Genomic DNA, 137,645 nt, shown 5'->3' with positions numbered 1-137,645 from the left:
GTCTTTCCTTCCTCCTACTACCAGGAATTCTCTTTACAAAGGTCAACTTCCCAGGGTTGGAGAGATACAAGTTCACCCAACCTGTGAAGACCTAAGGCTCCAGGACACACAGGCAGATCTCTGGTCCTAAAACCTTTCCACTCTTCACACACCATAGCCTCAGTCCTCAGTCTCTTCTTCCTACTCTGAACTCATCTCTCACGGAAAATCCTAGTTTAGTACTACACATCCGTGAGTACACTACCACAAGTCACAGAGCCAAGTGGCCTGAGGCCTTGGCGGAGGCACAGTGCGCTGGGCATGGGGGGGCGTTTTCAGGAGAGATCTGGTCCCAGACGGCTAAGTGGCTAGATCTTGGGATGCTTACAGACCAAACCCACACCTCCCTGGCCTTGTGTACTCACCCGCGCGTCCAGGCTGTAGGCCGTTTTCCGTAGGTCCTGAAGGGCGCGCTGCATGAATTCAAATGCGTGGCAGTCCACACACGGACGGCCTGCGGGGACGGGGATCGGTGTCAGGTAAGGGTGAACACACCAAGCCCCAGCCAGGTCCCAGCCGAGCGCCCAGCGACGTCCCAGTCCCTGCCGCCCGCCCTCCAGTTTCCACCCAAGAAATGACCGCGCAGGAAACAAAGCCGCCTCCCGCACGCCCCCTCCGCGGGCACCTACTCTGCGCGGGGACAGCGCTCCCGGCGGCGGGCTCGGCGCGGACGCCCAGCAGCGCCAGGCTCAGCAGCAACAGCAGCAGCAGCAGCAAAGTCGGCGGCGACAGCCAGGACCTGGGCGCGGGGGCCATGGCCGAGGAGGGAGCCCGGGGCCGCCCTGCAGCGAGCAGCGCGGTCAATGACACCGCTGCACCGGAGCCGGTCCACTGGCGACGACGCCGGCCCCGCCCACCCCCGGCTCGCGACCCACAGCCCAGCCCCACTCACGCGTCCCGCCAACTCGGGTGCGCTCGGCTTAGTCCCAGCCTTCCCGGGGCCTCGCGGACCCCACCCGACCCTTACCGCGGTTCACGGGACCCGCGACCAGCGGCGCGGGCGACTCGGGAAGACGCACCGTGACCCGCGCGCGCGCGCGCATGCGTCCAGGCCGACCCCGCCTGGGTCCCCGACGTCGTTGTTATGGAAACACCGCGGTCGCGCGCGCTCCTGGCGCGGGCTGCTCCCAGTCTGCGCGAGGCTTCTTAGCGTACCCGCGCAGGAGCCCCGCAGAGGACGCAGGAGCCCGTTTGGGGGTGCCTGTCGCGACCTCCCCATTCTGGCCGCACGCTCAGTGCTCGGCCAGCACCTGCGGCCTGGGCGCTGTCTCTCCACGGGGATCAGTTGCTGGTTGCTGCTGAATTTGATCTCGGTCTCCCCAGGACCTACGCGTGTGGGAGGCCGGCGTGAGAGCATGTCTAGGACCGGCTGGTACGGCGCGCGCAGGTTGAGGGAGTCCTGACTGGAGCCTGTCTTAGAGCCTCGCGAAGGGTGCAGGCGAGCCCGCAGTCAGGGGCTCTCCCTCGGAAAGCAAGGCTCTGGTTAGACTTGCATCTTGCAGGATTGGCCAAAGCGATCGCTGTAGTGGGGTCTCGGAGCCCCTTCCCACTCTGTTTCACTCCAGCATCTAACTAAGCTGACCATGAGCCACGCTGGAGGGTCCAGGTCAGTCATTTGCCCCTTCCCACCCAAGCACACTCACACTCTTGAGAAAACCCGCTGAGATTTCTATTCAAACCACGCAAAAGTGACCTCAAAGGTCACCAGAACTGTGCTCTTAAAGAAAGACTAGTTTATTATAATCCAGGAGAGTTACCAAGGCTGGGAATGCAGATACTAGACAAATTGGTACTGCATATGGCAGGCTGGATCTCTTGTATAGATTTAAATTTTTATCTGGTGGCACTAGTTTTATAGTTGGGTGACACTGGTGATACATTCTGAGAAATGTATTAGTCACCGGGATGCTAAATCAGAATGACAAGGTAGGGTAACTATTAAAGGACTCAAGTAAGCCTGAGATCCTTTTGGCTCGTGGTCTCCACAGTCACCACCGGGCTCCATGAGGGAATGTTTTCAGTTCACACAAACCTGTAGGCTCCTCTCCTCTCTCTCTGGCTCCGACTCCTCTCTCTCCTCCCGCCTTACCCCCATCCCCACCCCGCGCCTTCCTCTGTCCCCTTGGGGACAGCAATCAACAATCCTTTCTTTACCCCCAAAGTTTTGAGGCTGTCTGGGTCTCTATCCATCTGGCCCAACTTTCTCCAGAGATTGTGGTGAGCAGAGCAGCCACGCCCCCATCCCTTGCACACCTGGACTTGAAGAGCAGGACCTCCCCCTACTTGGTGTTAAACAGCCCTGTCAGTGGCCTCCTCCAGGAGGAGGAGGAAGTTCTTCTGGGCTGACTGTGTGGCTGAGATCCCCTAAGGACAGCCACTCAGGACAAGTCAATATAAAGCGAGTTGGGACACTCTTAGATTTAGGTTAGATTTAAGACATTAAGTATTTTTTGTTTGTTTTTCGAGGCCATTAAGTGCTTTTGAATTTTTGATACTTAATGTATGAGTGTGGAGGTTATATTGTTAATCTGACTCTTAGGTCAAAATATTAAGTTTTTTTAAGATTTATTTATTATGTAAACAACATTCTGCCTCCATGTATGCCTACTGGCTAGCAGAGGGCACCAGATCTCATTACACATGGTTGTGAGCCACCACGTGGTTGCTGGGAATTGAACACAGGGCCTCTCGAAGAACAGCCAGTGCTCTTAACCGCTGAGCCATCTCTCCAGCCCTAAAATGTTAAGTTTATTAAAAAGCATTTTGCCAGCTGGGCATATAGCTCAATGGTAGAGCACTTGCCTACCATGTGTGAGCCCTGGGTTCAATCCCCCATACCAGAGGGAAGAGGGAACAAAGACACTTTGGTTTACTAACCCTAGTGACACATGCTCCAAACTCCAGAGACTGAGGCAGGAGGGTCGGCTCCATATATAAAGCAAGTTCTAGAACAACCTGGGCTGTAGTGAGACTCCACTCATCTCTTGCCTCCCCCCCTCAAAAAAATTGGTATACTTTTTGTTTGGTTTTGTTTTTTAAGACAGGGTTTCCCTGTGTGTAGCTCTAGCTGTCCCGAAACTCACTCGGTAGACCAGGCTGGTCTTGAGCTCACATCCGCCTACATCTGCCTCCCAAGTGCCGTGATTAAAAGCATGCACCACCATTGCCTACCTAGTATACTTACCTTTTTATTTAAAGAAATTTTCTTTTGCAGGTGAGGTTACAAATGGTTTGTGAGGTGCATGTAGGAAGTGCTGATAAGATAAAAATATAAGACATTGGTCCAAAGCTGGAGACATGGCTCAGTGTTTAAGAGCACTGGTTACTCTTCCAAAGGACCCAGGTTCAATTCCCAGCATCCAGATGGCTGCTCACAACTGAAACTCCAGTTCTATGGAACCCAAAACCCTCACTCAGACATATGGGCAGGGAAGACAATAAAAATGAATTCAAAATTTTAGCCAGGCTGTGCTGACAAAGGAGGAGGAGGAGGAAGAGGAGGAGGAGGAAGAGGGGAAGAAAGAAAGAAAGAAAGAAAGAAAGAAAGAAAGAAAGAAAGAAAAGTTAGCTGTTTGCCCTGTGTGATGTTTTGAATAGGATTATCCTCCATAAACTCATACATTTGAATGCTTGATCATCAGGGAGTGGCACTACTTGAGAGGGATTAGGAGGTGGGGCCTTATTGAAGGTGGTTTCAAAAGCCCAAGCCAGTCTCAGTGTCTTGGTCTTGCTTCGGCCTGCAAATCCAGATGTTGAACGCTCAGCTACTTCTCCAGCACCATGTTTGCCTGCATGCTGCCATGTTCCCTGCTATAATGACAATGGACTAACTATAAGTGAAGGGACCAGCTCCCCATTTCAGCAGCCATGACAGTAACACGTGCTTGTCTGACCTTGCCTTGGTCACTAGAAGTCAGATGCCTGCCTCGTGGCAAGGAACCAATCAGAAGTTAGCTGGTGGCACTATGCTTTGCGACTCTGGGTGTGCTTTACGGATAAGTGCACAGCAATGACTCGCAGAGCATAGCAACCACCCTGGGAGGGCCTATGGGCCATAACAACCAATTGGCCAATCAACACAGAGCAAGCCCTCCAAGCCTGGAGGCACACCAATCCAAGCCTAGACACTCCCCTTATGCTGCCCTACAAGATCTCTCTGCAGCCAGTTCGAGCTGTCTTTTGCTAGCCATCTGCCATGGCCGGTGGGTGAAAGACCCAAGCTAACAGGCGGTTAACTCGTTAAACAACAAAAAAGCCTCATGCAGTTTGCAGCAAGCTTTCGAATCTGCCTGGTGATTTCGGTGACCGTGGTCCTGGGCTGGGACCCTGGAGGCCTGAGTTTTCTGGGGGTCTAACATAAGCAAGCCCCAATTAAATGCTTTTTCTTATAAGAGTTTTCATAGTCCTGGTGTCTCTTCACAGCAATAAAATGATGACTAAGACACCATAAAAGCGTGCCTACCTGAGTTTGAGCTCTAGAACCCATGATGGAAGGAGAGAACCTGTTCAGGAATATTTGATCATGCCATGAATGCTAAATTTGCATTAATTAAATAAAATCTTGTGTCAAGAGGCAGAGCCAACAACTAGTTGACAGGAAGTAGCCATAGAGAGTTAGAGGGAGTCTGGAAATGGGATAGAGACCTATAGGAAGTAATAGGGAGGGACTTTGAGTTTGCCGATCTTTTTTGGTTTGGAAGGGTGGAATCAAGCTGTCTTGCTAGGTCACCTGCTCAGGAAGAAGATGAGCTGGTTGCTTCTCAGCCTCTTTGAGCCAGAAGGTTTTCATACCAGAATCTGACTCCCGAGTAAATTTATTGGTAAAAATAGGACAATAGAGACTTAGTTAAAAGGTACATTTGGGTCAGATGGTGGTGGTTCACACCTTTAATCCCAGCATTTGGGAGGCAGAGACAGGTAGATCTCTGTGAGTTCAAGTCCAGCCTGATCTACAGAGAAAGTTCAAGGACAGGATCCAAATCTAAAAAGATAAACCATCTCAAAAACAAAAACAAAACAAAAGAAACAAAAGAACAACCAAAAATAACCTGATTTAGTTAAAAAAAAACAAAACTACATTTGGCTAAAGCAGCAGAGAGGCTCCCAATGGGACACTGAAGTCCCTGCTGTTTCCGTTGCTCTGTGGGGCAGTGATTGCTGAGCCGCAGTCAGTAGCTGGAGGTGAAGCCACTATTCCGATGATAAAACAACAAAAACAACTCCAGAAAGTTGCCCTCTGACCTCTGCATGCACATACCACCACTCATGCACACACATCATCATTCCTCTACACCATAATAAAAATTTCTAAAAAATTTAAGGACAAAGGGGCTGGAGAGATGGCTCAGAGGTTAAGAGCATCGACTGCTCTTCCAGAGGTCCTGAGTTCAATTCCCAGCAACCACATGGTGGCTCACAACATCTCTAATGAGATCTGGTACCCTCTTCTGGTGTGCAGATATACATGGAAGCAGAATGTTGTATACATATCTTTTAAAAAATTTAAGGAAAAATACACCATTACTCCCTCGCTAGAGGTCCCAGAATCCTCACACCCATAGAGGCAAGAAAGTAGATGGTGGATGCCAAGGGTCACGTAGAGGGGAAGTAGCTATGTCTTGGAAGATGACAGTTCTGGAGACAGAGATGGTGAGGTTTGCACAATAATGTGTATGCACTCGATGCCACAGAATCAGACACCTGAAGAGGCAGGTATATATCATGTACATTTACCATATATTTTAGAAATCTGTGTTGTGGAGATTGAACCACCAGGACTGGTGGCAAGTAGACAAAGGCAGGGTGGTTGTGTTTCCGCTGTGATTGGGTGGCCAAGGGCCCTGGAGAGGAGACAGTCCAGAGTCTCCCAGACTCTACATCTAAAGGCTGAAGAGCATGGCACCAGTGTCCTGGGAAGTCCCCCTGGCGTGTGACAACACAGCAGAGAAGCCGAAAGGAACCTGATGTATACAGAACGAATAAGCACAAACTGTGGCCTCACGTAGAGCAACAGCTCCCATGAGGTCTCACCCAAGCCTCATACTACAGACCTAACCACCTTGCCCTAAATCCTAAAAGTTTACCACATCCAGGCTGGAGAGATGGCTCAGAGGTTAAGAGCACTGACTGCTCTTCCAGAGAACTTGAGTTCAACTCCCAGGAACCTCAAGGTGGCTCAAGACCATGTATAATGAGAACTGGTGCCCTCTTCTGGCGTGCAGGCATACATGCAGGCAGGATACTGTATTCATAATAAGTAAAACAAATCTTAACAAACAAACAAACAAGAAAACAGTTTATCGAATCTAGGACCTGAATCAGGGGCTGGACCCCCAGTACATGGACTGTTGGAGGATGCCAAGTCGTGTCCACACAACAATAGGCCTTCGTGGAAGGGATGAGGAACCTTCAAATACAGCCACATTGCAGGCCAGGCTATGGTGGTGCACACCTTTAATCCCAGCCCTCGAGAGGCAGAGGCAGGAGGATCTCTGTGAGTTTGAGGCCAGCCTGGTCTACAAAGTGAGTTCCAGGATAGCCAGGGATGATAAATAAAGAAACCCTGTTTCAACAACAACAACAACAAAAACCCAAAACATTAAAAAAAAAAAAAAGATTTGGCTGGGGGTTGGTGGTGCATACCTTTAATGGCAGCACTTAGAAGGCAGAGACAGGTGGCTCTCTGTGAATTCCAGGCTGGGGGGCTACATGGTGAACACCTGTCTCAAAACAAAAAAAAATGTCAGGTTGAAGCTAAGAGGGATAGGACAGTAGGGCACAGGGGCTCATGCACTGGCAGCTGGCAGCCTGTGGGGCAGGGGAAGAGAAATGAGGGCCTAAAACGATTCGTGGCAAATCCCAGGTGTCTAATGTCTCCTCTGTCACTCCCTGCACCAAATGGAACTGGGGACATAATAAATGTAGTCTCTTTCTGCCTACACTGACAAGCCCAGAGTCATGTCCTCTTGATGTCGGGGCCACAGAAGGGGAAACATACCTCTGGTGGTTTTATGGTAAGCATCCATTTGGTTTGTACCTTCCACCAAATCGTGACCATGGAGTGGTCAAGAAAAAGTGAAATAGTGGGCGTATTAGTGATGGCCCCAGTAACACTTCCAGCCATCAACTAAAGCAGGTCCCCATGACCTTGCTGGTGACAGGGTCATCTGAGGCCTTGGGTCTAAGAGATAACTGTCCGGAGAAATGGGTAATGTGCAGAGGAACTAGACATACCAGGAAAAGGGCCCCTCGGGGAAGCAAGTGAGGGCTGGCTTTTTTGTTGTTGTTGTTGTTTAATTTCACTTTACATTCCAACCACAGTTCTCCTTCCCATACCTCCTCCCATCCCCTCTCACCTCCCCCCCAGCCCACCCCCAGTCCACTCCTCCTCACAGGAAGGAAAGGGCTGGCTTTTTAGGAACTGTGCCAAGTGGTTTTTAAAAGAGAGAGAAAGTTGAAAATACCAAGAAATGGTGAACATAAAATCAGACAACATGACAAAGGACCCAGTGCAGTGGTCTACACTCCTAGCACTCAGGAGGCTGAAGATGGACAATCAAGGGCAGTATATGATAACAGGAGAGCCTATCTTAACAAGCAAAGTAAACATATCCAAGTTTGAAACATAGCCAAATAGGAATTCTAGAGCATAAAAACACAGTCCTGCTGGACGGTGGAGGCGCATGCATTGCTTTGATCCCAGCCCGCAGGAGGCCAAGGTAGTTGATCTCTGTGAGTTTGAGGCCAACCTGATCTACAGGGCGAGTTCTCTAGGACAGCCAGGGCTGCTCAGAGATACCCTGTCTGAAAAAAAAAAAAAAGTGGGGGAGGGGGGTAGGACATGACTGCTCCTAGGTATGGTGGAGAAAGATTATTGTAGATAAAAGGGAGAGAATAGCCAGAGGCAGAGACATCTGGGAGAGTCCAGAGTGGACATGGCCAGACTGAGCTGGACCATGTGAGGACAGGGGGTGAGGGAGAGTCACAGACTAAGAGTTGTGGCCTGGGCCAAGAGACTGGTATAGCCAAACTGGCTCAGTTATATAGGGGTCAGAGGAGCTGGGAGGTGGGAAACCCAGCCCAGGACCTGGGCTGGAGAGTTCAGGGTAGGGGCCAGGGTATGCCAGCTATACCCTGAAACAAATAGAAACTGAAGGATGCTGGGAGAACCTGGAGGCCAGATCGGGTTTGATATGTTAAATAGGCAACTCAACCATTTGTCCTGAGTTTGAGACATAACATCACTGGAGACCCATAGTCTTCTCTGAAGGTACACTGGAGTGGGATTGTAAACTGTCACCTATTTCTATTTATCCAGAATATTAATTAGCCACTGTCTCTCCACTGCCATCTACTGGGTTTTGGGACTGTGTTTTTTGTTTTGTTTTGTTTTGTTTTTTCTAAGAAGTGTTTCTCTGTTTAGGCTCAGCTGTCCTGGAATGTAGTCAGGCTTTTCATTGGGCTGTTAGCTTACAAAAAGAAAAAAAAAATGACACAGAGGCTTACTAGTTATGAAAGTTTGGCTTATAGCTTAGGCTTGTCCCACTAGCTCATATAACTTAAATTAACCCATTTCTATTCATCTATGTGTTGCTATGTGACTCATAGCTTTTACCTCTCCCACTGAATGTCTTGCTCTCTCTGCATCTGGCTGGACTCCTTTCTCCTTCCCAGAGCTCTGTGTCCCCAGAAGTCTCACCTAACCTAATGGCCATTCAGCTCTGTATTAAACCAACCACAGTGATACCTCTTCACACAGTGTAAAGGAATATTCCACAACACTGAACTCGCCCTGTAGACCAGGCTGACCTCAAATTCGTAGAGATCTGCCTACCTCTGCCTCCCGAGTGCTGGGGTTAAAGGCGTGTGCCACCAATGCCCAGCTGATGTCCTTTTTTTATTTCCTTTTTTCATCATGATGGAGCTGTCACTGCCTCTGAGCTCCGAATGTCTGGCATCACCCTATGCTGTGCATGAGGCTGAAACTAGTAAATGCTACTGTTCTGCCAGCTGGGTCATCATTGGGCTTTGCCAGCAGCTGGCCATGGAGGAAGGTGGTACATAGGAAAAGAGACTGGTGTGCCTCCTCACCAGAACTGTGAGAGTCCCAGCAGAAAGTCTGGGACTCTGGTGTTCCAGTCAATGGTGACTGCCATCCAGCTGCTGTCAGAACCAAGTCAGAGGTGAGACCACTGAGTTCCACTCTCTGTTGTAGTTGTTTTTTTGTTGTTGTTGTTGTTGCTGGTTTTGTTTGGGTTTTTTGTTGTTTTTTTGAGACAGGATTTCTCTGTGTGTTGTGCCAAATTCTGAACCCCCAAATCACCAAGAGGCCCATTTCAATACAAAAGAAATGAGTCTTTTATTGCAATTGCTTAATGAGCTAACCCCATTAGCTTGGGCCTTTCATCCTTCCACCATGAAGGATGGCTGGGGAAAACCCCCGAGAAACCATGAGACAGAGATCTTATAGGGCAGCATAATGGGAGTGTCTAGGGGTATGCACAGGCTCAGGATTAGTGTGCCTCCAGACTTGGACAACCTGCCCTGTGTTGATTGGCCAACTGGTTGTTATGGCCCATAGGCCCTCCCAGGGTGGTTGCTGTGCTCTGTACACCACTGCTGTGCACTTGTCCATAAAGCACACCCAGAGACGTAAAGCATAGCCCCGCTTAGCTAACTTCTGATTGGTTCCTTGTCACGAAGCAGGCATCTGACCTAGTGACCAAGGCAAGGTCAGGCAAGCCCGTGCTAGCCTGTCATGGCTGCCAAAACAGGGGTTGGTCCCTTCATTCCCCCCTTCTCAAAGTACCAGTGACAGGACTCAATCCTGAGTCCAGCATGTTAGTGGCTCAAAGAGGTGTTAACAGGCCCTGCCATTAGTTGACTGATTTTTCTGAGGGAGTGACATTTGCATCTGTTGTCACATTATCCCCTATGTAAGGGAGTTTCCTTTTGACTTAGCATCTCAACCAGGGAAAAGGGGCGATGTATTCTTTCCCATGCTACTTCCTGCTGACTCTGGGGCGCTGTTAGGGACCCAAAAAAGGCTAAAATGCTAGTCAAAAGCAAAAAGGGAATTTAGGCAATGGGGAATCCAACAGGAGCTTCTGGTTGGCAGACTCTGTTGAAGAAACAGGGAATGTCCATATCCACAGCATGTCCAGGGCTCGAAGTCCTTAGGAGCAGGCTGTAGTCAGCAACCGATACTCGGATGTGTCTGCCAGAAGCAGAAACCTGTATAAGACATGTTTAGACTGGAAACAGAAGTTAAAACTTTGAGTCCTATAAGCAAAACTATAAGCAAAACCTATAAATTTGGGCTAGAAGCATGTACATTTGTCTTCTGTCCAGAGAGCCAGGTATGGATTGGACAGAGGTGCCTTAGGCCTGATGAAAAGACCTTTAAGTTTATACTTAGTGGATCTGACTGCCTGGTGCTGCCAAGCTGACAACCATTAATACTTTCAGAGATCTGAGAAGGGTAAATTTTATGCAGTTTCCGAATCTATTAAAAAGTGACAGGAGCTGGGCGTTAGTGGCGCACGCCTTTAATTCCAGCACTTGGGAAGCAGAGGCAGTCGGATCTCTGTGAGTTTGAGGCCAGCCTGGTCTCCAGAGCGAGTGCCAGGATAGGCTCCAAAGCTACACAGAGAAACCCTGTCTCAAAAAACCAAAAAAAAAAAAAAAAAGTGACAGGGGCCAGTCCATATACCATATACAGTTAGCCATACCCAATTCTCCATCAGCATTGGAGGCAGAGGTATCAAAGAAAGCATCAATCTTCAGTAGGCCTATAAGGTGAGAGTTTTTTCTCTCTGTGCACAAGAGGGACATGGAAAAGACTGACCTTGTTTTGTCTAGGCAAAGGGGGTACAATCAATTTTCCAGTGTCTAGCAACTTTGTCCACAGTCTGGGCCAGGTCCTGGCAGGCAGCAGGTGTTGCATCTGAGCATCTCACCCACTGGTCAGCATCGTCATAAGGTGCAGGAACCAGGGTGCCTCGTAATCTTCTTTGGAGACTTTGGGACACTATCAGGATCTGGCAGTCTGTCTGATATTATAAACTTTTAAATTAACATTTTAAATGTCATGTTCTGCAGGTCTCTGAAACATTAGAGGTTTGTATACTTAAAGATACAGGGTAGACTGAAAACTGTCAGTAACAAAAGAGCAGATCCACTGCTCAAGTGGAATAGGCAGGGTTTTTGCATGAAACGTGTGCTCTACCGGAAGGGCAAAGAGCACATCATTCCGCAGACAAGCCATGCACAACAGAGCCAGTGAAAGAAGAAGTTAGAAACAAAGAGATAAAAGGCAAAAGTAAATGAATTATGTCTGGCAGAAGCTGGCTAGACTGTTTCTCTGTCTGGGTAAATTTCTGAAGAGGCAACTTTGTTTTTAGTTACTTGCTAACAAAACTTAGATTATGCCAGAAAACACAGATAGAACTTTTTTTAAACAAAACAAGCATATATAATTTTTTGAGAAACAGAACTTTTTAAAAACATAATTATCTTAATGTGGTTAAAATTTTAATTTATATTACCAATTTTTAAAATTTACAATTTGTAGATATGAAAAACCAACCAGCAAACAGCTCACATGCTCTGACCCTCTGCACTTCCCATTACCTTCAGTCTCAGTCTCTTTCCTTACACATTCTCATTTTAGACAAATTTCTCTATCTCTCTTCATCCTTCTAGTTAACATAAAAACCTTTACCAACGTCCATCTTGTGGTTTTAATACCTTTAAGGTATTAAAGGTTTCATTTCTTCTGAAAGACCAGATCTGGCTTGGCCTGATGGCTCACCTGCCCCACACCGTGTGCTCAGGGCAGAGACCTGGGGGTGGGGGGCTGCTGGTAAGCCCAGACCCTCTACCCATGCAGGTGTGGGAAAGACACCCCCTCAGCTTCCCTGCCCCAACATTCTGCACACCACGTTTGTGAGGCACAGATGCTCAGGACAGCAAGAAAAGACCCCTGACCAGAGCCACATGCTTGGGCAGGTCAGAAGGGAGAGAGAGAAAAAGAGAGAGAGAGAGAGAGAGAGAGAGAGAGAGAGAGAGACGCCTCTGTCCACAATGGCAGCTGTTCCATCGGATCTCCAGTCAGGATAAAGACAGGCTTAACAAATACACAGCACAAACATGAAACTGGGATGTACAGCACAGTAACACAGATTAGACAGACTCAGGCCCCTATAATCGTGCAACACCTTTAGATGACCGGACAAATGTCCCTTTCCTGGCCCTTTTTACAGATTGTGGAAGCTGCCACATGAACTTTTGTCCTAAACAAGGGATGGGGCATCCCCTCCATCCTCGTCCCCTAAACCCTTGTAGGCCTACTTACAGGTTTCGCCTCAGATTTCACCTTACAGATCTCGATAGTGTACCAAACATAGAACATTTACATTTACACAATTAACAAATACAACAGACACAAAAAGACACTCGCCAATCAGTTGAAAAATGAAACCTTTGGTAGTTGGGGTCCTGTGGGGTTTTGGGGGTTCCTGGAAAACGCACCAGATGTGCCCAGATTGCAGAACCCCAAAAGAACCCGCCAACAAGGAGACGACTCACCGAATGCAAGGACAGAGGTTTCTTTATTGACTCGAGGATATGAGCTGCAGCAAGGACCCCAATCCTTCAGGAACAAATGGAGTCCCCACTTTTGACTGAGGGGTGTTTTTATAAGGCAAAATTGTAGGACTGGAAGCTCCAAGATTACAAAACTTCCATGGTCACACAGGACAATGATCGTATGCTTCAGACAAGGTGCAATTAAGCAGGGTGCTGCAGAGGAAATGAGTTTGTTAATTATCTCCTGGGCTGGGGACTTCTACAATTGATAACTATTTGAGCCTCTTTGGACTAGAGTGAAGGGACCAGCCCCCCATTTCGGCAGCCATGACAGGCTAGCACGTGCTCGCTATGACCTTGCCTTGGTCACTAGAGGTTAGCTGCCTGCCTCGTGGCAAGGAACCAATCAGAAGTTAGCTGGTGGTGCTATGCTTTATGGCTCTGGGTGTAGTTTACGGACAAGCACACAGCAATGACACGAAGAGCATAGCAACCACCCTGGGAGGGCCTATGGGCCATAACAACCAATTGGCCAATCAACACAGGGCAAGCCCTCCAAGCCTGGAGGCACACCAATCCTGAGCCTGTGCGTGCCCCTAGACACTCCCCTTACGCTGCCCTACAAGATCGCTAGGCAGCCACTTCGAGGGGTCTTTGCTAGCCATCCGCCATGGCTGGTGGGTGAAAGACCAGAGCTAACATGGGGTTAGCTCGTTAAAAAACAATAAAGCCTCATGCAGTTTACATCAAGCTCTCGAATCTGCCTGATGATTGGGGTGACTGCGTTCGTGGCCTGGGACCCCAGATACCTGAGTTTTTCCGGGGGTCTAACAGAGGAGTGTTGCTCTAGGGTGTGATATCTGGTCTAAGGCCTTGAGTCATGTGTATCTTTGTTTAACCGTGTCTGCTGGGCTGCCTTTTGGGAACTCAGAGAAGCTTAAGAGTTTTTCTATTTTGGCTTTGGAGTCCGAGTTTTAGACTTTTATTAATTTTCCCCTTTCATGTGGCTTTGGAGGCTGTCCTGGAACTGGCTCTTGTAGACCAGGCTGGTCTTGAACTCACAGAGATCTGCCTGCCTCTGCCTCCCAAGTGCTGGGATTAAAGGCACAGCACTACCGTCCAGGGTAGTTGTTTTTCACACTTTGGCTCTTTACTCTTTTGAGGGGCCCACCACCCAGCTCCAAATAATAGACTGAGGCTTATTATTACTCATGAATGCCCAGCCTTAGCTTGGCTTGTTTCTAGCCAGCTTTTCATAACTTAAATTAACCTTTTGCCTCTGGGCTTTATCTTTCTCTGTTTCTATATACCTTTTTTTAACTTCTTTCTCTGTGGCTTGCTGTGTAGCTGAGTGGCTGGCCCCTGGAGTCTTCCTCTCCTCCTCTTTCTAGCTCCTAGATCTTTTCTTCCCAGATTTCTCCTATTTATTGTCTCTGCCTGCCAGCCCCACCTGTCCTTTCTCCTGCCTCACTATTGGCCATTTAGTTCTTTATTAGACCAAGCAGGTGTTTTAGATAGGCAAAGAATCACAGCTTCACAGAGTTAAACAAACGTAACATAAAAGAATGCAATACATAGCCGGGTGTTGGTGGCTCACATCCTTAAATTCCAGCACTCGGGGGGGCAGAGGCAGGCAGAGTTCGAGGCCAGCCTGGTCTCCAGAGCGAGTGCCAGGACAGGCTCCAAAGCTACACAGAGAAACCCTGTCTCAAAAAACCAATAACTAACTAAATAAGTAAATAAATAAATAAATAAAAATGCAATACATGTAACACATCTTAAAATAATATTCCACAACACTCTGTTTTTCCACAGAAGCAAGATGGAGGTTTTTGCAGTAGCCAGTAACCCCCTCAGTGAGTTCCAAGCTCACCCTCACAGCCCATGAGGCAGTGCCTGTACCCTCTCTGCCCTCTGTGATTTCGTGTGCTTGGAGGGGGTTATGGGAATACTGGTCCTTATTTTGAACCTTAGAGATTATAAGGGCTCAGAGCTATCTCCTGATCATATGTCCCGCCAAACAGGCACCTAAAGGCATTTCCTCTGGCTATTAGATTGTCCAGCAGGTTTCTGCAGAGACGGGTGAAAGCCAAGGGGAGGATTAACTGAGTCACAGGTTGCCCTTGAATTTAGGTTTGCCCTGGATGAAAACATTATAGGCCTGTGGAGCTATTGAGGTTTAGTACCTGAGATAAAGAGTATCGATCCAGAGCTTAGCAGAGACATTGAAATACAGACTGTGTGCCTTACAGGTCCCTGGAATAGCACACCTGGATGCCACCTGGAGGTTAATGGAGGGAGTGAGAGAAACTGTGTGACTGGGAGGTGGTCGCTGTGACATATCTGTGTAGTTCATGTGGGGCATGGAATGAAGTTGTATAGAATAGAAACTTGGATCAGGTACACTGAGTTACTAACAGTAGGTTAAATTGTCAGGGTGAGTCCTGTTCAGCAAATGTTAAACAACATTTAAAATGGATTCACAAAAGCTAGGAAGATGTTTCATTGAATAAAGTGCTCAACATGCAAACATAAGAACCAGGATTCGATGTCCAGCTCCATATTAAACCTTGGGTAGAGCAGTGTGTGAATCAAGCAAGGAGAGGCTGGCTCAAAAGCCAAGAGTGACTGAAGAAGACCCCTGGGGTAGGTTCTCAGAACTTTCTGTCCTGCAGCTAAACTCCCTAAGACAGAAAGTCAACAACTCAAAATAATTTAAGGAAGTCCCTGGATTTTACTATCCTGCTCCCTCATCCCCAAGAAGTGTATAAGTTGTAAAAATGGCTAAGAGTCATTCTCAGACAAGGCTTCAAACACAAACACCAGAAGATAGTTCATATATCTAGAAATGAGCTCAAGCTGGATTATAAGATTTTTGTTTGTTTGTGTTTGTTTTTGGAGACAGGGTTTTGTAACGATAAATCTTTCCACCAGCCGCCCGAGCCCCATTGCCACGTGGTTGCCCAAAATACCACAGAGATTAATATTAGGTACAATGCTGCTGGCCAATGACTAGGATTTCCTATCTGCTAACTCAGTCTTAATTATCAACCATAACTACTAATCTTCATATTTTATAAGAACTTATTGAGGATGCTGGCAGAATGCATCCTCTCTTGCTAGGATCACATGGCAGCTGCAGAGAGGAGGAGGAAGAGGAAGAGAGTGACTTACTGCTTGTCCCTGCTTATATTCTGAGTCTGCTTGATATGTCACTTCCTGCCTGGATCACAAGGCTTTACTACATTTCCCAGAATCCTCCTTGACTCCTAGTCCCGCCTAAGTTGCTGCCTCATTGGCCAAACAGTGCTATATTCAACAACCAATAAGATAAACATACACAGAAGGACTTGCCCCATCATCTCTTTCTGTCTAAATAAAATGAAGGGTTTTAACATTAACATAGTAAAATATATAACAAAACAGTTATCTAGTAAGAACTATAGTTACTATATTGAGTCCATTAACATTTAGCAAGATTTAAAGAAAATATTCTATCATCTATCTTATCTTTGTGAGTCTAAAGTCTTAAATGTAGCTTATCTTAAATGATAACTAAAGAAAACTATAATCATAACTATCTGTCTTCAACGCCATCAAAGAGCACAGAAGGATAATATATAAACTCTAGATCTGACAGAGACATCTCGCTACCTGGATAGTCACCCAAAGTTCCTTTGTAACATTGGGGCATCCATCTTCAGCCTATGAGTTTCTCTTTGTAGCCTTGGCTGTACTGGAACTCACTCTGTAGACCAAGCTAGCTTCAAACTCACAGAGATCCACCTGCCTCTGCCTGAGAATTAAAGGTGTGTGCCAACACTGCCAGGTGAGATTTCTGGAGTTAGATATTCCTCAGGAACTTGTAAAAACTAGTCCCATCTGCCAAAATGAATCATTTCCCTCACCTCAGGCAGAAGGGACAAATGGTTACCTGTGTTTGCACACCAAAGCCCAGGCTGACCCCCAGGCTCTCTCAGTGTCACAAGAACCTGTTACACATTTCAAAATGCAAGACAGGATCCTAGCCTTTCTCATATCCCCAGGACTCCCTCCTCCCAGATACCTGTCTTTGTAATGGCAAGGGTTTCCCTCCCCACCCCACCCCACCCCCATTCACTATCCTCACTAGCTCTATCAAGCTCTTACTCCCACTTTCTCCTCGCCCCCTTCTCTCTGCTCTTTTCTCTATCTCTTGGTGTCCCACTATCTCCACTGTTCTCTCCCACTCTCCCACGTCTCTAGCCCTGAACAGGGCCAATGTGCTGGCCACATCTAGTCTACTTCTTTCTCCCTCTGCTCTGGACTCTTCCAGATGCCTCTTTACTGCATCCTGTAAGCCTTTTGGGCAGAATAACTGTCGGATGGGACAGTTATTCTGGAGTTACAGACTACTGAGTGTTACACAGCTCAGTTGGAAAGGTATCCTGGAGCTCGGGAGCCAAGGAATACCACAGGTCACAGTAAGCACAGCAACACAGCCCAGTTTCGGGGGGGGGGGCTTCCGCCAGTGTATCCTGTTACAGTTTGACTCCATCCCCCCCCAGTGTAACAATTATGCTCTCTTAAGGGAAACATTCCCTTGACAGAAGTGTTACAACGTTGCTCTTGCTTGCTTTGTTCTACCAGTCAGCTCTGCCATTGCCTTTCTGCTGCTCTTCTCTGCTGCTCTGTTCTGCCGTTGCCACTCTGCCGCTCCACTGTAAAAGAAGGTCTTCACCCAAAGCTCCTCCAGGATTTTTATTCTTTCAACAATTCCGTGCAGACACAGGGTTTATATGGATTTTCCAGGGGGTGGGGATTGGTCAAACTTGAATCCCTGAACTCTGATGGGCTAGCTCTCCTGTTCAGGGTATTGGTTAGTTTTCTGCATAGCTTTAGGGTCATTTGGGCTCTAGTTTCAGGGCCAAAGTGTGTTTCTTTTACTGGTCTTTTTGGCTTTCTGGATCTAGTTTTAGGGCCAGGGTGTATTTCTTCCACTGGGACAAAGTGTGTTTCTTTGGCACTGGTTTCAGGGTCAGGGTGCATTTCTTTGGTTCTGGATGCAGGACCAAAGTGTATTTCTTTGGCTCTGCTCAGGGTGTTTCTTTGGCTAGATCCTTTTCCCTACAGTCATCCCTTTTTTGTTTATTATTAATAAAACAACTGGGGTTTGGAAAGGGGGCGGCGTTATCCTTAGACTACTTCCTGCTGAATTGGGGCGTCGAGGTTCATGGGACAATCTTCATCATCAGGATGCTTCCAGGTATTGCAGTTCGCTGGTCCCTTAGCCAGGAGCTGGTAATCCTGCAATAGCAACTGGTTGAAAGTTTGGTTAGAAATCCTTTGAATTTGTTGTTGAAGGAATCTAGACAAAAACTTTACAAGGCAGGGTACCACTAGTAGGATTAAGAGAGAGAAGAGTAGAGTGAAATATCACTACTGAGTCAGGTATAGAAATTAGGATATTGGGCTGGAGAGATTGCTCAGAGGTTAAGAGCACTGACTGTTCTTCCAGAGGTCCTGAGTTCAATTCCCAGAAACCACATGGTGGCTCACAACCACCTTGAATGAGATCTGGTGCCCTCTGCCTGCATGCAGGCAGAAGACTGCATACATAATAAATAAATAAAATCTTAAAAAAAAAGAAATTAGGATTTTTATTAGAGAGTTCCCTACTTACTCAGAACAGCCTAGCCTGGCATGGCCAGGAACACCTGTAACCAGCCCCGAAAGGTAGTGTCAAGTTCCATATGGGATTATCGGTGATCCACTGGCCAGAGTGATCAAGCTGTTCCTTATCTTTTTGAAGGTCTATCAGAAGTTGTTGAATCTTAACATTTACTATACCTGACTGATTAACATAAAAGCAACATTCTTCCCTGAGAAAGATGATGGGGGAAGTACTTCTGTGTATGTTTATCTTATTGATTGTTAAATAAAATACTGTTTGGCCAATGAGACAGCAAGTTAGACTAGACTAGGAGTCAAAGAGGATTCTGGGAAATGTAGCATAGAAGTGGTGATCCAGGCAGGAAGTGACATAGCAAGGAGACTCATATTTAAGCAAAGGAAACAGGAAGGGTTCTCTTTTTTCCCTTCACCTCCTCGAGCGGCAGGATGTGAGCCACCAGCAAGAGAGGGTCCCAGCGAAAGGCATCCTCTATAAGATAAGTCTTATAAAATATATAGACTTATGATAATTAAGACTGAGCTAACAGATGAAAAATCCTAGTCATTGGCCAAGCAGCTTTGAACCTAACACAAGTTTCTGTGCATTAATTTGGGCCCTAATTCAGGTGGGCGGCTGGCATAAAGCTCACACGTGGCAGTGGGGCTTGGGCGGCTTTTGGCGGAAAGATTTATCATAACAGAAAGAGGCAAAGGCCACCTCTCTTTGCTGTTAGTAAATTTAGTCCTCTCTGATTTTGTAGTACTACAGCAGCCAGTAAGTCTATCTGACCCTGAAGGGTGAGGATAGTCTGAGCTACCTGTTGGAAATCCTGGATGAATTTTAAGGAAAGCCTATGGTACATAGTTAGGGAAGCAGTCAGTCCTGCTGTTCCTGTGGCCACTCCTGCAGTTATGCCCAGGGCTGCCAGAAGGGTTATGACCTGAATTGCTCGTTTGTCATGCCTTCCTGCTATAAATTTAGTGATGGGAATTGGCAGAGGCTTTTCATCCGGTACCACCCCTAATTTAGGGAAGAGAAAAACCAGGGTACAAGTCCCAGACCACATAGCAGGTAGGCGGTGGTATACTTGTATGCCACAGGAAAGTCTGTTAAGACAATGGGCGAGGCCACAAAGGGTGGTTGTGAGTTTGACTCATGAGGGACACACAACCAGCATTCCTCAAAGCGGTTAGGCAAGGCATTATTCAATAGCTGATATGCAGAGATTAAGGTTTGAAACAAGAGATGGTATGATGGAGGGGGGCAGGATCAGTATCACTATAAAGGGGTGAAATTAGGGAGGTAAGAACATTTCAGGAGCTTTGGACCAGTTCTTCTACTGTGTCTATACTTTGAGTTTGAGAGAGCGGGGTGTGTACCCTGTGTACTTTGAGTGTGCCTGATGTGCGGCTACAATGATTTGTATAGTAAAGTTTACCAGTGACTCCTGTCTCCCATATGGGGTGCATGGGTCCTTAATTAGAATATAAAAAATCCCCATTCTGCATAAAAGGCAGAGTGTGTTCCTGAGTATGTGTTGTGTCTCTTACCAATAAGGGCAACCTCCATAAATTTCTGGCCAGCATTGACAATAATCTCTAGTCTGATCATGGAGAAAACAAGCATAGGGGGCAGGTGTTTCAGAAATGGAGTTAGGTGTTATAGGGATAAGTACCTCTCTGTTGCAACCAGCTAGTGGGCAGTCTTCAGACCCCACCATGTGAGTCGTCCGATTGGACTGCTGGGTATAGGTTTCCTGAACCTCAAATCTCCATATAGAGAGTTCACTACTGATGGGGGTAGGGAGTAGGAGAAAAGGCATGACCAATAGGGTCGGCCTTGGGTCTTGGCAGATGTGTAAGGCCTCATTCTTCTGAGACGGGAGGCAGGCTGGTCGACCTTGGTATCTTCTGAAACTTAAGGAACAAAGTCCTATTGGGGTTGAAATGTAAGAAGGATTATCTTGGGCTGATGCTATAAAAGGTTTGAGATGCGAAAGATGAATCCAGTGAGGGAATCCCTTGAGCTTAGCAGCAGTTGGGGTGGTAGGATGACCCTGAAAGGTCCTGTCCATTTTGGAGAAAGAGGAGGGGGATGTGAACTGGAGGAGAGAGGAGAACCAGGTCTCCTAAGTTGATTTGAGAGGGAGAGGGATTAGGATGGGCAGAGGCAGATGATGGTGGGCAAAGTTCCAAAGAAGAGTGAGAAGATAGTATAACATGGGGGCAGGAAGGTGACCTGGGAGAGGTGACGGCTGAGACATAAGGCCAGGGGGCACAATCAGCCGTCCATACAGAAGCTCAAAGGGGGAAATAAGGAGGGGCTTCTTTGGAAGGGCTCTTAGTTGCAGTTGGGCCAATGGCAGGAGTTTTATCCAACCTGTATGTAGTTCTTGGGAGAGTTTGATAAGAATATTTTTGAGAGAATGATTAGTTCATTCAACTTTGTCTAAAGACTGGGTATGGTAGGGAATATGGAAATGCCATGGGATGTTAAGGGCTTTGGTCAAAGTCTTTGAGATTTGAGAAGTAAATTCAGGGCCATTATCTCATTTGGGAGAGGATGAAACTCTAAAACGGGGGATGACCTCTCTGAAAAGGAATCAGAGACTGTGTGTGATCATTTATTAGTGGTTGGGAAAGCTTCTACCCATCCTGAGAACAAGTCCACCAGGACCACAAGGTATCTGAAGCATCTAACTGTGGGCATGTGGGTGAAGTCAAGCTGCCAGTCTGATCCAGGGAGGGATCCCCTTGCCTGATGAGTGGGGAAGGGGAGATTCCGATGCCCAGAGACATGGTTAGAAGTTTGACAGATCTTACAAGAAGCAGTGATAGTCTTTAAATAGGACAGATCTTCAGAGGTAGGCTGTAAATAGGTTTTAATAAAATGAGACAGAGGCTGACTATTAGGGTGAAAGATCTGGTGCAGATAGGATAAGGTTTGTTGAATATTGGGAGGTGGTGATGAAATTGTGGGTTGTGAAATCAAAGTGCCTTGTGGCTTGTGAGGGGAACCTAGGCCCCTGAGCCTCAGCTCTAGCTGCCTCATCAGCTTGGTTATTTCCTTTGGAAATAATGGAATGGTTCGCTTGGTGTGAGTGGCAGTGGACAATTCCTGTAGCTGTGGGAAGGTGAGAAGCCTCTAGAAAGTCCGTAATTTGATTTGAATTGTTATAGAACTTCCTTTTGTTGTTAGTAGCCCACGTTCCTTCCAAATAGCTGTATGTGACAAGAGAATGTGAAAGGCATACTTGGAGTCTGTATAAAGGTTTAGGGACTGTCCCTTTGCTAGTTGAAGGGCACGAGTAAGAGCTATTAATTCGGCCTGTTGGTTTGTGGTTTGGGCTGGAAGGGCCTGTGCCTCAACCACTTTGGTGTCTGAGACAATAGCATATCCTGCTTTGCATACTCCTTCGTGTAGGAAGGAGCTGCCATCCATGTACCATGTATAGGTGGCTTGAGGTAGAGCTCCCTCATGTATATGTGTAGGATGGGGTAGTAACTCCTTTAGGGTCTCAATGCAAGAGTGAGTTGGGGAGTATTCTGAGATTGGTCGGGGGAGAGGATTTGAAATGTTAAGAGGTGGACATGGCTGAAAGGTAAGTGTTGTATCCTCTACTAATGCTACCTGAAGGGAGAGAACTCTGGAGGGGAGTAATATTTGGAGACGCTTGTATGTCAGAAGATGGGTCAGGTGTTGAGAAGAGAAGACAGTAATAGGTTAACTTCTTTGACTCACGTATAAGAAGTTCAGCTGCAGCCAGAGCTCCCAGACAAGGTTCCCAACCCTGGGTGGTGTGGTCTAATTTTTTTGATAAGTTTGAGACTGGCGCAAAGGAAGGTTCCAGTTGGTAACCCAGGAACCCGAGGGCATATCCCTCTTTTTCAGTAACATAGAGAGAGAAGGGGAGAGTTAAGCCTGGAAGGTGTAAGGCTGTAGCCTGTAGGAGGGCCTGTTGAAGCTGACGAAACAGCTTGGTAACAGGTGCAAGGAGAGGTTCATGTGATGGGCCAAGGGCTGCCTGATATAGGGGGCGAAGAGAGAAAAAGAGAATCCAAGAGTGTAAGAAGCTGGCCATTCATAGGAAGGATAAGAGTTCATCCTTTGTGTCAGGGACTGTGAGTGACTGTATTAAGTTTTTTCTATCCAGGGTAATGGCCTTATGAGTTGGAGTAGTAGTTAATCCTAGATAAGTTACCTGAGGAGTGGACAGCTGAACCTTAGAGGGTGATATTCTATATCCCCGGCTACACAGAAAGTTTAACAAAGTAGAGGTGTCTGCCTGGCTTATTTCCAAGGGATGGGATACAAAGGAGAAGATCATCTAAGTACTGTCTTAGCTTGGATTTAGGAAGAGACAAAGAGAGTAAGTCAAAGGCTAGGGCCTGGCCAAATAAATGGGGGCTGTCCCGGAAACCTTGAGGTAGGACTGTCCAAGTGAGTTCGGTGTGTCTGGGTCAGTCCAAGTAAAGGCAAAGATGTTCTGTGACTGGGGGTCCAGAGGAATAGAAAAGAAGGCATCCTTGAGGTCAAGGACAGAGAAATGAGAAGTTTTTGAGGGGATGGTGGAGAGGGGAGTATAAAGATTGGGTACCACAAGATGAAGGGGAACTACTGCTCAGTTAATAAGTCGTAGATCCTGAACCAGGTGGTAGGCTCCCTTGGGCTTTTTGACTGCAAGTATGGGGCTACTAAAAGGGGAAGAAGTGGGGCGCAGAGATTTTTTTCTCAGGAGGTCAGAGATGAGAGGTTTAAGTCTCCTGAGACTTTGGAGTGATAGTGGGTATTGAGTCTTGATTGGGCAGGGTTTTGTAGGGTGTGGTGTTTGGCTATAGAGGGGTTTTGAGTGTTCCATACCTGAGGATCTACCTGAGAGAATGGTAAGGGAAGAAGTGTGTCAGATTGTGTGGTTTGGAGGAGAAGGAAAAGGGGAATGGCTGGCAAGCTTGGGACCATGCAGATAGGGAGAGCAAAAGAAATAGAGGCCCCCACGTTAGCTCAAAGGTTCCTTCCCAGCAATGGATGGGACAGGTTGGTATCACTAGGAAGGACTAAGTAAGGGGAATACCCTTAAAGATACAGTTAAGTGGTGGCGTTTGGTGGGCCTGATAAGGCTATCCTCCTACTCCTACAATAGAGGAACAAAAGGGAATGGTGGGTCCCCCAAAATTTGTCAGGACTGAAAAAGTGGCCCCGGTGTCCAGGAGGAAGGAGATGGATCTCCCTGATACCATGATAGCTACCCGAGGCTCCCTGTCAGAGATGGCAGTGGTCAGGCCAAGGGATCCCAGGCCTCAGTCATTAGTGGCTGGGCCAAGGAGGTCAGTTGAAGGGCGATCTGGGATCGATGTCCCCATGTTGCTAGGAACATGGGGGCAATCAATACCCCAGTGTCTCTCTTGATGGCACGTTGGACATGGTCCTGGTAGTTTACAAGGGTTTGGACAGGCCCTCGTAACCGAATTTGAAACAAGGAGGTTGGGAGTCTTTGTCTATTGAGAGTCTGGGTTTTCTCTTTGGCTGACTGAGAGGTCTCAGTCATCATCAGGTATTTTTGTTCTGGGGCCTTTTCATCCCTTCCATGGTACACCTTGAATGCCACATTTAGTACTTCTGACTGTGGAGTCAGGGGACCCTTTTCTAGATGTCGAAGTTTGGCCCTAACATCAGGGTTACTTTTGGGGAAAAAAAAAAGTAGTTGGTTCCCATCCTGAGTCTCAGGGTCCAGATTGGTGTCTAGGCAGTCTAGGAATTGAGATGGGTTTTCCTCCTTTTCCTGGATGATCCTTTGGATCTTTTCATAATTTACTGCCTTAAGAGCAGCCTTACAGAGACCAGCCATAGGCAAGTTAAAAACCACTTTCTAGCCAGTATGCCCCCTAGGGTATTGTAATCCCACTCAGGCTACTGGTCAGGGACTGCCATAGCCCCAACTGGGTAGGTATCATCAGTTTGGTGGACTTTGTCTGCATAGGCCCTGGCCTGTTCCCAGACTCACCTGCGTTCCTCTGGGAGGAGATTGTTGGTAAGAACCATATAAACATCATGGAAAGTAAGATTGTACGACTGGGTAATATACTGGAATTCTTTGATAAAGGTGGAAGGATTAGCACTATAGGATCCCAATCTTTTCTCTATTTGGGAGAGTTCATTTAATGAGAAGGGGACATGAACTTTGACTAAACCATCCAACCCGGCAACTTCCCGCAAGGGGAGAACTGTAGTTGATTTGGTCAGGGAATTAAAGGGGCGTGGTCCCTTAGTGGAAGTGGAAGGAGTAGGGGGAGGACTAGGGGTTGTTGGTGGCATGCTGAAGGTGGGTGCTAGTGAAGGCCTGTAGTAAAGGCCAGAAAGCCATAGATGGAGACCGAGCTCTAAGATCTCATCCACAGGAAGGGGTAGGAGAGAGGGTCTGGAGGGGGTGCTGTAGGGGACACCCTAACCATGCCTCCTAGGGGCTGGCTACAGGTGTACCCAACCACGCCCAGCAGGCGTGGTTAGGGGACATGAGGAGGTTTAAGAGTGAGAGAAGGCACATGGGAGCCCTTCTTTTTCCCTGCTTCATCGGCTTGCTAAGCTTACTACATTTCCTGCCGGCTGGCTAGGTGCTCTGTAAGTAAGGCATATCCCTAATAAAATATACCCTAATCTTATCTGGTTACATATTGGTAATTCACCGCTTATAGGGTGCAATGACCCAGTTGAGTCTAATGAAACTGCAGGATTGCAATTCCCAAGGGTGGTAGGATGGGGTCCAGAGAAGAGGGTCAGCTGTAGTCTTAAGGGCCTTGGCCAGGGGTACCTTCACCTCTACGAGTACCAGAGGGGTGCTGGTACTTCCTCTAACTCAGGGAGCTGAGACATCGACTGAAAGGGAAACTTACCCTAATTGTTAATGGTGGATGGAGTACTGAGCGATTGGTGAGCTACAAGGAGAGTCTGCTACAGGCTGACTGGAGATTAGGGATAGGGTCCCAGTGTGGCTCAGACCATGATGGGGAGCACATGCACTAGGAGAGCCTATCCCAGTCATGACACCAAATGTAAGCCTTTTGGGCAGCTCAGATGGGACAGGTATTCTGGAACTCAGGAGTTACAGACTACTAAGTGTTACACAGCTCAGTTGGACCAAGGAATACCACAGGTCACAGTAAGCTCAGTAACTTACAGCCCAGTTTCAAGTGGGGGCTTCTGCCAGTGTATCCTGTTACAGTTTGGCTTCATCCACCACCCCCCCAGTCTAACAACTCTGCTCTGTCAAGGGAATGTTTCCCTTGACAGGAGTGTTACAACGTTGCTCTTGCTTGCTTTGTTCTACCACTCAGCTCTGCCGTTGCCTTTCTGCGGCTCTTCTCTGCTGCTCTGTTCTGCCGTTGCCCCTCTGCTGCTCCTCTCCATCGCTCCACTAAAAAAGGTCTACACTCAAAGCTCCTCCAGAGATTTTTATTCTTTCAACAATTCCTTGCGGACACAGTGTTTATATGGATTTTCCAGGGGGTGGGGATTGGTCAAATTTGAATCCCTGAAATCTGATGGGCTAGCTCTCCTGTTCCGGGATTGGTTAGTTTTCTGCATAGGTTTAGGGTCAGATTAGGCTCTAGTTTCAGGGCCAAAGTGTGTTTCTTTTACTGGTCTTTTTGGCTTTCTGGATCTAGTTTTAGAGCCAGGATGTATTTCTTTCACTGGCTCTGATTCTTCTTTTGCTCTGCTCATGGTGTGTTTCTTTGGCTAAATCCTTTTCCCTACTCATCCCCCAAGTATTCAGAGCAAAAACCATATCCTGGCATCTCAGCTGCTGCAGCAAGCAGTTTAACAGAAGCAAGGACAAGCAGTTATCTATCTGCAGGGGTTCCGAACAACCACAGTTTAACAGAAACTAGGACAAGCAGTTATCTGCAGGGTTTCCGCACAAACAGGCAGTTTAACGGAAGCTAGCACAAGTTATCTAGGACATCCTTGAAAGATGGAAACTAAACTCAAAGGCTTCACTTCTAATCAGTCACACTGGGGAGAAACTGAATGAATGTGGCAAAGCCTTAGGTTCCCACTCAACTCTTATTATTCATACTAGAGAGAAACTATATACATGTAAAAGTTATGGAGAAGCCTTTAAAACAAATCCAGTCCCCTAGCTTTTAGTCCTTGTATTGTGAGCAAAAACTCCAAGACAACCTTCCTCTTAGATTTAGTAAGTACTTGGATACTGTGTTTGATAACAAACCACCTCCAAGAGATGTAGAAACCACAGAATGCTTCCTCCCAGCACCAGCCAATGAGAACAGGCTACCTGCAAGTAACAGACAAAGCCACCTGTGGCCAACCAATCAAAAATACTAACAAACCAGTTGCCCTGACTCTGGGAAATTCCCCTCATTTTTCCCCAAATGTCAACCAATCAGGATCCAATTCATACCTACTGATGTAATTCTGTGATTTTTTTTTTCCTTTAAATTCTGGCAATAGACAAGGGACTTTGCTCCCTCTGGAGGCTGCTGCATCAGCCTACTAGATGGAGTCCCTACCAGTAGGATTAAACAATAAAGCCTTGTGTTTGCAGTTTGGTGAGTCTGTCTCCTTGGTAGTCTCTGGGGGTCTTCGAGACTTGGGCACAACAATCCTGACCTCTGGTTCCTAGAATAAATAGAGTTACGTAATTTTCCATGGGATTCTCCATCAAGGAGATCAAACTCTAGTTAAGCCTAAAATGGCCTCAGCAAGAATACAAGATGGAGGAACCTCTCAACTGTCCTGCCTGGCACACAGCCTCTCCTAACTGAACCAAGCTGCTGATCTGACTCTCCTAAGGCACGGACGCTTTGTTTCTGCTGGATTCTGCCACCCACCACATTCAACTCCAAACTTTAGCATCCACCTCTTCAGTTGCTTCTTCCTTCCACCTGTCTGGTATATTCAGACATCACCACAGAGTGGCTGGCTCTCTGTCTCCTTAGGCTCTGAAGCCTATTCCTGCTATAAAAGTCATGCCAGTGAGTCAGGCAGTTTCTCATTGTTGTTATCCTGGCTTCTCCCTCTCCCTGGGTTCTGGGCAACCTGGCCCTGTTCTTACACCCAAGTTCTCTCCTCCAGCCACGTGGTTTATCCTCAGCACCCAACTGTCACTCCGCACCAGCCCTCTCCTGGGCCTGGGCCTGGGCCTTCTTCTTAGGGAATCTTTCCTGATCGCAGGGCCTCTCTGATCCTCAGGCTCTCTCCCTCCCCACCTGGGGATTGATTTACTCTGGGCTACCTTCTGTTGCCTGGGATCCATCTTTGACAGGTGATTGCTCCTCACTGACAGCTGTCAAAGGTTGCATGGCTGCATTGTGCATGCACTAGGTGGCAGAAATCATGTGGAACTGGGGCCACATAGAGCTGGGCTAACGGAAGCTCCATGACTCCAGTTTCAATGACCCCAACTGCTGAGACGCATTCTAAACAGTTCCCATCCCCTATATAATAAGCGAGTACCTCCAGCTCATTCTCTTCTTTTTTTTCCATTTCTGCTGCCCTCCCTTTGCTTCCTTTCCCAATAAACTCCATGTAGATTTGTTGAGTTTGGTGGATCATGTTTCATTTCCGGAAGCTGCAGCAAAGAGCAACACCCACCACAAACTGGGTTCAGGTAGGGAGTTGGGCTGCTGGCAACTTGAGGAGAGGAGCTGTAGAATTGGGCCTTTTGGTGCCTTCCCTTTGTTCAGAGATTCTCTTGAGTGGGCAGGGTTTGGAAAGACAGTAATGGGACTTCTCAGACTGTGTGGGAACTGCAGGAGCAAGCTGGAGGTTCCAACAAAACACTCAGTACAGCTCAATGTTCAAAGATGGCACACTTGATTTCCAAACTCTTGCAGATTGTAACAACTTCTGCCACTGCACAAGCAAATAATCCCAACACATTTCTTTTTGTGTGTGTTGTTGTTGTTGTTCCTATAAGTAACCTTTCACCCATGTTCTTCTAAGTGATACCAATAAAACTCTTTGGTTCAACAAATTGGACTTTGGTGGTACCCATACTTCAGTCTGTCATGGGTTCCTTATCTGGGGTGAGTAGATTTGCTTTGTAATTTGTTTATGTTTCCCAGGGAATAGTGCCACACAGCTCACCCAATGTTGATCTCAGGACTTCACATTAACACACTCACACCACACACAAACAAGACAAGAGACTGACATAGAATAAGCTGCACATTTTAACTGTCCCTCACCCTCACCCTGGAAACCTCCTGCAGGCCTCAGTTGTAATTAGGGTGCATTCTGGCTTTGTGGAAATAGAAATTCACCATACTACTCTTTCATCCAGTGGACTGGTATAAGAACCTTCATTTCTCTTCTTCTGGGGTGAAGTGTATGAAATAAATCTGGTGTGGTGGTTTGGATAGGAATAGGCCCCCATCAGTTCACATATCCCAATGCTTTGTCATTACAAGGGAGTAGTGCTCTTTTATAGGGATTAGATGTGTTGCCCTATTGGAGTAGGTATGGTTTTGGTGGAGGAAGTGTGTCACTGGGGGTGGGCTTTGGGGTTTCAAATGTTCAAGAAAGGCCCAGTCTGTCTCTGTCTTTCTCTCTTTCTCTCTCTGCTGCCTGTGGAACTGGGTCTGGATGTAGAACTCTAATCTACCATGTCTGCCTGCACAACACCATGCTCTCCTCCATGACGATAATGGACTAAACCTCTGAAACTGTAAGCCAGCCCCAATCAAATGCTTTCCTTTATTAGGAGTTGCTGTGATTATAGTGTCTCTTCACAGCAATGCAACACTGACTAAGACATCTGGGATCTCAGGATCCAAAAATCCTTCATCAAAATGGTTGTTTTTGGGATTTTTGTGTGTGTGAAAGGGGTAAACTAAACTAAAAGGCTTTACTCCTAGTAGTAAAGGGACCAGACCCCCATTTAGCCCCCTGCTTTAGCAGCCATGACAGGCTGCAGAAGACTTGTAGGCCTCTGACTCAGCACATGACACAAACGCCAGACACCCCCCCCCCAGCCTCCTAGATACTTGTAGATACTTGGTTGCTGGAACTGTTTGGCTACAAAAGAAACTCCAGGGGAGACCAAAACCTCCCCAATAGTCTACAGGATACAGTTCCAAAAACTATTGGTATCTATGAACAATAGGCCACCTGAAAGTAACAAAACAAAGCCATAGAAATCACAGAATGTTCCCTCTCAGCACTGACCAATGAGAATAATTGGTACACAGGTATTTCATGCCAAAATATGACTTTTGAGAAATTCTCCTGATTGTTCCCAAATGTCAACCAATCAGAAACAAACCTGTACCTACTCATGTAATCCTGTAACTTTGTCTTTAAAACCTAGCAGAAGACAGGAAACTTCACTCCCTTTAGAGGCTGCTGCATCAGCTTGCTATATGAGGTCCCTGTCATGGTTGAATGAACTGCTTTTGCAGGTTGGTGGGTCTGTCTTCCTGGTGGTCTCTGGGGATCTTTGCGACTTGGGCAAAACAAGTATGAATAACTTTTTTCTTTTGAGGCAGGGTCTCACTATGTAGTTCCTGCTGTCCTGGAACTTATTATTTAGACTAGGCTGGCCACCAACTCAGAGATCTGCCTGCCTCTGCCTCCCAAGTGCTGGAACTAAAGTCATGTGCCATCACACCTGGCAAGTATGAGTAATTTGGAGCACCAGGAAAGTCCACTTCACTACAAGTGTTGACTTCAAAATACTAAATTCCTGATGCTCCCTGAAGCAGGCAACACACAAAAAAGTATCTTCCCTGCCATTAACTATGTATATAACATCCGGTAACTTCAGGAAGTGGCCTTGTGAGTCTTACATCTTCAGAGCTCCCTCCTTTGTACTTTAGTTACCACACTACAGTCTTTTAAGAGCGCTCTCCTCTCTACAGGAAACAATTTTTCAATTAGGAGAAAACAGATAAACACTTCTTTCTTTATACAGTCTCATTCTGTGGCCCCAAATGGACTATAACTTGTGGCTCTGTCTCACCTTTTCCAATCCCAGCATTACAAGCATGGACCACCAGTCCCAGAATACTTAAGAGGACGGACATGGGTAGTGGCACACGCTTTTAATCCCTGTACTTGGGAGGCAGAGGCATGTGGATCTCGGGTGTCTTCCAGGACAGCCAGAGCTGCAAGTTGATTCCTGCTAGTAACCTCAGCATGGGGGGTGGGGTGCACTCCAGGAAAACCTACTCCACTCCACCTGTCTTAGGGTAAAAGCAGCAGTCTACAATTCTGATGATTAATCACAGGCATCTCCACCTGTCTCACACGTAGAACAGACCTGTACTCAAGCCCCACAATTCCTGGTACCAATCTGTCTTAGGGTTTCTATTGCTGCGATGAAGCACCATGACCAAAAAAGCAAGTTGGGGAGGAAAGAGTTTATTTGACTTATACTTTCATATTGCTGTTTATTATTGAAGGAAGTCAGGACAGGAATTCAAACAGGGCAGGAGCTGATGCAGAGGCCATGGAGGGGTGCTTACTGGCTTGCTACCTATGACTTGCTCAGCCTGCTTTCTTATAGAACCGAGGACCACCAGCCCAGGGATGGTTCCACCCACCATGGACTGGACCCTCCCCCATTGATCATTGAGAAAATAAAATGCCTTACAGCTAGATCTCATGGAGGCTTTCCTCAACTGAGGCTCCTTTCTCTGATAAGTCTAGCTTATGTAAAGTTGACACACAAAACCAGCAGTTCAACTGACCCCTTGTCAACCTGACACACACTCTTAAGCCACAACTCTTCCTTTTTTATTCATCCCCAAGATCTCACATTCAAAATTTAAATAACTTTAAAAGTCCCACCGTATGGGGCTGGAGAGATGGCTCAGAGGTTAAGAGCACTGGCTGCTCTTCCAGAGGTCCTGAGTTCAATTCCCAGCAACCACATGGTGGCTCACAACCATCTCTAATGAGATCTGGTGCCCTCTTCTGGCCTGCAGTCATACATGCAGACAGAACACTGTACACATAATAAATAAATCTTTAAAAAAAATAGTCCCGCCGTGCCGGGCGGTGGTGGCGCACGCCTTTAGTGCCAGCACTCAGGTGGCAGAGACAGGTGGATCTTTGCGAGTCTGAGACCAGCCTGGTCCGAACGAGTTCCAAGGCAGCCTCCAAAGCTACAGAGAAACCCTGTCTTGAAAAAAAAGTCTCACCGCAGCACTGTCTGCAGGTCGGCAAGGGGAAGAGTGAGAGGGTTCCAGGCTGCGAAGTGACGCCGTGAGGAACCAGGCCAACGGCCCCTCGGGACATCCGCCCACCGAGCAGTGAACGGAGAAACCGAACTCTATCCCCGGATTCTGGGCGGTGCATCTCGACGGCACAGGGGTGCGACTCAACTCGGGCTTACGTCATTGCCCGGCTCCGGGTTGGGCGCCGCCATGATGCGATACGGAAGCCCACAGGCCTCCTGGCAGCTCCGTATCGCGGCGGCGGCGCTCGGCCCTCGGCCCTCGGCCGGAAGCCTCCGCAAGGCGCAGCCGTCTGCAATCGCTCTTGTCTGTCGCTCGAGGCCCCGCCCCGCGCTCACGGGCGCCGCCATGTTGGGGGTCCTCGCTGGAGACACGTAGGCGTCCGCGTAAGATGCCGGCCGGCGCGCGTTACTGCCGCCAAGATGGCGTCCATGCGGGAGAGCGACACGGGCCTGTGGCTGCACAACAAGCTGGGAGCCACGGACGAGCTGTGGGCGCCCCCCAGCATTGCGTCCCTGCTTACCGCTGCGGTCATCGATAACATCCGCCTCTGCTTCCACCGTCTCTCATCGGCTGTGAAGCTCAAGCTGCTGCTCGGGACGCTGCATCTTCCGCGCCGCACGGTGGACGAGGTGAGGGCGCGGGTCGGCTTCTCTCCGGCCGGAGCGCAGCTCCCGCCTCCCGCCTCCCACCTCCCACCTCCCGCCTGCACCCACGCCGTGCCTTTCCTTTTCCCCCGCTGGCTGCGCTCATCTCCGGGTTGGCGCCGCTCGGCCTACCCACCCGGCCCGACGCGTCAGTGCCTCCAGCCGCCGGGCCGCTGGCTGCGACCGGGGGTCGTGGGCCCAAGGCCGGAACAGCCCTCAGCCCGGCTGGCCGGGCGCGGAGTACTGGACGCTGCAGTTCCGAAGCCACCTTTGGTTTGGGGCTCTTAGTCAAGTGACTGCTTATCTTAATTTTGTCGCCTTTGCCTCTCGGAGTATCAGTCTGCTTAGCATCCTCTCTATTCTGTCGACACTCTTCAGTGCATTCTTACTCCACGTTGCATCTCTGCAAAATATACGATGCTTTGCAAATACATACACAACAAATATCTCTGCAGGGTAGCCCAGCTTGACCTCCACGTACTTGGTATATCCTGCATCACTATCTGGAGGGCTGGGATTGCAGGTCTGGGCCACCACATCTGACAGCAAAAACACCAAAGCACCTTAGTTTTTAAACATTTCTGGTTAGTTGTATCACTAAGGTTGGTTTTAGTTTTTGTTGCGCTATTGAAAAAAAAAAAAGCAACTGCATGCTTTTCAGTTCAGCAAATACTAATAGCTAAATGACCCACTTCTGTTATCGTCATACAAAAGAACACGGCTGCATCCTCCCAAGCACTTCCTTGCCTCTCTTCCCCACGGGAGTAAACATTTATCTTTTCTTTTTCTTTCAGGATTATCAATTGTGTGTGCATTCCTAGCAGGAGTATTTAGTTTCTGCCTCATTTGAACTTAATATGGCAACATGTTACTATGTTATGTGCTTTTTTGGTGTAGTGTGGGTGTGTCCTCTGTCGGTAGACACTTGGACAGAGTCATACAAGTTGCTGCAGACAATTTGTTCCTTTCTTCCTTCTTTTTTTTTTTTTTTTTTTTTTTTTTGGAGGGGGTTGTTTTCGAGACAGGGTTTCTCTGTGTAACAGTCCTGTCTGTCCTGGAACTTTGTAGACCAGGCTGTCCTTGAACTCATTGAGATCTGCCTGCTTCTGCCTCCCAAGTGCTGGGATTAAAGGAGTGCACTGCCACAACCAGGCCAGAGTTTGATTTTTCATGCATTATGGTGTTCTCTTCTCCAAGCACACAGCACATGGACGATTAGGTTGTGGCTTGTTTTTTCATCTGTTTTTTTCCTGTTTCATGTTAGCTTGTTCTGTTGTGACTGACACCAGCATTATATGTCCAGGTGACTGTGAGCATGCATTTTTTCTAGAAGTAGAATTGTAGGTGGTAGCAGGATTATGGCAAGTGGCTTTTCAAAGCAATACTATCAAATAATTCTCAACGACACATAGGGCAAGTAAAATGGTTTAGTTGAATGTTGTGTCATCTGCTTATTTTTCTGTTTGGCTTTCTTTTTTGTGAGTTGTTCTACTTATTTTTCCTGGTGGTCTATTTTTCTTGGTTTGTCACTTTGGAAGAATATTCTTTTTAATAAATGCTGGCTTCTTACTGTCTTAGTTTGATGACATGTTTCAGCTGTTTCCCAGCTTAGCTTTTTGGATGGAGCTCTTGGTACTTAGCCTCTCCTTCCCTGTGGTTGTTGCCTGCTTAGCCTTGTTCAGAAAGTGCTTCTTCCTTGAGGTTAGGCACCTGTGCTCTCTCGTTAGCACTGCACTGTAAGCCTCCTCCTCCCATGGGCTGCTTTTGTGAAGCTGAGAGTTCAGTTTACATGTGGCTATGGAAGGTCCAACACCACAGACTGTTTTTTCTGCCCTATTGCTTCTGCTGTGAGCTTTTTTTTTTTTCCCCTGATAATGTGCTGAGCTATTTGCTATCACTTTATTGTTATGTGTTTTGATGTCATGCAGGCTCAGAAAGGTAGAGAAAGTTGACCTTCCTGGTCAGCTGATGCCCCAGAAGTTTTTCTCCTATTCCATCTCAAACAAAACCTCTCTTTAGACTGAATATCCCTCCCTTCTACCTCTTTTGTATCTATCTGTCCTCCTGACTCCCTCTTACTCTCTGTGATTTCTTCTTTTTATTTATTTATTTATTTTTTGTTTATTATGTATACAGTATTCTGTCTGCATGTGTCCCTGCAGGCCAGTAGAGGGCACCAGATCTCATTACAGATGGTTGTGAGCCACCATGTGGTTGCTGGGAATTGAACACAGGGCCTCTGGAAGAGCAGTCAGTGCTCTTAACCTCTGAGCCATCTCTCCAGCCCTTTTATTTCTTCTTAATAGTCTTATGTTCATTTCCTGTCAGCTGGTTGTTTGCTCCATCTGTTGACCTATGGTTGACTTTGTTTAATCCTGTTTACAATACTCAAGCAGAAAGCTCTTGGATTAAAGGTGTGTGCTAGGGCTGAGTCACACCACAGTAGACACAGGTTTTTTTTCAGTAAATAATGCACACTCGGGGCTCATAGTGTGATCCTACAATAGTGACATAAAGGGTAAAGCCTCCACCTAACCTGCAGTAATGGCTTCAGCTTTCCTTGGCCCCAGCACTTCTCTGGGTCTTTTTTGTGTGTGTATCTTTGTGTTTACATTTGTGCATGTGTATGTGCACATGTAGGTGGAAGTACGGTTTAGGTGTCTGCCTCAGTTGCTCTACAGCGTATTCCTGAGTTCTTCCTGTCTTCTCTGTAGAGCTGGACTATATAGGCTCATACCCACAGAGCAAGGCTTTTTATGTGGGTATGGGAATCTAAACGTGGGGCCTCCAACTTGGCTTGGTAACAGTCCACCAACGGAGCCATGTTCTCAGCTCACAGGGTAAATAGTCTTAATAGCACAGAGTCTTGCTGGGCAGTGGTGGCACAGGACTTTAATCCCAGCACTCGGAAGGCAGAGGCAGGCATATCTCTGAGTTTGAAGCCAGCCTGGTGTATAGAACAAGATCCAGGACAGCCAGAACTACACAGAGAAACCTTGTCTCAAAAAACAAAACAGTGTGTGTGTGTGTGTGTGTGTGTGTGTGTGTGTGTGTGTGTGTGTGTGTAACCTAGAGGAGGTTTGGGCAGTTATTTAGAACAGAATCATTAAGTTCTGTGATTCTCCTCTGTTTGTATATTTCATATTTTTGTTTGCTAATGGTATATAGAAATCCTTTAGACTTAGGCAATGAGTCAGAATAGCACCTGGGCTGAGGTCTCCTTTTTGTTGTTGTTGGTTTTGGTTTTGGCTTTTTTGTTTGCTTGTTTTTTTTTGTGGGGGGGGTTGTTTTGTTTTGAGACAGGGTCTCTACATAGCCTTGGCTGTCCAGAAACTCACTATGTAGACCAGACCAGACTGGCTTGGAACTTCCAGAGGTCTGTCTGCCTCTCCCTGTGCCTTCCAAGTGCTGGGATGAAAGGCAAACACTCAGCTCTGGGCTGAGATCTTTTTCTTTTTTTCTTTTCTTTTTTTGTTTGTTTTTCAAGACAGGGTTCTCAGTGGCTTTGGAGGCTGTCCTGGAACTAGTTCTTGTAGACCAGGCTGGTCTTGAACTCACAGAGATCCACCTGCGTCTGTCTCCCGAGTGCTGGGATTAAAGGCATGCGCCACCAACATCTGGCTTTGGGCTGAGATCTTATTGTGATTGTTTTCTGGTGTAATCGGGGTTTATTAATTTCTTTTTCTTACCTTACTATACTGTCTACTTGTACTGTTGATCCTCTGCATTGTAGCATCCTGGATTTGCCTGTTCCTCTGTATCAGCTGTTGCTTTGTATATTTTTGGTTTTGTGTTAATAGGTATGTATAACTTTGTAGTTGTTGTAGTTACATTGTGAACAGAACAGCAGGTGGAGATGTTACAGTATTGGCTAATGTTTTGTCCTTAGGTTTTTAAATGGTTCATAAAGAATTATTTTTTATTTTTATTACATTTATTTATTATGTTGCTATACTTTATATGTGGAGGTCACAGAACACCTTATAGGAGTAGGTTTTTTTCCAAAGATTAAACTCTGGTTGTCAGACTTAGTGGGAAATATCTTTACTTACTGCTAGGGCATCTTGCTGGCACTTAGATCCATTTATGCTTGTTTGGCTCTTTTTTTTTAATAACAGAGTCTCTATGCGGCCCTACTTGCTCCATCTCTCTCTGCCTCCAGTGTGTTGGAATTAAAGAAATGCACCACCATGTCTGGTCTTTGTAACAGTTTTTATCTGATGTTAATACTAGCTTAATCATCTTGTTTCTTGATGTGACTGTTGGGGTGATTTGAATGAGGATGTCTCCCATAGGTTCTGAGATTTGAATACTTGGCTCCCAGTTAGTAGCAGTTTTGGGAGACTTAGGAGTTGTGGCCTTCCTAGAGGATGTATATCATGGGGAGGGGGTGAGCTTTGAAATTTTAAAGACTGTTTCAAGTTCGTTCTTTGCTTCATCATTGTGGTTGAAGATGTGAGCCCTCAGCTCTGCTCCAGCTGTGTGTGTGCCGCTTGCTGCTACACCTCCCTGCCACAGTGGACTTTTATACTGGAACCCTAAACCCAAGTAAATTCTTTCTTCTGTAAATTGCCTTGGTCACAATGTTTATCACAGAAATAGAAAAGTAACTAATAGCCGAGTGGTGGTGGCGCACGCCATTAATACCAGCACTCGGGAGGTGGAGGCAGGAGGATTTCTGTGAGTTCGAGACCAGCCTGGTCTACAAGAGCTAGTTCCAGGACAGCCTCCAAAGCCACAGAGAAACCCTGTCTTGAACACCCACCACCACCACCCCCCAAAAAAGAAAGAAAAGTAACTAATATAGCGTTGTCTTAGTTTGGTTTCTATTGCTGTGATAAGATACCATAAGCAAAAACAACTTAGGGAATAACGTATTTCAGCTTGAGTTTATGAAGTCTGTCATGGAGGGAAGTCAGAGCAGGAACTGAAGCAAAAGCCATGGAGGAATGCTGCTTACTGGTTTACTTTCACAAACCACAGAAACACCTGCTTGGAGTAGCACCACCCACAGGCAGCTGAGCCCATCCCCATCAATCATAAGTCAAGAAAATGAGTCTGTTGTGGGATATGCCTTTAATCTGAGCACTCAGGAGGCAGAAGTAGGCAGATCTCTTGAGTTCCAAGCCATCCAGAGTGAGACTCTATTTAAAAAAAAAAAAGGAGGAAGAGGAAGCCATCTCCACAGACTTGCCTATAAAACAGTCTTTATGGCGACATTTCCAATGAGGTTAGGTTTCCTCTTCCGGGATAACTCTAGTTTGTGTCAAGTTGACAAAAAAAGCTAACCAGCACAGTTCACCCTTAGTCATCTTGCTACTCAAACATATCACTGTTAAATCATCATCTTTCTCTGTTGTATTTGTACCTAAAATCATGTTAATATTAACATCAAAATGCCAGGCGGTGGTGGCGCACGCCTTTAATCCCAGTACTCGGGAGGCAGAGGCAGGCGGATCTCTGTGAGTTCGAGACCAGCCTGGTCTGCAGAGGGAGTTGCAGGACAGGCTCTAAAGCTACACAGAGAAACCCTGTCTCTAAAAAAGAAAGAAGCAGCAGTGGTGTCCCCAAGGACTTGCCCATAGGCCAGTCTAAAGGAGACATTTTTTCAACCGAGGTTCCCTCTCCCCAGATGACTCCAGCTTTGTGTCAGGTTGACAAAAACTAAATAGCGTAGATGTGTATAAATGTCTCTGTATGTAGTGTTTATATACGCGAATATGTATGCAATTCTCCAAATCTGCACAGCCTTACTCTGTAGAAGCTAAGTAAACAGCAGTTCTCAACTAGTTCAAAGAGAAAAGTGTTTCAGTGGTCTGTGTTTCAGTTACTCAGTGAGGGATGCAGAATTAGTTGGAGTTGCTGACACCTTAATATGAACTAAGGATACCTTGTGTAAGGATGTAGATGATTGTAGAGACAACATAGGAACTGACAAGATGGTGCTTGAGTAAATTTAAAGGCCTTGAGGAAATGGGAAGTGCTGCTCCTGAATAGTACTCTGTAGTAGGCTTTCTTGGACTGCTAACCAGCTCCCAAGTCAAGACACAGAAACTTATCAGTTATGAATGCTCAGCCTTATCTTATGCTTCTCTCTCTAGCTCTTATAATTTAACCTGTTTCTCTTCAACTACATTTTGCCTTGGGGCTTTTTACCTTTCATTCTGTATATTCTACTTCTTCTGCTTCCTCTGTGTCTGTCTGCCCCCTCACCATCTCCCTCGTTCTCTCTGCTCTTCCTGAGCCTAGATTTCTCCTGTTTATTCTCTTTGCCCACCAGCCCTGCCTATCCCTCTCCTGCCTCTCTTGGCAGGTTTTAATTAGACCAGTCAGGTGGCTTATACAGGCAAGATGAAACAAATACAACACATCTTTACATTGTTAACAAAGGCAGCATAGACAAATGTAACACACTTTTACACAATTAAAGTAATATTCCACAGCAGAAACAAATGTAACATATCTTTACATAGTTAAAGTAATACTCCACAACAGCAAGCTACTTCCAAAACTATAGAAACAACAGAAACATCTGACTGCCTGGACAGCCACACAAGGTTCCTCTGCAACATTGGGGCATCCATCTTCAGTCTGTAGGCCTAGAATATCTGGCAGACTTTTCTATGAAGCAAGAATTTTGTTGAAGGACTGATTTACCTTGTATTGGTAAAGTTCAGCAGTCATGGTCCTGTGTGTCCTGCATGTCCAGTTTGTACAGCATACTGTCAGCAGTTGAGGCAAGGGCAGTTTCTTGCCCAAATGTGTAGCTTTGCCACAGTGAAAGCAAACTCCATATGGAGTTCTTCTATGCCCATAACACTTTAAAATAAATAAATAAATAAATAATTGGTGCTGCCAGGAGCAGATATATCTTGTTGTCATGAAAAGCCTTAGCTTATTAAACATCTTAAATGCCATATTCTATAGGCCGCTGAAGTGTTTGAAGATCACCCATCTAAAATATCTCTGTTTGACAGTAGAAACATACCAAACATGACTATAAGTTTGACTACTCTAGATGACTAATTATTAATCTGTATTTCTTAATTATACATTACATTTTAAAATGAGTTGCATAAGCACAATATCCTAAATAAGAGTAGAAACATACATACAGTATAACAAAATTAACTTTAAATTTGTATCAATTACCAAAATCCACACCAATATAAAAAATATGAGGTTAATTGTCTTTTTATCCTATATTTCTCTATCCCCTCTAAACAATGACAAACATCCATAACCCACCGAATTACCAAAAACCACCCACCCCTCCTCTTGGGAATGTGGGTGCTGTGTTCTCTTGACTGCTTCCTGTTGTCTTGAGGAGAGCGACATCTACAGGAGACCCTGAGAAAACTGAGATAATGATCAAATCCTGGGAAAACTGTTGTAACTTTTGTTGTCCAGTCTCAGAGCTGTTCCCCTGCAGACAGACCAGTATATATATCACCTGTCATGTACCTTTCTTTGTTTATTTCTTAATGGCTGTAGCCAAAATTTTCAGGAGGTCTCCTCTGACCAAACCTGATTTCTGTTAACCTTGAAGGAATGCACAGCCTTTTGTTTCTTATGGAAACAAAAGTATAGCCTTTCCCCAATGCAGTACATTTTCTGGATTCCATTGTAAGGCTAAGGTGTCCCTCAAGTATCTAGGCTGGTTTAATCCAGCAGTCCCTCTTACAGCCCCATGCCTCTCAGCAGCTGTTGTTTGCTCATCAGCATTCAGAAAACTCAAAAGTCAACACAGTATCACAGACTCCCTTTGTATTCCCATCTCTACATGGCTTTCTCCTATTTTACTCTCTCTTTAAAGACTTTATTATTTTTAAATTTTATTTTTTCCTCTGGCTGTCTGTACCCATTTTCTTAAGCCTATGCACATTTTTAAAAACACTGTAACCTGTTTAGAGTTTTTTTCCAACTGGGCCTGTCTTTACTGTGTGTCTCTAGCCTTTTCTGACCTGTGAACCAAACCTTAAACTCTGGCAGTTAGCTCTACCCCCTTCCTCAGGTCTATTACAGCCAGCCTTAAGACTACAGCCTTGGTTGAGAGCTGCTTTTAACTTAAACCCCTTTAAGCATTCAACTGGGAGCTGCATTCAACTGCCCCAGCTCTGGGATGTTGGTGTCCCTCACTGTGGCAGACATTTTTATTTAGCTTGTTGTTTCTACTTAGCATGCTGGTTCTGCAGAGCCTCTTAAAGGATCCATATCCTTTTCTTCCTCCTTCTCCGCTGCCTCCTCCTCCCAGCTTTCTCAGACCCTATGTGGAAATTTGGACCCTGTGTTGGAACACCAAATGTAACAGGCTTTCTTTTAGGGCCACCAACCAGCTCCTAAATCATGACATGGAGACTTATTATGAATGCTCAGCCTTATGCTTATCCTGCTAGCTCTTATAACTTAATTAACCTGTTTCTCTTCATCTACATTTTTGGCTCAGGGATTTTTACCTTTCTTTCCTTCTGTATGTCCTACTTTCACAGTTTTCCTCCATGTCTGGCTGGTGCCTCCCTTCTTTCTCCCTTCTTCTTTTTTTTCTTCTCCTGAGCCTAGATTCCTCCTACGTATTTTCTCTGCCTACCAGCTCCGCCTGTACCTCTATTGTCTAGCTATTGACTGCTCAGCTTTTTATTAGACCAATCAGGTGCCTCAGGCAGGCAAGGTGAAACAGCAACACATCCTTACATCATTAAACAAATGTAGCATAAACAAAAGTAACACATCTTTACATAGTTTTTTGGGGGGCCACTGTCGAGACAGGGTTTCTCTGTGGCTTTGAAGGCTGTCCTGGAACTAGCTCTTGTAGACCAGGCTGGTCTCAAACTCACAGAGATCCGCCTGCCTCTGCCTCCCAAGTGCTGGGATTAAAGGCGTATGCCACCATCGCCTGGCTCATCTTTTACATAGTTAAAGTTATATTCTACAACAGGTTATCACAGTGGTTACTGCCTCAGGGCACCCAGATGTAAAAATGTGTAGATTTGTGGCAAGGGCATTTGAAGCTGTCACCTTTCCAGGAGGGCAAGCAGGGCTGGTAGCATGAATTGGCATCTTCTGTTTTGGCAGATGAAGGGTGCTCTGATGGATATTATCCAACTGGCTACCCTAGACTCAGACCCCTGGGTCCTCATGGTTGCTGACATTCTGAAATCCTTTCCTGACACTGGCTCACTGAATCTAGACCTGGAGGAACAGAACCCCAATGTTCAAGACATCTTAGGAGAACTTCGAGAAAAAGGTGAGTAGCCTGGCTTTGTTTTACAATGGGAGGAAGGAAGTCTCATTTTAGAAATTGGGTTGTCTGTATCACACTGTTGGTGTGGTGTGCTGTGGTTCCTTAGACAGTGGCTGTCCTTCCTGGCTTGCTTCAGTCTGACTTAACCACAGCCTTGTCCCCGATGCACGTGCAGTGTCTGGAATTATGACTCATCTATGGTTCACTTGCCACTGCTGTCTCTCCCCATAAGCTCCATGAGGGTGAACATGTACAGGTTGTGTCTTCAGAGCCTAAAACATTCTGTGCCATAAATAACAAATATAGAATCATAAATAAAAATCAACAAATAAATAGTTAAACACTGAGGTGAAAACAAGAAAGGAACTCATGTGGTCTTAGAGAAGTGACAGCAGGAATGAACGTCCATGCCTCTGATGCTATCTCTCCCTCTGAAAAAAACGAAGGCTTGAGGTCATGCACTCCGACATGGCTGCTTGTGAGGCCCTAGTAGGTTTTGGGGTTTTGTTGACTTGTGGTTGCAGACTGGGAGCACTGGCCTGCGCAGGTCGTATCACCTTGCTGGGGTGGCTGATTCCCCTGGGAGCAGGAAGACGAGGCAGCTTGCTTACCATTAGTCTGTTTCCCTCAGTCATGTAACTGATTGGGCAGTTCCTTGAAGTTTCTCAGACTCTGACTTCTTGGTGATCACACTGAATTAGAAAGCACACATGGATAGTTTTGTTAAGACTGCAAATGAGCAGTGTCTGGGGTGAGCAACCACCAGGGCTCTGTAGTCACAGGGAGAGGGCTTTCCTGGTGTTGAGGCTGCCTTATTAGGATGCAGGGACTCCTCCCCATGCTGCTGTACGCAGTGCGCTGTGGTTCCTGGACCCCCACAGTCCTGTGGTTTGCAGCTGACATAACTGAAGAATGCTTGTCTTCTCTTCTAGCTTTTCTTGTTTATATAAAGTCCCTTGAGAGTCTAATGGGCCTTCCTCTAGGGTGGCAGACCTATCCTCTGGTCCTTACCCACTTGGATGATCTTGGGCTCTGGGGATGGTGGTACTGGAATGGTGGGAGCCTCAGGGGGTTGAAACTAAAGCAAAAAGCTGTCATGCTGGTAAATAATGAAAGCCTACATGGAGTCGCCTGCATGTGAGCTGTGAGGGCTACAGTCTGAGCTCCCTGATGCAAGGGCTCTGACTTCCGGTGATACTCTGGCTCTCCACAGTGGGCGAGTGTGAAGCATCTGCCATGCTACCACTGGAGTGCCAGTACCTGAACAAGAATGCCCTAACCACCCTCGCTGGGCCCCTCACCCCACCAGTGAAGCATTTTCAGCTGAAGCGGAAACCCAAGAGTGCCACTCTCCGAGCAGAACTGCTACAGAAGTGTGAGTGACTGAGTTACAGCAATCCTGCTCTTTTCTCTGGTGTTTTCAGATTTTCTTACTTTAAAAGAGCATAGCTTGTCCTTTCTGTGTTGGGTCACTGCTGTTTAGAAACATGCATTAGCAACTCAGGGTTTTTCAAGTGTGGCCTGTAATCTCACAAAGTGGAATCTGTGCTGGCCAAGATGTGGTGTGAGGCTGCTGCTTGTGTCTTGGCCTTGGTCTTAAGCCACGTCTGGTCGCTATCATAGAAGATGATTTCATTAAATGCTTTCCCAAGTCATGTCTCAGGACAGTTTGTGTGGAAGGCACTTACTGGATGAATAAAGTGTCCATTAAAGCATCTATTTTAAGCCATGTGCACTGTGTACCTGGGTAGCAGCCTCTTGAGATACTGAGGCAGAAAGATCACTTGAGCCCAAGAGCCCAAACTGGTTTAAGACCAGCCTAGGCAACATAGACATTTCCTCCCTCCCTCCCTCTTTGTTTGTTTGTTTCTTTCTGTGGTTTTCGAGATAGGGTTTCTCTGTGTAACCTTGCCTGTTCTGGAACTTGCTTTGTAGACCGTGCTGTCCTCAATCTCACTAAGATCCTCCTGCCTCTGTCTCTCAAGTGTTGAGATTAATGTGTGCACTACCACTGCCTGGATCATAAACTGTTATTTTGGCCATGCAGTTAATATTACTAATATTTGTAAATAGCTCTTTTTGTTTTGTTTTGTTTTTGGAAAGCAGTCTTGCTGTGTTGCCTGGCTGGTTTGAGATCCCCCTTCTCCTACCTCAGCTTCCTGAATGCTGGGATCACAGGTCTACACCAAGCCCAGCAAAGTTTAGAGGAATGTAAGAGCCCAGAGCCAGTGTGTCAGTGGGCTGGGGTCTGTGCTGCCTGGTATCTCAGTGGCACAGGCTGACTGACCTGCTCTGAAAGGTTTCTGCGTAACTATTCCAGCCCTGCTGTCATGATGTCAGCAGCTCTGCCGGTGCCCATGGTCTTACCCTCCAGCCCTCCTGAGCCACTTCAGGAAGATCTGTTTCTTTTTCATGTTTATATATAAGTCTGTGAGGGGAATCTTGGCCTGAGCCTGCTGTAAAGACAGTTGAAGGGACCTGTGAGATACCAGCCCCTCTCAGGCTTCAGGTTCACCAGGATGAAACAGGTGGCTGTGACAATTCTGGGGCCACTTAACGTGGAAATCTCTGAACACGGAAAGTCTTGGCCATATTTGACCTAGTTTCAAGCTACTCAGTGAACTGGGGAGGCTTAGAAACATGCATTTACAACAGATGGTGGGTTTATTGTTTGATATTGTTTTATTATGCCTTCTTATCTTTCACATAGCTGGCATTCATTCTGTACGAATGGAAGAATCTATCTTGCTATCTCTTGAATGCCCTGTCACTACCATCTTGACTGCCCTGTCAATACCCTCAGTGGTATTTTCTTGGCGTAGGGAAATTTAATATTTTCCATTGAGGGCCACAAGAGAAAAACCTTCTGCAATACTAGCCTCAGTGTTAGTTCTTCCATTGCCACAAGAGTCCCTGGGGGAATGGAGCAGAGTTGGGCAGAGGTCTGACAGTACACAGATGAAGACAGGCAGTCAAGTCAGAAGCATCCCAGGGGAGAGACTTAGCCATGTGCTGGTTTCTGTCCATCTAGGTGCTGCCTTCAGGATCTGTCCCAAGACAAGCTTTGGTCCAGAGCAAAGGGAAAAAGCCTCAGTGGATTGAATTATAGCCACAGGCGAGTGCAGTGCTCTCCCTTTTAGAGGAGATTGTAGTGGGGATGAAGTTGGTGTGTTCTCAGAAACACCTAGAAACAGGCACCCAGGATGAGACTTGGCAACCCAGAAGCCATGCAGTGAGGAGCTAAACACCTTCTTTGTTTCCCACCAAGGAAACCAAAGCCCCCACATGCTGTAGGCATTCTGTTCCATCTTGCTGCCCTGGGAACAATGATGAAAATAAAAGAAAAATACTTTTTTTTGGTTTTTCGAGACAAGGTTTCTCTGTGTAGCCCTTGCTATCTTGGAACTTGTTCTGTAGATGACCAGACTAGCCTCAAACTCAGAGATCCGCCTGCCTCTGCCTCCTGAAGTGCTGGGATTAAAGGAGTGTAGCACCACTGCCCAATGAAAAATAGACTTAGAAACTCTGACAAGCTGGGCGTTGGTGGCACACACCTTTAAGCCAGCACTTGGGAGGCAGAGGCAGGCAGGTCTCTGTGAGTTTGAGGCCAGCCTGGTCTCCAGAGAAAGTGCCAGGATAGGTTCCAAAGCTACACAGAGAAACCCTGTTTTGAAAAAACAAAAAAGAAAAAGGAAAAACAAAAAGACAAAAAACAACCTGAAAATTACAAACTAGCGAAAAAATTTGCACTAATTCTTAGCTTAATGTTACAGGCAATGATTTATAAAACATTACCAGGAAATGGTTCCTCCTTTTTCTTTCTTTCTTTCTTTCTTTTTTCTTTCTTTTTTTCTTTTTTTTTTTTTTTTAAAGGAAATACTAGCTGCAAGGTCAGTGGCAATACTGGCTGCATTCCTGCCAGGAATGCAGTTACCTTGGGTATTTTTATGAGTCACTTTTGTTGAGGTTACTTTATGGGCTGAAGTGCCTTATGATCTAAGAGATGGTTGACCCTATGGCTTTTTTCACAGCCACTGAGACAGCCCAGCAGCTGAAGAGAAGTGCCGGGGTGCCATTTCACGCCAAGGGCCGGGGGCTGCTCCGCAAGATGGACACTACAAGTAAGGCTTGTGTGCTCTCAGGCAGGTGCTGTTTGTTGTTTGCCAGGCAGGATGGTTTGACTTTTCCTCACCAGAAAAATCACGCAGCTGTTGAGTCCTGAGGGATGAGGCCCACTGGTCCTGCAGCTAGTAGATATGTATGAGGACAAGCAGGGCCATCTGCATCTTTGCGTGGTGAGAGGAAGGAAGCCATGTATGGTGGGCCAGCATCAGATTAACTGGAGGGGATATTTGCTGTTGCCTCTCTATTGGGTGTAGCAGTTATGACAGATGGCTAGGCTGAGAGACAAGGGCGGGTTCCCAAGATGGGGGGTGAGGGTCACACAGCAGTTCGGCTCTTCACGCATGTGCCTGTATGAATGTGCACTTTGCATTGTTTCTCTTTTAGAACCATGTCCAGGGCTCAGTGGGCAGGACAGCTGTAGAATGAAGGGGAAGTCTTGCTGGTCCTCACACTTGGTTTATTTGGCATCTTGGCATACCAAGTTCCCATAACCCCACAGCAAACACATAGCTAGTAGAGAGTCTTCGGTAGAATGGCTCACCATTCTACCATCATTACTGCTGACATGGGTCTTCTTTGTTGTGGCTTGGTGCTATAGTGTAGGCTCCACCTTGCTTCCCTTGCCCTTGAGGAGTGGCACTGGACAAACTTTAAGGAGGAATAGTCTGGACATCACATTATGCCCACCTCTGACCCAGCTTGTAGCACAAGGCATCCTGAGTGATGGCAAATGTATATAGGTACACATTGGCACAGAACTCGGGTATTTTCCTGGGACACGAGGACAAGATAGAGTAGGGACAGTTCCTTCAGTGAGTGTCGTTAGTACTGAGAGACATATAAGTAGAAAGTATTCTGAGACTTGTTAAGGTCACATAGCTAAAGATATATGCCTTTGTTCTTAGCAAAAATGTCAGTTTGGGTGTCGTCACTCTTCTGGGCAGTGTTTGATACATGGATAGTTCTTGTCCTACAAGGTCTGGCTGTCTCTGGTGTCTTAGACAGCTTCATCTTCCATTACTCCTGCCTTCCCAGAGCGGATGTGAGTCATACACCTCCAGAGTATCAAGCCTGGGTCTTCCCAACAGATCTTCAGGGATGTTGTTAGGTTTGTAGGGTCTGAACCACTGTCCCTTCACCAAAGAGACACTGGCAAAAACAGTCTGAGTGGGATTTTTTGTTTGTTTTAATTATTTTATTATTGTATGTGTATGGGTGTTTTGTATGGGCACATATATGTCTATGCACCTGTGTGCAGTGCTGCTACAGGCCAGAATAGGACATCAGATCCCCTGAGACTGGAGCTAACAGTTGGGCTGGGAATCGAACCTCTGGAAGAATAGTCAATGCTCTTAACCACTGAGCTATTGCTTTAGCCCTGAATTTGCTTATTTTGGTTTTGAGGGGGGTTTGTTTGTTTTATTTTGTTTTTTTTCAAGATAGGGTTTCTCTGTGGCTTTGGAAACTGTCCTGGAACTAGCTCTTGTAGACCAGGCTGGTCTTGAACTCACAGAGATCCGCCTGCCTCTGCCTCCCAAGTGCGGGGATTAAAGGCGTGCACCACCACGGCCTGGCTTGTTTTTTTGAGACAGGGTCCTGACTGTCCCGGAACTTGCTCTCTAGACCAGGCTGGCCTTGAACTCAGAGATGTGCCTGCCTCTGCCTCCTGGGTGCTTGATTAAAGGTGTGAAGCACCACCCTCAGCCGGCTCTGGGTTCTTTTTAGCACAGGACAAAATATACCAAGTGCAGAATGTGACAGAAGAGACTCACTGGTATGGGGCTTCCCAGAGGCAGAGGCAGGCTTAGCCTGCCCTATGATCAGAAGCTGCTGTCATCACTGACACCATTCTCTTCTGTAGCCCCTCTCAAAGGCATCCCGAAGCAAGCCCCCTTCAGAAGTCCCACCACACCCAGCGTCTTCAGCCCCTCTGGGAACCGGACCCCAATACCACCTTCCAGGACACCACTGCAGAAAGAAAGGGGTGTGAAGGTGGGACATCCCTTTTTATGTCCTGGCAAGACTAACTAAGCCTTGATTCTTCACTCTGTAATTAAGTATGGGATATGTGTATTTTGGCAGCTGCTGGATATATCTGAGCTGAATACAGTTGGTGCTGGCCGAGAGGCAAAGAGGAGGAGAAAGACTTTAGGTGCGTATGAATCATTTCAAGTGTGGAGGGAGCTGTCGGAGGCATTATAGCGAGTGTGTAGTATCTAGTATGCCCGAGCTCTCTCTCTCTCTTTCCCCCTTCCCCCTCTCTTTCCCTCTCCTCCTCTCTCATGTATACAGTGGTCTGTCTGCATGCATGCCTGCAGGCCAGAAGAGGGCACCAGATACCATTACAGATGGTTGTGAGCCATCATGTGGTAGCTGGGAATTGAACTCGGGACCTCTGGAAGCACAGTCAGTGTTCCTAATCTCTAAGCCATCTTTCCAGCCACTGAGTGCTTTATCTTACCACAGTGGCAGTGGAACTTTTCCCAGGAAAAGTTTTCCCTGGAAAACTTTTTTTGGGGGTGGGGGTGAGAGTGAGGGGTGGGGGAGTGGCTTTTGAGACAAGTTCTTACACTGTAGTCCTGGCTGGCCTCTTAGCTTGTAGATTTTCAAGTGTTAGGATTACGGGCTATAATGCTTAGCCCAAAAGAATCATTTGTTCTCTGCCCAGAGACCTGAGGGCACAATGCTGCTTTGCATTCAGCCTACACAGAGGACATTTGTGACCTCTGAACTGCAGCTGGGTTAGAGAGCCACTAACCAACTCTCTTTATTGGCAGACACAGAAGTGGTGGAAAAGCCCACCAAGGAAGAGACAGTTGTTGAAAATGCCACCCCTGACTATGCTGCTGGCCTGGTGTCCACACAGGTAGGGCTTCCATGCAGTGTATCCAACTGTTCCCAACCCTGACAAAGCCAAAACAGTGTGTCCCATCTTGTCCTGACTGATGGCCACCTAGATGTGTTCTATAAAAGTGTGTGTGTGTGCAGATATTCTTGTATGTAAATGTATGTGAGTGGCAGAGGGAGCCAGAGCCTGACTTAGGCATCAGCCTTGTGTTTGGAACAAATACCTGCTTTATATTGGGATTACTGCCTGAGTTGTCTCCATACCTCTGTACCTCATTTTCCTCTTTGTTTAGTGGGTATGGTTCCTTTTGAGGCCCCAGTGCCCTGGAGACCATGCCTTGCATATAGGTGGGAAGGGTGAGCCAGCCAGAGCAGCTCTTCCCCAGAGGCTGTCTGTAGAAATAGAGATGGGCTTTAAGGGCCGTAGGTGCAGAGGACACATGTATAGAGGCAGAGTGTGGCCCTGTGGCATGGTATGGTCATGTCTCTGAGCTCTTTCCATTACTCAACTTCTTTCCTCAGGTGTCAATTTGGGACAATTGGGGTGGTGGCCATGGCCTAAATTTGGAGTCCAGTATCACTAAAGCCAGTGGCCTGGAGAAGCCACTGTCCCTGTCCTGGGGATATGAGTACCTGCCATCTTGCTTCATTGATGGGCAGGGGCTGATGGAGGCTGTCTAGGATACCCCAGGGAGGTATACTGAAACCTGACCTTTGCCTGAAGAGATCATGGCCCTTGTCTTCCAGAAACTTGGGTCTTTGAATAGTGAGCCAGCACTTCCCTCTACAAGTTACCTGCCCTCTACCCCCAGTGTGGTACCTGCCTCATCTTACATCCCCAGTTCTGAGAACCCCCCAGGTAAGTAGCCTGCAGTATGCTAAGCCAGTATTCCCTCAGCCCATAGAAGGACTTGCCCTGGGGTTACCGAAACTGAGCTTAGTATGTGCACCTAGGAAGTAGCCTTGCTCACATGGTGCTTCTCAGCATTGAGACACCTGTCTCAGTGTCTCTTGATCCCAGGCAGCATGGAGGGAACTCCTCCTGGCCTAGAAATAAGCCAGAAGTCCTTGATTTTAGTGAACAAGTGGCTGCCAAGATTGGTACCCTGTTCTCTGGGTGGGTAAGGATCTGAGGATTGTCTCTTCCCAAATGAAGGATACTACAGAAGGATGATTCCTTCAGGGTCAGATGTAAGCTTGGATTAGTCAGTTGCTTGGGTGGTTGGTTCCTTTGGGCTCAGCTTTGTCTATTGTTAGTGGGTCGAGGGTCAGCCCTGCTGAGGTTTGTGGAAGCTACTTCCCACCAGCACCCAGGTTATGGGGAATTTACCATAGGCCAGGAGCTAACCAGAGTCCTGGATAACTTAATCTGTGGATCTAGGAATGCCTGAGGACATAGGTTCTGCCCTGCTGGGTAGTAGTGCACAGGGCTCACGTCCCTGCCTGTGAAGGCCAGTAAGGGCTTCTGGTCAGCAGTGATAGAAGACAGCAATTGGGTATGGGTCACAGTTGCTGCCAGAACCTGGAAGAGCCTATTGCCTCTCCAGAAAATGGTGTTAGTACAGGCAGCCTGGAGACGAGTCTGGGATGAGTAGATTAGGGATGTACTTCTCTTCCTGGACAACCCTCCTTAGTAACCGTGCTTTGCTTGCAGCCCCTCCTTCCCGGGAAGCCAGCCGACCACCTGAGGAGCCCAGTGCCCCAAGTCCTACACTGCCAGCTCAGTTTAAACAAAGGGCACCTATGTATAACAGTGGCCTGAGCCCAGCTACACCAACACCTGCAGCACCTACCTCGCCTCTGACACCTACTACTCCTCCAGCTGCCACTCCTACTGCTCAGACACCCCCAGTGGCCATGGTGGCCCCGCAGACCCAGGCACCTGCCCCTGTTCAGCAGCAACCTAAGAAGAACCTGTCCCTCACAGTAAGTACCCTGGCAGGTTTCATGGCCATTAGGTGGATGACATAGCTTTGCCTGTTAGTAGCTGGGGTGTTATGGGACGAACCTGGCAGGGCCAGTGGGTGGAGGAGGCAAGGTGGCCTGGGCAGCTCCCACACTCACGTCCTCTCTTTACAGAGAGAACAGATGTTTGCTGCCCAGGAGATGTTCAAGACGGCAAACAAGGTCACTCGGCCAGAGAAGGCCCTCATCCTGGGCTTCATGGCTGGTTCTCGAGGTGTGTCTGTGCTACTAGGCCTGGGAGGTGCCCCCCGTGGGGTGGGGGATGGGTTCCTTGGCCCCAGGCACCTGCCCAGCAGCCCCTGCTTCCTACAGAGAACCCATGCCCGGAACAGGGGGATGTGATCCAGATCAAGCTCAGCGAGCACACAGAGGATCTGCCCAAGGCAGACGGCCAGGGCAGCACCACCATGCTAGTAGACACAGTGTTCGAGATGAACTACGCCACGGGCCAGTGGACACGATTCAAGAAGTACAAGCCCATGACAAATGTGTCCTAAGGGCCATCTCCGCTGCTGACCCTCATCAGGCCAGAAGACAAGTACTGCTGGCTATGCTAAGTGACCTGAGCAGATACCGAAGGATGTGCTCCACCCAGCACCTGTCATTCACAGGCTACTGGGCCCCAGGCTGTTTTTAAGTTTTAGATCATTTCTCTGGGGAGTTTAGGCTTATTTTTTATATATACATATAATTATTATAATGGGTTAGTTTTTGTGTGATTAAGTTACCTTTTTTGGGGGGTTCAATATTACATTTTGAATGCTAAACCAAAAAAGTTACAACTTCATTTTAGTGCCTGATAAGACTATTACCTTCTCTTTTTTTCTTTAAAAAAACTGCACTGGCTGAGAGGAGGTTCTCTGCTTGTGCATGCCTTCCCTCCTGAGGCTGAGGGGACCAAAGGTGACACCTGGCAGGCTAGGGCGTGAGGGGGGCTATGACCAGCCTCACGGTTACTGACTGCCAGGGATTTCTATGTCTTTTGTACAGTTGTAAACATTTCAAGCCTGTCTCTGGGTAACTATTTTCATTGTAAAATGATATGAGTATTAAAGTTTAGTTTTTCTAAAGAAAGCCCACAGAGCTATGTTTCAAGCTAGCTTGGCTCCCTGTTCTGGGACCAAACCCCCTCCCTGTACACCTGTCAGAACCCCAGGGGAGAAGAAGCAGAGCTGGGAGATAAAGAGTCTACCTGAAAATAAGTAGGCAATGGGCAGGGCAACCTTGGGGTGTGAGGTCACAGTCACAGGGCAACAACAGGGAATGTCAAGGCCGCAGCATTGGGAAATGGGCCGATGCCTGCTGTCTTAAATTCATAGCACCCAGGAAGTTGGAGAAGTCAAACATAGTTCCATATAAAATAAGTGTAAGAAAAAGGCCTTTAAAGTTTTTTAATAAAAAAATACTCAATACAGTTTTCCAAACACAACTTTCCACTTAAATGCTATTTTTCCCCCAACTGGTAATTCTTGTCTATATTTCGGTATTACTTCCCCCCTCCCCCGCAAACTTCAAGTTTTTAAGCCTTCACTATCAGATCTGGTGACAGTACCCAGCATTCCTAAAAGGAACCTGACTATATTGTATGAAGTTTAGACACCAATAGGCACATTTAAACTTAAATTTAATTTGTGATAGGTCATTTCACATCTCAACAGGATATGGTGACACCGTGATACACATGGACACAGCATTTTTACTCTACTGACTAACAGTCATCAGCTACACTCCTTGTAGATGAAGATATTTGGCAACTGAGTTGTTTGCATTAACTTTAATCAGAACATTTTTATCTTTAAGTAGCTCTAGAAGGTGGGCACTTCACACATCATGTTACTTGGAAGTCATCAGAAATGCCAAACTGAGTGTGCCTGCCTGGGACCCAGGAGTCCTAGGTGCTAGTGCCAGGGAAGTTCCTCAGGAACTAGCACCTGGATCCTTGTCACTCTTGCTAGATGCACTGCCATACGGGTGCCTGGGTTTAACTGCGACAGCTCCATATTCTCTAGACCAGACCAGACCAGACCAGACCAGAGCTGGCCTGGACACCAGCTGTGCATTCCTGGGCTGCTGCCACCCTGCACAGGCACACAGGTGTGTGTTGACTAGGGAACTGCTCGCTGGATTTTAGATACTGGAGGTGCCTGAGGAATATGGAATTTGGGCAGGTTTCATTTGGTTTACTTCACATTAAAGAAAAACAATGTTGGAGCTGATGCTCAGAAAGTCACATATCTTTCAGACTCATTAGAGCACCTGCCACATCAGTCACAGCCCTGGTCCTGTGGGAAAGGCCATCACCCCAGGGTCACTTTACTCAGAATTGCATATCAGTCTTCGGCTGGTTTTCAGAGTTAGTGTTATTTACTCATTAATACTTTTTGGGAAGGGGAAATGGTCTAAAAATTTCACAATATTTCCTTCAGAAAGATCACAAATAGTAATTTAGAACCAAAAATCCCAAGACTTTACATAACATTAAAGAAGATAGTTAATCTGCTCCCCCTTAAGTGTACTGCAAAACCAATTCTGATGCTCTTTCAGAAGTCACTCAGCTGGTGGACAACTAACAAGATGGGCCCCCAGGTGGTCTCTGGAGCCTAGGGGCCATGTGCATGTGAAGAGGCTATCTAGCCTGTCACCACACCAGCCTTTCAAACTTAGGGCAGATGACAGAAATTTATGAACCAATCTAGTATTTTTAGGGCAGTTTGAGCCAGGTTCTAAACTGAAAAATGCCCTTGGTCTCATCTGGTCAAACAGATGTCTCCAGAGGTAACTAGGCCTGTGCCTATGGAAGCCATTGGCTATCTGCAAAGCTAATGTAGCTTTTGGGGGATTACTACTATAGAAAGGCCAAAGAGAGGGTCACTGGCCAGTCTTGGTCCAAATGGAAGCTGCAGTTCTACAAGGCTAGAGGGCAGCAGGATAGCAGACTCTGCTAGGGATTGAATGAAGAGTGAGCTGTTTTGCTTTGTGGCTTTTCTAAAACCATCAATTGTTGCTGCACTGCGTGTACCTATCCTCCCAATATAAAGCACGAGGTCTCCTTTCTCCATGTCTTTGCTCTCCAGGGCCAAGATATACTCCTGAGAAGGCAGAAGCAAGCCTGCCAAAGATACCATTTTAAATCTCACTAGGGAAACAGGTACCATCAGACCTGTCCACCATGAGACCAGGTGGCACCCTGGTGGGAACAGACAGAGGGCAACACAGCCTGGGGCTCGACAGATGCACAGGAGAGAGCACATCAGGGAGCATAAGTGTAGGGTCCAGGCTGTGTGCCTTGTGTCCTCAGGATCCTGTAGTTACCTCCCTGCTTGCTCAAAATCTACCTAACAAATACATTTTAGTTGATAAGTGATTTGCGAAAGTTTTAGCAAAAGTATACTGGGAATAAATCCCAGAAACAGAAAAACCAAGTGAAGGAAAATATACAAGGTTTCCCCCAAATGTAGGTCAAAGACCTTAGGTTCATAAGACATCAGAGAAAACAGCCAAAACAAAGGCAGCTGCTCTGCTCCACAGGCCACACTGCTATCACTGGTCAAGTCCACAAAAGGGAAAGCCATGAGAGGAATTGTGCTACACCACACCAACTCAAAGTGGAAACAAAGCACTTTGAGGAAAAATTCACATTAATACAAAGAACATAGGCTGTTTCAAAGGAGCAAAATAATGATCAATCCTGACTGGGTAGCCCAGGGCCTGCATCCCAGTTTGTCCTGAGTGGGGGGCAATATGTGAGCAGAAGCCTGAACCATCAGGATAGAGCTAAGGGTGACCTTTAAAAAAGTCTATACATTTCAGGTAAGATAAAAGCGTTTCACATACCAGTTAATCTTCAATCATAACTTTAATCTAAAATGAAAACGGGAGGGCACCTTGACGTTGGGTCTCAGATTCAAGTGTAGCAGTGATGCTGTGTAGTAAGGCTTGTTTGTCCTGGACCACTGAGTGTGCAGCTGACAAGCATCAGTGCAGACACAGCACAGCTGCTGAGGATGGCTCAGTGGTGGGAGGTGCTCCCTCCCACCCAAGGAGGCCTGTACATGTCATAGCATTATGGGCTGGGTCCTTGGGGCAAGTGCTGTGCTTGCCTTCCCATTATAGGCAGGGCTGGCTGCCCCATGCCACTCCTGGATCTGACCAAGGGCTATTTGCCTTCTGTGACCCTTCGCCAACACCGCCTTCTCTTCCTCTTCCCCTTTGACTTCAGTGATTCTGGAAAGGGTTTCTCAGTCTTGGTACTTCTTGCGGATTCTGCCCTCAAATCATGCTCACAGCAGTAGGATTGCCCATCCTGGGTGGAACGAAAGGCAGTCCCATCTTGGTGTTCCTTACAGAATGAGTTGGGGCACAGGTGGCAAAATGAGGTAGAAGGTTTGCCACATACATCACAGTGATGCCAAGGACATTCCCACTTCCCTGCAAAAAAAATTCATCATCAGCAAACAAGTGGCAGAATCAGAGCTTTAGCATTTTCAGGGCTGAAAGTAATTTTCTTGAGGGGTGCTAAGACTGAACCAGAGGGTCTCATGCACGTGATCTTGAACTGAGTTAATGTCCACAGGGTATGTTTCCTGGACTGACCTTGAACTAGCCATCCTCCTGCTTCAGCCTCTCGAGTTGGTAGGCCAATGGAAATATACCTGCATACCTAACTGAAAATTACTTTTTAAAACTAGTCAAATAAATGCAAATTAACATAAAAGACTGCATTACAGTTGCCAGAGAGAAGTTAGTAGTTGGTGCTCAACTACTAGGCCAGGCAGGTACCAAGTGTTGCAGACGACAGTCTACATGCCTGCCAGCTGCAGCACCATACCAAACACCAAGGACAGCTCATGGCTGTTAGACTCTAGGAAATTCTATTGATGGCAATAGCTATCCTCTGACTTGACTTTTTTTTTTTTAAATTGCTGTTTTGTTTTTAGAGTCATGTTTTCTCTATGTAGCCCTGGCTGTCCTGAAACTCACTCAATAGACCAGGCTGGCCTCAAACTCAGAGATCCACCTGCCTCTGCTTCCCCAAGTGCTGTGTGTACCACCATACCCAGCTTGGGACTTGCCTATTTATAAGGGAACAGTTTTATGCTTAGATATGAATCTCTGAAGACTTGTTAGGGTTAAGGATAATTGTTAAATCCAAATATATGTATAAAACCATTTTTTTGGTCTTTGGGTCAAATGTTTTTATAATTTTTCATTTGAAATCCTAACTTTTTGTTCTTATACCGTGACTACTCAAGTATATAAGTGGAAAAGCCTATTTTATTGTCTTCTAGGGAGCCAAATCTGTTGTTCCATCTTAAATAGCAGCTCGTGCTAGCTCTGTGTCATCTGAGGACAGTGCCTACAAGTCTTGGGGAAGGAGTTAGGTCAAGTTTCCTACAACTACTAGTCCAGTGACAAGACCAATCGTGGTGAAGCTGCTACAGTGGAACTTATCTTCTCCAATACAGCCCTGGTGCATGTCACTTTAGATCTTGGTGCTAAGGAGACAACAACTTGACATTAGGCTTTGGAAGCCACTGCCTGCTCCCATCCTTTGTTCCAGCTGGTTCCCTTGCCTAGGAACATTTACCACCTGACCTTCCAAAGAATATGCAACTAGATAAGGCCCAATCACTTTTGAGAGGCTGAGTAAGAGTGGCAGGAAAGGTCACTGCAAGCTGTCAGAAGCTGCCATGGGTGCTGGACACCTACCAAAGGGCCGCTTGCCCAAGCCCAGGCAGGACAGGTGGTAGGCCTTGGTACAGAACTTTCGGTCACACAGCACCAGCTGTCCACCATCACCACAGCGGAAGCACTCATCCTCTGACTGCCGCTTCCCTTCCCCTTTGGCTCTTCGCCTTCTGGTTTTCTTCTTGGTCTTTTTACCCTTTTCCTCTGAAGAAAGGGATGTTGAGTTCTAGAATAGAACATAAAACAGCTTTAAAAAAAAAAAAAAAAAAAAAGGAAAACTACAAAGATACCCAAAAAGCAAGGTCCAGAGTGACATTATAGATTCCTAGGGTGTTCCAAGATGGTAAGTGGTGCTTGAGCTGGAGACATAGCTCTAGGCTATAGGTTCCATTTCTAGCACCACAAAATAAAAAGGTATGCCACCCACACAAACCAGGTCATGGTCCACTATACCTTGGGCAACTCCTGCTAAGACAAAAAAACACAATATAGAGGCTCACTAATGTCACATTTGGGATTGCTGACAGGACATGCCAACAAAGACACCTCAGTCAAAGTACCGTTGGATAAGAATTCAATTATGAGTGGAACAGGTGTGGTGGCTTGATAGGTCCATGGGGAGTGGCACTATTAGGAAGTGTGGCCTTGTTGGAGTAGGCATAGTTTTGTTAGCAGTTAGACTAGGGGCGGGCCTTGAGGTCTCATGTGCTCAAATCACTTCCACTGTGGCATTCTGCTGCCTACGGATCCAGATGTGGAACTCTCAGCTACCTCTCCAACACTATGTCTACCTCCATACTACCATGCTTCCTGCCATGACCAAAATGGACTAAATCTCTAAACTACACCCCAGCCTCAATGAAATATTTTCCCTTATAAGAGATTCCATGGTCATGGTGTCTCTTCACAGGAATAAAACCCTAACTAAAACAGGTGAGGGCAAAGCCGCAGTCCTTCAGAAAACATCTATAGGGTGCACCCAGACACCAGCATAGGGTGGAGGTACCTGTGATAGCCCTAGCCTTTGTTGCACACAAGGGGTGCCCCAAAATTCATATCCTTCTGAGGACTTAGAACATAACTTATTTTAAAATGGATATAATTACAATAAAGTGACACCAGCACATCAGGCAAGCATGACTTGTGACCAGACTGAAAGAGACTGGTGGTCAAAGGTATGACTCAGTGTGAGGGCGCTTGCCTAGCAGGTATGGACCCTTGGATCTATACACAGCAATGTAAACAAAACAAAAAGGTAGCAGGGAAATGGAGGGAGTGGTCAAGACACCACATGGTACCTCGTGTGAAGCAGCAAAATACTGGGGTAAGGTTTTTACAACCTGAGGGACACCACAGATTACTAGTCACCAACAGGAGCTGGAGAGACTCAAAGAACACTGGAGCAAACGTGGCCCCACAAACACTGCCTTAAAAACTGAGTCCATGTTCTGATGCTTAAGTCATTAGGATAATTCCCACAGGAATGACACAGTGGGGAAGTCTTAACAAGTAGCCTATACTGACAGAGGCCTCACTAACCCCACCCACACTGCAGCGTCCTGACTTTGTCACAGCAACAGGTCTCCTGCTCACTAGAAAGCAATCTTCCTAGATGCCATGATGCCACTAGGGCTATGTGTTTCAGCTTTACAGAAAGAAAACTATGGGGGGGGGGGGGAACAGAAGAGATGGCTCAGGTTAAGAGCACTGACAACTCTTCCAGAGGTCCTGAGTTGAATTCCCAGCAACCACATGGTGGCTCACAACCATCTTCAATGAGATCTGATGCCCTCTTCTGGTATACAAGCATAAATGCAGGCAGAACACTGTATAAGCAATAAATAAATAAAATCTAAAAAAAAAAAAAAAAAAAAAAAAGGAAGGAAGGAAGGAAAAAGGAAAAAAGCTAGCTATGATGTCCTTACCTTTGGTCTGTCTCCAAGAAACCCACTACAATTGGAGGCTCCACACCGACAGACTGTCTTTTCATTGCCCAAACAATCGAGGTTATAGTTGAAAGTCAGCTCTGTCCCTACAGAGACATAATGCTATGTTAGAGGCCACTGTCCTCCTAAGGCAGTGGATGCTAAACTTAAGGAGTCAGGCTCATAAAAATGCAGTTCGTTTAGGCACACACTGGCATGACACACATAGCTCATCAATCTGCCTTTATAAAATAGATACCCAAAACAAAGCTTCTAAATCACTGTCTTGGAGCATTTCCAAACCCAGCCACACCAAACACCAACCATGGCCTCTCTGCCTGTTCACGTGGCACCAGAAACCTGTAGGACTGCAGTGATGTACCTGCAGGAATGTCACACACAGCAAACAGGCCAACCCGAGTGTCCCCATTCACTGTCCACTTCAGAGTCTCACAATTGGGTTGGCAGCTATGGTTCATGAATCTTGAATAATTCCCTTTAGGGCCAGCATCAATTATTCGGTCCTGTAGGATTTAAAAAAAATAAAATAAAAAACATCAAGATTTTTTTTTTGGGGGGGGGGGGTTCCAGACAAGGTTTCTCTCTGTAATATCCTTGAGCTGTCCTGGAACTCACTTTGTAGACCAGGCTGGACTCAAACTCAGAGATCCATCTGCCTCTGCTGGAACTAAAGGCATGCTCAACCACACCCTGCTGATATCTTATCTCTGAAGAGACTCTTCATGCAGTAGGTTTTATCAAATGATAGTGTTGCTTGTCATACTGAAAACTTTGGTATCCTATTGTCCACCTGGACCAGACACCCCTCAACCAGTCCAGATTCTCTTGCTTAAGACCAGAATACAAAGAAAGACTGAGCCCAAGTGAGAAGTGGTGAAGACTGTGAGCTGGCACATATAATACCACCCCTAGCAACAAAGAAGCTAGGAGAAATACAAGTGTCACAGACTTGGGAAGGGCAGCAGGAGCCTATGCAAAACCAGCACTGTCAGACAACAGCAAACTCCATTAAAAATAGGCAAGCAGCATCAACTCCTAAAGAGCAAATAAGGCGCAAGCACAGCATGCTCAAGTTCCCATTGGCTGAACAAATGAACTCTGTCCATGATGCCAACACTATGCTGCCATAAGGAGGACAGGTACAGGCTGACAGTTCTGAGACTGCAATCTACCAAATCACAGATGCAAGCACACAGTGGCCCTGGGAACTGACTCACTGAAATCCAAGTGACCAAGCACTACGGACAAATAAGAACCATTTGTCATGGCTCAGACCAGGAGATGGGCAGGTGGGTACACAGCTGTGCCTGCCTCTCTGAAAACCTCTAGACCAAATATATAGCTTGGTAGGATCTCTGCTCTTCAGTGGTTATTTCTGAGGTCAGTGATGAGCTGGTACACATTACATGTCTGAGTAGGGATGAATCTGTGCCAAGAGCACGCCAAGCTGTGTCTTGTGTACCACAGAGAACTGTAAGAGACAACCACTCTGGAAGACAACCACTCTGGAAGACTAGGTTAGCACCTGTCAATTGATGCAAGCATAGAAAACCAAAGTTGGTGGGTAGATGCCTGTGGTCCTAACCACTTGTGATGCTAGGGAAGGAGATCACTTCAACCCAGGACTCAGGGTTCACCTCAGGAGGATAAAAGAAACAATATGAGGATGTAGCTCAGGGCCTGCTTATATTATATTATAATTTAATTTAAATATTTAAATATAATATATATATGTTTTATTATAATATATAATATATATAATAGATTAGATTAGATTAACACCCTAGCCAATTCTGTTGTTTTAAACTCCAAGGTTTTGTAGATGGCAGACAAACAATCTATTACTGAATCACACCTCAGCTGGTGAAATAGCTTACAAGATTCCTTACTTCTGACCTCCACAAGTGTGCCATAGCATGCCCAACCACACACAAAGTAAATAGATGTTTTAAAAAGTGTGCAACATGTTGACTGCAGACACATGTGAAAGTCAGGGACAAATTTTTAGAACTTAATTCTCTGCTCCCAGCTTGTTTTGAGGCAGGGTTTCTGGTTTCTAACACTGTGCCATGTACTCCAAGCTAGCTGACTTGAGAGCTTTCCAACTGAATTTTTTTTCTCTTTTTATTATTATTATTATTATTATTATTATTATTATTATTAATTCAAGTTAGGGAACAGGCTTGTTTCACATGTACTTCCCCTCTCCCTCTCCTTCCCCTCACCCCCATTCCTTCTCTCCCACCTCCAACCTACCCCCCACCCCATCCACCCGCCACTCCCCAGGCAGGGTAGGGCCCCCAACCGGGGCTCCACCAAGTCCACCAAATCTTCCTGTGCTGGGCTTAGGCCCCTCTCCAACTGAATTTTTTTAAAGACTTATTTTTATTTATGTGTTTCTCAGTGACTATATGTCACATGAGTGAGGTTACGAATAGAGGTCAGAAGATGGTGTTAAATCTGGAGTTGGAGTTATAGGCTATTGGGAGCTACCTCATGTAGGTCTTATGGATGGAACTTAGGTCCTCTGGAAAGACACCAAAGTATGTGTATATGTGTGTACATGCATGTAGAGGTCAGGTCAACCTTGGATGCTATTTCTCTAAAGTTTTCCGTCTTGTTTTTCTTTTTGGTGTTTTATTTTATTTTATTTTTTTGGTTTTGTTTTGTTTTTTCTAGACAGGGTTTCTCTGTTAGCTTTGGAGGCTGTCCTAGAACTCACTCTGGAGACCAGGCTGGCCTCAAACTCACAGAGATCTGCCTGCCACTGCCTCCCGAGTGCTGGGATTAAAGGCGTGCGCCACCAACGCCCGGCTTGTTTTTCTTTTTAATATCCATTTATTTTGTTATGTGCTATGTGTGGAGGCTAGAGGACTCGAGTTGGTGGTCTTCTTCCACCATGTAATTCCTGGGCATCAAATTCAGGCCATTAGGCCTTTTGTCAAGTACCTTTATCCAATGAGTCATCTTGCTTCATCACCCACCACCACTACCTTGTTTTTGAGACAGTTTCTTTCATTGGAATCTTGTGCTCACCAATTAGGCTGGGCAAGCCAGCAAGCCGAGGATCCTCCTGTCTCCACCTCCCTAGCTTTGGACTATGAGAGTATGCTACTATGAGAGTATGCTGAGGCTCTATTTGAGTGCTGGGGGTGAAACTTGGGTCCTCATACTCTGTGCAGCAAGTGTTTCAGCAATTAAACCATCTATGCAGCCTCAAATTCTTTTTTTTTTTTTTTCTTTTGAGACAGGGTTTCTCTGTGGCTTTGGAGGCTGTCCTGGAACTAGCTCTTGTAGACCAGGCTAGTCTCCAACTCACAGAGATCCACCTGCCTCTGCCTCCCGAGTGCTGGGATTAAAGGTGTGTGCCACCACTGCCTGGCAGCCTCAAATCCTTTTATTATTTTAAATATAAATATGCCTAACATAAAAGTTTACTGGTGGGGGGGTGGTGGTGGCGCACGCCTTTAATCCCAGCACTCAGGAGACAGAGGCAGGCGGATCTCTGTGAGTTCGAGACCAGTCTGGTCTACAAGAGCTACTTCCAGGACAGCCTCAAAGCCACAGAGAAACTCTGTCTCGAAAAACCAAAAAAAAAAAAAAAAAAAAGTTACTGGTTTTGAGAGAGAGAGAGAGAGAGAGAGAGAGAGAGAGAGAGAGAGAGAGAGAGAGAGAGAATGAGTGAGTGGGGGAGGGGCTGGAGACTGAAACCCAGGTGTTGCACATGCTGGCGAGCACTCTACTACTGAGCCAACCACATCTTAACCATTGTTAAGTGTATAATTAATTGTAATAAAATATTTATAAGGGTGCCCTCTTTAATTCTTCTCTCTTTACATATATGGGAGAGATCCTTATGCTTAACCTCTTAAATGCTGGGATTATAGGTATGAGCCACCATGCTTAGCACTCTGAGTTCTTTAAGTATCATTCAAGCCATGGTTTTAGGTGAGGCACAGTAGCCATATGTCTGTAATTTCAACACTAGGTTGGCTTGAGGCAGGAGGATCCCAAGTTCAAGGCCAGCATAGGTTATAAAACTAGTTCAAAATCAGGGCTAGGGATGTAGTTCAGTGATAGAGCACTTGCCTGGAATTTTCAGGGTTAGAGTTCGATTATTTCAACATTTAAAACAAAACAACAAAAGCTGTTTCGAAGTCTTTTGCCTAGAGATCTAAGTTCTTTTTTATGAGTTAAAATTGGTTTAATTACTGCCCTGAATGGGCCATTCTTTTCTGTTCCTTCTAGGTCTTAGGATTTTTTGTTGTTGTTGAAAACTGGTCATTTGAATCTAATAATACAGTAACTCTGAAAATCAGATTTCACCTCTTCTGGGTTTATTGAGTTTTGTTCTTTGTTCATTGATATTGATTTTCCTTCTAGGCTTTTTAAAAAATAGACCATCTCTGTGGCTTTTTCTTGAGCCTGTGCCTTCTCCAGAGCACGCACAATCAAGTCTTAGTTTTTAATGTATAGCTCCAAAAAGAGGGAATGGGGAAAATGAAGTGGGGAAGAGTAACAGCCTCTTTAGCTATCACCACACAGGGTACCAAAGCATCCCTGGGGCTCAGTCAAGCAGTTCTATTTATTGCAGTGGTTTTTCTTGGTTTTTCTTCATTGCCCTCCAGAATTCTAGCTTGCCAGTTTTCCCAGAAAACCAGAATAACCTCCTACAGAAGGCCCTCCATGAACCTGCTCATTGTTTATCTTATTAATCCTAAGTCATGGCAGAGCTTGAAGGATACGATACTCACCTCTTGGGCTCTAAGGACGACACCTTTTGCAAGAAATTCTTTTAATTAAAAAAAATTCAAACCCATGTGGGGAGTGGGGTAGTGGTGGTGGTGATGGGAAAGGCAGATTACTGTATCCCACCCACCTGTTAGAATTTTGCCATGTTCATTTTGTCTCCTGTTTTACAATTTATGTATAGACAAACGTGTATGCGTGCACAAACGTGTGCACACACACACACACACACCAACACCAATACTTTCAGGGTTAGAGGCTAACATTTTGCTCTACCCCTGCACACAGGCTTGCTTGTTCCTCCTTTACCCCTCAGGATTTTGAGGTCAGTAATTATGACCTCAAACTCGGGATCCTACTACCTCATTCTCCCCAGTGCTAGGATTATAGGCATGTACACCATCATCCTTGGCTTGGGTATCACCTACATCTTTTTTTTTTTTTTTAATGTTTTAATCTTCTTGTCCTTCTGACAATGACTTCACTAAAGGGCCCAATCCCCACAGCCTACAGCAAATGATAGGAGCCCAATACTACTCTACAGACTGAGAATGGTCAAGTTTCCTGAGGGACTGTTGGCTGGGGCTCTTTGAGCCATTCTTTTTTCTACAGGGCTCTATATTCCCAGGTATCAGAATCTGTTTGCTATTCTCTATCAAAAAACTTGATCCATAGCCATTTTCTATCTGGCTTTCAAGCACTGTAAGTCATGTTTTTAAAACAGAGCCCCACTTTTCTGCTGGTCGCAGAAGACACACGAGTAGCAGTCTGATGCACCCAGGCCTAGTTACCTTCATTCTTAGAATACAAAAAAATCTCTAGTTAACTAGGTTTCAGATGTTTAAAACTATGAATTACAGAGCTTTAGAAGTGGCACATGCCTCTAGTCCCACGAATTTGGAAAGTGACAGGAGAGTGCTTGAACTCAGAAGTTTGAAATAAGCCTGGGTAACACAGAGAGGGAGGGCACAGGATTTATAAGCAAATGGATCAATGCAAGACAAAATCACTCTACAGTATAGGCCAGACAACATGCAATGCTCATGTCTATACTTGTTTCTCTTGATTTTTTTTTTGTTGTTGTTGTTTGTTTTTCGAGACAGGGTTTCTCTGTGGCTTTGGAGGCTGTCCTGGAACTAGCTCTTGTAGACCAGGCTGGTCTGGAACTCACAGAGATCCGCTTGCCTCTGCCTCCCGAGTGTTGGGATTAAAGGCGTGCGCCACCAACGCCCGGCTTCTTTCTCTTGATCTTAAGAAAAATCTTGGTATATGTTTTATGTTGAACAGGGCACACATGGTTCTTAGGATGTTCTATGCCAAAAGGCAGCTCTACATTCAGAAAACAATATGAAGATGTTTCAGGGAAAGTTACTAAGGAGATGAAATGAGAATGTCACCAAAATACAAGGGCCAATTCTACAGGTGATGAACCATAATCAAGACTTCAGGAATGAATAGCAAAGACAAGCTTCCCATTACCTTGTCTATGGTGAGCATGTAAAAGTGAGTAATGTCATTCTCATGTGCATATTTGATTCTTGCCATACACTCCTCTTCATCAATCAGCTCACCAACATATTCATTAACAAATTCTCCCTGGAAATCAGAAAAATGTAATGAGTGCATACTGACCAAGTCTCAGAATCAGGGTCCAAGGTACCATGACACCATCAATCAGTCTAGGATAACATACATGTTAATACCTCAGGGGGTATGGTTCCTACAGGTCCTTCATTAAGTTCAAATTCAAATGACCTCATTTATATCCTATAAGTAAAGACTGCCAGTGGCAAATATATTCATGTATTCTCAGAGTAGCAACATTCCAGATTGCTTTCTACAATGTCTTGCCTTAGCGAAGCATGTCTGAATACCCACCATCCACATAAGTAATAATTACATGCAGATTTCCAACAGAAAAGAGGTTATGAAGAACTTTACAGGCAGGTTCTACAGCAAGTCTACATAAAGCAACAGCTGTGGCAGCCAAGGAATAAGGCTGGAGAAGAGTTCATCTCAGCAATCTTTTTTAAATTTTTGTTTTGTTTTTGGAGACAGGGTTTCTCTGTATAGCCCTGGCTGTCCTGGAACTCCTTCTGTATACCAGGATGGCCTCAAACTCAGAGATCCACCTGCCTCTGCCTCCCCAGTTGGTACTGGGATTAAAGGTGTGTGCCACCACTGCCGGGAGGGAGGGAGGGATTATGAAGACTAATGCTGTGGCTTATGAATTCTCTGTACTGAACCAATTCTGATCATGAACCTTGGGTCTAGTCATGAACCTTGTGTCTGACCACTATCCCTTAGGTCATGACAAAGCACATTAGGGTTAGGCTATGGTAAGGTAAGCAAGCAATTTCACTTGTGTCTCTACAATGGGCATATACTAGCAAGTGAATCTGAAAACAGAAGCATGGTTAACAAGTTAGTCAGTTCCTCTCACTAATACATTTACTTTTAAGTATATGGGTATTTTGCCTGCATGTATGACTGTGCACCACATATGTGCTTGATGCCCTCGGAGGCCAGAAGAGACCACTGGATCCCCTGGAACTAGATTACAGATGATTTGTGAGGCACCATGTGGGTGCTGGGAATAGAAGCCAGGTCCTCTGCCAATGAATTCTTTGCTTATCTATTCTAACTGGATTATGCTAAGACCATGTCAGCCAGGCAGTGATGGCATATGATTTTTAATCCCAGGACTCGGGAGGCAGAGGCAGGCAGATCTCTGTGAGTTTGAGGCCAGCCTGGTCTATAGAATGAGTTCTAGGAAAGGCTCCAAAGATACAAAGAGATACCCTGACTTGAAAAGCAAAAACAAAATTAAATAAATAAAATAAAAAAATGCTGAGACCAAGTCAAATACTGGTACTGCCCTAGCTCTTGCCAAACAGCCTGAGCATCTGACGGGGAGTCTAGGGAAAAGTGATTGCTTAACAGACCCTTTTTCCTAGAGGCAAAAATTACAATCTCACCCAAGTCATACTTCAAGGAAGTGTATGAGTATTAGCTTTGATGGCAGTTACATAACATCTTACAACTTTTTGGTTTTTTTGGTTGATTCTGCCCGGGGAGATCTCTGCCTGGCCTGGAACTTACTAGTAGACCAGACTGGCCTCGAACTCAGATCCACCTGCCTCTGCCATGTACCAGGTATATACCATCATACCTGGTTTACAACAATAATTTTAATAATTAAATTTGGACACTGCTTCAAAATTCTTTACACACACACACACACACACACACACCAACAACAAAACCACATAGAAAGTAGTAAGCCATTGATTTTTTTTTTCTTTCTTTCTTTTTTTTTTTTTTGGTTTTTCGAGACAGGGTTTCTCTGTGGCTTTGGAGGCTGTAGACCAGGCTGGTCTCGAACTCACAGAGAACTGTCTGCCTCTGCCTCCCGAGTGCTGGGACTAAAGGCGTGCGCCACCACCGAACGGCCAAGCCATTAATTCTTACAAGGGGGGAAGAGATGGATAGTGAGATGACTCAGTTGGTAAAGGTACATGCCACTAAGTCTGAGGACCTGAGTTCAGTCTCTGGGACCCACATGGAATGAGAACTGACTCACGAAACTTATCATCTGATCTCCATGCACATCCATACAATATTCCATTGCACGCAAACAAATTTAAGAATCACTACTCAGTACAAAAAACAGGGGACATATCACATACCTTTCTGATGTCCCTTTTGGCAACCAGGCCCCACCCTTTGCCATCTGTCTTGATGATCTTGGTCTCAGGGTACTGGCGCTTAGTGAAACACTGGTTCTGGCAGTATTCACCTGCAGGACACACCTGTGGATGGCACTCAAACATCAGCATCCTGTTTAGACACTCAGAATCAGAGCCACACGGGTTCTCATCTGTGGGCTTACAGTTGCACTTTGGGATTTCAGAAATGTCAGCTGTATAGATCTGGACTTTACCATATGGCTTATTCACCTGTAAGGAAAAAGCAGGTTGTCATGACTCTACTTTGTAAACAGAGAGCCCTGGATCCCTGCACACTCATACTGCCCCTTCCAGGACCCACCTTGGACACATGCATTCTAGTAATCATCACTGGGTATGTCAGAAACACAGATAGTTTTAGTTTCTGACATACCTCTTAACAGCTATAACCTGGGATTGAAAAATCTATAGCCCAAGAGCTACTTCCAAAGCGCTCTGTTGAGAAGGATAACACACACACACACTCACACACACTCATGACATGCCCATCACCTTGATATGTTTGTATGGGGGAGGCTTTCTCTCACTCTCCTGTGTTTCTCGAGCTTCCCGCTGAAGTTTGACTTCATTAAAACGAGCTTCAGCTTCTTGCAGTGCTAAAAGGCCAACAATAGAAATATATTTTAGTAAACAAATACATTGACCTTTTAAGCAGCTCCATATTCACTGCCAAGTACTTTTATTGGTTTCTCTGAAGCTAAGGGCTATGATACATTGTAAAAGGCAGGTGCCTACTCCCCAGTGACTAAACACTAGGAGCCTTTGTGCCAGCTGAGCACAAAGCCCTGTGGCTGTGCTTCGTCAGGCAACATTCTCTGTACTGAGCTGTAAGGACAAGGCAACAGTATCAGTGCTTGGGACACATTGTACTTAAAAAAAAAAAAAAAAAAAGTTAACTTTTATTCCTTTTAAAGCAATGGGCTCTGGGAAGAAGCATCAGGTCAAATCAGCAAAAACCACATCAACACCCAAAGCTTACAGACTGTCAATGTCACTGTGAGGCCAAGTCAATGGTTGGGCTGAACTGGCAGCTGCTGGTCAGTCATTAGCAAGCCCAACTTAATAGCAGGTTAATATCAGGAGTTAGGAGCCTGGGGTCACACTTTCACCATTTGTTACCATACCAAACTCACTGGGTTGCCTCAATATCTTAACAGAATCTCTCCTTCCTGATGATTTTCAAGCACCTTTTGATAGCTATTCATTTTTGTGTGTGCGTGCATGTACGCATACATGTATGTCCATGTGCGTGTGTGTGTGTGTGTGTGTGTGTGTGTGGTTTCGAGACAGGGTTTCTCTGTCCTGGAACTCAGAGATCCACCTGCTCTGCCTCCCTAGTGCTAGGATTAAAGGCGTGCACCACCCCTGCCCATCTAATGGTTATCCATTCTTACTCGGCCCTTTCAAAGCCCCCCCCAATGCTGAGGCATCAAGGAAAGAGGACAGGCTGCTGATGCTTGACACCTTCTAAACTCTCAGCAGCAAGGAGCCAATAGCTCTCAAGGCGTAGATTTTCGTCTACCATGGCAAATACCATCAGCTGTGACACAGATTTAGTTCTCCATGCATAAATCATGTAAGCACTTCAAGTTTTCCTACTGTCCACACTCATTCTGCACCTAAAGGAAATGCTGATTCTTCCTGTGCAACATACAATTCTATCTCCTGTCTCCTTTCTGCTCAAGTCATTATCTAGTTTAACCACACTTACTACACATCTCCCAGACTGTGGAATCAGACACCGCATTTCAGTCAATCTGTTCACCCTGACACTGTGTAAGGAACCCAAGGTCCCACTGTGTCTGCTGAAGAATGAATAGTAGCAAAGAGCTGGAACTTAAGGCTCCAACCATGGGAAGTCATCTCCAGAACTGCCATACAAAAGGCCAGCTATGAAAAATATTTATAATTAGTTCAAACATACCATCTCTGAAAAAGCTTTATTTATTTTTTGAGGGTTTTCAAGACAGGGTTTCTCTGTGTAGCCCTGGCTGTTCTGGAATGCACTCTATAGACCACGATGCCCTCAAACTCACAGAGATCTATCTGCCTCTGTCTCTGCCTCATGAATGTTGGGATTAAAGGCATGCACTACTATTGTCTGGCAAAAAAGCCTTTTTTCATTTTCATAAAATTAATTATAAGCTAATATTATAAAAGCTATTAAACAGCGAAGTATACACCAATAAACACACCAGCCTACAAACTTCCTTTTTTCTAGTATAGAAATAGAGACAGAATATTTAGTCTAGCAATTTTTTAAAAGGTCAAATTTCAAAAGAACAGAAATTAGTAATAACAAGCTGTAAGACAGTACCATCTATGCTCCACTAGGAAATCTCCATACCGTTCTTGAAGACTCTTCCGATCCCTCTGACCCCCTGGTAGCGGCTGCCCCGGTCCCCCTCCATGTATGGGAATACTCGTGCCTGATGCGTCCAGTAATAATCTTTAGACCCAAAGAAAAACACAGGGAATTCTCCAATCTCGTGCTTCATTTTCTGAATATTTGGGGGAACATTTTTGGGATGGCAAACTTCTGCCGGCCACCATCTATTATAAATATTAAAAACAGGATTCACAGATTCTTCAGAGCGTCAAAAATTTCAATATTTAGTAGTGTAAAGTAAAGCAAACACATTAAATTAATACAGACATAAAAGCAGACTTTTGTTTCATACCTGTAGTTCCCAAGTTTGACCCAAATGATGTCTTGAAAATGTAGTTTCTTCCCAGCCCGGCAGTCATTGCAGAACCAGCTGCCATCAGGCATATCTATATTCAGGCAATCAGGGTGGAAGGCTGCTGGGCAAGCCTCACAGCATAGAAGACTTCCCCCTACAAGAGAACAGGCCACTTGAGCTTGTCTCACCACGTCAGCTCGTAACTGTGGAAGCAGGAGTGTCAGTGTGTCAATCCATGAGTCAACACTCAATGGTATCACTTTACTGAAGTAATCTCTTGAAGCCTACATGATTCATGATTCACTCTAATTGCAGAGGTGATGCCTCTGGCAACAGCTGCATCGTGCATGTGGACCAGCACACACAGCAGAACCAATTCTTACCTTTGGAGCACACGAAGCACCAACTCACATTGACGTGGGTGTGGTGCCGCTTCCCCTTCCGAGCAGTGAAGTGGCCTGTGCAGATTATGCTATTAGAAGCAATCACTGAACATCCTGCTGCCAGACAGGCATCCCCTCCATGATAGGCAACAGGGCATCGGACACATCGCATCATTTTACCTAAAGGAAATAAACACCCTGAGGACCACAAATACTGTTGACTCCCATGACAAAGCCTCAGACAGTTATGATGGAAGAGCCTGCAGATACTTAATAATACTGCCTTCCATCAAAGCAAAGCTTGTTTCAAAGCAGTGTTTGAGAAACACCATTTAAATTTCACATTCTAAAGCAGGGCAAACCAGCATTTCTTTTTTTTTAAGATTTATTTATTATTTATTATGTATACAGTGTGCTATCTACATATATCCCGACAGGTTAGGAGAGGGCACCAGATCTCATTACACATGGTTGTGAGCCACCATGTGGTTGCTGGGAATTGAACTCAGGACCCTCTGGAAGAGCAGCCAGTGCTCTTAACCTCTGAGCCATCTCTCCAGCCCCCAACCAGCATTTCTTAACCTGGGCTGCTATCATTTGGGATTTTCGAGAGCTTCTCCTGAAACCCTTCCTAGATGTTGATAGCATATTTCCCCTAAATATTGCTAAATGTATCCTGTCAGAGAAGCCCTATGACAAGAAGGACAGCACCTGCCTTTTCAAACCCCATACAGCTACCCTTATCTTCCACATATGTAATTTCATTTTAAAATACTTCCCAGTTGAGGATGAAGCTCATGGGTAAAGCACTTGCCTAGTATGTGAAGCCCAGGGTTCTACCTCTTATATTACAAATAGATGTTTCACTTATATATGTAAATGCCTTTAAAAATGAGCAAAGAGAATCCAGAGACATCTCAGGTAGTATCCTTTGCTGAAAAATCAAGAATCTGAAAGTACTAATTGATATGGAAAGAATAGAATGGAGGCAAGTCTTATGTTACAGGAACAAAACAAAAGGTATGACTCATGAGTCAGCAGAAAAACAGGAGATAATGAAGACTCCCATCAGAATTCATAACCTCTGGTGACACTTGTCTGGCATCAATGGCCCCACTTTCAGAAGCACCTATACATTCCAAGCGAACCCATACCCAAGTTGTAAGGGTACATCTATCTGTACCTTTTGATGGCCGTGGATTTGAAGGGTTTGTGGCATGGCAGCTCACACAGCTGTGGAGAGGGCATCGAAAGCCTCGGCTCTCAAACACAGTGAGAGGGTACTTTTTTACACAAGCTTCGTGGTAAAACTTTCCACACTGAGTTACCACACAGCGCTTCACCTCCATCTTGCTTTCTTTACACACAAAGCATGAATGAATCCCTAGCAAGTGGTTAAAGAAAGGGATGAGAGAAAAAATGCAGAGAACAAGAGTTAAATTCCAGTTCTGAGCAACTAAAACTAAGCAACTTTTCTGGAGCAGACTGTATTGCTGACTAGTCTAAGTCTTCTTCAGAAAAAAAAAGGCCAGTCATCCGAGCTTGCTGTCATCTAATCTCTAACTTCACCTGAAATACAGGAAAGTCTTTCTTCTTCTTGGCCTACTCCCCAGTCCAGCAAAGATTTGCTATGGCTATAGAAAACTGACATCTGAAGTGTGCTATTGCTGTTGGGCTATCTGGGTAGCCTAACTCTTCTCAGGCCTAGGTGGTAGGTAGTAGGGAGCAGGGACCACTGTGCAGCCAGTCTTCTTCCCACTGCGATCCTAGACTCTAAGATGAATCCTGAGGCACTACAATGGTGGTAGAGCAAAAGCACTAGGCCCTCAGTTAAGTTCTTGCTGTCGAAAATGAAGCTAAGGATGACATCTAGCCTTTGTAATGAACTGAGCATTCTATAAATAGGAAGGACTGTTTGGAAATGCAAATCTCCATAACTGCCACCTATAAAGCAAGGTTTAAACTAGCCCCACAGGAAGGGTTTGGAAAAGCACACAGCCTTTTATTCCCTCACTTCATCAGTCACTGTATCCTGAACTACTTGCCTGTGATACTGTCATTCAAGCAGTAAGGCCCACAGTACAGTGGAAGAACTTAGAAGCATACAACCTTTGAGCCAGTATGTGTGGGACTTGTTCTCTGCCAAATGTCTCATATACAACTTAAGGAAGCACAGAAAAAAAGGGACAAGCAACACCAACTTCCACACACAATCCCTCAGTTTCAGAAGTTGGAACTTACCTGAGGCACATTCAGTGCAGGTGAATCTTCCTTCTGGTCTTCGGGAAAGTCCAAGGCAGGCTAGATGGAATGCTCCACAACAGGGGCCCTCACACAACAAGAGGCTGCCTGTCTTCTCACACAACTGTGGAGAACAGAGGGTGGCATGAACCTACATCTAGTCAGAGCCCTTTCAGTACTCTCCTCACCATATGGGGCATTTGACGCCATCTCTGGCACACAAATGAACATAACCACCTGTACACAGTCAAATGCCTAGTGGGATTAGAGTCTGCAGCTAGGTCAAGTTACACAAAGATGGCAGTGCCTCAGCAAGGGCTAAGGAAACAAAAGATCAAAACCATGAGGGATACATTCAGAGTGTTTTAGATCAAACATGTCCAAAAAAAAAAAAAAAAAAAAAAAAAAAAAAAAACCTAAAAACCCAAAATCCATGGCATATTTTCACCATAAGCCAGTCACCTTCCACAGATGGCAGCAATGGAGCTCACTATCAGCCATTTTGCAACTATGGATAACAAATCAGCAGTCTCACATGGATACTGTCACGGACTGTACCTCACAATGTCGCAGGGACTAAGGCACAGAAAGGTGAGTAGCTTTCTAAAGATCACCAATCCAATATCCAGCACAGGTAGGACACTGACCTGGGCAATATCATTGTAGGGATATGGGTCTAGTTACACCATCCCGGCCCATGACTGATCTACCCAGTGAATTAAGTAAGCAGCAAGGGCACCACATTACCCTAGCACCTTACCTCTTAGAGCACACATTCCTAAATACTACTTCAAACTGCCACATGTACACTTGTGCTGTACATGAAACACATCCCACTTGAGAATGAATGTTAACTTAGTCAACTTAATACCAGAATTCTGCTGATGGTCTAACCCTTCCAACGATATATCTGTGAGTGGTAATGGGGCAAAGAAGAACTCTGAAGGAAGAGAAGATGCTGGAAACTCACTCTGCTCTTCTGAACTTCAGGTGAAGCCCTCATCAACACATCAGACACCACCTAGCCCTCACCTGACACACGTACTCCTTTTTGGCAGCTACTCCTCTTTCAGACTTTTTAGATGAGACGGATGCTTCGGTCTGTGTTTCATCTGCACTTTCATATGGAGACTCTGAGGGCTCATCTCCTGGGCTGTCTGAGACCTGGAGATGAAGGAGGTGGACGACAGTTCACTAGCCACAGAAAACAGGTGGCCACATCCTTTGGATGAGGCCCACTTCCTGCCCTATTGTCCAGTGATGTGGTGTAGATACACACTATCACTGGATTGGAAGTAATAAAACTTGTAAAAGCTACTTATCAAACTCAGAAGTGGACCTTATTCTACTTAATATTTAATATACATATGTACACAAGACATATTCATTTAAATAAAGCAACTTATGAAAATCCAATTATCTCTGCTAAGTAAACTAAGATGAGCTCTGGGGTCAATTCTCTTGTGTTTTCTTATCCAATGTGTTCAGACCCAAATACCACATGAATTAAAAAACAAAACAAAACAACCCAAAACTCCCAACAAAGTGAAGTCATAAAAAAATACTTCACAGAAGCTGTTTCTCTTCCAGAAGCATGTTGCTCCCCTGGAACTGATTCAAGAGTCAGGAGAGTCACTGACTTGCATTGTAGCCTGAGTGCCTTGTCTATCCTTTCACTGCAAACTGGTCACAGCTCATCTGCTCCGCCCCACAGAAAGGCAAGAAACAATTTCTACCTGCTTTGTTAATAATGGACATGGAGAAAGACTTGGGAGAAATGTGGTATGTGTGCAGATGAAAGCACCTATTTCACTGGCTTCCCTCCATTGAACAGAGATTAGTATCCAGCTACAACCTCACCCTTGCCACATAGAGCATCCTGTCCTCTCATGGCAAATACTAGCAACAAACGTTTAAATGGGTAAAACAGAAAACCCTTTCATCTATCAAATTCTGTGCTTAGGATGGGGGGTGGGGGGCTAACTGATCTTAGTGGTGAAAATTGAATTTTGGAGATAAAACAAGGCAAAAAAGAAGTATTAACTACGTTGTTTCTTGTTTACCTCAATAATCACAAGGAATTATGTTAGAGATTTATTTGCCAATTAACACAAAGCTAGATATTGTAATTAGGCCACATTAAAAACAAAAACAAGCCGGGCAATCGGCAGTGGCACACGCCTTTAACCTCAGCATTCACATGAAAAGCAGGCAGATCCTCTGAGTTTGAGGCCAGCCTGCTCTAAAGAGCAAGTTCCATAATAGCCAGGGCTACACAAGAGAAACTCTGTTGAAAAACACCCCCCCCCCAAAAAAAACCACCAAAGAAACAAAAAAACCCAAACAAACAAAAAAAGCCTCACCAGGGACTCTGACCTAGATTCTGCAGGCTTACTGATGAGCTTTTACCAGATTTATCTCATTGAAATTATTGGGAGCAATGACAGAAAAAACAGGCATTTTTCTGACTTGAACTCAATGTTAATGTGGAGTAACTTAACAAGGACTCCTGTGGTCCACTGGAACAAGGGACAGGCTTTGTGTTATCCCCTGTTTACGAGTCTCACGAGACAAATTTAGCAACAAGAATGTAATGGGGGGGGTCTTTCAACTCAATTTTCTCACCTTGTGCAGGAAGATGAAAATACCATGAAGAACACTAGATTAGTGTCATATCACCAGGAGGTTGACTAGTTGGAACTACAGGGCCCATTGCCAATCCCTCTCCCTCCCACTTGTTTAACATCGACATCCAGAAAGAGGTAACTTGAAATGCTCTGAGCTCAAACTACAAATTTTATACGTCCATCAAATATGGGGATCATAGGTAGGTATCTGAGCAGTTCTGAGACTGGAGTGAGTACTAGGGAAGCCCAGGACCTTAGGAATCAGTAGCCACATCGCTTGCCCTGGCTCAGAGAGCAGCTCCCATAGCCACACAAGGCTGACCCATCTGACTGATGGAGTAACTGAGACCCAAAGGATGTTAGGCACAGCACCCATGAAAGAGAGCCCATGTTCCATTCACCAACCCACTTCTTCCCTTAGTGTGGAGGAAACAAATTTAAAAACTATAAAGAGAAAGGAATGGAAAGAAAGACAGAAAACACAAACCAGTCCTGGGTCAGAGGAAGGAACAGCACCTTTTATTTAAGATTTACAGAAAGTTAGCACGTTTCCACTTGGAGATATTTCCTAAATTAACAAAGTCTGTTGAGGAAATAAACACTGAATACATATTTTGAATGGAAATATAAATGTTAACGACACACATAAGGCTCGTTTTCCTGATTGGGTCTGTTATCCACATACAGAATATAGACCTTACAATATCACAGTCCATGACAGATTGTAGAAGGTCCACCTTCACCCACCACATCCTCCCCCACAAATGGACAAAACCCCTACCCAATCAAGAGGGTCCCTTAGCTTTCTGTTCAGCAAACCACCTGCAAGTAGAGCCAAGTGTGCGCCTCACTCCAGCTGCAGGCTCCACCTTCACGTGTACCAGGTGACAGCTTACTTGGAGATGCCATTTTGTGGAAGTAACATATCACCTGTATGGTCTCAACACAGTCCCAGATCTCAGTCTACGACCTCTATGATCTATTCCAAATCCAACAGGATGTATTTGAAAAAAGAAAAATGAAGTGACTGATGGGACACAGACTGTCAAGAATTTTCCTGTGGCTTCCTGTGTCCACCAAGGTCATGCTTGTGGCACTGATTTCCAAGCAGCTTAGTTACTGACTTTCCAAAGTTTTCTTGAGTCTGAAAGTACTTTCTCCACTCTGCTCAGTATGTGATAGTACTGAGCTGCCTACCTGCCTTAGACATACATTCCTTCACGGACAGGAAATGTAGTCTCCTTCATCTATTACAGGGACTTTCAAGATGGCATTACCAAACATCATGTGACCCAGTAGACATCTTTCAACCCACTGCCAGGAGCTAAGTGGCCATCAGGAAAGCTCAGTGAATGCAACTGGGGCTTATCCCACTGTGGCCACAAAGTAGAACCTGCCCTTCTGTGGGCTGATACACACTGAATTTTTAATTTTTTGACAAAACAATTCCCTTCACAAGTTGAATACTACATCATTTTAAAATACAATTACAGACCTTGAACAATAAATATTTCTATAACCAACATATTTTTCATGTTTGTTATGCTTTCATAAAGGAAGAAGCGTAGAAGTGCGTTCACAGACGTTTAGATTTACAAATGGTAAGAATCCTGTGCTCAGTAGATATAATGGTCTAAAATTAAAAGACTGATCTAAAGCAGGGCTTCCAGTTAACATCACAGTGAAGTATTAAGAGTGAATTAAGACAATTTTAAATTAAGTCAACCATTCTAAAATCCTAGAATCCAAAATAATTTTTACTAAAGTTTATACAGACCAGAATTCTAGCTGCTCCTAATTTAAAGCCAGGTATGAGTTACTGAGAACATGAATGAGGAAAAACCCAAAAATCAAAAAAAATCTTTAGTCCACAGAATGTCATTGTGCTTCATATTTATCTAATCTACGCCAGCTTCTATATTGTTAGCCTAAAAAGAGGACAGCAAAGATTAAGTAAGAGCTGTGGCCAGTCAGCCACACAGCTACTTCTCTCATAAAGGCTTGTCCTTACCCAAGGTTTAGTGGTCTCTAAATGTTCTACTGACTCAACCATTTTTAGGCTGTGCAGGGGCCTGGTCCAGCCAGCTGCAGCAACAGACTATGTGTCCTCACCTGGAAGGCTTGAGAACAAGAACCATCAGCCTACCTGCTTTCTTATGTGACTGGCAATGTCCCTGTACCAAGACTAGGACTCCACCTGATCCCAGTTCTTTTTAAAAAGCAGAATACCCCTGGAATGCTAGCAAGTTCAAAATACTGCCAGAGTTATATGTTAAAAGCGAACAACTACATGGGCTAGAAAAAAATTATAAATGTGGATGTACACACAGAACTCTGACAAAATGTCAGGTTGCTGGATGGACAGACCCTTGCTAGTTAAGCTGCAGAGAGCATGTCCCTTACCCTTCCTGTACAAGAAAAAGTGCAAACATACTTTTCTGTGTGCTAAGGATGACCATTTTCTATCACTAGTGAAAAAAAATCCTAATATTCTAACCATAAAAACAGTACCTAAAAGGAACAAAGTCAATTTCAATTACCAAAAATGCTAAGATATACAGGAATTGATGTTTCTTAAAACAAAAGTAAAACCCAAAAAGCTTTCTAAGTCATTATCAGTAAGAGGCAATAAAAGCTCTGAAAGCAAGTTAGGAAAGCCCTTCTACTTTTCTCTAGCAAATGACAATTTGGATTTTTATCCCCTCAAAGATAAACAGCAGTCCTTGGTAGTTAATTTTTTAAAAACTGGGATAATGGATATACTGACACTAAAATAAGGTGCTGCACATTTAGCAAGCCAAAGGACCCTTGGGGTCCCTAACAGAAGTCCACCTAGACAGCAGGGTTCAAGGTAGATAAGCAACATATATGCTTGAATGTGTGTAAGACATATGGTACCCTAGAATCAGTGACAGAGAAAGAAAGCAAACTTACTAAGTGAATGACCCTACAGTTCACCTACAATTTGAGCCATGACTTCATGGGGCATCTCAGGCCCACATAAAGCAACTGAGGCCAACAAAGAACCACTCACTCGGGGTTCCTCATTCTGCTCAAGTGGGCTGAGTGAACTAGGAGCTTATATAGAATACACACCAATGCTGAAGGATAGACAGAACAAAATTCAGTTCTGGCCCTCACTCCAGGCTAAGAGACCCTTTTTCTCAGGAGCACTTTTTGTTTTAATTTTACATAAAAACAGGCATCCATTTTTGTTTGAGAAATGAGATGTTTACTTATGTTTTTATTTCCTTTTTTATATGACATTTCTGTATTTCTGTTACAGACCCTAAATGGGTGTCAGTAACTTATTTCATCTAGCCAGCCCAGAGGCTCCAGACACAACCATGGATGAGTGTATGGAGTCAAAGACATGTTGCCAGGTGAGATTTTGTTGTTTTTTTCTTACTTTTCTTGTGACATGTTCTATCATCAATGAATAGGCCCTGTCCCTCATCTGCCTTCCAGCACCAGAGAACCCTGTTTTAAGTTTTCTGGTGCTTTTGCACAAACTATCTCAACAAATCCCAGAATTAGATACACTCTGGCTGAGGAACCAACTTAAGACGCCCTCCACCCCATGCCAGAGGCAGGTTGTTCTACCTCTTCAAAGGCAATGGTGGGTGGAATGGATGCCCTCATGCATGGAGCAGGGACCCCTTCCTCTTATATCCTACAATATTTTACTTCCTTGTCATGCTTAAGATTTCTTATGGTTTTCAAGACATCCTCTTAGAAATATTGGCTGTTTTGTGTTGGGAAACACAGATATAAATAGATATGAACACTAAAGAAAGTTTTGAGCTACAACTACACTTAAAGGCATCGTGACCAAAGGACAACATTCACTTTTCATCTGAGGAAAAGCTGCCAGGGAGGCATAAGTCCATCTGGAGCAGAGGGGCTGATTGAGGAGCACCTGAAGGACCTGGGCTGCTGGGCACAGGCCTCTATCCAGCATGTGTACTCCCTGGTGTGCTGCTCTGTGCAACAGACAACTTACACTGTCAGAACAGCTACAATCCAAACCTTTGTACATTCACCCAAGTCTTCACCTCTTTCAAATCAGAGTTTTATACAGAAAGCTACTTCCCCTTGCCAGGCAAACATAGTATACAAACAATGGTTTGAAGGAAGCCAAATAGGATCAAATGGTAATAATTCTCTGTACGGCAGAAGCAAAATTCAACAGTGGGCAGTTCAAAAGACCTAAGGCTAGAGAGGTAGCATTGCTTTTTTGACATTTTTATACAAAATGAAGGAATTCCATGTTAAATTTGTAGCATAACAAATTACATAATTTTGTATTCTTAGCAAACAAGCTATTGCTTCTTGATAGACTCTTAAGAGCCATTTCTTTCCTACTCAACTCCTTTAGGAGAGATCAGCCAAGAGCTGACATGAACTCTGCTTATTTACTGTAAGACTACTGCTGGTCTCTGGGGCAAGATAATCCTACACAGAGGACTATCACTCTGCACTCACTGCAGAATGCAGAGCAAGGACCCTGCTCCTACCCCTGCCCCCAGTGGGCTATGTCTTCCCCAGCTGAAGAATCATCCATGATCCCCACCCTTGTTCCCCTGATATTCTCTGAACTCAGCAGGTACTAACTGTGCCACACGGCGGACATCACCATTAGTTCCGAAGCCCCACTCTCCTATCACAGAACAAAATGCTTGTCCTCTGGTGATTCCTGCTGTATCTGCATATACATACTAGCTGCTACCTGGGCAACCACTCAAAATTCATCATGCTCTAATTTCAAATGAAATCCCTTCATTTCTGCCCAAGACCTTTCAGTATAGTGGCTTTACTTTTGAGAAATCACTTCTTGAACCAGGGCCATTTCTACACCATCATATTTCTTCACACTTTTTAATTTTGTGATTTATATTTTAATATTTTTTTAAATTTACCTGAGATCTTTCAAGTCCTTTAAGAACAGTACAACTTAGAATGCTCACATTAGGTATTCTCTGAGGTCATGTCTCTCATTACATTTGAGCAGAGCCAGCTGAGTGACCTACTAGACCAAACCTCACAGTCTAATACCCTACTATGTCACACAAACAGAGCTAGGGTTCTGCTACTCCTGGATTTATTTTATCCACACATGCATGATGCAGTCAAGAGGATCATTTTTCATGCCAAAGAAAAATTTATACTTTTGGATAAAAAATGGAATGGTGGTGATTTTATTATTTTTATTGTAATAACCATTACTGTCACAATAGTGAACCACTGAGTGAATCCTTGCAAGGTGCCAGGCACTCTATGTATTTTACATGCGTTACATTACTTAATGGTTTGGAACAAAAGTATTTCTCAGAAACTTTCATCACAGGTCCAACACTGAGGTGTCTGTGTGAAACGGCCTGGGCACCACTCACACACCCCGTGCACAGCACAAGCTCTGCTTCTTGAGCTGAGGGCAAGTGGAGCCTTTCCTCCCATGCAAACATGCGGGCACCTGGGTATGCCCCAGATGGGCATCCAGGACCACAACATTTAAAACATGATGCTGATGTTCTACAAAAGCAACTGATGATGTGATTGTTGTAAATAATCTGATTATGGTGTCTTCTAGATATCAGTGACTGGATCAATAGCTGAATGGTTCACAATGATACTGTAAATGGCATTTTTCCCTAAAAATCTACTGTGTCTAGTATCATAGTAAAACTGTTGAGTAAAAAAGGACAGAATCAAAACTCCTCCTGCCTTTTATGTGGGAAACTGGTTTAATATCTACAATACTGAATACATTTCATTGGCAATGAAAATAGTTGACAAAGGACCCCTTAATGTGTCCTGCTTGTTCTGTCTTATTGATGGTGAACAGATGCTGACATTTTTCCATAAAAATTCAGTAAGTTATGAATTAGAGGAAAAAATGAGCATTAACAGGATAATCTCTTCAATATGGTGCCACTGTCACAGCTCTGGGACAGCCTCATTGGAGGGCCTCTTCCTCAACTTGAACTTCAAACTGATCTTTAGAATATGAATGTGTTTCTATTATGAGATGAATGTGATTGATTAAATGGCCTTGATTGGGTATCTTACCTTGGTCTTAAAATTTGTTATCTGTTTTCTTCATTGTATGTGTTTATTAATACCAGTAAAAACAGATTATCACACATCTTCCATAAAATGATTGTGATAGAAATGTCACTTAGTGTATACGATGATGCACCACCTGCAGCAGACATCTTGGGGTATTACATCATTCTAAGTGCAGTACAGGGCGGCTGAATTCAAGTCCAACTTGACTGATGTGGGCTCCCATAAAAGCTGTTACCAGTGAAGGCGAAAAAAATAAGAATTTGCTCTACTAAGGGAACAAAAAATGAAGTTACAAAACACTTAAATCACATAAATTCCTTCACAGGCCTTTGTCATGCAAGTGTGCAATTTTAATCTCTTCATTGGGGTAATGTAATACCATGTAATTAATAATTATTCTAATTTATCATATACATTTTTCAAGAACTTAAACTGCAACATGACCTAAAAGGTCTTATAATACTAACCCTACATAATCCCCTTTCTTTCAATCAAGTGTGTGAAGGGAGGAAAATATAAACATGCAAAAACGTGTGTCCCAAAGTGAAGAGGTGGTCTGATCCCAAACAGTAATTTTCACCTCAGAACCAGACACAGTCTCCACAGCCTTTCATAACACTAATGCTTTTTTTCACGTGCTAACAGGCACTCAGCCCTGTATATCTGTAAGCATTCACTGTGGGGGCCAGGAATGCTGATACATACTAGATAAATCTACTTTTTTACCTAAAGTTTTTAAATTAACATTGCAACTCTATGAAATAAGCTATAAAGAATATTCACATAAGCCACACAAGTAGTCTAACAGAGAAGGCCTAGAAATTAAAATTATTTTATATAAGGAGCATACATAATTCATATTGTGAGATTTATGTTATCACCTTCAAAATGTAAGAAGGGATTTGAATTCAATGCACTGCCTGTATAATATAAACATACTTATATCAACTATCAACTTCTGATGTTGCAACTAAGTCTTGTTACAAAATACTTCAGCTTAGTCTTTCCAAGTTCATACTGAGCCAGAGATGGCACCAGCTGCTGTTCTCTGTTCCACCCTCACTGTCTTCACCTTCAACACCCACTACTGATAATCAAGAATGATAGACACAAGTTCAGTAATTTAATATTTTTCTCTCTCTCATTTCTGACAATAGTATAGTATCAACTGGATAACTAGACCAAACTATGAAGCAAGAAAAACTTGTTTAAAATTTTTATAAGGTAGAACACTTGCCTAGATTCACAAATCCCTAGGTTCCAACCCCAGCACTTAAAAAAAAAAATCATAAATGAAAATTCCAACTTAAAATGCCTAAATGAAAGGATTTCTAGAACAGAAACCTTCCATTTTTAATATGATTATCTGGAACTTTAGACCATCTTTAGTATTCTAGACTGCTAATCTAAATGTGGATAAGAGAGGAAAATGGAAAATAATTTGTATAAAACTAGCCTTTTTGTTTTAGTAACATTTTAGATAAAAGCTCAGCAACAAATTGAATATACACATTTATATAAAATGCTTAGTTTTCTACACATAACAACTATCATCAATCCCCAGTCCCATGAATATGAGCACTTGAGATTATGTCTGAGCTGGTCTGTGACTGAGATCCTACTAAAGAAACAGTTTAGATTTACACCACACTTTCAGGTTCAGAGCAGTGAGCAACAGAGTTCTCAAAGGTGTTCCACTGGCCACCCAGGTCTCTGACCATCATGCAATGGAAAGCCCAGCCCTCCACTAATGGGAAGAAACAGCAAAGACACATCCAGCCCTACGAGGGACCATAGAAGAGGCCTGGCCAGAAGTGCTGCCTATGATCCAAAAGGAGAAAGGGGCCTGTCTCGTTCCTACCTCACTATCCTGTTCCATGAAGACCAAGGTTATCAACTCCTTACAAATATTGTGAAAATAAATCTCCAGTTTACAATGAAAAAAAAAAAACAACCCAAAAACAAATAAACATAATTACAGAGATCAAAATAACAAGAAATTAAAAATGGAAAGTAAGATCCATAAAGGTAGTAGAATCAAACTAAAACTATCTGTACAAAAACACAAAACAAAACAAAATAAAAACAAACATTCCTGCATTTGTGGCTGCTCCTTATTTTGTCAATGGCAGTCTTTAGATTTGGTAACACCATCTACATGCTACACTACAGTGTTGACAGCAGCAGCCTGCTATCATACCACCTACTTCTCAACTATCATACATTTTGCAAGTCCAGAAAACACAGGAATCTTAGTATAGTGACAGTTCTAATTTGCCTCCACACTCACATCTAGACATGCCAGAACAAAGGACCAGAGACACGCAACGCATGAAGACCAAGAAACCTTTGGCTTCCCCACAGGCTTGTGAGCCCCTCCATTCCACCAGTGTGAGTGCACTGTGGTCAGTGTCAGTGTGGCCAACAGTGTCAGTGTGGCCAACATAGTATGTCCTGGTAGAGCCAGTGTGAATTTCCTTTCATGTGAGAAAGCAAGAGTGAGGTTTACAGAACACACCATTTTAAAACAGATTGCAACAACGATTACTCTGCAACAAGACTGAAGTATGTATGTATACTTGCACATTCACCATGTGCATGTATGTATTTATACTCAAAGTACTCAAACTAAAATAGTGCACTATTTTTTCAATTTTGTGAATTTAGATGGCTAAGAACACCTGAAACTCACCTATACCTATGGAGAACACCAACATAATTCTTTTAAAATAGGATTTTCATTGACAATGCAACTTGAGTAACTAATGAATGGTCTTCACATGAATGCCATGGTATCACTATCATCATTATTTTACCTCATTCTCAGTTAAGGATGCAGAAGGAGATGAACTTTTGCTAAACCCAAGTGCTGAAGACGCTGTTGCAGAAGCCCGATTTCGCTTCTTCAGTGGTTTGCAAGCATCAGACAGATTTTTCGTTGCTGTAAAATAAATTTATTTTATAAAGTTTAAAATCTTAAACCTCCCACACCTCCTTACTCCTTTAAATAATCCCTCAAATAAGTGAAGTCATAAAGATGAATCTTCTGGTGTCCTTCCTTAGTTGTCAGTAAGGGCATAACTTATCATAAAAAATTCAACAACAACAACAACAAAAAAAAAAAAAGCAGACAAACTATACAATGAATCCTGTATCTCACAGCCTACCTCCCAAAACCAACAAGCCAGGGCCAATGCAGCTTCATCCACACCTAGATCCATGACACCCTACAGAATTATCTGACACAAATGCCATATATAATTTCATGCATAAAAAAGCCTAGCATATACCTCTAAAATAAAAATTTAAATATAGTACCACTTTCATATTTAAAAATAGCAATCCTATGTCCAAATTTCCAATCATCCACAAATGCTTGTTTAAAAAATAGCTGATTTTTAAAAACCTGACATCTTGTGCGACACAAAGAAAAAACAGTCTTTCCAACCGTATCTTTCCACCACAAAGTTGGAGATGGAGAGCTCCTGTGCTAATCTATCAAAAGTCTCAACAGAATAATCTACAAACAAGTCAAAGGGTCTCATTTTTCCTTTTTACTGATTGGCTCTTTTTTTCATAGAAAATTCTTTGAGCCAATTTCTTTATCATATGAAATAGAAACAACTAGTCATAACTTTTACTCTTGGTTGATAAGTAGGAACCATCAACAGCCTAAATTAGAGTGCAAGAATTTATGGTAACAACTCATCCCATAAAGTAACAAATCTGAGTATTTCTGGTTTAAATTTCTCTTCTAATAAATTTCAAATTGAAACATGAAGTCATGTGAAAATCAGTAGAAAAGTGACTGCAATATGACTGAGTATGACAATTTGCACATTAAATAAGTTATTTTTCAATTCCACAAGATTTTCTTTCCTATTTGTTTTTGATACCAGCTGGATCTCTTGTTTCCCAGCCCTGTTCTCATTTATCCCTATCCCTCTTAGGTCACCACACTAGAGGCTCCCCAAGACCAGGACCAGGCTGCTCTGCTCACCCGCCCAGGCACCCAGAAGAGCCAGGAAGGAAGGACCCTGACCATATTACCTGCCTGGCTCTTGAGTGAGGAGGCTGCCTCAATGGCCTTGTAAGAGCTTGTTCTGGCCGTCTTGTCGTTGATTGTCTCTCTCTGTTATGGGGGGGGGAGGGGGGTTCAGACAAAGAGAGAAAACAAAGAAAAAAATTTCCTAGTATGAATTAATACAGGTTGCTGAAAATTTACACAATAGAAAATTCTTCCTTTGAAAATGTGTTCCTCACACTCAGTTGCCCAAACTGACTTTTTTAATATTATGAGCTTAATTATTTTTTTTACCTCCTGCTCTAGAAGCTGTAAGAAGGTAGAGTGGGCAGGGCTGTGCCAATACCAGCCTTAGTTCTACGAAGGTACCTTACATAATTTATATTTCATCTGCTACCCAAACTTCCCACTGAATCCAAAGCAGGGTAAAAATTAAAAGGAAAAAAAGGAAATCTAGTTTGTATTCAAGAGGGCCAATCAAACTGAAGTCTTCCCTTCTATGTCAGTTCCAGCATTACTAGTGTGTAACTAATACTACTACTACACTGGGAATTTCCAAATTTGAGACAAATTCCATATTTACCTCACAGAGATCAACAATAAAACACTTTCCACAAGTACAGATTGGGGGAAGAGTTTTAAAAAGGTTAGCCAGTGGCCTGTCTGCTAACTGGGAGACTGGCAGGAGAATCACAAGCTCAAAGCTTGTCTGGGCTAATGAGTGAGTTCAAGACCAAGCTAGGCAGTTTAGTGAGCTCCTACTTGGAAATGGAAAAGCAGAACTGAGGAGATAGCACTTGCTGATTTTCCAGGTGACCCAAGTTAGGGTCTCAGCACCCTTGTCTGGCCACTCACAAACATCTGAACTTGGCTCCAAGGGATTACACACACTTTTCTGGCCTCCATGGAATACAATCACACACACGCACAGACACACACAGACACACACAGACGACACACAGACAGACACACACACACAGAGACACACACACACACACACACACACACACACGAGAGAGAGAGAGAGAGAGAGAGAGAGAGAGAGAGAGAGAGAGAAAGAGAGAGAGAATAAAAATAATTAAAATTATTCAAAATAAAAAGGGGACAGGTAGTTGTAGAACATTTGAATTCCCAGTACTAACAAAAAGAAGAGGAGGAAGAGGAGGAGGAGGAGGAAGAAGAGGAGGAGGAGCAGGAGGAGGAGGAGGAGGAGGAGAAGAAGAAGAGCAGACAGACAGACAGACAGACTGACTGACTGACTGACTTCTGGGCTTGGTGGTTAGATCTCTGTTATGTCTGGAATGCATAGTGAGACCCCGTCTCAAAAAATAAGGGTTTAAAAGGTGAAAGATTTATATGCTCTGAAAAGAAACTAGGAAAATGCAGTACATTCACACAATGGAGTACTACTCAGTGGTAAAAAATGATGACCTCATGAAATTTTCAGGCAAATGGATGGAACTAGAAAAAACCATCCTGAGGTAACACAGACTCAGAAAGACAAAACATGGTATGTATTCACTCATAAGTGGATTTTAGATGTAAAGCACAGGATAACCAGGCTTAAAGTCCAGCGCTCCAGAGAAGCTAGGTAACAAAGAGAACCCCTAAGAGGGACACATGGATCACCCTGGGAAGAGAAAATAGATCATATATATACAGGGCAAACTGGGGGTGGAGGGAGGAGTAGTAACAGCGGGGAAGGAGATGGCCTAGGCGGGGAGGGATGCAGTGGATGAACAATGAAAAAGGTATCTTAATAGAGAGAGCCACTATGGGCTTAGGGAGAAACCTGGTGCTAGGGTAACTCCCAAGAATCCACAGGAGGACCCCCAATTAAGACTCCAAGCAATAGTAGAGAGGATTCCTGAACTGGCCTACCCCTATAATCAGATAGATGAATATCCCAACTATCATCATAGAGCCCTCATCCTATAATTGATGGAACCAGATGCCCAAGAACCAGATCAAGCTCTGGGAATCCAGGCAAAGAGAGGGAGAAGGGAATATATCAGCAAGGGAGGTCAAGATCATAATGGAGAAATCTACAGAGACAGCTGAACCAAGCTTGTGGAAACTCATGGACTCTATAAACCTAACTGTGGAGACTCCAGGGGATTAAATTAGGCCCTCCATATATGGAAGACAGTTATGAAGCTTGAACTATCAGATGGGCCCATGCTAGTAGAACCACGATACAAACCTGGTATACCAGCTAACTTGTTGGAGCCTATTCTGAATGGTAGAATGCCATGCTCAGTATTAATTGCATGGGACAAAGGCTGGGCCCTGCCACAACCTATTGTGCCAGACTATGTTGATTCTCATGAGAGCCCTTACTGGTAAGGAGTAGACTGGGGGGTGAGCTAGGGGGAGGGGAGGGAGGATGGAAGAAGGGGGTAGGAGGGAGAACTGTGGTTGGAATGTAAAATGAAATCAAAAAATTAAAAATGGATAAAAAAATAAGGGCTTTTTTCTGTTTTTTCCAGACAGGGTCTCTCTGTGGCTTTGGAGGCTGTCCTGGAATTAGCTCTTGTAGACCAGGCTGGTCTCGAACTCACAGAGATCCACCTGCCTCTGCCTCCCGAGTGCTGGGATTAAAGGTGTGTGCCACCAACGCCCGGCTAATAAGGGCTTAATATCATGAATATTTTATGCTGAGATTTTGAAAACTGTAATTTAGTCCAGGTGTGATGGCACATGCCTTTAATCCTAGAAGTCAGAAAACCAAAACAGGTGGATCCCTGTGAGTTTTGAGGTCAGTTGGGTATACACAGAAAGCTCTAGGCCAGACAAAGCTACATTGTGAGACTGTCTCAAGCAAATAAATAATAACCCCCCCAAAAAAAGCCAAAGCCCCCAGCAAGGTATGGTGGCACAAGCCTATAATCCCAGCACTCATGAGGGCAGAGAAAGAAGGAATAGAAATTAAATAGCCAGCCTAGGTTACAGGGTAGATAAAAGACCACTGAGAGTAGTCACAAGAATTCTATTTAGCTATTAGAATGCTGCTGGCTCAAATGCATTCAATGCATATGAGGGATTGTATGCAATATGACCTTAGATTTATAAAAACCAGACCAGAGAGACAACACTACTTTTTGAGACAGGGTCTTACTATGTAGACCAGGCTGGCCTGGAACTAGAGATCTATCTGCCTCTGCCTTCCAAGTGCTGGGATGAAGGGAAAATACCACTAGTTTTAAAATGTGCTACTTTCCAATCTGTTTTATAAATTTAAATAATTATGCCTAGCTATTTAATATGAATTATGGTGTTTCAAATGTTCTGACCACATATATCTAAAGGGCTTCTCTAAGGATGAGCTTCTTGGTACCTTCAAACTCTAGTAACTCATAGCAACACTTCACCACTATAAATGAATCCAAATAACAACTTTATGCATCAGGATAATGGTACAGAACCTGTCAATTTCACACTAGAAATAGAACCTTAAAGATAAATAATATAGGTAGATAGACAAAAATTAGGTAAAGATAATTTAGTTACACTTCAGCAATATGTAAGATTTTTCTATTCTTCAAAATTAGAAGAAAAAAAGAAAGATAATAAAGGCAACTTAGGAGCTGGAGAGATGGCTCAGAGGTTAAGAGCACTGGCTGCTCTTCCAGAGGTCCTGAGTTCAACTCCCAGCAACCACATGGTAGCTCACAACCATCTATAATAAGATCTGGTGCCCTCTTCTGGCCTGCAGGCATACATGCAGGCAGAACATTGTATAAAAAATAAAATCTTAAATAAGATAAAGGCAATTTAAGTCAGTGAAAGATCAAGCTTTATTCAAATCATGAACATATAACTGCTGTCAGAACTCCTGCTAAATATGAATTCAAATATACAGTTCAAAGCCTAATTAAACTCAAGTTTGCCAAGTTAACTAGATATCCCAGACAGTTGAAACAAATAGTGCTAAAAGGTTCACTCTCTCCATGTGTAAGCTTCATATGACAGACAGAGTAATCCACAGTTGCTCTGTACACATAGCTCTTGCTCAATCTCACTTCCCTTCAGGTATCAGTCAAGTTGTCCTAACAGATACTGGGAATACTGAGACTCAAGGCCCTGGGCTGGCTTTTCATTCATACTATAGTTTCAGTTTTGCCTTAATGAAGCCCACACTGGATTCCCAGTAAGTAAACAAGATCATGAATTACTAACAAAGTGAGTAAATCATATAATCCATTTTCAGTATCTATTACAGATTCTTTAACTTCCTATTACAGTACAAAGTATCTTTAATGGGGTCTTCATGTACCTCATTTACACACTGAATAAATAATCATCCTATAGACAAAACGTACTGGCAATGAAACTAAAGGTCAGGCTCATGCTACTTGAGCAATTTAGCACTGAGCTATGCCCCCTTCAACCTAAGAGTAGCTTTTAACACACAAAACCAAAATGTCATACATTATTCAAAGCATCTGGATGCTGTTCCCTTGAATAGACTAGTACCAATAGTTCTATGCTAATGTTCCTAATTGTTAATGAGCATGTCCTTTCTTCAGTGGCTTTTCAATGTAGTAAAGGGCAAGCCTTATTTATCAATACCACTTTGGCAGGAGTCCAGAAGACCACACTGCCTATATCTTGGCTGAGTCTCAAGAACTCTATAGCATATGTTCATACAGGCCAGGTAAGCCCAGAACATTACCTTCCGAAGACTGTGCTTATCTGTCCTAAGTCTTTTCCTGGGTGCATCTTCAACATCGATGTCTTCTGGAGGGTCATCTGTCCTCTTTGTGTGGTTTCTTTTTTTCCCATTTATATTACCTTAGAATGAAGAATGAGAATTGGGATAAATGTGTAGGAAAAAGAGTCTCCAACCTGCTCTGGCATTCATCAGGCAAACAGTGACAGGTATTCAGCAACCAGGCTCATGTCCAAGGCCTATGTTTTACAGATCAAATCTCTTTGCAAAAAAAGAACTAGGGCTGGGCGTTGGTGGCGCACGCCTTTAATCCCAGCACTCGGGAGGCAGAGGCAGGTGGATCTCTGTAAGTTCGAGACCAGCCTGGTCTTCAAGAGCTAGTTCCAGGATAGCCTCCAAAGCCACAGAGAAACCCTGTCTCGAAAAACCAAAAAAAACAAAAACAAAAACAAAAAACCTAGGGACCCAAAAATATTTTGCCTAATTATTATCTTGGTATTGTACTTTTAATATACCATAGCATTACATTTAAATATAACCCAGTTGTAGGCTGTTTTCTTGTCCCGACCGCCTGCTCTTAAACAGCCAACAGACTTTTATTAATTACAAATGCTTGGTAGATAGCTCAGGCTTATTACTAACTAGCTCTTACAATGTAAATTAACCAATTTCCATTAATCTATGTATTGCCAGGTGGCTTATGGCTTTACTTGTCCTCCAGCATGTCTTAATCTCTGTCTCTCCTGGTGACTCCTGACTCCATTCTTTTCCTCCCAGCATTCTCAGTTTGGCTGTTCCACCTATACTTCCTGCTTAGCTACTGGCCAATCAGCATTTTATTAACCAATGAAAGTAATACATATTCACAGTGTACAGAAGGATTATTCCACAGAACTCAGTCTTTTTTTTTTTTTTAAATCCTTTACAGTTAGACTTGGTAATCCCAGAACACAAGAAGGCTTAGCATAAGAGGGTTTGAGTTCAGCACCAGCCTTGCCTACACAGCAAGACTCAGGGTGGGGAAAACGAACCGTTTATTTACTAATATGTAAAGACAAGTAGAATTGAAGTCAACTTTTAGAAAACTACAACTTAGAGGCTGGAAATATGTTTCAGTGGTTTAGAGTACTTGTTCTTACAGTGGACTTGCCTTTGATTCCTAGAATCTACATAATGGCTAACAATCATCTGTAATTCCAACACTTTCTTCCAGCCTCTGTATACATATACATACATGTAGGCAAAATACTCAAACATATAAAATAAAACACAGCAGCCAGCAGCCTAGTCTACAGAGTGAGTGCCAGGACAGGCTCCAAAGCTACACAGAGAAACCCTGAAACCCTTTCTCAAAAAACAAAACAAAAAACAAAACAAAAAAGCCAGGTGGCAGTGGCACATGCCTTTAATCCCAGCCCTTGGGAGGCAGAGGCAGGCGGATCTCTGTGAGTTCGAGGCCAGTCTTGCTGTGTGAATGAATATATGTCATTATGATTGGTTTAACAAACAAGCTGACTGGCCAATAGCTGAACAGTATAAAGTTAGGCAGGAAAGCCAAACTGAGAATGCTGGGATGGGGGCAAGCAGAGTCAGAGGAATCGCCAGCCAGACACACAAAATGGGATAGATATAAAAGCCATGAACCTTGGGGCAGCACACAGATTAATAGAAATGGGTTAAATTGTAATAGCTATTTAGTAACAAGCCTGAACTATTGGCCAAGTATTTATAATTTATATTAAGTCTGAAAGTCAGGTATTTGGGAAGCAGGTAGTTGGGACAGGAAAACTTCCAACTACACAGCCTGGTCTACATGGCAAGTTCTAGGACAGCCAAGGTTATAACAGAGAAACACTGTCTCAAAAAAATGTGTTCACTTAAATAGTAAGAGAGGTGGGGAGAGGGGGAGGGGAGTTTGAGACAGGGTTTCTCTGTGTAGCTTTGGAGGCTGTCTGGAACTTGCTCTTGTAGACCAGGCTGGTCTCAAACTCACAGAGATCCTCCTGCCTCTGCCTCCTGAGTGCTGGGATTAAAGGCATGAGCCACTACTGCACTGCTTAGTATTTTTTTTAAGACGCAAAATTATAACTGCATCTGAAAGTTAAGTGATTCCTGTTATATGTTTCACAGTGCCTTATTTTAGGTGTCTGGAAATATCACCAATCTATAATAAAGTATCCAAATATCTCTGACCAAGAAAGATACGATGGAAGGCAAAAAGAACCACTTTGAATATGCCAATGTTTATTTTGAATACAAATTCTTTATTTTCATTTGCATAACTATTAGGGTCCTAGTTATCAAACTTCCTTTTGTGAATATGTGTATGGTACGAGAATAGAACTCAGGAATTAAATTATATCCCCAGCCATCTTTTTACTTTTTATTTTGAGAAAAAGTCTCATTGCACTGGCTAGACATCCCTTGAATCATCCTGCCTCAGCCTCCTGAGTAACTGGAACTACAAGCATATGCCACCAGACTTCATTATTTACACCACTTCTTAAGAACTATCATTCTCAAACTCACTATCTTTTGGGACAAAACACACCAGCACAGACATGTCCAGAAAGCCTCAGGAGGAGGCCCAAGTGCCATGCCTTGGGTGCAAAAAACAACTGCACAGGGCTACTCCTTAGGTCTGGGACTCAAATTACTATTGAAGGAATCAAGTAATCACAGTTAACTCTAGGCTAGCATGAACAAAGCCTAGCAAGATCTTTACTAGGCTTTAATCCTGATCACATTGCTATAGACTAGTCACAAAGGCTGGGTAGAAAGAGGTCTATCTGCAGAATTTGAAGACAGCAGAAGCTAGCTCACTCAGCCACTACTGGAGTCATGAATACCATGTGGCACACCTAATCAGACACCTCAGTTGGTTTGCACTCACAACCCTAAATGCTGAGTCCCAGGTACTGACCAGCAAGTTTTCCACTGTCAGGTGATTGTCTTTCCCATAAACACCCAGAACATTGCCTACTTTATCTGGGATGAGACACAGCCCTTCCTAAAGAAATCTGAGTTCCCTAACACGAAGTCAGCAGAATAGCTGACAATGGGAGATTATTCATCTTTATGTTCAGCACCAAGGTGACTTAGAAGTCACAGTTCGAGGATATTTAGGCATAGCACTTACCTGACAAATAATATGGGGGAAACCATCATTATGTATCTATTATGTACAACCCCAAATACACTTATTGTTCAGGGTAAGCTAACTCTGGCTTCAGAAGTGCCAGCTACTGAAAAGTATACAAGCCACTGAAAAGAATTATCACTCAAGATTTAGTATACTAACACACCATGGGGTTAATTTACATTTAAATGAAGTTCACAAACTCTAAAAATCTTTGCTATTTTTAATTACAGCACCTAAACAAGCACTGAACATGTTGAACAAAATTCAAAACCAATATAATAAACAGATATGGAACTCTAGCAGTGTGAATGAGCATAGCCCCCACAAGCTCACATATTTGAATGTGAATGACTGGTTCCCAGTAGGTAGAAAGTTTGGTACTGATTAGGAGGTGTGGCCTTGTTGGAGGAGGTGTGTTACTGGTGATAGGCTTTGAGGTTTCAAAAACCCACACCATTCCCAGTTAGCCCTCTCTGCCTCATACTTGTAGATCAAGATGCAATTCTCAAGCACCATGTCTACCTGACTTCTGTCATTCTTCTTTCTATGAAGATCAAGGAATCACCCTCTGAAATTATAAGCCCCTAATAAACTTTCTTCTGTAAGTTGCCTTGGTCATAGCAGTAGCAAAGTAACTCAGATACCTACCAAGCCCTACATCAAGATGAGTATCTCCAGGAGGTGATATTGGATATAGGCTACTAATGTATGTACTGTCACAATCTATACCTAAGGCAGCTATTCTAGGATACCTTGGCTTTTATGTCTAGCATCTCCAAAACTCAATAGTGAAACACATTACACTTTATTTTGACATTAACAGGAATTCTTTTTGCTACTTGTGTGTCTAAGTGCTGATGCATAATAACCTGACATTTTCTTCAGATCTTCCTCATCTTGCCATAGCTTAAACTGATATTTCATATAGTATATTTTTTTAAAGTTTTAAACCAAAGGGCTAGAAATGAGACACCTAAGTGAAAGTCAACCAGTAATCTCATTTGCAAGTTCTCCAGCCAATAGGCCAAGAACTAACTGCTCTACACTGGGCCGGGCCCATGCCACTAAGCCCAGAGTGCTAGAATCAGCCACCTTTTGTTCTTCCTTCTCTCCTTTATACTACCCCTTCAAGTACTACAGCCAGAATTCCCTACTCTGGGTAAACAATAAAGTAAGGATCCTGCAGAGCATCAAGAAGAACTGCACTGGAGATAAGGGAGAAAATGACAATGACATGCATTAACGTGATCATGCACACTGTTCATGAGAACACACTCTATACATCATATCCAAGCAGAAGACCTATGTAATAGATGTATGTTTACCAGAGTCTTCTTCAGACTGGGCAGAGGTCATTAGGGAAAACTTTGTATTATATCGTGCTTTCTGCTTTTCATTGAGCATATTCCACTGGGATCCAAGTAATTCTTCAATCTCCTCTCCTGAGACATCTGGATGTTCAGCTACAACCTATGAACACAGAAGGGAGGGCAATAAGAACTCTACACTCACAAAATTCATTGTGATTTACAGAAACTCAAACACACAGTCCTTTAGAATTGAGTATGAAGCATTTTTATTTCTGTAGTATAGAATTGTGTCCAGAAAATTTGGTTCAAACAAAAATAGCATATAACAATTCAGTGATTCACCAAAAATTTCTTAGTGAAAATAACAATGACAAATGATGAGTAGAAAACACGTACTTTTTTTTTTTTTTTTTTGATTTTTCAAGACAGGGTTTCTCTGATTTGCTTTGGCGCCTGTCCCGGAACTTGCTCTGGAGACCAGGCTGGCCTCGAACTCACAGAGATCCACCTGCCTCTGCTTCCTGAGTGCTGGGATTAAAGGTGTGTGCCACCAACACCTGGCAAACACGTATTTTTTTAAAAAAAAAAAATCACAATTTCTTAGGCATCCTTGAAAAATTAGTAGTCCAGCAAGCTGCACAAAAATTCTCCTCTGAACATGAAATGAAGTCTTGGCTTGTCATTCTCACCGACTATAGTAGCCACCCTATCTTTCAATACAAGTCATGGATCAGAAATACAGACGACAGTTAACAAGCGAGCCCCAATTTTTGTCTAAGCTAAGCCAGCACAAAGACAACTGGTCTACAAAGGCAACAGATTCTCCACTTACTGAATATCAGTATCCTTGGAATATGGTAAGGATGTCCCCTCCCAACCTACTAGCAAGGAATCTGCATTTTCACAAGTCTTTTATGTGGGTATGGCACACAGTAGTCACTGAGCAGTAACTCGAAGTTTTAACTGCAGATGGCAATAACCCCAGGAGTTAAAGCCAACAGTGTTTAGATCCTGCCTAAAACCAAGTTAATGGTGGCGCATGCCTTTAATCCCAGCACTCAGGAAGCAGAGGCAGGCGAATCTCTGTGACTTTGAAGCCAGCCTGGTCTACGGAGTGAGTTCAGGGACAGGTTCCAAAGCAATACAGAGAAACCCTGTCTGGAAAAAACAAAAAAGAAGAAAAAAAAAAACTCCCCATGAGTTTCTAACATGCAGCTGAATTCGAGGTAGGGATATAGAAAAGATACAAGAATACACACTAAGCTCTGCAACCCACTTTGACTCATCACTTATTTCAACACAGTTCATGAGCTTTTGTATTTGTCAGAGGTTGAAGTCAGGAACTGAATTCAATCACCAGACTCCAAGTAAAGATGGAAGGAGAGAACCAACACCATATAGTTGTCCTCTGACCACCATAGATAAACCAAAGCATGAGGACCCACCAGGACATACACACGAGTTCGAACACGAACGAACACACATACACACACACACACTTTTTTTTTAAACAAAATGACAAAACAATTGAAAAAAGGGGTAGAGAAAGTCCAAGAGTTAAAAAAAATTTAATAAGCCACTAGCAAAAGAGGGTCCAGATGCATTGGATCCCCTGGAGCTAGAGCTACAAATAGTGGTGAGCCACTTGACACATGGGTGGTAGAACTCTAACCCTCTAACCCTCTGCAAGAATAGTATGGGCTCTTAACCACTAATCCACCCCTCCAGCTCCAATAAATTTTCTAATACTAACTAAACCTTCTATCATCAAGGAAAGAGCTACTGGTTCCTTTTTTATCTTTTTCTTTCTTTTTCTTTTTTTTTTTTTTTTTGGAAGGGTGGGTGTTCTCCCTATGCAGCCCCAGGCTAACCTCAAACTCAATCCTCCTGCCTCAGTTTCCAAACAGTGCTGAGATTATAGCTATGTTTCTTCATGCCTAGCATGGCTTACTAATTCTTTTTCAAGACACTAGTCCATCATTTTCTCTGAGAAAACTGTGTAGGAAAAAAAATAAGATGTCCCATGATTTACTCATAACCATTCAGTTATCCAACTCCTCAAATTCCTCATAATCCATGAGCCATGCTGCCTACCACAAAACAGGAGCTAATTAAACACTCATGGATAATATTTGGGTACGAGATACTATTTGTTTTCCCTTTGGTTTCTCAAGACAGGGTTTCTCTGGCTGTTGTGAAACTTATTTTGTAGACTAGGCTGACCTCGAACTCAGAGATCTATCTGCCTCTGTCTCCCAAGTCCTGGGAATAAAGGTCTGAACAACCACACCCAGCAAATGTTTCATTTCTTCTCTCTTTCTCCCTCCCTCCTTTTTTTTTTTTTTTTTTTTTTTTGAGACAGGATTTCTCTGTGTAGTTTGGAACTCACTCACTCTGTAGCCGAGGCTGGTTCTGCATTCAGAGATTCACCTGCCTCTGACTCCCAAGTGCTGAGACTAAAGGCACATGCCACCACTGACCCACTCTTTCTTTCATTTTAAAATTATGCTTAGATATTTATTGTATTTGTGTGCCATACTGCATGTGCAGAGGTCAGAGGACAACAATGAAGATAGTTCTCTCCTTGTATCATGTGGATCCCAGATATCAAACTAGGATCCTCAGGCTTGGTCAAAGTACCCTAATACATCAAGTCATCTGACTAGTTTAGATAGTATTTCTCTTTGATTTATTTCCAAGATATATTTATTTTTATTTTATATGTATGAGTGTTTGCCTACATGTATGTATGAATAGCACATATGTGTGTGGTAGGCATGGAAGCCAAAAGGGAATATTGGATCTAGTTCCAGGTAGTTGTGAGCCACTATGTAGATGCTAGGAACTGAATCCAGAGTCTCTACAGGAGAAGTAAGTTCTCTTAAGTACTGAACAATCTCTCTAGTCCCCAGATACTACTTATTACTGGTGACTTTAATACAGATTTGGAATTCTGAGCAAAAAAATTCTATGAAAGTAAAATTAAAATGAACACTATAGTAGAAAGGGCTTCAAGTCTCAGGCTATAAGGAACCTTGGTTCCTTACAATGGAAATGAGACATGACACTGATAGATCATATATTTTATTTAAAAACTAGAAGTATTTACATACTTTACTCATTTATATATTACTAACTTTTTAAAAACCAAAGAAATAAACCTTCAACATACTCAGTGCTAACAAATGCACCATTTTTATAAGTAACATGGCCCATACTGAATGCTTCACAACAGCTTGTTAAGAGAAAATGCACACCAAGGAGTGAGCCCAGTTTCCAGCAAAAGGAGCCCCCAATGAAACCCACTTCCTACTTCCCACTGTTGCTGGTACTTTTTATTCACTTTGGAGGAACAAGAGTGCAAATACCTGTTTTCCAACAATAACGGATGCATCTAAAAACTAAACAATGCTCAGGGGCTGGAGAGATGGCTCAGAGGTTAAGAGCATTGGCTGTTCCTCCAGGGGTCCTGAATTCAATTCCCAGCACCCACATGGTAGTTCATGAACATCTATAATGAAATCTGGTACCCTCTTCTGTCCTGTAGGTATGCATGCAGGCAGAACACTGTATACACAATAAATAAATAAAATCTAAAAAGAAAGTAATTTATTTAAAAAAAAACAACAAACTAAACAATGCTCAAGCAGTATACTAAGAAATAGAGGATTTTTGCAATAAAGGAATGTTCCTTAAATTTGGAAATTCTGTAGCATAACAAATAACTCAGAACACACCAGTGTACTTACCTCATCCCTATGTTTTTGACAGAAGACTAAAAATTGGGATGCGGAGTCTCCTTTCCTGCTCCGTGGAGCAGAAGCTGTGGACTTCTTCCTTCCAGGAGGAGAGCCTACTCCTCTCTTAGGTTCAGCCTCTGCAATCTTTGGAGGGGTACTCTTTTCTGTTCTAGGGTCACTCTCTTGGTTCTCAGCAGAACTAGACCTTTTGACTCTTCGCCTTCTCTTCATGGGAATATCCTCTTCTTTCATACACCCAGGGTCTGCAGCAACATCTTCACTGGCTCCTGACGAGTCCACCATTTCTCCCAAAGGTTCTTCAACAATGCCAGCCTCCTTAGCTACTTGAGGATTGAGGTGTAGCTGGTCCCCCACATAAAGGAAGGTAAATTTGGCTTTCCGCTCCTCTACTGACATGCTAGCAGCTTCCTCTGCTTGAACAATGCCCATTTCCCACTGGGCTCTCAATCTCCCTGAAATAGGTTTTAACAACTGGAAAAAAAAAACAAATCATCATGAATTTTATTACAAAATATAAAAGGTAACTCAATTAAAAGCACTTTTACAATATCAGATAAGGAAAACATAAAAAAACAACTAAAATTTTAGATAGAACTCAGCTGACAACTATTGTTCTTTAAACTAGAAATCAATACTAATAGCTTTATCCAATATAATTTTTATAAAGAAATAAAAATCAGAAAATAATTTATTTCTGTGAGTCATCAAATGAGTAAATGAAAAATAACGTACTTGGATAAAAGTAAATGAAAATTTTAGGCTGGGCATAGTGATTGACATTTTCCCCCCTCTTTTTTCTCCATGTAGCCTTGGCTGTCTTGGAACTTGCTTTGCAGACCAGGCTGATCTCAAACACACAGAGATGCTCCTGCCTCTGCCTCCCAAGTGCTGGGAATAAAGGCAAGCGCCACCACACCCTGCTGGTAACTGGCTTCTTTAATCCCAAGGCTAGAGACAGAAGCAGGTGGATCTCTATGAATCCAAAGTTAGGCTAATCTATATAGTTTCAGGCTGACCAAGGATACATAGTGAGACCCTTCCATAAATAAAAAACAAACAAATAAGGTAAATCACCTATATAAGAAACCACTTGAAGCAACTATAAGGTGAAAATAAACTTAGTAAGAATTAAAATTTTTGTTAACACATTAAAGGGACCTCTATCACCTTGATTTTCTCAGCTTTCGTGGGTGCCTGCTTGGCACTTTCTTGGCATAATTTTTCAAATTGTTCTTCTCCTTCAAAAGCAACAAGGCTCTTCTCAAATATCCAAGCTCTTTCTGGGGCATCACCAAAGAATTGTACATGATACTGACGTGCACTTTTTTTCTGACCTAATTTTAAAAATAAAAACCAGGAGCATTAGAACTTGGGATGAAATTGGGCAAATCTACTAATGCTTTAAAATTATTTTACTTGGTGGTGTTTGTGTTTATTAATTTTGCCATAAATTTTGCCTTTTTGTCCTCAATATACTCCATGCCCAAAAGGAAAATTCACTAATCAGAGATAACAGAGAAGGTACAAAAGCAGGCTGGGGGAGAAGCTGAAATAAGAACACTCCTTCATCTTCCCCTTACAATATATCCTTCTTCTTCCCCTTTCAGTATCTTCTTAAAGAGATTTTAGACAGGACAAGACATCAGCAAAAGGCAACTTCCAAAAACTCAAACAGCAACACTGAAAGGGCAAGACACTGAGCTGGACTCAATAACCCATCCATCCCTACACATTGATGACTGGTCAACCCAGTTCCAGGGGATCTGATGCCCTCTTCTAGCCACATGGGCATAGTGCTTAGAATAAGAGCACTCAAGCCTCAAAGAGCAGCTGAGACCACAGCAAACCCCCTCATATTCCTTGCTGTTACTCTCAGCTGCAGGAAGAAACATCTCTTCATGCAGTCAGAGGGATAAGCAAAGAGACTACTATCCCCCGAAATTTTAGATTTTGCTGAGGTTGAAGAAGGGTAAGTCGGTCAAAAGGGCAGATCTCAGTAACAAGAAGAAAAAAGATCCTTAGCTCTGATCCTAAAGGAAATAAAAGTAGACTTCCTGTATAGCTAAAGCACCCAGAAGAAAAACATCTTTACTGAATCTTTCAAAGATGCCTCCAATTGACAGGTAGTGGTGGGCACATGACTTTAATCCCAGCAGTTGGGAGGCAGAGACAAGCAGATTTCTGTTATTTTGAGGCCAACCTGGTCTACCAAGCAAGTCCTAGGACAGCCACAGCTGTTACACAGAGAAACCTTGGTGGTGGTGGTGGAGTGCTGATGGACAAACAAACAAAAGAAGATGCCTCTAATAAAGTGGCTCAAGGTGAGTTCAACTCTCTAAAGCAACCCTCTGCTTTGAGAGTACTGGAATTAAAGGAGTATGCCACCATGACTAGTTAATTTTTGTTATTTTATGTGTATAGGTATTTTGCCTGCACATATGTCTGGGTTCAATTATTAGCACCTATACAGCAGCTTACAACCATCTGTAATTCCAGCTCCAGGGGACCCAATGCCCTCTTCTGGCCTCCAACATGGATTGCACACACCTGGTGCATAAATATACATTCAGACAAACACTCATCCATATAAAACAAAAAGAAAAAAAAATTTTAAACCCTAAGGGCTGGAGAGGTGGCTCAGAAGTTAAGGGCACTGACTGCTCTTCCAGAGGTCCTGAATTCCCAGTAACCACATGGAAGCTCACAACTGTCTGTAAGGAGATCTGGTGCCCTCTTCTGGCATGCAAGTATACACACAGGCAGAATACTGTATACATAATACATGAATAAAATCTTTTAAAAAATAAAATCTTAAGGCCAGAGAGATGACTCAGTGGTTAAGATCACTTGCTGTTCTTACAGTGGACTCATGCCTAATCAGTCCCCAGAATCCATACGGTAACTGATGACTGTCCATAACTCCAGTTCCAGGGGATCTAATGCCTTTCCTGGCCTCCTTCAACACTACACACACACACACAATGCACATACATACACACAGGCAAATATTCATACATTTTTAAAAATGATCCACTCCAGGTGGTGATGGTGCACACCTTTAATCCCAGCACTCGGGAGATAAGAGGCAGGCAGATGTCTTGAGCTTTAGGCCAGCCTCATCTACAAAGTAAGTTCCAAGACATCGAGGGCTAAACAGAGAAACCCTGTCTCAAAAAAAAAAAAAAAAACAGACAAACGAACAAACAAAAATTACCTCTCAATTGGGTAGAGGAAGGCAGGAGTTAACTTTTCACCATGAATTTTTCATTATAAATGAATCAAAGACCTCAACATAAATTCAGGCACACTGAACCTCTTAGAACAGAAAGTGGGAAGTATTGGCACAGGAGACCACTTCCTGAATAAAACACCAGAAGCACAGACACTGGAATTGACAATTAATAAATGGGACCTCCTGAAACTGAGAAGCTACTGTAAGGCAAAGGACACAGTCAACAAGACAAAACAGCAGCCCACAGAATGGAAAAAAATCTTCACCAACCCCACATCTGACAAAGGGCTGATCTCCAAAATATACAATGAACTCAAGAAGCAAGTCATCAAAACACCAAATAATACAATTAAAAAGTGGGGTACAGAACTAAATATAGAGAATTCTCAATAAAGGAATCCAAAATGACTGAAAGACACTTAAGAAATTGCTCAACATCCTTAGCTATGAGGGAAATGCAAATCAAAACAACTCTGAGATATCACCTTACACCTGTCAGAATGGATAAAATCAAAAGCACCAACAGTTTATGCTGGAGAGGATGTGGAGAAAGAGGAAACACTTCTCCACTGCTGGTGGGAGTGCCAACTTGTACAGCCACTTTAGAAATCAATATGGTGGTTTTTCAGGAAAATGGGAATCAGTCTACCTCAAGATCCAGCAATTCGACTCTTAGGCATATACCCAAAGGATGTACATTCATACCACAAGGACATATGTTCAACTATTTTCACAGCAGCATTTGTAATAGTCAGAATCTGGAAGCAACCTAGATGCCCCTCAATTGAAGAATGGATAAATCTTGAAATTCACAGGCAAATCGATGGAACTAGAAGAAACCAGCCTGAGTGAGGTAACCCAGACACAGAAGGAAAAACATGGTATGTACTCACTTATAAGTGGATATTAGACATAGAGCAAAGGATAACCAGCCTTGAATCCACAACCCCAGAGAAGCTAGGAAACAAGGATGATCCTAAGAAAGACATACATGGACCACCAAGAAAAACCAGCCTGAGTGAGGTAACCCAGACACAGAAGGAAAAACATGGTATGTACTCACTTATAAGTGGATATTAGACATAGAGCAAAGGATAACCAGCCTTCAATCCACAACCCCAGAGAAGCTAGGAAACAAGGATGACCCTAAGAAAGACATACATGGACCACCAAGAAGGGGAAAGGGATAAGATCTCCTGAGTAAATTAGGAGCATGGGGAGGGGGGAGAACATGAGGGATCAGGAAAGTCAAGTTGTGGGAACAACAGAGAAGGAGAGCAAGGAAAGAGATACCTTAATAGAGGCAGCCATTATGGGCTTAACGAGAAATCTGGCACTAGGGAAATCTCCAGGGATCCACATGGATGACCCCAACTAAGAATCTAAACAATAGTGGAGAGGCTACCTTAAATGCTCTTCCCCTACAATGAGATTGATGACTACCTTAAATGCCATTTTACAGCCTTTATCCAGTAGCTGATGGAAGCAGAAGCAGAGATTCACAGGTAAGCACTGAGCCGAACTCCTAGAATCCAGTTTGTAGAGAGGGAGGAGTGATGAGCAAAGGGGTCAAGACCACGCTGGGGAAACCCACAGAAACAGCTGACCTGAGCAAGTGGGAGCTCACAGACCCCAGTCTGACAGCTGGTGAACCAGCATAAAACCAAACCAGGCTCCCTGAAAGTGGGTGTCAGTTTGGGGGCCTGGGCAGTCTATGGGGCCTCTGACAATGGAACCAGTATTTATCCCTAGTGCACAAATGGGCTTTGGGAGCCCATTCCTATGCAGGAATACTCTCTTAGCCTAGATCCTGCCCCAAATGATGTGACAGACATTGATGATCCCATGGGAGGCCTCACCCTCACTGAGAAGTGGATGGGGGTTGGTGAAAGGAATGGGAGGACAGTAGGGAGAAGGAACTGGGATTGGTATGTAAAATAAGATTGTTAAAAGGTGGCAAACACCTTTAATCCCAGTACTCAGGATGCAGATTCAGGTGTATGTCTGCAAGTTTGAAGTCAGTCTGGTCTTTTGAGAGAAGCCCAGGACAGCCAGGGTTAAACAGAGAAAACGTGTCTCAAAAAATTAAGAGTTAATAATCTTGATATATTGGCTGACTTGGACCAAAGTTTGTAAAATGATGTTATTTTTTTAAAAAGATTTATTTACATATTTTATGTGTAAGGCTGCTTTGTCTGTGTGTATGCACACCAGAAGAGGGCATCAGCTCCCTTGAGAGTACAGTTAACACTGTATAGAGGTTGTTTTGTTTTTTCAAGACAGGGTTTCTCTGTATAGCTCTGGCTATTGTGGAATAGAAATTTGTTTAACTATGTAAAGATGTGTTGTATTTGTGTAGAAGAATAATTATTTACTATGTAAAGATGTATTTGTTTATGCTGCATTTATTTAACTTTGTAAAGATGTGTTGCTGTTTTACTTTACCTGCCTAAGGCACCTGATTGGTTTAATAAAAAGCTGAATGGCCAAGAGTCAGACAAAGGAGGGACAGGAGGGACTGGTGGGAAGAGAGAAGAGCAGAGTCAGCAAGAGGCCAGCCAGCCACAGAGGAAACAGGAAAGCAGGATAGGCAGTACATAGATAAGGCAAACAACCATTGGGGCAGCACACTGATTAATAGAAATGGATTAATTTTAAAAAAAAAAAAAGCTAGCTAGAAACAAGCCTAAACAAGAAATAAAAAAGGGGAAGACAGATATGACATGGTTAAAAGGGTAGTTTATTGAATCTACTCTGAAAAGAAAGGGAGGACATAAATATAAGATTAAAAGGTATGTTATCGAATTTACTTTTAAAAAGCAACTACTAGTTTTAAATTATTTTACATTGGATTGGACTTTCGTATATTGTATACAAATTTTATATACTGATAAAAGTTGAGATTTTGTTATAAATTACCGGACATACATTTCTAATCTTGTTCAAGGTACTGTACCTATACAGTTCATTTAACAATGTAATGCAAAATGTAATGCATTTACTTTCTTTGTAGCAACAGTAAGCCATTGGGCAAGAAAGTGCCCCTGCCTCAACTGCTGACAATATGCTGTCCAAAAAAGAGAGTGACTGCCAAACCTTGCCAAGAAAAGGCAGGATTTGGTGACTGGAGAGATGGCTCAGTGATTAAGACCACAAGCTGCTCTTCCAGAGGACCAGGGTTCAATTCCTAGCACCCACATGGCAGTTCACAACTGTCTGTGACTCCAGTTCCAGGGGATCTGACTCCCTCACACAGACAAAATGTGCAAACAAACAAACAAAAAGATGAAGAAAAAAAAAAGAAAGAAAAGGCAGGATTTCTTTAAAAAATCCTGTCTCATAGAAAAGTCTGTCTAATATTTTAGGCCTGTAGGCCAAATAGGGATGGCCCAATGTAAAAGAACCCTGGGTGACTGTCCAGGCAGCCAGCTGTTTCTGTCATTTCTTAACATTTTTTGGACATCGCTTGCATGCATTTTCTGCTTACTCAGCTAATATTATTTCCTTCTTTGGTATCTGAGGGAGTTGGAAGACTAGAAGATAGTTTTCCTTGTTTATCAGACTCAAAAAAGAAACTCACCAAAGAGGTGTAAAATGTAAAAGGTTGAGAGACCTAAAAAATAATTTTGTTTGGTAATAAAAGTTAGGATAGAAAGTGAATTAGATACAACACTTTTGGACTCACCAAAATAGGATAGATACGGAGAATTTTCTCTGAATTTGTCAAATGCAAATGGACTAGACATTGTTAATGTACTTATTGCCATATATGTTGTATATAGTTATTGGACTTACAATATAGCTTTTCTTATAACTTTTTTTGTTTTAGACAAAAAGGGGAACTGTTGTGATATTTTGTTTATGATCTAACAAATAAAGCTTGCCTGAAGATCAGAGTGCAAAGCTAGCTACACTAGTTAGCCATAGAGGCCAGGCAGTGGTGGCACACACCTTTAATCCCCGCAGCCATACTAGTTAGCCATAGAGGACAGGCTATGGTGCTAGTGCACACACCTTTAATCCCAGAACTGGACAGAGGCTGACAGATCTCTGTGAATTCAAGGCCATCCTGGGCTACACAAAATAAATCCAGTCTAAAAGAGAAACAGAGCTCACACAAAGGTCATTCCAGCACTTGGAGTGACATGCCTTTAATCACAGCACTGAGGAGGCGGAGAAAGGAGTGATATGGCTTGGCAGAGAGAGGAATATCAGGCAGGAGGAGACAAGAGAGAGAGAAAGATACAGTGAGAGGACTAGTGCAGTCCAGGCATTCTGAGGACAGGATCTCCCCTTTGGTCTGAGCATTGTTAGAGGTAAGAACTCTCTAGTAGCTGGCTGCTTTGCTTCTCTGATCTTCAGCATTAACCCCAATATCTGACTCTGAGTTTTTGTTAAGAATTAGAATTAATGCTATAACTGACCCATACCATACTTAGGAGATCCTGTCCCCTTAAACATCACAGAGTCTAATTGTATACTGTGCTCCTTTCTTCCCTCATCAATGCTCATCAAGACACTCCATGTTGTGACACCTAGCCCTCTGAGGCAGAGAGAGGTTTGTCCAGAAATTCTCCAGATTCTGTGGAGCCTAACAAGTTGACAGTATCCATTTATGCACTCACAGTCAATCCTACAAAACACAAGACTACTTCAGAACTAAATCTGAGAAAGAAGAAAAGCCTTAAATGTAAACAAGGCCAGCTATGTACAGGAACAAGAATAAAGAATAGAGAAAGTCACATGTCCAAAAGACCACAGAGCTCCAAAGGACAAAGAATAGGCATCAGCATGCTTGAGGTTACTATTTAGATATGGGTGGGGCATGAAAGACTCAAACTAGGTAAAGGAGAAGCTGATGGCAACTACAAGTAGAAAATGATAGATAGTGGAGAAAATTATTAATTTTTAAACATTTATTCTTGTGTGTTTATGCACATGAATGTGCACGTCACAATGTGCACTTTTTCCCCCCATCCACCATGTGAGAACTAGTCATCAAACTCAGATCGTCAGGATTGGCAGCAAGTTCCTTTACTCACTGAGCTATCTTGCCATCCCTTGGTAAGAAATTTTAACACTGTTCTGTATAAATAGACTAAAAATTCCAGACACTACAGTGTACAAATGATGCAGAAGTTAGGAGATTTACAGTTTTGAACAGCTGAAAAAGAACATAGCAGCTCCTCATACAACCCCCACATATGACTGCACCAAGGATATAGATGACACAAGGAGGGTTCATCTTCCCTCAAAGGTATACATACACATTTCCAGTCTAGACAACTTGAGGTGTATACCAGAGTTCCCAGAGCACCTTGGGAAGAATTCCCCTCATTCTGGAAAAAAATTAGAATTATCAAAGTCCTCCAAGGAGACAAAGACAAAACTAAACTACAGGTTCCTTTTATACAACCATACAGACTATAACTGTTTCTCATCACCACAGAAAAACCCTATACTCTTACAACAGAAGCCAAGTCAGGATACAGAATGGCACCCAGGTTCTCCTTACCTTGAGTACATCCCTTCCACTCCAAACTTGCCAAGAGCAATCGTCCTGTCATTCCCTGCAACTGCCTGCCCACAGCCAGCCAACAAACCTGTGTGGCACCATTCCTGTCAAACCTCAATACTATGGCCAAAGACCAGGAGGCATATGCTTTGGTATAACCCTGAAGGGCCACACAAGATTGGGTGGCCAGCAGCAGTTCTAGGCCAGAATATCAATCTTGTACAGCCACAGCTGTGGCTGCCCCTATTTCTGAGAGACACACAGGTCAAGAGGATAAACTTGTCCAGCCAAACTCTATACCTAACACACCTCACCTTCTTTAAATCAAATTCAAAACTACTCTAAGAACTTTCCAAAGCCAGGAGAACAGTGACACAAAGCCCAGCACTAGAGGCTGAAACAGAAGGGTCATGACTACAAGGTCAGTCTGATCTACACAGACCAAGTCTAAAATACAAAAGCCAAATCCCTTGCTACTTTTACTCTCAAACCACATTCTGTGGGTTGTTCTTATTCAATTAACAACTTATGGGTAAATTATTTTTAAGTATCTGCTTTGTATCAATAACACATTTTAAATATATTCTTTAACTGTTTCGAGAGGAAATTTACATATTCAAGTTTTCTATGTCAAAGATTACCATTTCTAGCTTTCCCCCTTCCCAAGTCTAATGAAATAAATGGAGATTTTCATAATTCAAACTTAATATATTATAAAATATCAATCTACAAATAAGCAATCACTATACAATTGAGTAGTAATTTTTGTCATAAAACTTGGGAGCTAATACAAAGGTAAAGACTGTTTCCCCAGCTAGAGAGAGTGATGGCTTAGTAGTTTAGAGCACTTGTTGTTGCAGAGGACCCAGGTTCAGTTCTTAGCACCTATTTGGTAGCTTACAACCATCCTTAATTCCAGTTTCGGGAGAGCCAATACCTCCTGACTTCTATGGGCATCAGCTATACATGTGGTTCATGTACACACATGAAGGCAAAACACTCAAACATAAAAAATAAATCTAAATTTTTTTTCTTAAAGAGTTGTTTCCCTGTTAGTATGGTTCAATCAGATGAAGCTTCTATTTAGGTAATGAATGTGTCACATCTGAACCAATCACCCATCATGGACAAAGAAGCAAAAGTAGCTAGTAAGGCCACTTAGCAAAGCATGAGAAACATGCAAATTAAAGTTTTGGTACAGAAGAGAAATATGGGGGAAAAGTCAGTATTTAGTACCTTTAAGCTTGGTATGATTGTGAAGGAGTGGATCAGCAGAAACCATGCAAGGCCACCAAGGGTAACCTGACACTTTGGACCACACCAAATCACCCACACTGTATTTCAACGAGAGGTCTTTGCCAGTATTTGGACAGGACTCCTCCTTAACTGGGATCTGAAAAGTGAACAAAAGACAAATATTAACATTCAGTAATTATCTTTAAATTCAGCCTTCTATCTATAAAGAACAAGTGCTAATCAGAAGTTTAAAATCAGAAGTTAATTCAAGGTTCAAAACATGCATGCTGGAGAGATGGCTCAGCGGTTAAGAACACTAACTGGTCTTCCAGAGCCCCTGAGTTCAATTCCCAGCAACCACTTGATGGCTCACAAAACAGGTACGAAGAGGACTGGGGGTATAATTCATTGGAAGAGCCACTTGACTTCATACTTAAGGCCCTGAATTCAGTCTTCAGAGAATGTTCCCCTAATGTATTTCAGATTTCATCTTCTCACAACTGCTTTTTCTCATTCTCACCTAAAGCATATCACAAAGCCATACATATATCGGGTTCTCAATATTACAAAGTTAGTACTTTATTCACAGAACCCTCAAAACATATTGCCCTCTACTCTGACCACATACATATCTAATAGTTGGTCTTTGAGAATATGTGCCTCGATCAACAAATCGACCTCCTGTATTGAAGCAGGGACCCAAGCCCCACTATGAGTGTAAAGATAAGTACTTTGTACCTATGTGAGACCATGTATTCTGAGTTCTCAAAGCTCTCTAAGCTTAGTTTTTCCATCTCTGAAACATGGGTAAACTGAACATCTTCTTAGGGCAATGCTTCCCCCAAGATACTCTAGGTCCTGCCCCTGTTGTAGAATTCCTTTCACATTTCATTGGCTGTTAGAGATTTGTAAGGATGGTACTGAAGGCTACCAGAGATTTGTATTATACTTTCAAGAGATATTAGCACTCAAATGATTGCACAGCATCTCGGTATTACCTCACTGTGTAAGTAGAGGATAATTTTAACCAAATCAAGTGGCAGAACTAGGAAGAAATGTTTGGTCGGTGACAACATGCACAGGCCTCTTCAAAGACCTGAGAAAGCATAAAGTTCACCACATCTATAGGCGTTTCCAATAACCTCTGGGCTGGGCATGGTGGTACATACCCTTAATCCCAAATCCCAGCATTTAGGACGAAGAGACAGTCAGATATCTATGAGTTTCAGCTAAGGGCTACATAGTGAGACCATGTCCTCCTCCCCTCCAAAAAAAAAAAAAAAGAAAAATGAAGATTTAACTTTGAAATTACATTAGCAAGAATAGAACAGCTCTTCAAAACCACTGTTTTTAGACCCTCAAAGTACTTTGTGGTTTTAAGGATTTCAAGGAAATTTCAGCTGTTCTTTATTTGTAATTCTGAACTACAATTTTAAACTAAGTATTTCAACTTTCATGATGTCCACAATTCTTATGAGTCTCAATTTACCTGCTCTGAATTTTCCCAGTGTATCACTGCTGCAACTGAAGGTCAACAAATACCTAGTACCCTCCAGGCCACCAACCTGCTTGGTGTCCTATTTTTTTGTATGAAGGTCAGAGTCACTTATCTGTCTTACATGAGCTATATTCACTCAAGCATCAGGACCACCCTGCAGGTCATTTTTATGACACTGGTGAAACAAACCGTCTAACAGAATAAGAACCACACGTTCTTCCACTTGAAGTCAGGGCTTTTCCTCTTCAGCCTTTGATGGATTAACTAGCACATGCCCACTTTTATACAAAGCACTGGGCTCTGCAGTAAAAACCAAGAATAAGGTGTGCGACATAGTTCAGTTGTCAGGGAGGCAGCCAACTACTAAACCACTTGGCTGAAGAGACCACTAAGTAGACAGTGGCATATGCAGAAAACATGACACTAGCACCTCTGCATAGCACAGCTCTGCTCCATCATTCACTGTATGGCACATATTTAAGTCTAATGTATCTCCACTGACCAGTTTATCTAAGAATACCTGGAGATGGAACCCATAAAAATAATAAACCTAACAAAGTCATAAAAAGTGACAGACTTGGATTCAGAAATAATTGTTCTTGTCTTTTTTAGAGAGGCTCTTAATATGTAACCCTGGCTGGTCTTGAACTCAAGAGATCTACCTATCTCTGTCTACTGAGTGCTACAATTAAAGGTTTGGACTACCACACCTGGCTTTTTTTTTTTTTTTAAGCTATTTTAATCCTGAATGGTTAACCCAAGTAGGCCTTTCAAGTGGCACAACTAGTGGCCATGGTATCTAAAGATGGTAATGTTCAGGTATTTGGAAGCCCAACAACCAACCAGTAGCCAAGCCTCAATCAGTATCACCTGCCCAGGACCAAGGCAAAAAGACAGAAACTGCCAGCACCAGGATGGCTCCCCATCCCTTCCACCTGCTATCATACTTTTTAAGGTATCACACATGGGTTTCATGCTCATCATTCATCATCACATAACAGAATCCTTCACAAATACCTTTTTATCTGCAGGACTTGAGATCTTGGACACTAAAGCTGCTTCCACAAGGCCCTGCTCCAGTAAAGAGTCATATTTTATGCTCCTCTTCCTGTTCCTCCTAGTCTTATTATCCGATTTTTGTCCATTTTCTTCTGACTGAGACACATCAGCAGCACTGTCACCACATATTGAAGATTCAAAGAGAGGTTTCCCATTCATGTATGTTTTTGTGATTTTCAGTTTAATTTCTGGAGAGCCATTTTTAATAGGGGTAGTATTGGGTGGTGTACCAATTCCTTTCACTTCCTGAGACTCAAAACACAATTTAGCATCATGAGCAGCACCAGGTTCTCCATTAAACACACGGGAAGTAAGATCTTTCAACTTCTCTGCTGGAAGAAAGGGGAGTGCATCATGGCCATTAAATTTCTGCATGACCCCCTCCTGTAGGCTGTTAGAGAGTTGAGCTTTGCTGAGGAATACAGAACATTCATGATTCACTTCACAGTTCTGAGTCTTCCCATTTGCATTGCCAAGGATTTCTGGTGCCTGCTTCATCTTCATGCACTTTACAACTTTCTGGACAGAAAGAGGGCTTTTTCTGATGCTAAATTCCATCCAGCCTAGATGCTTTGGTTCTTAGAACACTACAGCATTTAAAAAGAAAAAAAAAAGGTAGTAAAAGGAAGGGAAAAAAGCAACATATTACATTTAAATCTAGGATAAATGTGCCAGTATCTCTATAGCTTTGTTGGAGTTGGGTTTTATTCTGTTTTGTCTTTTGAAGCAATTTATGATGTTTTATATAATAATTTAGGCTGTAAAAGGCAATTTTAACATGACAAAATAATACAACTGAAAAGAGAAATTATTTGTAAAAGGGAAAATACAATAATAGTCAGGAGAGTAAAGTCCAGGTATACCACCACAAACTAATATGGCAATATGAACAACTTGAGAATTTAACTTGTAGGCTGGAGAGTTGGCTCAGCAGTTTAAGAGAGCTTAACAGCTCTTGCAGAGGACCCGGTTTCAGTTCCCAGCAACTACATGGTGGCTCACAACCACCTTCCACTCCAGTTCCAAGGATCTTACCCCCATTCTGGCCTTTGCAGGAACAAGGCACACTTGGGGTATACAAATACACGAGCAAAATAGCCATACACATTTAACTCACACAAGTGTAAGAAATTAAAATAAAATTAAAAATTACAGTAGTGAAGTAGACATAAAAAGACTATAGGTTACTATACCAGAGTATGATTATAATCTGAACTACATTGGAGGTTAGGGTAGAAGACCACTTGTTCAGGACCTTTCTGTGCTACAGAATAATTTTAAAACCTGCCTAGAGAACTTAGTGATACTCTGTCTCAAAATAAAAAGCATAGAGCTAGGGATGTGCTCAGTTGTAGGGTGACTGTCTAGTATGCACCAAGCCCTAGGTCCAATCTCAAGTATTGAGAATGGTAAAAGGGAGAGAGGAGAGAGTGGAAAATCTATATCAAAGAAATACTGTATCAAAATAAATAAATAAATAGAAATGTCAATAGATGGCTTTCTTTTAAAGATGTATTATTTTATGTGCCCCAGTGTTTTGCCTGCATATATGTCTGTGCACCACAGGAGCACTTAGTTCACTGTACCCATGGTGGTCAGATGAGGGCATTGAAGCCCAAGGAATTAGAATTGGAATTAAGGATGATTGTGAGCCACTATATGGGTGTTGGAATCAGAACCTAGGTACACTGCAAAAGGAGCAAGTGCTCTTAACCACTGAGCAATCTCTCCAACCCCTTAATAGACTACCTTAATGGCACACTGGAAGTTGTGGAGGTATATGCCTTTAATCCCAGCACTCAGGAGGCAGAGGCAGGCAGATCTCTGTGAGTTCGAGACCAGCCTGGTCTACAAGAGCTAGGTCCAAGATAGCCTCCAAAACCACAGGGAAACCCTGCCTCGTAAAACCAAAAAAACAAAACAAAAAGAATCAAAACACTGAAAATAGACTAAAAGTATTCAAACTCTAAAAATGGGGAAAAAGCGCTGGGTGGTAGTGGTACACACCTTTAATCCCAGTACTTGGGAGGCAGAACAGGCAGATCTGAGTTCGGGTCCAGCGTGATATACAAAGCAAATTCCAGGACAGCCAGGACTAGACAGAGAAACCCTATCTCAAAAAACAAACAAAAAAACAAAAAATTAGGAGGGGGGAGAATACAATTTCATCATGCTGTAGAACAAAATAAAGTCTATTCCCACCCTGAAAGTAAAGAAAGGATGAGGCAGGAAAAAAATGTGGGGAGGGTCCCCAATTTAATGAGATAAATTAAGAGTCTGCTTTAACAAATCCCAAGCATGATGAAAATACAAGGAATGCATACCAAAGCAGATAATTCAAACTATGAAAAACAGAGAAAGAAAAAAAATCTAAAAATAAATAAGTGGCATTTATCAAACAGACTCAATTGTAAGTCAAGGCCATACTGGGCTACAAAGAGCATATTTTTAAAAAAATAATAGTAAGAGCTTATGCTGGAGAGATGGTTCCAGTAGGTATATTTACTGGGAGCTGCAGAGGTAGCTCAACTGTTAAGAGTGCTTGCTATTCTTCCAGAGGACCCAGGTTCAAATCCCAGCATCCACACACTGGTTCATAATCGCCTATAACTCCAGTTCCTGGGGATCCAACACCCTCTCTTCTGACCACTGTGGACACCAGGCACATATGTGGTGGACAAACATATATGCAGGCAAAACAAGCATACACATTAAATACAACAAATAAACTTCCCCCCTCCCCCCAAAAAATTAAAATGTGGGTGTATTATTTTTCCACAGGACCCAAGCTCAGTTCCTAGCACGTACATTCCTAGCAGCTCACAAAAAAATCTGTAACTCCAGCTCAAGAAATCTGATCTGCAATGATCTGATGTCTCTAGCTTCCAGGAGAACCTGCATTCACATGCATATACCCACACATAGACATACACAGTTAAAAATAAAATAAATCGGGGACTGGAGAGATGGCTCAGAGGTTAAGAGAACCGGCTGCTCTTCCAGAGGTCCTGAGTTCAATTTCCAGCAACCACATGGTGGCTCACAATCATCCGATATGAGATCTGGTGCCCAGAATGTTGTATACATAATAAATAAATAAAATCTTTAAAAAAATAAAAATAAAATAAATCTCTAGAAAACAATAATGAATAAATAGATAAATCATGGGCTGGGTGATATAGCTCAGTAGTGGAGTGTTTGTGTAGCATGTATATGGCTCTATCTAGATTCAATCTACAGCAACAAAAACTTTAAATAGCCATTTAAATACAAAACAGTTGTTGTGAGATTTCTTTTTGTACACTGTGAAGATATCTTTGCCAAGGCACCTTCTGATTGGTTTAATAAAGAGTTGAATGGCCAATAGCTAGGCAGGAGAGAATAGGTTAGACTTCCAGGCAGAGAAAGGAACTTTGGATGAATCTAGGTGCATGAGAGATACCAAGACGATACTGAAAAGGTCGGACAGACAGTATAGAGGAGAGGTAACTGAGCCACTTGACAGAACATAGATTAACAGAAATAGGTTAATTTAAGTTGTAAGAGCTAATTGGGGAAAAGGCTAAGCTAAGGTCAAGCTTTCATAATTAATAATAATCCAATAATCATCATCATCATCATCATCATCATCATCATCATCATCATCATCCATGCTGTTATTTGTGAGCTGGCGGCCCAAAGAAAAGTACAGAGGACCCAAGATTCTATTCTTAGCACCCATATGAAGACTCACAACCCTCTGTTACTGCAATCCCAGAGGATCCAGTATCCTCTACTTGGCTTCTTGGTCACCAGGAATGTACATGCTACACAGACAGACATTCGGACAAAACACTCATACCCATAAATTTTTTTTCATTTTACTTTTTTTGTGTGTTGGTGTTCTGCCTACATGTGTATCCGTGTGAGGGTGTAGGATCTCCTAAAACTGGAGTTACAAACAGTTGTGAGAAGCCATGTAAATTCTGAAAATTAAACCTGGGTCCTTTGGAAGAGAAGTCAGTGCTCTTAACCACTCTACTATCTTTCCAGGCCCCCATAAAAAATTATTTTAATTTTAAAAAGGAAGGCCAGATGGCAGTGTATATGTATTGTAAGAAAATTTGTCAATTTGACATATAGAAAAATATCCTCCAAGAATAATGACCAAACACACTGAGGAAATACAAACTAAAAAATTGTCACCAGCGGCATACAAAAAATGATAGGAAGAGGGTAGATATTTACTGCTGGAGAAATAGGTCAGTCAGTAAAGGCACCTGCAAGATTGGGAAGCTGAATTCAATCCCCAAAATTCAAGTAAAGGTGGAATGAGAGAACTAATTTCACAAAGTTGTCCTCTGATCTTGACACAGGCTACAGACATCTTTAAATACAGAAAGAGGTACCATAAACCAATTTTTTTTTTTTTAAGTTCAAGATGAGAGCCAGGCATAGTGGTACAAGCATTTAATCCTGAAGCTGGCACTTTGGAGGTGGAGGCAGGCAGATTTTTGTAACTTCGATGTCAGCCTGGTCTACACGGTGAGTTCCAGCTAGGGCTAAAGAATGAGATTCTAACTGAAATAATTCATTAAAAAATAAAACAACATAATTATGTTTATTCCCAATGTTGTTGTTGTTGAGACAGGATCTTCCTCTATAACCCTGGCCTGAAACTAAACTACATAGGCCAAGCTGACTTTGAGCTTACAGAATCCCACCTGGATTTTTAAAATTTGTTTTGTTTCATTTTTTGCATTGCTGGGATTGAAGCCAAGACCTCATACATACTAGGTAAATAATGTTCTTCCACTGAACTACATCTCCAAGCCCATATGTACACATTTAAATGGTCAAAACAGTAAATTTTTATTATATATATATATATTACCCCACACATACATCCCATTGGAAGTAGACAAAGACTGCTTTCAAGGAGCTTACATCCTAAAGAGAGTTCTACAAAGCTAGGGAAAAATGAGAGAAAAGAAATTTTCAAAGGGATAACTAATAAAGGAAACCTGGCATTCAGATTAAGAGCTTCCTATGCTCAGAGAAAGATAAATAAAACGGGCCACCAGACCAATGTTGGAACTACAGAATTTGAAAGAAAAAATCTTTATCAATAAGAATCCAAAAGAGTAAGTTAGAATGGAATTACTAAGTTAGGATGGCTCATTGGGAGAGCGCTTACCTAGCATTCCCAGATCCTATATTCCACAGATCTCTAAGACCTAAGATTTCTTTAAAATCTCTAAGATTTTTTTAAAAATAAGAATTGCTGGAAACTGTGAGATTCAACAGATAAAAGTGATTAACAACAATGAAACAAACCTATCTACCTGAATTCAATCCTTGGAACCCACAAAAAGTTGGGAGACTCCAAGAAAACTGTCCTCTGATCAACATGTGGAAAAAAAAAAAAAAAAAAAAAAAAAAACTTCTTTATGCCCAGCTAAATTGTCATGCAAACATGAAGCTGAATACACCAAATGTGCAGATGAAGGGAGCCTTACATATAGCCCTTTCACAAAGAAATGCTAAGAAGTACTTTACCAAGATTATAGACACAGAAGGAAAGAGCAGTCTACAAAAGTGAGGAAAGTTGTTAATTCTAAAACAGTTTTTATATTTGAAGATTTACTTTATTTTTTATTAGGGGGGGTCCCTGTGCAAATATGAATGCAGGTGCCTGCAGAGTCCAGAAAAGGGTATTGAATCCCCCGAAGCTGGAGTTACAGGAGTGTATAAGCCATCCAATGGGGATGCTGGGAGCGGGAAGTGCTCTTAATTGAGCCCCATCTCCAACTCCACAATATAACATCCAAAGTTCCATAGGTTCCAGTGTTCAATTCCAAGTACCCACATGATGGCTCATAACCATCTGAAACTCCATTTCCAGGGGATCCAGAAGCCTTTTCTGGGTTCAGAAGGCAACAGAAACACATGCAAAAAAACAAAACAAAACAAAAAAAAAAAACACTCATATACTTAAAAATCTGAAAAAAGTTTTAATAAATGAGAGGTGGAGCTAAAGAGATGGCGCAGTGGTTACATTACTTGTTACTCTTGCAGAGGACCAAGCTGATTCTCAGTATCCATATGTAAGCTCCCAACTATCTAACTCCAGTTCACAGGGATCTGACATCTTCTTTCAGCTTCTGTAAACATACACTGTCTTTTTTGTTTGTTTCTGAGACAGAGTCTCTCTTATTTAGTCCTGTCTTGGAATTCAGTATGTAGAGTAGCCTGGCTCAAATTAAGGATCAGGGATCACCCTGTCTCTTCTTACCAAGTGCAGGGATTAAAGGTGTGCACCATACCCTGTCTTAAAACTCAGGGTGGGGGGGATCACAGAGACAGATGGCTCAAGGCTCTTGGCTACTTGCAGAGAATGAGTTCAGATCCCAACACTCACTATCAGCCAACTCGCAACTTACCAAATAAGCTAACACCTCTGCCCTCCAGGACAGACAACACACATACACATAATTTATAGTAATAAAAGAGAAAAATTTAAACAAGTAATGAAGTACTGATTTATGCTAACAGATAAGCCCAGAAAATGAGTAAAAAGGACACAGAAGACCTCTTACTCAAAGACTCCCTACTGACTGCACTGCATTCATGAACTCATAGCAGCTGTGGTCAAGGCCTGAACAAGACTGGGCCCTCCCACATTTCATCATGAATAGTGGAGAAGCTCATGAGGCTCCACCACTCCCGAGGGATTACTGCAAGTTAATGGTTATTGGAAAATCTTCAATTTTATAGCTATAGGTAAACTGCCTGTACTCCAGTTAGTAACTTCCTATCCAAGTGCATGCTTGTAGCCATACTTACATACAGTGTGTCACACAAGCATACATACGAAATGAAATTTTGAAAGGAACTTGGGAAAAAAGATTTCAGCAGGAAAGAGAAGAGGTTGAGAAAGTATAACAGATAAAAGTTATTATGTTTAAAATTGTCAAAGAATAAAAAAGCCACTATGTTGTATAATTTCATCTATAGGAAATTCCCAAAACAGATAAATGCAAAGAGACAGAAAACAAAGTTGTTTTCAAGAGCTGAAAGGAGGTTAGAAAGGGAAGTCGACAGTTCAAAGTTTTATATTAAGATAATTTAAAGCCAGGCAATGGTGACATACACCTTTAATCCCAGCACTTGGGAAGCTTGGCCTACAGAGTGAGTTCCAGGATAGGCAGGGCTAACATAGAGAAACCTGTTTCAAAAACACAAAAAATGGAGGGAGGGAGGGAGGGAAAAGTAAATGTATGAGTTAAGACTTTGTCCTTATTCTACATTTCTACCTCTGGATGAGTCCCAGAGGCTCCTTTGACTGAGCACAATACAACAATGCCAGACTGGGGTGATAGCTCAATGAGTAAAGTGCTTGCAAGTATAAAAACCTGAATTCAACTGGGTGGTGGTGGTGGTGGTGGTGCACGCCTTTACTCCCAGCACTCAAGAGGCAGAGGCAGGTGGATCTTCTGAGTTTGAGGCCAACCTGGTCTACAGAGTAAGTTCCAGAACAGACAGAGCTACATAGAGAAATCCTGTTCAAAGACAAGGAAGGAAGAGAAGGAAGGAAGGAGGGAAAGAGAGAGAAGAAGGGAGGGAGGGGAAGATGAAGGGAGGGAAAGGGAGGGAGAAGGAGGGAGGGACGGAAGTACATGAGTTCAGACCCCCAGAATTTAGGGAAATCTAAATGCAGCAGCACACATTTGTAATCCTAGCATTTCTACATCAAGATGGATACCAGAAATAAAAGAATTTCCAGAAGCTTGTGAGACACCTAGACTGGTGTATACAGAAGCAAACTACAAGAGACTACCTCAATTTAGGTAGAAGGTGAGGATCAAAACCTGAGACTGTCCTCTGATTTCCACATGCTTGCTCTGGCATATACAAACCTTACACACCCATTACAACAACTAAAGAAAAAGAGGCCATAAACTTGAAAGGGGTATGTGTATAGGGGAGGATTCTGTTGAGGAAAAAAGGAAAGGAGGAATGATGTAATTATAATCACAAAATACTTTAATTATTTAAAAAAATAATAATAATAGGGTCTGGGAGATACAGTTCAGTGATAACTTGTCTAGCATGTACAAGGCCCAGTTTCTAAAACCTGCACTAATCATAACAGTCCAAGACCACAGCAGGGCTCTGGAATGTTCTCCAGTGGACACCAGGCCTCTGATTCTTCGCTCAGTTAATTCACTAAGTCATCGAGATCCCTGAAAGATCAAGAACATAATGGTAATGGAGAAACAAACTTGGGTTTAAATTTGCAAGGCAGATACTGAACAAATAAAAAGCACTAATATTTGTATCAAATGAAGTGGGCATGGTAGCTCACTCCTATGATCCCAGCACTTAGGAGGCAGAGGCAGGCTGATCTCTGTGAGTTCAAAGCCACCCTGATTTACATACTGAGTTCTAGGACAGTGGAGACTAGATAGTGAGACCCTGACTCAGAAAAAAAAAAAAAAAAAAAGAAAGGAAGGAAGGAAGGAGGGAAGGAAGGAAGGAAGACACGTGTGGTATCCTATACCATAATCTCCTTTTTCAAGAGGAAGAAGGGTGGAGACAAGAGGATCTCAGATTCAAAGCTAATTTAAGAGTACATGATATTGTCTCACAAAAAGCAAAAGGACCACAGAAGGAAAAAAGAGGGGAAGGGCTAATTTCCCTACATGCACCTTTCTCAATAGCCTAATTCTATGAGTTTTTACTCTTGGTAATATTTCTTCTGCTGCTGAAATACATTTCTCTCTCCCATTTGAGAGTAAGTTGCCAGGAATCAGATAGGGTTTTCACTCTCATGACAGTTCATGCTTATTTCAAGCTACCAAGTGAATGAATCTGAACAGAAAAGCAAAAAGGAACCGACAGGGACCCTCTGGTCAGACACCAGATAGTACAATATCCAAGTCACATTCAGACAAAATCCTCAAGTTTTGGGTTGGCCACATTCTTCTTTGCCACCATGCAAATTTCTTTTGTGATCTAGACAGAGGATGTGTTACTGTTTCTCCTTCAGTCCACATATACTGTACACCTCCACCTGTAACTCAGTTCTAGTGATACAAATATGAACACAAGGTAAGTGCCCCACCTTCATAGCGTTTTCACATAAGCTAGGAAGGCAAGGAGAAACAAATGAGGTCATTACTGCAATGGGGGAGAGGGGGAGGAGGAATCCAGAGAGCAAAGGAATAAATAACCGACAATTGTGCAGTCATGTTGGTAAGAGGAATTGAACCTGGGTCCTCTTAAGCACTGAGCCATCTCTTCAACCACATAATTTTTTTTTTTTTTTTCGAGACAGGGTTTCTTTGTGTAGACCAGGCTGGCCTTAAACTCAAGAGATTTGCCTGCCTCTGATTTCTGAGTGCTGAGATTAAAGGAGTGAGCCACCACTGCTGACTTAGACACATAATTTTTAAAGGTTTTTTTTTTGAGTGTTTGCTTCATGAATGTACACAAAATACATATATGCCAGATGAAAGCAGAAGCCAAGAAAATCAGATCTCCTAGAACTAGAGTTACAGAGAGTTGTGAGCCACTACATGGGTGGTGGAAACCCAAACCAGGTCCTCCCCAAGAGCATGCATGCAGGCAAAAACACTTATACACATAAAATTAAACAAAAAAAATCTTGAGCCATGTCACATGTCTTTAGTCCCAGTATTTGGGATGCAGAAGCAGGCAGATTTCAGTGAGTTCAAGTCCAGCCTGGTCTACACAGTGAATCCCAGGATAGCCATAGCTATATAGCAAGACCCTGTCTCAAGGAAACCAAAAGATAAAAATTTGCCTATTTAAGTTCCATTTTTCCATATTATAGTCATAACACTAACCAATCATCATCACTACTTCTTACCAGGTCTAACATTGCAATCACTTAACTAGCTTATCAATTAACAAACTATAGGAAGGGCTTGCTAGACCACAGATGCTGGGCCCCACTCAAGAGCCCATGTCTCAGAGAGTCCTAGGATGGAACTGAGGAATTTGAATTTCTAACAAGTTCTTGGGCAGATTGCTACTGCCTGATTGGAGACAAGACTTTGAAAACCATAGGTATAGGTTATGGTACAGCAGCAGACCCAAAACCATTTGTTATGTGGCTCATGCTGAAAGATTCTTTCTGTTTCATGGTACATACCCATTTATTTCCAATAAGAAACAGGAAAATGGAAAATGATAAAACATACGTATCCTTTTTAAAAGTTTTACTCAAACAAGGTGAGATAATTTAGTTGGTAAAGTGCTTGCTTTGTAAGCATGACAACCTAAGATCAGATACCCAACATTTACTTAAAAAGATGGGTGTGATGGTGTGTGCCAGTAATCCTAACACTGAGGAGGGGAGCTAGGAGGACCCTTGTGGTTCACTGGCCAACCAGTCTAGCCAAAACAATAAGAAACACTCAAAAAATAAGGTAAAGGCCAGGTATAGGGGGGCAGGTCTTGAGAAGCAGAGGTAGGCAGATCTCTCCAAGTTGGAGGGCAGTCTGGTCTACACAGGATAACCCAGACTACAAAGAGACCCTCTCTCAAAACAGAGGCAGCGTGTCTACAGAGATGCTTCATAGTTAAGAACATTTTGCTCCTGCAGAGGATTGGTTCCCAGTACCCACATGGTGGCTCACAACTCCACTGGTGAGGGATTAATTCCAGTTCCAAGAGATTCAATGCTTTCTTTTGGCCTCCATCGACACTGCATGTGTATGGTGCACAAACAAGTAAGCAAGCACTTCACACAGAGAAAAGATGAATATAAAAAATGTTTTCAATTAATGTAAAGAATGATCAAGAAAGACAACCAGGAGCCGGAGAGATGGCTCAGAGGTTAAGAGCACTGGCTGCTCTTCCAGAGGACCAGGGTCCAACTCCCAGCACCCACAAGGCAGCTCACAACTGTCTGTGGCTCAGTTCCAATGCACGTAAAATAAATAAAGATAAATTTTAAAAGAGAGAGAGAGAGAGCTAAGGTCAACCTGTTATCCACATACACACACACACTCACGTGAATTCGAGAGACTGCAATTTGCCTGATGTGATCAAAGAAATGTTTCAAAAAGCAAAAACAAAAAAGCCTTTCACTTAAAATTGATATGTCATTGGCAAGGTAAAAATGTGTCCCACTAAATCTGATGACCTGAGTTTAATCCCCAGAACTCACATGGTAAGAGGAAGAAAACTCACTCCTAAGTTACTCTGGCTTCCACACAGGGAACCACATGCATTCAAATAAATATAATATAAACATATGTAAATGTACTTCTTTTCTTTTTTTAGTTTATTATTATATGTATGGGTGTTTTGCATGCATGTTTGTATACTGTACCCATGCAGTATCCATGGAGGCCAGAAGAGGACATCAGAAGAGGACTCAGGGAATGGAGTTACAGACAGCTGTAACCTTATGGGTGCTGGGAATTGAACCTGGGTCCTCTGGAAGAGCAGCCAGGGCTCTTAACCATGAATCTCTCTCTCCAGCCCCCAATATGCCACTTTTCACTAATCAGAGCAAATAACACAGCAACATCAAATTTCAAAGGGATGAGTTGTTCAAACATTATCAGCACACAAAGCAGAGAAAAATGAAAAGGGTCTAACCTAAACAGACATGGTTACTGTAGGCTGGTTATTTATAAATACTCATTTTATGGTGGTATACAGCATGGTGACATGTGTCTTTAATCCCAGAACTTGGAAGGCAGAAGCAGGAGGATGTCTATAAGTTCAAAGCCAGCCTGGTCTACATAGTAAAGTTAAGTTCCAAGATAGCCAGGGCTACATAAGGAGATCCTGTCTCAAAAAAAAAAAAAAAAAAAAAAAAAAAAAACCAAACAAAACATTCCTCCCATCATCTCCATCCAGAGCCCTCTAACTAGGCTTCCCAAGGCAGGAGTGAAGGTGTATGTCCTTTATCCCAGAATTGCGTGGCAGAGGCAGGCAGATCTCTGCATTCAATCCCAGCCTGGTCTACAGAGTGAGTTCCAGGACAGCCAAGGCTACACAGAGAAACCATATCTTGAAAATCCTAAATAAATAAATAACATTTTAAAGGACAAAAATAGAAATTAAAAAAAAATTGCTTTCCAACCCGGCAACAGTAGCGGGGCACACCTTTAATTCCCAGCACTGGACAGGCAGATGTATCTCTGAGTTTGAGGCCAGATGGTCTACAGAGTGAGCTCCAGGACAGCCAAGGCTACACAGAACACTGTCTTGGAAAAATAAAACAAAACAAAAACAAAAAAACCCTCAGGGTATCAATGCCCTCTTTTGACAGTCTTGGCATCAGGCACACAATTGGTGTATCTATATACATGCAAACAAAACACTCAGACTTATATAAAATACTAAAGTAAATCAACCCCACCCCACCCCCCCACCGCCCAAAAGCACCGTGGGAGAAGCACTGAGACAGGGGCAGGTGAATCCCTGAGTTCCAGGCCAGCCTGGTATACAAGAGTTCCAGGATAGCCAGAACTACACAGAGAAACTGTTTCAAAAAGAAAAACAAACAAAAAATATTTGCAACTCAAAAGCTGTGGAAAAGGACCAGAATCAGTACGGTAGGAATGCTGAAAAGTTGTACATTGATCCCCACATGCACACAGACACACAAAATGAGTTTTTATAAGCTGCACAGAACAAAATTCCACAAAAAAACGACACTAAAAAAGGAAGCAATACAACCCCCCCCCCCAGTTTTTTTGAGGTAAGACCTCTCAGCGTAACAGCCTTGGCTGTCACAGTACTTGAATTTGTATACCAGGCTGGCCTTAAACTCAGAGATCCTTCCTTCTGCCTCTGCCTCCTGAGTGCTGGGACTAAAAGCATGTGTCACCACAAATCCTTAGGAAAGGGGGGAAGGGGATGCCTTTAATCCCAGCACTCAGCAGGCAGAGACAGGTGGATCTTTGTGAGTTTGAGGCCAGCCTGGTCTACAAAGCTACACAGAGAAACCCGGTCTTGAAAAACCAAAATAAATGAAAAATAAAAATATGAGTTCCAGCTGGGCGGTGGTGGCGCACACCTTTAATCCCAGCACTCGGGAGGCAGAGGCAGGTGGATCTCTGTGAGTTCGAGACCAGCCTGGTCTACAAGAGCTAGTTCCAGGACGGCCTCTAAAGCCACAGAGAAACCCTGTCTCGAAAAACCAAAAAAAAAAAAAAAAAAAGAGTCCCTTCCACATCCAGGTACCAAGATACCAGGCAAGATCCTTCCCTTGAAAAGCTCACCATTTAAAGAGGATATGAAAACCTGGGCAATATGCTGGAGGCCTGACACAACACCATGACAAATTGGCCACAACACAAGTACATCTGGTATATCTGGGCATCAGTTCCAAATATGCAACACCAGTGAAAGCAGGCTTTCCAGAGACAAGTAGTTTCTGAGCCATCAAAAACTACTGCAGGGGGCTGGAGAGACAGCTCAGCAGTTAGGAGACTTGCTGCTCTTGCAGAGGATCTAGGTTGTTTCCAGCACCAATATGGTGGCTTACAACCACCAATAACTCTAGTCCCAGAGACCCAATAACCTCTTTTGATCTCTGTAGGTACCAGACACAAACATGATGCATGTACAAATACATAGATGAAACACCCATACTCCTAAAATCTAGTAAACAATAAGTAAATAAAAATTATCACTGAAGCTCAAGAAATAAATCAAGCTTATCTCAAGAGAGATGGGCAGCATGACAGTGTAATCTTAGGATAACAGAGGACGGTCCAGGAATAAGGGGAATCCTCTAGGCCTAAAGATTTTTCTGATTACCAGGATGGATCTAGAGTACTTTCCAAAACAAAAAGATCAAAGCCTCCTTTCAAAAACAAAGGTAGGTCACAAACTAGGCCTTATTCCCTCTCACTGGTTTACAGCAAGGAGAAAAATGGGGCCAGTACAAACCAATTTTCATACTATAATTACCATGATATCTGGCCACTTCTCCTTTCCAGCCTGTCAAAACTGCATCAGAGATCCAAGAGACAGCTCAGGAGGTAAAGGTGATTGCCACCAAGCCTGACAACCTTAGTTTGATTCCTGCAGGCCACACAGCAGACAGAAAGAACTCCTGCAGCACACCATGGCATGGTGACACATGAATCTTGGCATGAGCACATAAGGGCACACACAAAAATAAGTTAAGCGACTTAAAAATACATACATAATCAGCTCCTACTCTTGTATCTGTCCTCTCTTCCTTCTCCCATCTCTTATGTCTAGTACTTTACTATAATCCTGGTCTGCAGGCCTCCTCACTGACCTCTGCTACCAGTCTTTAGCTCTTCTCTTTCTCCTCACATACCAAGACAAGTATGCTCATACAACCCCTTCATCCACATCACTTTTTTGTTTGTTTGTTTGTTTTTTGTTTTTCGAGACAGGGTTTCTCTGTGGCTTTGGAGGCTGTCCTGGAACTAGTTCTTGTAGACCAGGCTAGTCTCGAACTCACAGAGATCCACCTGCCTCTGCCTCCCGAGTGCTGGGATTAAAGGTGTGTGCCACCACTGCCTGGCTAATCCACATCACTTTTAAGATATCAATAAGTTAGGGCTGTTACAAAGAAAACCCGTCTTGGGAAGAAAAAAGATACCACACAAAGGCTGGGCAGTGTTGGAGTACACCTTTAATCCCAGCACATTTACGAAGGCAGAGGTAGTCAGACCTCTATGAGTTTGAGGCCAACCTGATCTACAGAGCAAGTTCCAGGACAGCCAGGGTTACACAAAGAAACCCTGTCTCGAAAAAGAAAACAAACAAACAAACAAAAATCACATACGACTAAATGATGGTTCATTTAAGTATCCAGTTCATATCTGTCAGTCGTTAGACACCATTTATTTACTGAGGATAAAAGGTAAGAGACAAAGTCCCCATGTACACAAATATCTCAATGGAGACAGAAAAAACAAATATAATACATTAAGTACTATTGAGAAAATGCTAAAACTGAAAGGAATACAGTTTTTTCTTTCTTTCTTTCTTTTCTTTTTTTGAGATAGGGTATCATTATGTAGTACTGGCTGATCTAGAACTAAGTAGGCCAGACTAGTCTTGAACTCAGAGATTCTTCTACCTTTTGCCTCGGGAGTGCTGGGATTAAAGGAATGAGCCACCACATCCAGCATCAAGGGAGTATTTTAAACTAGTAGTCGGTGACAGTACCTAAGAAGTTTGAGCAAAAACGTCTGACGATAAAAATCAAGTTACACAGACATTTGTAGAACACTCCAGAGAGAACAAATAGTATTCCAGTGGTCTGGAGGCATAGTAGGACTAGGGTTTAGGGCAGGCAATTAGATTAATTAGATTAATTAATTAATTAATTTAGATTAATAAGAGACCAGAAAAAGATGAGGGAAGAAACAAATACTAAAATCTTTACCTCTAAGAGCCGTCCCAAACAAGCTGCTTCCAAAACGGAGGCTTCCAACATGAGGCTCAAGCTAAGACGTAGCTGAAGGAATTAAATATGAAAAAGGAGCCCATGCACACATGGCAGAATATGCATATAAGGTGGGAAAGAGGAATAAAAAATAACCATACAAAGGCTCAAGGGGAACCATGACAAAAAGAGATGGAATGGTGTTGACAAGATGGCTAAGCAAATAAAAGTATAAGCCTGGTGCCCTGAGTTCAAACCCTAGAATCCACAGTGAAAAGGAGAACTCCTGAAAATTGTTTCCTGACCTTTACTTCACTCACACACACACACACACACACACACACACACACACACACACACACACAGAGACAGAGAGAGAGAGAGAGAGAGAGAGAGAGAGAGAGAGATATGGGGGCCAGAGAAATTGCACAGTGGTTAAAGAGAGCATGCTGCTCTTCCAGAAGACCCAAGTTTGCTACCTAAAGGCATGTTGCTCTCTTCTGACCTGCTGGGACACTGGCAAATACACACAGCCTACACACACACACACACACACACACACACACACACACACACACACACACACACACACACATAAAATAAATCTAATTAAAAAATTTAAGATTTCTGCTGGGCGTTGGTGGTGCACGCCTTTAATCCCAGCACTCGGGAGGCAGAGGCAGGCAGATCTCTGTGAGTTGAGGCCAGCCTGGTCTACAAAGTGAGTGCCAGCATAGGCTCCAAAGCTACAGAGAAACCCTGTCCCCGGAAAAAAAAAAATTAAGATTTCTTTATTATTTTATGTGGATAAGCCTTTTGCCCCCATGTATGTATATACAGTATATACATACATATGTCTGGTGCTAGAGTAAACCAGAAAAGGTATCAGATCTCCTGGGACTAACATTAAATCTCTTTTCTCTCACAATATTCATTATAAATAACCATTTCCAGAGAAACTAACAAACCATATTGATAGTTTGTAAACATAAGCCTAATCTAGTACATAAGTGACTCCTTTTGTTTTTGTATTTTATATACTTTATGTTCTTTTTGCCTAACCCAGTGGTACAGAGAAATCAACAACAGCAGAAACTCTTCCTTCTTATTGTCATTTGTTTCACTTACATACTTGCAATGTTTCAAGAGCTTATCTCCATTTTAGCATGATGAGCAAAAACTAGCGAACAGGCTGGCCTTACTAGCTAAAACATTTATTTGTTTGTTTATTAATTATTTAACTACAAGAGAGACCAGATAAATATAAGGGAAGCCACAAGAAGTAAAGTAATGCCTACAAGAGCCTTCCAAAATAGGGAGGAACCACAGAGCTTGGCTTCTAGGATAAAACTCAAGCTAAGATGTACTTGAAAGGGAACTTCCGCTCAACCCTTTCTCTTCCATATTCAGCTTTCTGGAACTTTTCTACAACATGACTTGAGAGGCAAACAGGTCATATGCTAACATTTAATAGGTTGCTTACCCTAAGCCACATGCCCACTTAGTAGTTTAACTTAATTTGACATGAAAAGGTGAAAGCAGAAACCAGGGTGCCCAAGACTTAACAAGACTCCCATTTCCAAGAACTTACCCAAAAAGGTGAGAAAGCCATTAAAAGGCTGTGTGTTGTGTTATAAAGGTGACAACAGTCAGTACCCCATGCCCTACAACCACCTGCACAAAGGCCTAGAGTGAGGACATAACACCACAAATTTGAGAAGAGATAGACTCTGATTTTACTGACTGAAGAGAAAGAGGAGAGTGCAGTCAGGAGACCAACATACTTATCTAAAGTTTTATGTATGCTATAGACTTGAGCAATTCAGCAGAAAGTAAAACACAATACTGGCTGCCCAGAAATGGTGGCGCACACCTTTAATCCCAGCAAACAGGAGGCAGAGGCAGATAGATCTCTGTGAATTTGAGGCCAGCCTGGTCTACAAAGTTCCAGGAAGACCAGGGTTACACAGAGAAACCCTGCCCCCGCCCCCCAAAAAAAAGACCAAAGACTTCAGAGCTAAAGTGTAGCTCAGTGGTTGAGGGCTTACCTAAGCCCAAGGTACAGGGCTCAGTCTTCAATACATATATACAATACCTGGGCACAGCCCTTCATGCTTCTAATTTCAGTATAAGAAAACTGTTCAAAGTTCAAGGCCATTCTAGTCTACATAGCAAGTTCTAGGCCAGCCACAGCTACTTACCAAGCCTGTGTCAAAAAAAATCTGTTTAAAAAAAAAAAAATCTGTTTTCAAGTCTCACTACTTAAAGATAATATTCAGCAAAAAAGTTATTTGCTGAATTAAAAAGAATAATTTCAAATTACATTTTTCAGCTCATTTTAGCAGTTTTCACATGTGCAATTACTTGGTAAGGAGACTCAATTTTATAGCTCTTAGAGGGCACATTTAACTAGTGTTTCCTATCTTCTCACCGGCACTTCTTAGTCTAATTCCACCTACATTAACATTTTACACTCAATTGTCAAAATTGTAAAAAAGGAAGTAACTAATTAGTTCACATTCTGCCATGTGAATAAACCTTTTTAAAGCCTGACTACTTCTTGGAAAGGATGCCTGAATAGATTAAAGGCTAGACTCCTCCCTGAAGTAACCCACAGGGTCTCTAACGCCTGACTCATTTTGCAGTTCTGACTTAAGTCTTCTTTTGGTTCCTCACATCTCTACAGGCAGTGGCTTAACAGCCCTGTAGAGCTTGATTGCATAAAAATAACCTAGTAATCTCACTTGTAGTCCTATTGTTTTTCTCTGTATGTCTCCACAAACTTCAAGTTATGATAGTTTATAACATTAAAATGAACATATCACATCTGTGCAGACATAAGAATGGTCCATTTCTGTAAAAAATTCATTAATTATCTAAATACTCTTAAAAATGTAATGTTGACCCTTAAAAAAAAAATCAAAGGCCAAAGGGAAGGATTTTTGTTCAGAATATGTTGGGGTTATTCATAAAAACTTACACAAATTAACAAGCAAATATTAAGTCAAGCCATCAAGCCAAAAGTGAAGGCTGCTGGGCAGAGAAGAAAATGGAAGGAAAGAAAAGGAAATGACTCAAAGTAATAGTGTATAAGGCGTGAACCTTATGCATCCCTAGCTGGCAGTTAAGATTTGAACTCTGGGTCCTGGGGAATGGGAGAACACACTGAGCTGTTTTTACAGGACTTGCTCCCCCCGTGCTACTTTTTGTAATTGTGTACACACACACACACACACACACACACACACAGCGATTTAAATATGTAACCAGAACTTAAAACATGGGAAAGGTAGGAGTTAAAAGTCTCGAGTTCCTGAAATGTTTCATAACTTATTTTCTGGGGTGACGATCTTATTTCAAATACATAAAACAGAATATAATCCATGCACAATCTTGGAATTTAATTCCTTTAGAAGTCAAGACCTTCAAAGTCTGTGAGTAGGCTGGCAGTACTTAGGCACTTCTCTACCCTAATTCTGAACTCGAACGGTATCGGACTGGTCTCTTTACGGGGTCCGTTATAACATACACACCCCCCAATTATCTACCTGGAAATGATTCCTGTCAGAACATCCGATTTCATACCGTTTCGTCGTCAATGTCAAACCTCTTCCTGAGCTGAGAAGGAAGAAAAGCTCAGTGTTGCAACGGGTCCTAAGCAATATCCTCACCCATTTTCTTCTCACCGAAACTCAAAACCAAGCATCTTTTAAATACCGAGATTTAAAACCAAGGCAGTCGCCAGCCGCTAGGTCGCCACGGTCCGGGCTCGCCGCGCCCTGCGCTTTCTAGTCTGGGAGCTGCATCCCGAGTGAGGGAGCGCGCTCCGTGAGGCGCGGCCACAGCCCCAGGCGGGTCCACGGGTCCAGCCAGCCTCGTCTCCACCTGCGAGGCCAGGCAAGGGCCGGCAACCGCGGCGCCGCGCTGACCAACGGCCGGCGCCCGAGTGTCAACGCCGGACGCTTCCGCACACAAAAAGCGCCTCTTGGTCCACCCGGCCGCCCCTCCCACCGCGCCTCCCGGCCCCGCGCCGCACAAAGGCCCGCTCGTCCCGCCCGGCGCCGCGGGAACAAAGGCGGCCGCCCGCCGGCCCGGCACAGGTGCAGCTCCGGCCAGCGGGCCCAACATGGCCGCGCGCCCGCCGCCCCGTTAGCCGTCGCCGGTCGTGCGCGTCCGGCAGGCGCTTCAGGCCGAGTCCTCTCAGCCTCCTGATCCTCCGCCCTCGCCTCAGGCCGGGCGTCCTCCTCCGGCCTGCCCGCGCCTCCCGGCCCTCAGCCCCTCAGGCCGCCCCCTCAGCCCTCGGGCCTCGATCACCCAACCTCCCTTCCCCGGCCAGCGGTTAGTTCCCGCGGCGGTTGGCCGGCGGCCCCAGTGACCTGCACTGCGTCGCATCCTCCGGCGGCTGTCCGGCAGCGGCTGTCCAGCGCGGCGGCGGGCGGCGGGAGCGAGGCCGCGGAGGGCAAGGCGGGGGGGGCGGGCGGCGGCAGCGGCGGGCGCAGCGCGGCCAGGCCGAGGCTCTCCGCGCGCGGCGCCGACCCCCGCCCCCGCGCTCCCGCCGCGCCGCCGCCGGGCCGCCGCCGCCCCAGAAGCCGCGGGAAAAGTGCGCTCCGCTGATTGGCTGCCGCCTCTAGGCGCCCGCGGACCGGGCTTTTCAAATCCGCGCCGGGCCGCGCGCGGAGGGCGACGAGCGGCGGGCGGCGGGGCGCGCGGGCAAGCAGCGGTCCCGAGCGCGGGTGTCGAGGAGCCGGGCGCGCGCCCGCTCCGCTCCGCTCGCCTCCCGCTCCCGCTCCTCGAGCGGCGCGCAGGCGGCGGCCAGCTCCGCAACCGCGGTGAGCCCCGGCGCGGTGACGTCACGCCACCGCCCAATCGCCGCGCGCGGCCCCGGAGCCGGGCGTGGGCGCGGACGCGGGCACACGGCCTCGGGCAGATGGGGAGCGCGGGAGGCCGCGGCCCCGCCCAGTGTTCGGGCCTCGAGCTCCAGCGCCTGGCGGGAGCAGCTCATGGCGCGCCGGAGCTCGCCCACCTCCCGGCGTGGACAGCTAGCTGGACACGGCGGCGCGGAGTCGTCCGCGGGCGAGGAGTGCGTCCCTGAGCGTGTTCGCGGGGTCCTCCAGGGCCTGCGATCAGGGCCTGGCCTCGTCTTGAGACGCCGATCCAGAACGGCTGTCAGCAGCCGGGGAGAATCACTTGTCAAAGATGAACGACTTGCGCCCCGGGAAGGCGTCGGGAGGCCGAGTCTCCAGAGATGCCTTGCTACGGCTGATCGGAACGCAGCCCCGTGGTCCGGGTAGCCTGAGTTCTTTGCGCGGAGCGCGTGCGCGTGGCGCAGAGTCGGGGAAGTGTGAGCCGAGACGCGAGAAGGGCGGTGGTCCTGGGAGGTCTGACTTGCTTTTTCCAAGTTAAGTCTCTAACCTCCCTGGAGTCTGGGACCCTGGTCCCAATCTCCAGGTGTTCCCTGGATCAAGCCAGCCACAGAATTTTATCAGGCTCCTGAAGACAGCTCCCAGATGGCTCAGATCGTGGGACTCAGGCAGGCCCCCTTCTGTCAGCTCTCCTGCCTCCACTTCCTGTCAGGTTCAGCTGGTGTCCACACTTCCAACTCTTGGTGCTGCTAAGCCCAAGGACTAAGCCCCATCTCTTTGCTGTATCCCTGAGGATACTTACTTGCTTGCTATTTCCACAGCCTACAGATTCCCCACCCCACCCCATCCCCGATCCTCAGGAATGTGCCTTGTATAGTGCTTTGGACTGAAAGGGGTAAGAAAAAAAAACCTCAAGCTCAGTTATTGTCCATGAAACTAAGCAAGACCTGAAACCCTGAGGCTCTAAGTCCAGGAAAGGCCTTCAGGCAGGATTACAGAGCCCAGCTGGAACAGAATTCATCTGCTTGATACTAGCAGGGACTGGCCAAGGGACTAGTTCCACAAGGCCTTCCATATTACCTTTCATCCACACATGAGTCAGTGAGATGTTTAGTTAGCCTCACCATGTGCTTACCATAGGCCACCTAGGCCCCTGGAACATACCTACCTAGGTATGGCCAAACTCCTCTGGCAGTGGGGAATAAGTCTCCTCTCTGTCCCCTTAGGCCCACTCACTGCCTTACTCCCTAGAACCTTTTAGATCCCTGCAGCTCATGTAGCTTACCTGATGTCAGATTTGGCAGTAGAAGCTTTTTTTTTTTTTTTTTTTTTTTTTTGGTTTTTCGAGACAGGGTTTCTCTGTGTAGCTTTGGAGCCTATCCTGGCACTCCTCTGGGGACCAGGCTGGCCTGGAACTCACAGAGATCAGGCAGTAGAAGCATTTAGAAAAACAAAACACCCATACACAAACCTTCATTTAGAGTACTGCAGTCAGCATGCAGATGCACTCAAAACATGAAAGTGCGTTTGAATTATCTTGAATGTTACTTAAGGCTTTTCTTTTCCTGCTCAGTTTGAGCCTTCATAATCCCCTTCCGTAAGTCTAGCCAACCTCACCCAGGAACTCCTGACCAGTTGTAGTACTTCATATATGTTATAAAAAGGTGCCTACATAGGACTCCACAGGTAGAATCCTGGGGAAAAAGAAACTCATCCACCAAAGTTTGCATACATCCCATACCAGGCTCCCACGAGGATCCAAGTCAATATTTTCATTCTGTGGGGCATCTGTTTAGAGGCACTGGCAGCCTGCATGTTCTGAGACTGTCAGAGGAGCTATTCTTGGAGGGAAGCCTTAGGCAAACTGGTGAGGCTCAAATCCTGCGTGGGCCATGAGTGGAACAGGACACAGGAACAACAGCACAGCTAACCCTTCTTTGGTCTCTCCAAGACTTGTCTAAAGACTCCACACTCTAGCTGTTGCACTCAGTGTTTTCCTACCTGAAGCCTTTAGTCCTAAAAGGCTCAGTCTGCTCTTCTGCTGCTCCATGTGGCCCTGACTGAAGTCCACTTGTCTGCTTTCCCCAGGCCTCATGGCTGGGATTTTGTAAAAGCTGTTGCCAAAGATAGGGCCCAGGCCCCTTAGTCAAAAAAAAAAAAAAAAAAAAAAAAACCTAAGACCCCCTACTATGACTAGGGTCCCCTAGGGGCCAGGCTCATTGCTGTTTCCATGGAGATGTGTGCACTCTGACCCCAGTCTTTCTCTGTCCCAAGCCAAATAAAGAGGGCTTCCAAGTGGAAATGCAGCTTGGGTTGCCCCTCCTCCCATGCCCTAGGTGGCCTCTGTCTCCAAAAAGGGAACTGGGGGAAGGCCCAGAGCCTAGGCAGAACCAGTGAAAGACCTCCTACCCCCCAACCTCCCCAGAAATGATCATTCTGCATTCTAGACTGGGGAATGACTTTCCCCAGATCAAGGCTCCACCTGAGGTCCCACCCAGGCAAAGCATACTGGGATTCCCTGGGAACACTCCTGGATTCCTAGGCAGCTCTGCAAGACTTTTTTACTTATCTAGGGTCCCCATCAGACAAAAGAGAAGTACACAGGACAGAACTCTGGCGGAGAACCCTTTTACACACATACAAGTCCTGGATCAGAGGCCTAAGGTATCTCATTGGGGTTCAATAGTTAACTTCCATATACAAACCATAGCCCAGAACAACTGCAGACCCATCTCTTACCAAGGATGCTTCCTAGGGTGATTCCCCAACCCCTCAGAGGCCCTGGGAGAGCCATCTCCCACTGGGTGTCACTCAGAACAAACTAAACTTCTCTCCCCTTCATCTAGGTCTTTTCATATATGTTATAAACATATATGAAACATATAAACATATATGTTATATGTTTATAACATATAACATAACATATATGTTATAAAAAAGTAGTCAGAGACTACTTTTTCTCCCAAAACCTTTGTTTTTCCTTCAAGATTTATTTATTCTTAGACAGTCCTTGTGACACACGCCTTTAATCCCAGCACTCAGGAGAAAGAGGCAGGCAGATCTCTATGATTTGAAGACCAGCCTGGTCTACAGATAGGAATGATGCTCACTGGAGATTGCAGGTAACCATAAGATAGCTGGGAAGAGGCAAGAAGGCCCTATCCATACCCAGGTTTGGGGCTTTAACCTCCACAACTGTAAACTAGTGACTTTCTATTGTTCAATGTCTAAGAAACTAGTAACGGGGAGACCAGATTCCAAATCCAAAGGTAATGCTGCCATCTGGAGATGAACACCTGGAGCTGGAATCCGGCTTACTCTGCAGAGCTAGTGCCAAGACATCTAGGGCTGTCACACGGAGAAACCCGGTCTCAAAAAGTTTTTCAATTATTTTATTCTTTTAATTATGTGTTTGTGTGTATGTGCATGTGAGTACAGGTGTCAGAGGTGTGGGGGCACCTGTAATTGGACTGTTCTTTGAGCTACCAGCTCCTAAATAATGATACAGATAATTATCTTTTTAAGTCTTTATATTAATTTATTTTTTATATTCCAATCCCAGTTCACTATCCCTCCTCTCCTCTGGCTCCCCACCCTACCTCCCATCTGCTCTTCGGAGAGGGTAAAGCCTCCTCTAGGAAGTCTATTAAGACTGTCCCATCATCATCTCCTTGAGGCAGGACCAAGGCACCTCCCCACCCCTCAAACTTGAAGTTGAGCAAGGTGTCTCTCCATATAGAATGGGCTCCACTAAGTCAGTTTGTGCATTAGTTAGATCTTGGACCCAATGCCAGTGGCCCCATATATTGACCCAATCACACCATTGTCACCTATATTAAGGGAGTCTAGTTCAGTCTTATGCAGGTTCCCCATTTGTCAGACTGGATGGAGTCAATGATCTCTCACTTTCTAAGGTCGGGTGATTCTGTGGGTTTCCCCATCATGGTCTTGACTCCTTTGTTTATATTATTGCTCCTCCCTCACAGATTTATTTTTAATTGTAAAAGCTCAATCTTAGCTTAGGCTTGTCCCACTAGCTCTTATAACTTAAACCATATTTTTATTAATATACATTCTACCATGAGCTTTTACCTCTCTCTCACTCTGTGTGTCTGACTCATTCCATGTCTCCATGGCATCTCTTGTGTGTCTCAATTATCCGCTTCCTCTCTCTACTGGGAAGTCCCACCTATCCCTCCTGCCTAGGTATTGGCCATTCAGCTTTTTATTACACCAACCACAGCAACACCTCTTCTCTGTACAAATATCCCACAACAGCCACCTGAAGCTGGAGTTATAGGCTGTTGTGAGCCACCAGTTATGGGTGCTGAGAGCTGAACTCAGGTCCTCTGTAAGAACAGTACACAATGGTAACAGTGAACCATCTCTCCTGAGGGCGTGGTCAGGGGACGTAGAGTGACTGCGTTTGCGCTTTCGGTTTCACTTTGCTTCTTGCTATACAGACTGCTGCCGCCGGCTGGCTAGGTCGCTCCGTAAGTAAGGCTTTTCCCTATTAAATACCCTTATATTTCTACCTGACTCCGTATTGGTAATTTCCCACTATACTCTCCAGCCCATTTTTTAAATACATATTAATGACTTGCCTGTATGTGTGTAAATGCACCACATGCATGCCTGGATCCTGCAGAACTCAGAGGAGGTTGTGTAGGACTAGAGTTATAGATGGTTGAAAACCACCATGTGGGGTCTAGAATCAAATTCCAGTACTGTGCAAGAACAGCAAGTGCTCTTAAACTCTGAGCTATCTAGCAGGCCTTTCTTTCCTTTTTTATGTTTTGTTTTGTTTGGAGACAGGATCTCACTCTCTAGCCTAGGCTAACCTCCAACTCTGTGTTACATACACATACACACACACACACATATATGCCCTGACCAGGCCTGCCTCCAATGTTTTCCTTCATACCTTTTACACTTAACTGGATCCCAGCTCCAGGTGTTCATCTCCAGATGGCAGCATTACCTTTGGATTTGGAATCTTGTCTCCCCATTACTAGTTTCTTAGACATTGAACAACAGAAAGTCACTGGTTTACAGTTGTGGAGGCTAAAGCCCCAAACCTGGGTATAGATAGGGCCTTCCCTCCTCTTCCCAGCTATTTGGTGATTACCTACAATCTCTAGCTCCTGTGAGCATCATTCTACTTTCTGTCTGTGTTATGGCCTTTTCTTCCAGTTTACCCTTGTTTCTGATTTGTTTTCCTATGAAGATGGTAGCCTACATATGCCAGGTCCTTATTTTCAAGTAAGGTCACAGTGACAGGACCCTGATTAGGACTCGAAAATACCTTTGAGGGGGCACGATTACATGATTCAACCCCTTGGTTGATAAGGATGTTGTGACTCTGTAAAGTTGTGGCTATAATCAGTACATATTTCTTTGGGCCCCAGAGGAAAAGGTGACAATATAGCTCAGCATGAATAAGGCCTTCAGTGGGAAATATCCCCAACACTGATCCCCAGCACTGAAAGGATTTAAGACATGTCTGAGCATGGGCTGGTGTTGGGAGCCAAATCTCAGGACTTGGCATGAGATCCTAGGTCATGCTTGGCAGGCCACATAGTTAACCTTTACATAGCAGCTCCTTAGAACCTCAGCTCAAGAAAAGAAACAACTTGACCCAGTCCTCCACCCACAGGCTCAGTCACCTAGTCAACCCTTCCTGGACCTCTTATAAACTCTTTACCCTGCCAAACATCCTCTTTGTGGCTTAAATATCCTGCCTACACTAACACCTGGCTCACAAACAACCCATTCTACCCCTCCCCATTTCCTGCTCTGCCGACTATATGAGCTAGCCTGAGAGAAAAGTAAAGTTTGCCACTTGATCAGAATCCTGTCTTGTGGTCATTCTTTCTACGTCTCTTGTCCCCATTCCCTATCCCTGACTCTCTTGCCCCAGGTTGATATCCTGTAGGTTGGGACAGGCTGGGATTGTAGCACAGTGGTAGAGTGCTTCTCTCTCTCTCTCTCTCTCTCTCTCTCTCTCTCTCTCTCTCTCTCTCTCTCTCTTAAACAACCTCTTCTCGTTTTATATACCAATCCCAGTTCTACTCCCTCCCCTCCTTCTGTTCCCCCCACCTTTCCCTCACCTCATCCCCCCCCCATCCATTCCTCAGAGAGGGTAAGGCTTCCCATGGGGAGTCAATGAAATCTGGCACATGTCTTTGAGGCAGGACTAAAGCCCCCACCCCAACCTGTATCTAGGCTGAGCAGGGTATCCCTCCAGAGAAAATGGGCTCCAAAAAGCCAGTTCAAACACCAGGGATAAATCCTGGTCCTACTGCCAGTGGCCCCCACAGACTGACCAAGCCACACAACTGTCACCTACATTCATAGGGCCTAGTTTGGTCCAATGCAGGCTCTCCTGCCATTAGTCTGGAGTCAGTGAGCTCCCACTAGCTCAAGTCAGCTGTTTCTGTGTGTATGCCCAAACTGGTTTTGACACCTTTGCTCATATTATCACTCCTCCCTCTCTTCAACTGAACTCTGGGAGCTCTGCCGAGTGCTTAGATGTGGATCTCTGTAGCTGTTTCCATCAGTTGCTGGATGAAGGTTCTATGATGATAATTAAGGTAGTCATCAATCTGACCATAGGGGAAGACCAGTTCAGAAACCCTCTCCACTAATGCTTGGGGTCCTAGTTGGGGTCATCCTTGTGGATTCATGGGAACTTCCCTAGTACCAGGTCTCTCAATAGCCCCAAAATGGCTCCCTCAATCAAGATATCTCTTTCCTTGCTCTCCCTCTGTCCTTCCCCATCTCGAGAGTGCCTGTCTCTTATGCATATGCATGGACCCTATCAATCCCCAGTACTACCAGGAAAAGAAAAGAAAAGGTAGAGGAAGAATACTGCTAAGCTAAAGGGCAGCTGAAATCCACAGAGAAGACACAAAAAGAAAGGGACAGTATGGAAGGAAGCCTAAACTATCTTTCTGTCTTCAGCTTAGAAATGGGTCACACAGATCCGTGGTGAGTGTGTGTGCTGCGCGCTGTGGCTCTGGCCTCCTTGGGCTGTGAAGCCTGTGGCAAAAGGCCTCAATTCTCCATATGGCTCTTTCCATAGACTATTTAAGTGTCCTTATGATATTGTGGCTAGAAATTTAAAAGGGATGAAGGTAGAAACCTGAGTCTAGTGATCTAGCCTTATTGTTTTCATGAAATTCTATTGGCTAAATATGGCAGCTCTCCTAAAATACATACCTAGAAGCAAGTATTCTTGAGCTTACCTGGAATACCCAGAACAGATCAAAAACAAGTTCTGACAAGATCCAGAAAAGAGACAGTTTGTAGTTGACTCTCAAAAAGCTAGAGAGGCTTGTGAAATGTCTTGGACTTTCCACAGAGATGTTCTGACAAAGCATAATACCAAGCCAACTCTAGTTCAAGTCCCTCACACTGACAAACAGGCAGGCAAAACACCAATGCACATACAATCAACTAAATATTTTTAAAGGAAAAAAAAGAGTATCAGTA

At 43.9% G+C, this 137,645-nt stretch overlaps 3 protein-coding genes across 7 annotated transcripts in view; 1 reads left to right on the top strand and 2 right to left on the bottom strand.

Moving 5' to 3' along the window:
* CUNH4orf48 (chromosome unknown C4orf48 homolog) overlaps positions 1–1,396 on the bottom strand; it is a 1,804-nt gene extending 408 nt beyond the window's left edge. Inside the window, 4 exon segments of the mRNA XM_035453027.1 lie at positions 405–493; positions 669–812; positions 999–1,184; positions 1,270–1,396. Coding sequence (XP_035308918.1) covers positions 405–493; positions 669–812; positions 999–1,184; positions 1,270–1,396 — 546 coding nt within the window.
* Positions 1,397–31,755: 30,359 nt separating this feature from the next.
* Positions 31,756–51,376, top strand: Nelfa (negative elongation factor complex member A). The gene is made up of 11 exons (XM_027387194.2): positions 31,756–32,108; positions 41,196–41,367; positions 42,578–42,739; positions 45,396–45,485; positions 47,351–47,481; positions 47,572–47,641; positions 48,267–48,355; positions 49,084–49,195; positions 49,991–50,262; positions 50,416–50,515; positions 50,614–51,376. The coding sequence occupies exons 1-11, from the start codon at positions 31,899–31,901 to the stop codon at positions 50,796–50,798; spliced, it is 1,593 nt and encodes a 530-aa protein (XP_027242995.1). The 5' UTR covers positions 31,756–31,898; the 3' UTR covers positions 50,799–51,376.
* Positions 51,377–51,908: 532 nt separating this feature from the next.
* Positions 51,909–129,794, bottom strand: Nsd2 (nuclear receptor binding SET domain protein 2). Of its 5 annotated transcripts, none has more exons than XM_027387188.2 (23): positions 129,666–129,794; positions 128,838–128,907; positions 109,845–110,473; positions 107,330–107,486; positions 98,514–98,680; positions 97,335–97,817; positions 93,601–93,745; positions 89,137–89,255; positions 84,488–84,569; positions 83,254–83,378; positions 72,774–72,905; positions 71,742–71,865; positions 70,684–70,884; positions 69,501–69,680; positions 69,115–69,271; positions 68,781–68,986; positions 66,926–67,029; positions 66,374–66,643; positions 64,164–64,280; positions 58,297–58,438; positions 57,915–58,021; positions 56,011–56,215; positions 51,909–54,729 (listed from the first exon to the last, which is right to left on the bottom strand). In XM_027387188.2, the coding sequence occupies exons 3-23, from the start codon at positions 110,442–110,444 to the stop codon at positions 54,458–54,460; spliced, it is 4,095 nt and encodes a 1,364-aa protein (XP_027242989.1). In that variant the 5' UTR covers positions 110,445–110,473; positions 128,838–128,907; positions 129,666–129,794; the 3' UTR covers positions 51,909–54,457. The 5 variants fall into 5 exon arrangements, with proteins under 5 accessions (XP_027242989.1, XP_027242990.1, XP_027242992.1 ...); XM_027387189.2 differs by having other exon boundaries at positions 128,838–128,902; positions 129,666–129,753; XM_027387191.2 differs by lacking the exon at positions 128,838–128,907 and having other exon boundaries at positions 129,666–129,784.
* Between the last annotated feature and the right edge of the window lie 7,851 nt (positions 129,795–137,645).

The sequence above is a fragment of the Cricetulus griseus genome (genome assembly GCF_003668045.3).
Source record: "Cricetulus griseus strain 17A/GY chromosome 1 unlocalized genomic scaffold, alternate assembly CriGri-PICRH-1.0 chr1_1, whole genome shotgun sequence".
Taxonomy (NCBI): domain Eukaryota; kingdom Metazoa; phylum Chordata; class Mammalia; order Rodentia; family Cricetidae; genus Cricetulus; species Cricetulus griseus.
The sequence above is the reverse complement of the archived record's forward strand: the minus strand, read 5'-3'. Positions and strand labels throughout refer to the sequence as shown.

Coding starts and splice junctions, on each gene's coding strand:
- Nelfa (XM_027387194.2), top strand. CDS start 31,899: ATGGCGTCCATGCGGGAGAGCGACACGGGCCTGTGGCTGCACAACAAG. Junction 41,368..42,577: donor AGGAGAACTTCGAGAAAAAG/GTGAGTAGCCTG, acceptor GGCTCTCCACAG/TGGGCGAGTGTGAAGCATCT. Junction 50,516..50,613: donor CTTCATGGCTGGTTCTCGAG/GTGTGTCTGTGC, acceptor TGCTTCCTACAG/AGAACCCATGCCCGGAACAG.
- Nsd2 (XM_027387188.2), bottom strand. CDS start 110,444: ATGGAATTTAGCATCAGAAAAAGCCCTCTTTCTGTCCAGAAAGTTGTA. Junction 97,818..98,513: donor CGAAAGCTGAGAAAATCAAG/GTGATAGAGGTC, acceptor TTTTTTTTCCAG/TTGTTAAAACCTATTTCAGG. Junction 68,987..69,114: donor GTCAAACTTGGGAACTACAG/GTATGAAACAAA, acceptor TATTTATAATAG/ATGGTGGCCGGCAGAAGTTT.